The 122885-nt window shown below is 34.9% G+C and overlaps 3 protein-coding genes and 1 pseudogene across 6 annotated transcripts; 2 read left to right on the forward strand and 2 right to left on the reverse strand.

Annotated features, from left to right (window-relative positions):
- Window positions 1–32511: 32511 nt before the first annotated feature.
- Window positions 32512–51238, forward strand: LOC138322964 (glycoprotein-N-acetylgalactosamine 3-beta-galactosyltransferase 1-like). 4 transcript variants are annotated; one of them, XM_069267233.1, is made up of 5 exons: window positions 32512–32949; window positions 34583–34652; window positions 35591–35746; window positions 47121–47776; window positions 48221–51237. In XM_069267233.1, the coding sequence occupies exons 2-5, from the start codon at window positions 34643–34645 to the stop codon at window positions 48347–48349; spliced, it is 951 nt and encodes a 316-aa protein (XP_069123334.1). In that variant the 5' UTR covers window positions 32512–32949; window positions 34583–34642; the 3' UTR covers window positions 48350–51237. The 4 variants fall into 4 exon arrangements, with proteins under 4 accessions (XP_069123334.1, XP_069123333.1, XP_069123337.1 ...); XM_069267232.1 differs by lacking the exon at window positions 34583–34652 and having other exon boundaries at window positions 48221–51236; XM_069267235.1 differs by lacking the exons at window positions 32512–32949; window positions 34583–34652 and adding an exon at window positions 34797–35259.
- Window positions 51239–52957: 1719 nt separating this feature from the next.
- On the reverse strand, window positions 52958–105866 carry LOC138324283 (85/88 kDa calcium-independent phospholipase A2-like). Its single transcript, XM_069269362.1, is given in 18 exon segments — window positions 52958–58479; window positions 58781–58948; window positions 59216–59370; window positions 59802–59938; window positions 60722–60872; window positions 64176–64329; window positions 65237–65355; window positions 66074–66222; window positions 91136–91251; window positions 92220–92402; window positions 92842–92938; window positions 95505–95695; window positions 96335–96425; window positions 96855–96874; window positions 96877–97071; window positions 97137–97146; window positions 100108–100209; window positions 105709–105866. Coding segments are annotated over 18 exon segments (2409 nt in total). The 5' UTR covers window positions 105822–105866; the 3' UTR covers window positions 52958–58221.
- LOC138324509 (85/88 kDa calcium-independent phospholipase A2-like) lies at window positions 71858–74517 on the reverse strand. The gene is made up of 3 exons (XM_069269568.1): window positions 74449–74517; window positions 73842–74019; window positions 71858–72043 (listed from the first exon to the last, which is right to left on the reverse strand). Exons 1-3 carry the CDS (start codon window positions 74502–74504, stop codon window positions 72026–72028), a joined length of 252 nt encoding a protein of 83 aa, XP_069125669.1. The 5' UTR covers window positions 74505–74517; the 3' UTR covers window positions 71858–72025.
- Window positions 105867–111351: 5485 nt separating the features above from the next.
- Window positions 111352–113080, forward strand: LOC138322965 (uncharacterized; annotated as a pseudogene).
- Window positions 113081–122885: the final 9805 nt, after the last annotated feature.

The raw sequence follows: 122885 nt of genomic DNA on the forward strand, positions 1-122885 counted from the left end.
ATAGCGAATGTACTTAAAGGTGATAAAAACAAATTTAAAATATGCTATTTTTATATTTATATTTGTTTAATGTGGTGCATTTTATGATTTCCAACAAAAAATACAGGTTGTATTTGACTTTATTTCAATAAAATGTGCTTGAAACGAAGTCCACAACGACCCTTGTCTAGAGCGATCGCATCGCTTATCGCCCCTGATATCACCAGGTGGCCGTAGATTCGTGACGTAATCTGAGACAAACAGCTGTGACAAGAGCCGGGAAATTCAATGGGGCAGTGTTGCAGTATTGGCGATTATAGATATTTAAAACAGTCGCGCTACGTGTAATTGCTATACTGATAAGTGGAAATGTATCCGTATATATGATATACAATCTATAACATACCCTGATATAATAAAAACGATCGTTTACTCATTCTAATCGTCATATTCTGGCCTATAAAAGTGTTATGTTCTTTAGGTCAAAAGCCATTTGACATCGTGTACGCGTGTGTCAACTCAGGTTCGAGGAGGTTGCGGTTGACTTTTGTCTGTAAATTAAAACTCTAAACATAGCCTTTAAAGTTTATATCAACAAGAGGAAATATAAGTTTACAAGAAAATGGACCAAAACAATAATGAGACATGCTACATGTACATAGATATATTAAATGCACATTTATAAAAGTAGACCCCACCACCCTTCATACCCTTTCTAAAACCCTATCATACCGCGACAAACATGCCTCCATCCCGCCTTTTGTATGTACTACACACCTCAATTTTCTATTTGGAACTTAATCCTTCAGAACACCGCACAGAAAGAGTTAGGCTTATTTATTTTTTAAAGTTGTGTAATGAGTTTTACGGATTTATTCGACAAAATTTCGGGGCTTTCCGTGTACGAAAATAGAATAACATGTACATGTACAGTAGTAATAATGCACGCACGACCGATAAAAAAGACGGGACAAAACACAGATACTAGATACAATGACCAAATATGCATGTCATGTACTCGTGGACAAGATATGTATGTTTAATAGTTAAACTAACACAGGACCATGAAACAACATTTTTTATAAAACACAAATAATTTACAATACCGCTTCATTATATTATCTAACCGTGCGCAGTTTTGAAAATAACAAACATGTCGTCCTTAAGTAAATTTCAAAAGTATACGAACAGTCCTTAGTTATTTGAGAATTAGTTAGTTTATATCAATATGGACACACTAGATAGCCTATTGACCATTATGAGACAATTTAGGGGTATAGATAAAAAAAATCGGTAAAATTCGTATTCTACATATACGCAAGTGTGCTATGTAGAATATAACAGGAAATTAATGAATACGCAAATTGGCCAAATTGGCCGGGCAAAATATTACGATTTAGAATGGCTGAGATATGAGTTTCACGATGTATTTTGATAATTTTGCGAGCGGCGAAGGCGCGATATTTTGGTGTTTGGGGGTCCGAAGGTCTCCCCCGAGAAGAAAAAAATATTGCTACATGTATTTACAATGGCTTTGATGAGTTTTACGATGTATTTTGATGATTTTAAAGCGTTCTTAACATTCTAAGTTTTTTTATTTTAAAATACCTGCATTTATATAATGATAATATTGTGAATGTCGTCATATCATTATGCAACCCTGCTCGATCTGAACATACCGGCTTCACACCATCGCCACAATGAATTAATTGTCTTGCTAAGACTAACACACATTTTTAAAATACATGTAGTAGAATCCCTAAAAGGAAGTATGAAAACTGTGCAGGAGGACCCTTTTTTTCTTTTAAATGCGCAGAACATTTCAGTCGATGAAAATGGGGAGCAAAGGCACAACAGATAAATTATTGTTTTTTCTTTTAATCTACAACGTATATTTTTTAAGTCTCCGTATGTTTGTAACGGATTATTTTTTTCATCAAAACGTAGGTCTAAGGAGGTGGGCCGCAATGTTTGTCCATTTTCACTACGATCTCATTTTGCACATAAAATTACCAGTATGTATATCAAAACTTCCCGTTTAATTTTATGTGTAAACTATAGATTACATACATGCATAGTCGTATAACTCCAGGGTGGAAAGTAATACTTATTCATTCGTGAAAAATGACGTTATGTTTAACCCCTCACATGATACTCCACATGATATGTACTCGACATTAATGGCATCATCATTTACATATAGTGACGTCATTTTATAGGTTATGACGTCAATAATGTGTCATTATGTAGGGGATAAACACGCTAACCCAATAAGTTGAAATATAACATATTTTTCTCCGTGTGTATTTCCGTAAGTACTTAGACCTGTGGCTAAAATCCACATGCATGTTGACAGTTCCGCGATCGGCACACCGGCTTCCGCTAGTTGATTGTCTCAGATGACGTCACAACTCATCGGAACTCAAGGGAGGTAAGTCATAGAAAAAAATCATGTCGTCAAAAAGATGTGGAGATTGCTTTCATTAATTTTACTATTTAGAGACAAAATATAAGCAAATATCAAACTGATATATGTTTAAATAGGACATACAAATGTTTCCAGCGTATTATCTCATTTTCCATGTCCCTTCTGATTTTATCCCATTAAGCATTGGTTGTCATATTTTTGACATGCATTAGTGTGTAATATACATTGGGTGTTATAACAAAGTAAGTGATAGATATGCTAGAACATTTACAGATACTCTTAAACATGTTACCGGGCGACTATAATTTGCTCCCTTAACAAATGAAGTACTCATTGGATTGTTTTGGTCCGATTTTGTTCCGTCGTCATAGTAAATGTTGTCTTCACGGTTTCTCAAAAGCCGTTTAACGGACTGCGATGAAACTTAAAATGGTAATGTGATAAGTGGGTAAATGTCAAAAACATTGTATTAGACCGAATGAATATCAACTGTAGATCAGAAAATTCAAAATGACGCGCTCTCACGTTTCATTAAATTTACCGCTGTCCAGTTGGCATTTGTACGCTTAAATGCTGAACATTAATTAAGGGGTACATATAGATAACATTTAAACATGGTTGTGATGTCAATTGTAGTTGTTTCTGTACTTTAACTCACAGATTGTGGGACCTTTACCTGAGACAGTCACATATAAGACATTTAAAAGGAACTTATGGGAGAGGTACATAATACGAATAATTAGGTCTTTTGGCATAATCCTATTTGTTTGAAACGCACATAACATTATCAAAGACTACTTTATGTCTCAGGGTTCAGTTTCATGAGGGACGATTGCTTCGTATGTGGAGAGATCGTTATACTAGACTAGATTACGGATAGTTTGTTTACTATTCTTCAAAATGACTATCTGCAGGAAGGGCGTTTGAATTGTACCTGATGCCCTTATTGCATGATCGCGAAAGGCGACTAAATTTAGGATCTTATCTTTTCTCTTCTTCCTAATGCTATGTTTGCACTATGTTCCTGGCAACCACGGTAGCCCCATATGTCCGAAATGTAGCCGTGGAATTTTGGTTATTTTTGTCTCTGTATTCAAGTTGAGCTAGGTCTTGTGAAGTTTTGCCACGGTCTTTTACGGATTACGTGGTGGACCGTGGATATAAGGGAGAGTATAAAGTTAAATGTACACTATGCGGCTTTAAATAGCACGGTCTATCAAGAATGCCACTAGGCCTGTTACGATTTGATGGTTTGCTACGTTTTACACGTTTTGATCAAGCTCCGATAGTTTTTCGCGGTCCACCAAGGCTTACTAGGGATGAAAGTCTGAAGTCGGGCCTTTTTTGGAGCAAATGAAACAATATTTATTGTAGTGGAGCGGCTAAGCATAAAAATCGTTCAAATTTTGACGAAAACATGAAACTTTGGCTATGACCTCTTTAGGACATACGATTTCAGGAAAAAAATGGACCCAAAAAAATCATGGCCCCTACACCCATATTATTGATCATAAGGAACATTCTGGTAGTATAAACTTCATGTTGAAGGACCACAATTTTGTATTTCAAGATGGCCGCAAACTTTGTGAGCTATATTTGTTAAAAATGCATCTAATGGCTAAGCTTGCTTTAAGCAAATAAACACGTGCAAATAAAGGAAGGGTATCCATACTATTGAATTAAATGCAAACGTTAATTTCCATAAAGCGGGTCGCTTATGATCCCCGACATAGTCTTTACAAATGCACCGTGATTGACTTTCACTACGGTCTTTAGAAAACGTTTTACAATTTCATAATTTCGTACAGGTAGCGGACCTTTAACTCTTTCAGTCTACAGCAGCTTGGAATCATGCCTAAAAGATAATTATAGTTCTAGAATCAAATTTTACACGTTAGCAATATTTGTCATTCTGGAAAGAACGTTAACACACCTACAAGAGCTATATCATGTGATTGGAAATAGCCTATCCTGATGGAGATATTCTCTACATCAGCACAATGTCTTATTGATATACCTTACACTGTCTAAAAAATGCAAGATGTGCTAAAACCTTATAAAAGATACTGTGGAAACTCATAATAAATGTGATTTTTGAAGAAAGACAGAATATCGAATAAACTGTAGAGAGCAGAGGAGAGAGGAGGTGTTTTCAAAAGATACAAATTGCAAACAAAACAAAACAATATCAATTGAGGATCATCTCCTTTTTGTATGTGGGATGGAAGATCATATTTGCAGAAGAATGGGAATCTTAATGACGGCTACCAAATACTTCAAATGGTTTATTATGACTGCAACTATTTAATGCATATGCATGATACCACATCACTATCTCAGACCATAGCAAGGGAATTATCAGAAAATATCTGAACGAAATCACTTAGGCTGGTATCCGAGATACTTTGAGTGATGAAGATTCACCTTTATATCAGACCTGCGAAGTTCTAAATGCAAGGATATCATATGGATTCAGGGGAAGATGTTCCCTCTGTAATAATCTGATAAAAGTCCAGGAAAATTGGTTTGGTGCATTCCTGAACGACTCCAACAACATCAGGACACTCCACTTAAGGAAGGACTTCGAGTAAGTTCATAGCAAGTTTTGCCGCCAAAGGTTGGATGTCTACCCGGTCTAACATGACCCCTTGTGGTACGTTTATCAATTTGACAGTAGTGGCTCTAGAAATTAACCACAAACAAGTCCTTGCGGAACTTCCGGTTCCGGTTTCGAGGCATGCAACCATGCCTCAATGTGTGTGATAAAATGAAGAAAATTGCCTATACAGAATGTGATAAGTCACAGAATCTTGTAAGGGACAGTCTCTTCTTGGCTTTTATGGATAGAAATGTCGATTTACTGCCAGAAAATCTACGAACTAAAATCAAACAAAACTCAGGAAAACGTGGAGCTCGCGGAAATGGTACAACGAGAGGTATTTCGAATTATTTTTTACGAAACACGTCATCGGTATCACAGTCTACATTGGCCGACAACGGTAGCTGTCTTGACCACAGGTGTTCGTTTCTAATATAAGTATAAGTATAATACTGGGTCAAGGTCTATAACTCGGCCGGCCATATAACACTACCCAATTTCAGAAAAAGTATGATTATTAACCAACCGTATAGGATATGACAATAGGAATACTCTCAATCGACAGCCAGATAATTTATCTTTAATTTGGTATATGATACAATATATAGCATGCCGTATAGATGTCACTAGATATCCAGAAACATCGGAAAACGGGCCAGATTTCAACTGGTCGGACACTGTGGTGTCCTCTGATCAACACGCCAGGGCTCTAATGGGTAGCTCAAAAACCACTGCATGTCAACATTTCAGCTTCATAGGAATTAAAGTTTGGTAATTGTGCAGAAGACATTAAACTATTATACTTATACTTATATTAGAAACGAACACCTGTGGTCTTGACAACATGGCTGAACCATCCAAGTCGAAGCGTAAGGACGAAGCGAACGTCACTAATGGTGATTTAAAAGAGTTAATACTCACTTCCTCTAACAAATTTAGTAAACGTATTGATGGTGTTTTGGAAACAATCGACTCTAAAACTAAACAGATTAACAGTAGATTCTCTACGTTAGAAGGCAAAATAACCGAATCGTCAAATATACAATCAGAGATGGCTGAGTCTATAGAGTTTCTACATGCCAAAGTAACTGAACTGGAAAAAGCAAAGCCAGAGTACATAAACGAGCTAGAAAGCAAAATACAATACCTGGAAAATCTGACAAGATACCAGGAGATGGGAAGCAGAAAATACAATTTAGGCTACTATTTTATGGTCTCCAACAGGAAAAGGAAGAAAATGTAGAAGAGGTGATCAGACATTTTATGAAATCGGAGTTGAAGATGTAAAACTCATTTGTCTGCTCGGTACTTCTGGGTAATGTACACAGAATACCACAGCGAAGAGACTTCTCGCGTGAAGTCAGTGACCGCCCAGATGCGATTATTGTCAAATTCCTGTTGATGAAATATCGAGACAAAGTATTGGTTTAAACAATATTTTATTCAATTCAATAACGATACAGTACAATATACATGTCAAAAAGGTTGGATACAGAAACAAGTACAATGTACTTATGTTAATCCGTCTCCATATATATATATATATATATATTTATCCTGCAACTGTCCCACATACTGACCGATAACTACTGCCGGATAAACTTGTGCTTTATCCGTCAATACGAATGCTTTATCCGTCAATACGATCACGTGAATTTGTTCCATATCTGACGGAACTTTTCTAACTTGACACAGAACTTGAACCTTCCGGTGAATGGAACGTCATTCAGTCCCGCTAAAACGTGACGTCACATTCATCGGAATGACGTCATTTTTACGCTATCGAAAATCTCGTATGGCGGTGTCGTCTTTTTCTTGGCTCATGGCAAAGGTATGTATTGCAAAATAATTCTTTAATAGGTATTTATTGTTTTTTGAGTATTTTCATTTTGTTTGAGCGATGTATCATACTGAATAGAATTACGGATACTGTTAGACTGGTTCCCTTCCCTTAGTTCTCTACTCTCCGCCAGGCTGCGCTCCGCCCACTAGGGACCGGTAGCGGGTAACCATGATGATTTTTCTGATTGGTCAATCTACATATCCGGTTCACAGGCATCACTTTTTTTAGATGTGGGAAACCCCTTTACGCACGAAGCGACGGATCTTCACGTAAAGAATAAATAATGTATTTGAACGATATATAAATAAAGGTAAATAAGGTCTTAAGTTTTGAAACTATTTCGTGCTAACAGAGATTAAAGTGTTTATAGGAACGACGTTAATGACGTTATTTTCTCTTAACGGAAGTAGCCGTCTCCATGATGACCAGTCTAGGATACTGTTTGTGAATGCGCTTATTTATTTCCCACGGCAGTAAACAGGAGTACACTCTCATTCGGTATAGTGAATGGATCTTTACCTCCGCATCAAAGATCTACTTAAAGCTTCTCGCTTGGGGCAAAACCAAGTAAATAACTGTCCTAAGTCTCGCACCAAAATAAACCTTGTATTGTAAGATACTAACCATGTATTCTCCTTATATATAACTTATAAGCAATAGGACAGTACTGATTTCAGAATGTTCAGTGCTATTTATACAGTGCTTTGGTAGGGAAAGGGAAGGGTGCAGGGATTGAAAGAGAAAAATGGTGTTTATTTTTTCAACCATACAAAACCATAGATTTGTTGATAAATCGGCCATAGTTTGATCATTAGTAAAACTAACACGGGTCATGAGTTTATAACCAATAAACGAAAAAGATCAGATTGGTTTTAAGATGGACAGTAGAGTAGTTCTGATAGATACATATGTATTTATATCTACTTGAAAGGGTTTGAGGGACTGATGAAATTTTGAACCATATCAAAAATCTTTACATTGTACTGATCGGGCATTTTAGGGTTACCATAGAGTAAAGTGTTAATATCATAGTCATGGGGTAGGTTTCTGAAACATACCATTCTTGTTTGTTGGTAATTTAGACAATGCAGAAGGAAATGTTCAGAAGTTTCGTCAGATTGGTTACACGAGCAGCGAGGACTAACTACAAGATTACGATGATATAGATGAGAGTTTAGAGAACTGCAATGCATTCTAAGACGGGAGTGGTGAATCTGGCCGTGCCTTGTTTTACAATAATAATAGTAGAGAGGCACAGCTTGGATATCAGTATTTTTGAGACAGGTAATAGATGGATTAAATTTTATAATGTCCGGAAGCGAGTTACATAGGTCCACAGAAGATGGTAGAAAGGAGTCTTTATAAAGGTTAGTGCGGCATGGAGGTTGATAGAAAGAATCGGCTCCCCTTGTGTTGTATGAGTGAATATTACGATGATGAGCTGGGATCATATTAGTTAGGTAAGGGGGGCACTGACCATGAACAATCTGATGGAATTTAATGATTTTGTGTTTTCGCCTTCTATTCATAAGTGTATCTAATCCAGATTCTGTATAAAGACGATCATGACTAGTGAGTTTGGTGGCACCGGTAATGATCCTAGCTGCTTCAAGTTGATTTTTTTCTAAAAGATTACTTTGTCCAACTGTTCTATTATCCCAGACAATGTCTCCATATTCTAGCAATGGTCTAATAAATAAACAGTATAAAGTTTGAAGAGATTTTCTATCAATGCTGAATTTGAGGTTTCGGAATCAATTTAGTTTTTTTAGAAGTTTTACTAATAATATGTTGTAGATGGTCAGACCACGTTCCGTTAGCTGAAAGGGTAATGCCAAGATGTTTGTGACAAGTGACTTCTGTTAGTGTGATATTATTCATAAATAGGGAGGGGTGAATCGGTTTGTTAATCTTTTTGCTTACAGTTATTGTTACAGTTTTAGAAGGATTAAATTTTACAAGCCATGTATTAGACCAATCGTTAATTTTTTAAGGTTATTATTTAGTAGATTGCACTCAGATCAGGGGATTCCACTATAACAGACAATGATCTATTGTCCACAAATAGTTTGATGGAACAGCTGATATTACTTACAATATCTTTAATGAAAATTAGGAATAGCAATGGACCTAGGATGGATCCTTGAAAAACACCCGCTGAAATATTAGATAAATGAGATTGTTTACCATTAATTACTACACATTGACAACGATTAAGCAGATAATTAGAGAACCAAGAGAGAATATTTCCTGAGATACCGATAGGTTTTAATTTGGATAGGAGACCCCGATGCCATACCCGGTCAAACGCTTTGCATATGTCACAGAAAACTAATCTTACTTCGCTACCCTTATCGAGATTGGAAAAAAAATCATGAGAAATGGATAAAAGTCGATTGATAGTGGAATCACCTGATCTGAAGCCAGATTGAAAGGGAGTTAGTAGAGATTTATCAACAAGAAAATTGTAGACGTATTTATATACACACCGTTCCATAAACTTGCCTAAAATGGACAATAGTGATATTGGACGGTAGTTTTGAATAATAGATGGATCATCTTTTTTAAACACTAGTGTTACATTTGCCTTTTTCCAGGAAGATGGGAAAATAGAAGTGTTCAGAGAAAGATTGAATAGATGTTGTAATGGATAACTAAGGAATCGGCCGCTTCCTTGGTAAGACGAGGGCTTATCATGTCATGACCAGCTGCTTTTTTTGGAGTTAAGAGATTGTATCCATCGAGAACGTCTTGTCGAGATATGAAAATGTGTGAAAGTTTGTTAGTATCGTTAATAGTAGATTGAGAGGACAAGAATGTATTAAAAGCTTCAGCTTTATCGAGATCATTGTCCAAAATCTTATTATCGACAGCGATAGGAGGGATCGAACATTTCTTGGAAGAGTTTGACATCAGACCAATGACGATTTTCCACCATTCTCTAGCATTAGTATTAATATTATCGTTTAACCTATTGCAAAGTTTTTTAAAATAACTACATTTCGATTTTCGAATGGCAGTAACACACATATTTCTTAAAGATGCTCCACCGCTGACAAATGGTATTTTTTCACTATCAAAAACAGGAACAGACGATTTATTATTTTTCTTCAGTAACAAAAGTTACTTACTTTACACCATTGCCACCATTGAAAAGTTTGAGCTTCTAATTTTACTTCAAATTTAAGATATGAAAAATAATTAATTGCATCCCGAAAAAATTCCGTGGCACTATATCCTATATGGAATGAAGTAATGTTTGCGCATGCACCAAAGGCGAATTAAATTTTTTATGTTATTTTTTGTGCTAATTAGGCATATATATACACGATTAAACACCAATTATTGTTCAAATGATGAATATCATCTATGCTCTGTTGGCGGTGGAGCATCTAAAACTTTTAAATTTGGCCTAGTCGCCTGCATTTCCAGATTGTTTAGCCTTACGATGAAAATATTTTCTCTTGCGTATCAGTTTTCTTATATTGTTAGTTAGCCATGCAGGAGAATTGTTTCTAACGGTGATAGTTTTAAAAGGTATACATTTTTTGGCTGTACTGAGAATAATTTCTGTTAGTTGTTCTGTACTTTTGTCTATATCGTTATCATCTAAAATAGTGTCCCAGTTGACTGCAATAAGTCTGTTTCTATAGTCATCGTAATTACCGTGATTATAGAGCTAAATGTTACGTTTGAAGCATCTTTGGGAAGGTTTAGATATATTTATACTACCATAAATGGGACAATGATATCTCAAAGGTTGATCAAGAAAGCTCTCACCGACATGACAGATGTTAATTAATGACGGATCACTGGTCCGCACGCTGACAGCTGCACGCTCAATAACCAGGGGAAGTAAGATGTCTGTCCGTACAGACTTGCCCGGTGACTTGAAAAAGAAACGCGTTGAACTTTCGTCCATCGCATATCGCATGAGACAATCTGATAATTACCAAACGAGAATTCGTGAATCCTTTACTAGGGGTATATGGCTAGAGGTCAGGAAACAAAAGGACCAGAAATGGGAAGAATACTCAACAAATTTTGTTACTTAGAGCTGCCTTGTAGCGTGCACAATTGGTGTTTTGTTTTAATATCATATAATACGACGTCATGTAGAAAAAAAGTATGCTAATTTTTAGTTATTTTTACAAAAAAACTGTAAGCTATTGTTCAAGCTTCTTAAAGAGATCTCTTAAAACATGTACAGATTACCATTTATCATATATCAAAACTTTAATTGCACGCCACTTACTGTCAAAAACTAACTTGTATTTTTCCAACAAAGTTTATTGGCTTAATGCATAATCCAGTACAAGCCCATGTGCAAGTGTAACAAAGATTAGAATCTGTTGTATGATAATTTCAACCAGAATCTAATAATATAATATTTCTAGAGATAAAAGTAGAAAATTAAGCAGCTGATTTGAACAACAACTTGTTTTATAGAATTTTTTATCAGAAAATATTTCTTTCCAACTAATTATGACTGAGTTTTTGTTTACTCAAATGCCAAGCAGGCATCCTGTAAGACTTTTTATTGTGGCAGACCTGGAATTTATATCAGAGTGTCGTGGTTTTACTTTCTTCACATATATAGTATTGATATTGCAAATGATTGAAACGGGAAGTTTTAGAAGATTACATGTTATATAAGTACTATTTGATGAATGTTCTGTCAATTTTCTCTTTTATTCTTTATGTTATTTTTATTATATGTGTAAAACAAATAGTGCGGAATACCTTAATGTATTGATTGTCTACTAGTACAGCTTATTGCCTTTTTCTATAAATTGGAAAGTTAACTTTAAATATGGCAGTTAAATTAATCTCGATGAACTGTCGTGGGCTGAACAGTTCCGATACCAGAAGAGAAGGTGTTTTTTTAAGATAGATTGTTCTATCTATTGTCTTCAAGATACACACTTCACTGAAAATCATATCCCTTTATTAGATCACAATGGGGTTTTGAGTGTATCATTAATCATTTCAAGTAATTCTAGGGGTGTAGCAATTCTATTCAAACCAAATTTTAAATATACATTAGGTAATATTAAAATGGACACCAGTGGGAACTTTATTGCAGTAGGGCTACAGCTGCAAGGTTTTAGTTTCACATTAATAAATCTATATGGTCCTAATAAGGTCCCAAGAGTTTTTTTGAAAATATAGACAGTCTTCTCTTGGATTTTGATCCTGAATTTACTATTATATGTGGTGACTTTAATCTTATCCTAGATCCTAATACGGATACTTACTACTATATTATTTTAGATAACCCCAAGGCTAGATTCAAAGTCGTGGAGATTGCTAATAAGTTTGGACTATGTGATCCCTGGAAGGTTAAAAATCCAGACTTGAGACGTTATACTTGGTCAAGAAAAGCTCCCATTAAAAATGCAAGATATACTTTTTGATGTCTGAAGAATTGCTTTCCAAAATCGAACATGTAAATATTGTACTTGGGTATAAAACTGATCATAGTGCCATATCTCTGTCGATACGTTTGACAGATTTTAAAAGAGGTGAAGAATTTTGGAAGTTTAACAGTACACTATTACATAATAAAAAATATGTTGACAAGGTTAAATCAGTTATATTTAACACCTTGAAACAATATTCAACCCCTGGTAGTAATTTACATACTGTGGAAGACTTGAACAAAATTGATTTTAATCAAATTCCTTTAACCGTTAGTGACCAATATTTTTTTGAGGTTTTACTGATGGAAATAAGAAGTATGTCAATTTTGTTTTCATCTAATATCAAAAGAGGGAAAACTAAAAGATTAGAAAGGACTTGGAAAAACAGATAACTCGTTATAAGAACTTGCATGACGATAATCCGGAAGACAGTCACACTGTAAATATGCTGGATCAATATACAAAAGAATTTGAAAATTTAAAGAAAGAGGAATTAAAAGGTAGAATGTTAAGAAGTAAAGCCCTATGATTGAAGCAGGAGAAAACCCGAGTTAATATTTCCTTAACCTAGAAAAGAGAAATTATGTCAATAAAACAATGGCTAAGTTGATTAACAACTCTGGTACTGAAATCATAACACAGAGTGATATCTTGAATGAGTGTTGTAAATATTACAATAATCTTTATAGTTCAAGGGATGAGACTTTAGATGATGTTAACCTTGAAAGTTTATTAGAGATCTCTGATAGCCCTCCTCCAAATCTAGATCCCGGGGAAGATGCTGATCAAGGGGTAATAACTCTTAGGAAGGCAGGCATGGTTTTAGATAATATGAAAAATAATAAATCTCCAGGTACAGATGGATTTACTACAGAATTTTTTATTTTTTTTTTCTGGAAAGATTTGGGCAAACTATTCGTTAATAGTTTTAATTATGCCTACAAAAATAATAATTTGTCAATATCTCAAAAACAGGGAATAATCACATTATTACCTAAAGGGAATAAACCAAGGCAGTACTTGAAGAATTATAGGCCAATTACGCTACTAAATATAACATATAAAATAGCTTCAGGATGTATCGCGGGAAGAATCAAACCAAAGTTAAACATTTTAATACATGAAAACCAGAAAGGTTTTCTTAGAGGTAGAAATATTGCAGACAATACTAGACAACTATACGATCTAATGCACTCTGCAAAAGAAAATAACATCCCTGGACTATTGCTCTTAATTGATTTTGAGAAGGCCTTCGACTCGCTATCATGGAAATTCCTGTACAATGTTTTGTCGTATTTTAACTTTTCTGAAAGTGTCATAAGATGGATCAAATTATTCAATGTCGATCCTAAAGTATGTATCCTACAAAGTGGTATTTTTTCTTCTTTTTCCCCAATTCAGTGTGCATGTAGACAAGGAGATCCTATTGCGCCATATTTGTTCATACTGTGTGCGGAAATCATGGCAATAATGATGAGAAATAGCAAAGATATTAAGGGATTAACTATTGAAGGCCATGAATATAAGCTCATGCAATTTGCTGATGATACCAGCCTCACTCTTGATGGAACGGAAAATTCTCTTAGATATACGTTGAACCTTTTAGATCAGTTCGCTAAGGTTTCTGGTTTGAAACCAAATATTGAAAAAACGCAAGCCATTTGGATTGGCTCAGAGACAAAAAGTAAAAAGAAAATATGCATAGAACGTAACTTACAGTGGATTAATGACATTTTTGTCGTTTTGGGTATCAAATTTAGTACTGAGCTTATAAATATGCCTGATTTGAACTTCAAAAAGAAAATACTTGAAATTAAACGTCTCCTAGCTCAATGGTCCAAACGACAATTGACGGTTATTGGTAGAATAACAGTTGTCAAATCACTAGCTGCCTCAAAGATTGTACATTTGATCTTAAGCATTCCCAGCCCATCAGACATATTGATTAAAAAACTAAACAAAATCATCTCCTCGTATATATGGAATGGGTCTATTGACAGAATAGCCAGAACTACTTTATCCCAGTCTTATGACATGGAAGGACTAAAAACGATAAACTTAGAGAATATTTTTGCTGTGTCTATCCGAACTCATATGGCGTCATTTGATTTGAAGAAATATACCGCATCCAAATTTAGGATTAGCAGGGGCTGGCAATGAATATTTTCAACTGTACTCTGATAAGATATCCAATCCCTTTTGGAAAGAAGTTTTTTTTAAAACTTTAAACATATTTTGTACTAAATTACCTTTGAATGACACTGTAATTTTAAATGAACCTTTGTGGTATAACTCATTGATTAAGGTTGGTAATAGTAGCATTTTCTATAAAAAATGGACACAACATTGAGTATATAGTAATCATGATTTATTTGATTGTAGTACTGGTAAATTGTATACATATGAAGGAGGGAATTAAAAAGGCAGTTTTAAAAAGTTGGCCTAATTCAGGGAACCTACCTCTGCCTACAATACTTTCGGAATGGCCTCATGCTCTAGAAACAATATTCCAAGATATTAAGGGATGTAGGAATACATACAATGTATTTGTAACTAGCTCGGCTACAAAACCTACAGCTGTTCTGAAATGGAACACAATAGTACATGAAAAAAGTGAAATATTGGTGGAAAAGTGTATTTGTATTACCTATGAAGAAAATATATTGGAAATATAAAGACAAACTCATATTCTAATATTATAATCCTTTTGCTAAAAAGATATATCTATACCTTAAAGTTCAAAAGCAGATATTTAAGTTTGAAAATGTTTAAAGAGGTCATATTACAATACTATAAATCTGAAAAGCTTAATTTTATCAATGATCAAAGATTTTGAGATAGATGGGGTTCCATTCCAGCTATAGTTATGAGTAATCTCCAAAGAGGACAGTTCATAAATGATCCATAGTCTTTATTTTATATGCATGTATATATTGTATATACATATACAGGTATTATATGAATATCTAAAAGGAAAACTAAGGTATCATCTTGGTACTAATGTTTATTCCACAACATATGTATATATTCATTTCTGACACCGCAAATGTGAAAGTTTGTATTGTCATGTTCGTCTTGTCATATTTTATCTTTAGTGAAACAGTAGCCAGTTGAAGTGGTAACTTACTCACCATGTGTATTGAATTTTAAAATGACAACTCATTATCTACACATTTTTGACATCACAAATGTTTGTAAATATAAGCCTCCATATAAATATATGAACATATATATACATACCCACGTGCACCTTGAGTTCGGATTTCAAAATTAAACAATATTTATCTGTACATTTTTGGTGTCAAAATTGCTTATTTGCTTCTAGTTTTATGATTGGCTTAATCTTGTAATGTGGTATCTTCATCAAAAGGTGGTATAGTGATAAATGACAACATGTCATGTATTCATAATTTGGAATAATACACCTTTTATAATTACATGCTTTTTAATACCACGGATATTTCAAGCTTCTATAGTAAAGATTGTCTTGTCATCTACATCATATATTTAGTGAGTCATTATGCACTTTAGGTGGTAACACTAAATCATGCAACTATGAAATGATAAATTGCGTATTGTCTTGTATGTTTGTAATGTCATGTTTTGATGAAAATCAATTAAAAGTCAATGATAAAGAAAACAATTCCTTGCGAAGACAGTCAAACGTACCTCTATGACATTTTTTTCTACAATTGTTAGCTGTGCCTCGGAGCTAGAACTCCCAATTCCATTGCAGGCTTCTAGAGAGATAAAGATGGCGAATGTAAGGCAGATAATGGTGTTGAACTAAGAACATAGATGAAGCGCTATGCTAGCAGTGCAGTATATGCAATCTAAATCCACCAAAAACACATAGTTGTTCAGAGATTTACATGTAGCATTTTACTTGAGTGAGATAACACCAAGAGATTCATTTTTATAGAGACACATGAACACACCACTGTCCAAAAACACATGCATGCAATTTACACTCACAATACCTAAACAAGGGGTTGGGGTATACATTGCCTAATAGCTGATGATATACTAAATGTAATCAACCATATGTCATAAGTGACGCAGTTTGACTTCAAGGAAAGACAATACGATTCCAAATTTAGCCTTTTAGGGTATCCAGAAATGTGATCAAGGCTCGCGCGCTATTTCATAAATTTACATGCAAAGTTTTGCCTAAGTTAGGAAAACTCTTTAAAAGGTAGATAAATACAGTATTTGGTATAAAGCTTTGTTATTTGTCCTTGGGTCGTCGAAAGACTTGCATAAAACAAATTATTAGGAAACAATAGAACCAAGACAGATGACCGTGTTTACCTACTGACCTATAAATCCAATGCTGCCATCAGGACTAGATTAAGACGGACCATTAGCTAAAGTAGTCTCGTGTCACGTGCGCGTAATGATTGTATTAATAGTGCCATTTTACAAATGATAAATCTCACGGCTGCTTAATAACCGATAAGATTGTAAACAGGACAACACAAACTCATTAGCACGACAGCCATAGCGATTTAGAATAACAACGGACACGAACCTATTTTCCCGATAAAATATCGGATTATGCACGCATTAATAGACTGGGTTAATATGAAACCGTCGAGATATAAGGCATAATCCTGTACATAATATGATATTAGCTGTCTAGGTCAATGAGTTCTCAGATAACACAGAAGATCAGCATATGGAAGACATTGAAGACTGAATTAAAACAATTCCCGTAGATTAAGGACCGTCCTGTATATAGGGCGGTAGAATTTTTTACCTGCAGCCCCTAAAGCATGATCGTAAAAGGCGGCTAAATTTGTGATATTATCTTTTCTCTTCTTCCTAATTGTAGTCAGTATAAACAGGTCATAGATCAAGACATATATGTTATGACGTAGCACTTCTTGTGTGCTTCGTCACTCAGTGTGCTTTGTCACTCAGTTCTTGTCTGGTGCGTAGTTTTTACAGAGGAAATATTAAATGTAAAATAGTGAACATATTGTCCGGGTATTGTTAAGTTGACGGACATGTACAATTCTGAAATATATGACATAATATCAAAATGTTGATTTTATTAAATAAACATTTTTCATATCATCATTTGCTGGTTTGTAGCTGACGTAGGTTTTATATAAACTTACTTTATTCTTCAGTTCAGCGCTCGCCCCGTTGGGTAGGATCTGGGTTCCACTATACCATAGTCTCAAAAAACACCTCGCACTTCGCACACACAAGATACTATATCCATGGCAGGGGGCCATCATTAAATGATCCTGGCTGTTAAAAGGACGTAAATCTGATAGACCAAAACTAAAAATACTTTCAAAGTTGTATGGTCTATAACTTTCGCTCTTTTTGTCAAAGTGAAAACTGTTTAAGCGTTATACACGTTTTTTCCGTCTGTTTGAGGTTTGAACTTTCTAATTTTACCATTTTTATAAAATTGCAGCACTGGAAGTATTTTTAATTATAAAAGTAAAAAGCAAAAATTAACGTGTACACGTAAAAAATTGGCTCAAAAGATGCCGAATCATTCCTGACTCTTCCGAACATCGTCGCAACAATTTCGAAGAAACACGAGAGTTGTGAAACAAAGAGAAAATGTCAACAATTTTTCATAAACAAAACATATGGTTGACCTCAGCAGACTGGATCTTCAAAGAAAATAATGCTCACACATTGCAATACTTGATACACGCAATATTTAACAACAATGAGTGAATTAGATGTTTCAAATACTCACTCTATGGACATATACCAGCATGATTTGCTCATATTAGTCAGAAGGAAAACGTAAACAAACACATGTGCGTTTACGCTTTTTACCTAGCTCACCACAGGTCGTGTCGACGGCAGTCACGTGATACGATTCAGAATTCCGACAAAACTCGAAGGTACTGAGCATGGCGGTGATTGAAGGCGCTTAAATCAAGACCAGGAATAAATGATCCATAGATTTCGGCTCTCTTATAGGCCGACATATGCTTTTGGGGAGTTAAATCATCAAGTTACATGTCTGTTTTCAAATATCAAATGTTTATGTGACATATATGGTTACAGTGAAAATAGCATGAAATATACCTTTAACGTTGACCACATTCCAAGACCAAAGATCATGAAACAGTCTTAAGTTTTCGTCTAAATCAGTCACATAATAACGCCATTTTTTAGTAAAAGTCTAACATTGTTTTCCGCTGTAGCTAGGTTTCAAGACTGGTAGTAACATTTTTAAAATTTTTTTAAATGTCATCTCGCACACTGTCAATTAAACATTTAGGAATTCCACCAAGGTCTTTTCCTACATAACACTGCCATTTCGTTTTCAATTCCGCAGCAAAAATGACTAAACCATCACCCAAATTACAAGTGGATTTCCGAATTGATTCTTTTGTTTATTCATTTTAATATTCAAACTTTAGTCCCCGAAAGGAAACAAAAATAGAGATTGATATCATACAAATGAGGTATGGGGATACTTCATGAAGAACGTTTCAAGTTATAAATTTCAGATCACCTTCATTATTCTAACTAAACTGTTTGATTCTAATACTTTACGATATGATTTAGATATAGATAAATACATAAAATGTAACTCCAACCTGATCGTAGATACCTGTGTCCCTCAATTCATCATCGTAAAAGGATCTTATCTTTTCTCTCTTCTCTAACCGACTATCTTCTATGTCTCCATCCTAACCCTTGATACCGCCTCATTTTCGAACTTAAAGTGCGCCCTCGTCCCTGTGGAGAATGATCTGGGTTTTGTGCCTTGGCCGGGACTCAATCAACTAACCAAAATCAAAAGAAAACAATCAGCAAAACCTGATCTACGAATACGCTTAAAATACAATTTCAAAAAAAGGTTTTTAAGTCCAAGTGTCAAACTTAACGAATAATTTCGTCATAACAATATTATCAACAAATTTTGCTTCTTGCTCGGTTTTATGTTTAAGGCATTGTGGGCAGCCCTTTAGCTAGTTACACCAATGTTATAACATCTAGTATTATCAGAAATGTACTTATGATAAATACAACAGCAAATAATGTACCAGCTATTTTTTTAATAACCCTTTTAACCCATAATTGAAACAGTAACATCCATTTACGCGAGAAGCTACCATATTCTTCCAGAGACCATTGATAGCATAGGTTTGATTTCTCACAAAAGTATCTTGGTGTATATGGACTGGCGTACACTGAGCGTAGGAATTTGATGGAAGAGAGGTAACTCTCAGTTGGCGAGGTAACAAGTTTAAGGCAATATCTATAAACCAGTGTTGAACAGCTCTTAGCTTTTGATTTTAATAATGTTTATTACGTTTTGCTCCTATGATTGTGATTTTTAAATGATGAGACTTTCTGGTCATTTGTGGTATAGCTGTTCTATAATGTATGTAGAGAGAACGTTTTATTGGTAGGTGTCCACTTCAAGATTTTTCCACATCCGTATTAATACATGATAATACCATAATTCATGATTATTACATGCGTAAGGACTTACCACGTAGACATTATACACCAATGCTATTAAAATAGGTGACGATTAAGTATGGGAGTTATCTAATTAAAGGTGTAACGGTATCTACTAGCAGCTACCGAACAATACACGGTGTGCATACCTGTCCTGTCAAGTATAGCTTTCTTGTCATGGTCTGAATGAGATCAACATTAACGCGACAGACTTAAGGTTTAACTGATACACAGATTGCAAATTTCTAAATGCTAAAAATATGAGCATTATAACACAGATGTTAAAAAATACAATAAGTGCTTATTGCTTACACCAATTTATGTAATATCACTTATGATATAGACTCGCCTCCTATTTTAAGGACGGCCTCACATGCATGCAAGGAGCTGCGTTTGGTCCGTGTGTTTGTTTTGGGAGTCTGTTGATTGTTCGTGTGTTTATGTTTCGGGAGTCTGTTGATTGTTCGTGTGTTTATGTTTTGGGAGTCTGTTGATTGTTCGTGTGTTTATGTTTCGGGAGTCTGTTGATTGTTCGTGTGTTTATGTTTCGGGAGTCTGTTGATTGTTCGTGTGTATATGTTTCGGGAGTCTGTTGATTGTTCGTGTGTATATGTTTCGGGAGTCTGTTGATTGTTCGTGTGTATATGTTTCGGGAGTCCGTTGATTGTTCGTGTGTATATGTTTCGGGAGTCTGTTGATTGTTCGTGTGTTTATGTTTCGGGAGTCTGTTGATTGTTCGTGTGTTTATGTTTTGGGAGTCGGTTGATTGTTCGTGTGTATATGTTTCGGGAGTCTGTTGATTGTTCGTGTGTTTATGTTTCGGGAGTCTGTTGATTGTTCGTGTTCATGTTCTGTTTGCAATAGTGGAGACACAGCCCATGTTGTAGTGTTATGTTAATGAAACAGATACCCTAAGACATCGAACAGGACACACCACCCGGTCACATTTTATTGACAATATGCAAACCAGTCGTCTTACTCCCTTTTGGAAGAGTCGGATGCAGTGACTGTTCGTGCCAATATTGCGCCTCTGCCAAGGCCGAAACCCGATGCTGTCCCCACTGGGTCGAACGATCAACCCAGGGGCAAAATAAAGTCAAATACGTCATCTTGGAAGACTGGAAAGATACAACTAGTCGCCTTTTCCTATCATCCCATAAGGCAGTATATAAACGTTTATTCTCTAAAGATACAACTAGTCGCCTTTCCCTATCATCCCATAAGACAGTATATAAACGTTTATTCTCTAAAGATACAACTAGTCGCCTTTTCCTATCATCCCATAAGACAGTATATAAACGTTTATTCTCTAAAGATACAACTAGTCGCCTTTTCCTATCATCCCATAAGACAGTATATAAACGTTTATTCTCTAAAGATACAACTAGTCGCCTTTTCCTATCATCCCATAAGACAGTATATAAACGTTTATTCTCTAAAGATACAACTAGTCGCCTTTTCCTATCATCCCATAAGACAGTATATAAACGTTTATTCTCTAAAGATACAACTAGTCGCCTTTCCCTATCATCCCATAAGGCAGTATATAAACGTTTATTCTCTAAAGATACAACTAGTCGCCTTTCCCTATCATCCCATAAGACAGTATATAAACGTTTATTCTCTAAAGATACAACTAGTCGCCTTTCCCTATCATCCCATAAGACAGTATATAAACGTTTATTCTCTAAAGATACAACTAGTCGCCTTTCCCTATCATCCCATAAGACAGTATATAAACGTTTATTCTCTAAAGATACAACTAGTCGCCTTTTCCTATCATCCCATAAGGACAGTATATAAACGTTTATTCTCTAAAGATACAACTAGTCGCCTTTTCCTATCATCCCATAAGACAGTATATAAACGTTTATTCTCTAAAGATACAACTAGTCGCCTTTTCCTATCATCCCATAAGGCAGTATATAAACGTTTATTCTCTAAAGATACAACTAGTCGCCTTTTCCTATCATCCCATAAGGCAGTATATAAACGTTTATTCTCTAAAGATACAACTAGTCGCCTTTTCCTATCATCCCATAAGGCAGTATATAAACGTTTATTCTCTAAAGATACAACTAGTCGCCTTTTCCTATCATCCCATAAGACAGTATATAAACGTTTATTCTCTAAAGATACAACTAGTCGCCTTTTCCTATCATCCCATAAGGCAGTATATAAACGTTTATTCTCTAAAGATACAACTAGTCGCCTTTTCCTATCATCCCATAAGGCAGTATATAAACGTTTATTCTCTAAAGATACAACTAGTCGCCTTTCCCTATCATCCCATAAGGCAGTATATAAACGTTTATTCTCTAAAGATACAACTAGTCGCCTTTCCCTATCATCCCATAAGACAGTATATAAACGTTTATTCTCTAAAGATACAACTAGTCGCCTTTCCCTATCATCCCATAAGGCAGTATATAAACGTTTATTCTCTAAAGATACAACTAGTCGCCTTTCCCTATCATCCCATAAGGCAGTATATAAACGTTTATTCTCTAAAGATACAACTAGTCGCCTTTCCCTATCATCCCATAAGACAGTATATAAACGTTTATTCTCTAAAGATACAACTAGTCGCCTTTTCCTATCATCCCATAAGGCAGTATATAAACGTTTATTCTCTAAAGATACAACTAGTCGCCTTTCCCTATCATCCCATAAGACAGTATATAAACGTTTATTCTCTAAAGATACAACTAGTCGCCTTTCCCTATCATCCCATAACTAAGACAGTATATAAACGTTTATTCTCTAAAGATACAACTAGTCGCCTTTTCCTATCATCCCATAAGACAGTATATAAACGTTTATTCTCTAAAGATACAACTAGTCGCCTTTCCCTATCATCCCATAAGACAGTATATAAACGTTTATTCTCTAAAGATACAACTAGTCGCCTTTTCCTATCATCCCATAAGGCAGTATATAAACGTTTATTCTCTAAAGATACAACTAGTCGCCTTTTCCTATCATCCCATAAGGCAGTATATAAACGTTTATTCTCTAAAGATACAACTAGTCGCCTTTCCCTATCATCCCATAAGCAGTATATAAACGTTTATTCTCTAAAGATACAACTAGTCGCCTTTCCCTATCATCCCATAAGGACAGTATATAAACGTTTATTCTCTAAAGATACAACTAGTCGCCTTTCCCTATCATCCCATAAGGCAGTATATAAACGTTTATTCTCTAAAGATACAACTAGTCGCCTTTCCCTATCATCCCATAAGACAGTATATAAACGTTTATTCTCTAAAGATACAACTAGTCGCCTTTCCCTATCATCCCATAAGACAGTATATAAACGTTTATTCTCTAAAGATACAACTAGTCGCCTTTCCCTATCATCCCATAATAAGGCAGTATATAAACGTTTATTCTCTCTAAAGATACAACTAGTCGCCTTTCCCTATCATCCCATAAGGCAGTATATAAACGTTTATTCTCTAAAGATACAACTAGTCGCCTTTTCCTATCATCCCATAAGACAGTATATAAACGTTTATTCTCTAAAGATACAACTAGTCGCCTTTTCCTATCATCCCATAAGGCAGTATATAAACGTTTATTCTCTAAAGATACAACTAGTCGCCTTTTCCTATCATCCCATAAGACAGTATATAAACGTTTATTCTCTAAAGATACAACTAGTCGCCTTTTCCTATCATCCCATAAGACAGTATATAAACGTTTATTCTCTAAAGATACAACTAGTCGCCTTTCCCTATCATCCCATAAGGCAGTATATAAACGTTTATTCTCTAAAGATACAACTAGTCGCCTTTCCCTATCATCCCATAAGGCAGTATATAAACGTTTATTCTCTAAAGATACAACTAGTCGCCTTTCCCTATCATCCCATAAGACAGTATATAAACGTTTATTCTCTAAAGATACAACTAGTCGCCTTTCCCTATCATCCCATAAGACAGTATATAAACGTTTATTCTCTAAAAGATACAACTAGTCGCCTTTTCCTATCATCCCATAAGACAGTATATAAACGTTTATTCTCTAAAGATACAACTAGTCGCCTTTTCCTATCATCCCATAAGACAGTATATAAACGTTTATTCTCTAAAGATACAACTAGTCGCCTTTCCCTATCATCCCATAAGGCAGTATATAAACGTTTATTCTCTAAAGATACAACTAGTCGCCTTTCCCTATCATCCCATAAGCAGTATATAAACGTTTATTCTCTAAAGATACAACTAGTCGCCTTTCCTATCATCCCATAAGACAGTATATAAACGTTTTATTCTCTAAAGATACAACTAGTCGCCTTTTCCTATCATCCCATAAGACAGTATATAAACGTTTATTCTCTAAAGATACAACTAGTCGCCTTTCCCTATCATCCATAATAAGGCAGTATATAAACGTTTATTCTCTAAAGATACAACTAGTCGCCTTTTCCTATCATCCCATAAGACAGTATATAAACGTTTATTCTCTAAAGATACAACTAGTCGCCTTTCCCTATCATCCCATAAGGCAGTATATAAACGTTTATTCTCTAAAGATACAACTAGTCGCCTTTTCCTATCATCCCATAAGGCAGTATATAAACGTTTATTCTCTAAAGATACAACTAGTCGCCCTTTCCTATCATCCCATAAGGCAGTATATAAACGTTTATTCTCTAAAGATACAACTAGTCGCCTTTCCCTATCATCCCATAAGGACAGTATATAAACGTTTATTCTCTAAAGATACAACTAGTCGCCTTTCCCTATCATCCCATAAGGCAGTATATAAACGTTTATTCTCTAAAGATACAACTAGTCGCCTTTCCCTATCATCCCATAAGACAGTATATAAACGTTTATTCTCTAAAGATACAACTAGTCGCCTTTCCCTATCATCCCATAAGACAGTATATAAACGTTTATTCTCTAAAGATACAACTAGTCGCCTTTTCCTATCATCCCATAAGACAGCAGTATATAAACGTTTATTCTCTAAAGATACAACTAGTCGCCTTTTCCTATCATCCCATAAGACAGTATATAAACGTTTATTCTCTAAAGATACAACTAGTCGCCTTTCCTATCATCCCATAAGGCAGTATATAAACGTTTATTCTCTAAAGATACAACTAGTCGCCTTTCCCTATCATCCCATAAGACAGTATATAAACGTTTATTCTCTAAAGATACAACTAGTCGCCTTTCCCTATCATCCCATAAGGCAGTATATAAACGTTTATTCTCTAAAGATACAACTAGTCGCCTTTTCCTATCATCCCATAAGACAGTATATAAACGTTTATTCTCTAAAGATACAACTAGTCGCCTTTTCCTATCATCCCATAAGACAGTATATAAACGTTTATTCTCTAAAGATACAACTAGTCGCCTTTCCCTATCATCCCATAAGACAGTATATAAACGTTTATTCTCTCTAAAGATACAACTAGTCGCCTTTCCCTATCATCCCATAAGACAGTATATAAACGTTTATTCTCTAAAGATACAACTAGTCGCCTTTCCCTATCATCCCATAAGAAGCAGTATATAAACGTTTATTCTCTAAAGATACAACTAGTCGCCTTTCCCTATCATCCCATAAGCAGTATATAAACGTTTATTCTCTAAAGATACAACTAGTCGCCTTTCCTATCATCCCATAAGGCAGTATATAAACGTTTATTCTCTAAAGATACAACTAGTCGCCTTTCCTATACACATCCCATCCCATAAGCAGTATATAAACGTTTATTCTCTAAAGATACAACTAGTCGCCTTTCCCTATCATCCCATAAGACAGTATATAAACGTTTATTCTCTAAAGATACAACTAGTCGCCTTTCCTATCATCCCATAAGACAGTATATAAACGTTTATTCTCTAAAGATACAACTAGTCGCCTTTTCCTATCATCCCATAAGACAGTATATAAACGTTTATTCTCTAAAGATACAACTAGTCGCCTTTTCCTATCATCCCATAAGACAGTATATAAACGTTTATTCTCTAAAGATACAACTAGTCGCCTTTCCCTATCATCCCATAAGACAGTATATAAACGTTTATTCTCTAAAGATACAACTAGTCGCCTTTCCCTATCATCCCATAAGGCAGTATATAAACGTTTATTCTCTAAAGATACAACTAGTCGCCTTTCCCTATCATCCCATAAGACAGTATATAAACGTTTATTCTCTAAAGATACAACTAGTCGCCTTTCCCTATCATCCCATAAGACAGTATATAAACGTTTATTCTCTAAAGATACAACTAGTCGCCTTTCCCTATCATCCCATAAGACAGTATATAAACGTTTATTCTCTAAAGATACAACTAGTCGCCTTTTCCTATCATCCCATAAGGCAGTATATAAACTTATTCCTAAACGTTTATTCTCCTAAAGATACAACTAGTCGCCTTTTCCTATCATCCCATAAGACAGTATATAAACGTTTATTCTCTAAAGATACAACTAGTCGCCTTTTCCTATCATCCCATAAGACAGTATATAAACGTTTATTCTCTAAAGATACAACTAGTCGCCCTTTCCTATCATCCCATAAGACAGTATATAAACGTTTTATTCTCTAAAGATACAACTAGTCGCCTTTTCCTATCATCCCATAAGACAGTATATAAACGTTTATTCTCTAAAGATACAACTAGTCGCCTTTTCCTATCATCCCATAAGACAGTATATAAACGTTTTATTCTCTAAAGATACAACTAGTCGCCTTTTCCTATCATCCCATAAGAAGTATATAAAACGTTATTCTCTAAAGATACAACTAGTCGCCTTTCCCTATCATCCCATAAGACAGTATATAAACGTTTATTCTCTAAAGATACAACTAGTCGCCTTTTCCTATCATCCCATAAGACAGTATATAAACGTTTATTCTCTAAAGATACAACTAGTCGCCTTTTCCTATCATCCCATAAGACAGTATATAAACGTTTATTCTCTAAAGATACAACTAGTCGCCTTTCCTATCATCCCATAAGGCAGTATATAAACGTTTATTCTCTAAAGATACAACTAGTCGCCTTTTCCTATCATCCCATAAGACAGTATATAAACGTTTATTCTCTAAAGATACAACTAGTCGCCTTTCCCTATCATCCCATAAGACAGTATATAAACGTTTATTCTCTAAAGATACAACTAGTCGCCTTTCCCTATCATCCCATAAGACAGTATATAAACGTTTATTCTCTAAAGATACAACTAGTCGCCTTTCCCTATCATCCCATTAAGACAGTATATAAACGTTTATTCTCTAAAGATACAACTAGTCGCCTTTCCCTATCATCCCATAAGACAGTATATAAACGTTTATTCTCTAAAGATACAACTAGTCGCCTTTTCCTATCATCCCATAAGGACAGTATATAAACGTTTATTCTCTAAAGATACAACTATCTAGGACTCGCCTTTTCCTATCATCCCATAAGGCAGTATATAAACGATGTCTCTTGTTTTTATTCTATTTGGATCGTCTCTGAGTGGTTTCATTTTGAAGCGAGAATGTGAATGGGGTATGAACGGTAAAGGTTCATTTTCGGTAGATATTAATGTGTTTTTGAGATTATTTAAAGGACTTGTTGGCGCAATAATGATTGCAGAGCAAAGTAAAATGACTAGTTGTCGTATAAACATGTTAATTTTCCAAATATTAAAGCACCAACAACACAATTTTTTTGTGCGAGATAATCGAATAAGTGGTGCTTTTGGATGTTTTTAAATGTATTGTGAGTGACATCGCGACTCTTCGAATGATGATAGTGAATCTATAGACTATCAATATCCTTTTCCGACCATTGTTTTGCGTTAATGATGTGATAGATAAGTAATATCACTATTTATATTGCTGTTGTTTTTGACATGATGCTTTAGTTTGGATAGATATATAGATCCAGTTTGGATAAAAAGTTGCTCTATGTATGAACCGGTTTGGATAGCGTTTTTTAGAAAATTTTGATCTTTATCATAGGTTCGAAACGGCAATTTCTTTTACTTCAGGTGCACTAAAGCATTTGTGTCGTTGTCACATATTGTAAAATGAAATGTCCATCAGAGACACCGAAAATATTTACTTATTGTCAAAACTTTGGAACACAATCACTGTACATGTGGTAATGCGTTAGTGAAGACTACCTATCGAAAGTAATAATTTCGATGTGTAATCCTTTAAATACCTTAGAGAATAAGATCAGAAAGTACTGTTTACTGGCGGAGAGAGACCAGAAACTCAATCAATGATTTGCATATGAAACCAGGCTCAAGGATCATAATAATCTCAATCTGGACCTAAGTTTAGAGTAAGCCAATCAAATATGACGTATTTTTTCCGTAACGTCATTTTTAGTTGCTATGTCTAAGCACTTGGTTTCCTGGTGATGACATTTATAGAATGGATCACGGTTATTTAAATATTATGCAATCGGCAATGTATGTAAGTAGACATGACCCATCTTAAATATCTCATCACTAGGAAAGAGTGCAGAGAGACTGTTTTAGAAAATAATCAGACGTGGAATTCTCTTTCTTCAAGTCTTTGTATTAAATTACGCAAAAAGCTAAAGTTTCTTATAATTGTAGGACTGTAAACATAAAGGGATTTTCTTTATTTTCATAACTTTTGACCCTTATCTCTGTAGTCACCAACATATTTATATAATTTCTTCGTTCTTTACTGGTCATTTACTGGGATCCAAATTTTCGCGAGTTTAACAACAAATCAAAATTTAGTGGATTTTGATGTTTGGGATCTGGCCTTCAGGGTATCTGTGGCTCAATATCTTTCTATATTGCCTGGATCTCATTTTCGTTATCAAATCAATGTCACGTGAAATCACAAAAACATACTCACGAAAGTAACTGGCTACATGTATGTGGTAAGGCCATAATTTCTTTTACCAGATAACCACGTGTTTTTGTTTACTCAGCATACGGGCGTACCAAATTTCAGGGTATAACACCTTAAATGTTCATGTATTTGTCATTCTGGTGTTTAATCCTGAGACACCTCAATGGTTACTGGATGCTCTACCAGTTACTGATTATTGAAATAGTTCAGTCCTGCTACAAATACACAAAACATACCGCTACAAAGTATGAAGACATTTTGGGTGGTACTGCTGCTGTTGCCCAACGACATTACCTCGTCAATCAAATAGTATTCTGCTAAAAGGTCAAATGGCTCATAAACATTTCATATGTCGATAGAATAAGCTTAGTAAGTTCAAAAATCCAAAACGTAGCTCTCCATTTCAAAGCATGGATCCAAGCATTCTACGACAATGCATCATAATTTTTGGCAATAAATAACATGTAACGTCGTCTGTATTGATGTGTTGTACATGGCACACGATAGCGTAATGTTTATACTGGAAAACTGTCGCTTCAGATTTTCTTTTAAAGGTTGTTTTCAAATGTTATTTCAACAAATCTAACGACAACCCATATTTACCTGGAATGAGTATTCATTAACTGATTTCGCTACAATAATGCCAAAATAAACATAAAGGAGGTAACATATACATCAAACCCTAATCATTTGTAATTCATGGACATCTATGAAATACAGTTACCATGTTTTCTTAAAGTGAACAGTCGGGCAAGGATGGCTAAAGTCGGTAAAAATGGTGTGAATGTGTCCAGTATAATTTCTTATGAAATGGAAAAATAAAATCTCTCGTCAAAATCTGTCTGCGTAATAAGAAATTAATTTAAAGTATGGAAATTCTAAAACGTCCTCCCGGCTCACTATGTCCGTGGTTACATTTCCACGCAGCCTCGCTTTCAATGCTTTCAACTTTTCTTTACTTTAATGGTCAGAACTGGGAAACTAAGCATAACTTGACCGTCGTATTAATATGTGAGAACTTTTGGGAGGCCAATGAACGCATTCTGACTGGTTTTCTTTGCCCGACTATTCACTTTAAAATAAAACCGGAAAACTATCCAATATACGGATAGAGACGCGAATTTAGTACAGTGGTTTAGAGGACTTTGTATCAATACAGAATAAAACCAAATGTTCATGATAGCTGACTTTTAGTCCGCTAAACCTGCCTATATTATTAGGCTTTTTTTTTTTTTTTTTTTTTGCCTAATATATAGTCAGCTCGAGGTACCTCTTAAAAATGTGAAATCGTAGGCCAGATTTGGCCTACGCTACGTCAGCGGTATATTTCTAATATATCGTCCATGCAATGCTGGGAAAACATACACATACCTATATATTGGGATCTTATGTACTCCACTGCCCCCATGTTACATCCCATTTATGAAATTAAACAACTCTGCACAATGAAATACTTCCGAGACCCTTCTATATCACACATTTGTAATGGCCGCCGTATACACATTTAGTAGAGCAAACGTCAGCCAATCAACTTCGCTTCCGGTTTTATTTTTAAAAAACCACGTGTAGTTGAAAGATAAACACAATTCAACTGTGTATATGCTACATGTATATGCAACGTGAATATCGCGAAAGTGATGCGGTACCAGCAATAGTCGTGTTCAATTTGAATATTTGACAACATGTCGTGTATATCGACCATAATTTCACTATAAAAACTCTAACTGGCTAGCATTTTGTTTATCTTTCAACTACACGTGGTTTTTTTAAAAATAAAACCGGAAGCGAAGTTGATTGGCTGACGTTTGCTCTACTAAATATGTATACGGCGGCCATTACAAATGTGTGAAATAGAAGGGTCTCGGAAGTATTTCATTGTGCAGAGTTGTTTAATTTCATAAATGGGATGTAACATGGGGGCAGTGGAGTACATAAGATCCCAATATATAGGTATGTGTATGTTTTCCCGGCATTGCATGGACGATATATTAGAAATATACCGCTGACGTAGCGTAGGCCAAATCTGGCCTACGATTTCACATTTTTAAGAGGTACCGCGAGCTGACTATATATTAGGCAAAAAAAAAATTAAAAAAGCCTAATAATATAGGCAGGTTTAGCGGACTAGCTGACTTTCAGTTCATAATAAATAACATCCGCCTACCAGCTTTATTAGATGCTAAAAAGTAAGCATGATTGTTGTCACTATTACCAAACTGAAGGTAGTTTAAAAGCGATAATAAAGTCACTCCAGCAGACACCACCATCATTTCAGAAGTGTCCATAAATTCTGAGGTAACGTGCGTGTGGAGTGCGATTACCTTGGTACGTAACAAGGAAGTTATATCAACGGTTGTATTCAATATAACATTGGATCCATCTTAAAGTAGTAAGTCTAAGGCAAAGCAGTAATTCCTACCCAATATACTTTATTGACTGATTACTGAATATGATTGTATAAATGAAATGTGATCATCATAGGGTGATTGAATTAATTAGGCATATGGATTTATACACATTATGTTATAGTGTTACGGATCTCCATTCGTATCACAAACGTGTCTCGTCACGTTTCCCTTTTCTTTTTCATATTCTAATTTTTTTTTACTAATATCGACATTTCTTCGTCAAAGATCCAATATTTACTCTGATCATCAATTATGTATTGATTAAAAGGAACATCGTACTATTGCCAGAATGTCTAGCTTTTACCCAATCTGTGTCCACTTGTAATGGTTTCCATATGGAAACTCAATATCTATTGAAGTAGGTTGCGTAATACCATAGAACAATACAAGTTTTAGGAACAATGTGTTTATTATATTGATTTTCCAATCTTGTCAGTACAAATTTTACACACTAGAATTGTTTTCCATTTTTAATTGATTGGCAGGGAAATTGCTGCCACGTTTAAATCACATAAGATAATGTGTCTGGCACAATAATTTAAAGTATTGATCAGACGTAAGGAAATTATTATACAACATTATATGAATTTTTTACTAAGAGTATTTAAAAAACTAAGAAAAATCTAAATACCACAGGGTACCTTTAAATGTTATTGTCCAATCATTAAATGAATGTGCTTGGATGTTATATATATAGTTTGTATATACCCTGACCATATATTTGTAATGAAAGTAATTTTGAAAAGTAAACTGTAACCAAAAAAAAAAATGATAACAAGGATCGGATCGTTAATATGTTTTATACTAAAAGTAATAAGACCTACCAGTATACATAGAGAAGGCTAGAGTCATTGTAGCTGTCTGATCTTGAGATTTATAAGAATATCATTTCAGCATTGGTGCCACTATTTTTTTTTTCGCTGTATGAAAAACAAATGTTTACAAACTGTGAAGCCGCTATTCATAATTTAGACTACCAGGTAAATCAAAAAACGTTTTAATGTACAGTTCCATTGGTTTTTTAAAGGATTCTTTTTCCAAATCAATACGCAAAGTCAGTCTTTCTATTGTGACGTCACGATAACGTCGGATTTTGTGCCATTCTCGAATTTTGTTTTTCATAGTGGTATGCTAAAAAGAATTGGAAAATCAGATAGCCAGATTTAGTATAAAAACCAATTTAATTATTATTACAATGTATGATTTCAACTCATGTGTGTTCCCTTTAAAGTTACAGAGGAACCGATGACATTAGTCATAGATTTCTTATTTCATTCGACACTTCATTTTATCACTAGCTAGTATGCGATTGTTATATTATTCATTGGATACAAAAGTAAGCTATTGTGTATAAATATACTGGCAGTTTAAAGGAGTTTAAGTACTGCTAGGCTTCTCCGTGTACAGGTATTTAAAAGAAACGTAATTACCTGCATAAATGAAATATGATGCGGTATTATGTATCTCAAAATAAAACGTTGCGGAAACCCGACCTGAATTATAATTCCGGGGTTTCATTTGTTTTCTATGTTAGCTCTTATCTGCCGTGCTTTTCTGTCCGTTTTAAAGTCTGTACTGACTTTAGGACCTGCACGATGTTGATTCTATAAATATGAAAATATTGTATGGATATACTGTTTTACTAAGACCAATCCACCAGTAGTACCATTATGTACACCTGTACGAGTGGCAATGTAAATACGCAGGAATACCACGCATATGTCCTCGGGTAACACGAGAACCCTGGAACCATGACAGTAGAGAAATCATTGTTAATGAAATATTTACATGTGAACGTTAAGGAAGTCAAGACTTGATTTACATAGTTACAGCAATGATGAGAGTGGAAACTAGCCAAGACTTGTTGGCTCTTATGCCTATCGCCAGATAGCTTTTCTTGCTATTATCACCTGCATGTGCTACTACGGTGAGAGGATGATTGTGATAGTAAAGAGTTGTGGTAAGTGGATAGTTTCCTGGTTTGCTGTACACTGTATTGAATGAAAGCATCTGTGTGTATTGTTAGTTTAACGTCAGTGTACTCAAATGGGTATTGTACACTTGATAACCTTATTACAGCTTAATCTCATTAACTGTGTCTCATGTAAAAATGATGACACTACAGATACATCTGTTTGTTTTATACATACTGTTATTTTCTCCAACATATATATTTGAAATTGATAACTTGGTCTAAAATGTGTAAAAAAAAAACGTAAAAAATAAATACTTTTAAGAAAATAGAAAAGCAATGTTTTTGAGCGACGCAATTTTTAACGAATCAAATGTACAAATTAGAGTAGATAGAATTTTTGTCGCAATCTTGACCACCTGCAGTATCTGTGTACAAGATTAGTTCCTAATTATTTGTATGTTCGTTTGTGTTTTATCACATAAAAGTCTCACACCATGCTAATATAAGCTTAAGAAACGCCATGGATTACTGACATGCAATACCATAGAAATGTCACGTGGGTCATTTTGGGGATCATACGGGTGTATTAGTGTAGGTAGTAAAACGATGATGCGATTTTAATGGTAAAAACTATAAGTTTCAATGTAAAACAATATACTTATTCTTGTAATGATAATTAGTATAATTACATCCGAATTAGATAATGCAATTACAATATATCGATGAATACTTTTTTCTTGTATGGACACTTTTTTATTGTTTGATTTCAATTTGGGCACACGTCATGTGATAAAACTGAAAGTTTAGACACATGCTATGAATTCTTCTACCAGGAAATAAAAGCACCGTCATTATATGATTAAAATACATAAAAAATGATTTATGCAATTTCTCAAAAAATGGAAGACAAGAAGATGAAAATTGATAAGCGAAAAATATTGTAATGTATTACGAATTTTGGTATCAACTTGGCGTAATGAAGTTATGTCATTTGCATTCAAATTAATAATTTCATTGACTATTGTCAATGAGGAATTATTTCTCCTTGTTGCTAGTATTTACATACCTTTTCAACATACCTTTGATAAAGTAGTAACAAGTCTTATATAAGGAGAAACTTGGAACATATGATGTGTTCTAGCTTGCGCAGTCAGCCATACACACAGCGGAACTGTTTTATTCATCTGAAAATGATCTGAGTTTTTACGGTTATACACACAATAACTGTATTGTCAACTAACGCATACATAAGTGTATCATTCAAAATACTCTATAAAAGTAAGCGTAGATCATTATTTGATACATTTTAACAAAACTGAAATTTAGAACATTAAATTCTAATATTTCGGATAACATACCATACAGTCAATTTGGAAAAAGTACAAGGACTATTGACAGTACATAGCTGTAAGCTGTACGTAGCTTTATTGCCGTGACAAACATTCTTAGTAGAGAGCTATTCATAGGTGGGAGGGACTTACATTATATGTCTATTTACAGGAAGGAATATTTACAAGGAGTCGTCGTTTTATTGATCCATACAATGTAGTATTCAAGTTTTGTCTTTATGTTGGAGTGTTATGTAAACATTGACGGAAGCAGTCCTTCTACTGAACATATTCATGCAACATGTTTTAATTTTAGAACATAATTGTATATGACTATGTTAATTCGATAGACCTACTGAAAGTAATGGCTGAATTGGAATCATGGTATAGCGTGTAAAAGGAAGATCATAATGGAAGCAGGTATGTTAATAGCCCGATATACTCTGACCCTGACACCAGACTTAGACATTATGACAGATAGACGTCTGGTTTAGGGCCAGAGCGCAGTAGTACTCGAAAACCTGGAATAAGCCGACACCGTTTGGTATCGGGCCAGGTCATCTCCGATTCAGACTGACCACCGAAAAGCACACTAACCTTAGTCTATACAACAAATGAATATTATATCTACTCAAATATAGCAATCCGTCGATATTAAAGATGATTTGCATACTACGAGAGAATGACGACGACGACGACGACGAGGGAAATTTAAAGTTGCCGAAAAGGAACTACTGTGTTGACACAATAGAACGTGCATGTTTGATGAAATGGATGGCTATGAGTAGATAAATTATTCATTTGTTGAAAAGACCAAGGTAAGTGGCGATTCTTGGTGGTAATATTTTGTAAGTAGTCTGAATCGGAGATGACCTGGCCCGATACCAAACGATGTCGGCTTTTTCCAGGTTTTCGAGTACTACTGCGCTCTCGCCCTAAACCAGACGTCTATCTGTCATAATGTCTAAGTCTGGTGTCAGGGCCAGAGTATCTCGGGCTAGTATGTTAAGGATTATTTAAACTTCAGGTAAACACACAAAATTTACAATTTCAAAAAGCATGTAAGCAAATACCAAAAAGTCAGGACATGTAGATAAATGACCGATTGAGTGAGTGGCTATTTGGTAACACAATGTGGGGTATGTGGATGAATTGTCGAGTGAGTGGTTCATTGATAATGCAAGGTATGTGGGTGAATGGCCAAGAAAGTGGGTTTTTTTTGGTAATGCGAAGCGGTTGTATGTGGGAGAATTGTCGTGTGGTTAATTAGTTATGCAAAGAGAGGGTATTGGCGTAGATGGTTGATTTAATGATAAATGTCATGTGAACCGTAGTTCTTTTTCTCTTATTTTGCCTAGGGAACCGGCGTTTAATGTCAGCGTTCAGCCTGTGTGTATGTCTGGTGATATTTACTGTAGTTGTCTTGTCCATGGATCCTCGTCTAGATATTATACCAAGTATTCAACCAAGAGGAGTGATGTTTGTTTACCGACCAGAACCACCCCTACAGGAAGGTGATTTGTATTTTTGTTATTCTCTAAATCAATCAGAGTTCACACTATCAGAACCCACCTACAGGAAGGAGACTTCTAGTTTGTTATACTCTAGATCTATCAGAGTTCACACTATCAGAACCCCCTACAGGAAGGTGACTTGTAGTTTTGTTATACTCTAGATCTATCAGAGTTCACACTATCAGAACACCTTACAGGAAGGTGACTTGTAGTTTGTTATACTCTAGATCTATCAGAGTTCACACTACCAGAACCCCCCTACAGGAAGGTGACTTGTAGTTTGTTATACTCTAGATCTATCACAGTTCACACTATCAGAACCCCCTACAGGAAGGTGACTTGTAGTTTGTTATACTCTAGATATATCAAAGTTCACACTACCAGAACCCCCCTTACAGGAAGGTGACCTGTAGTTTGTTATACTCTAGATCTATCAGAGTTCACACTATCAGAACCCCTTACAGGAAGGTGACTTGTAGTTTGTTATACTCTAGATCTATCACAGTTCACACTATCAGAACCCCCTACAGGAAGGTGACTTGTAGTTTGTTATACTCTAAATATATCAAAGTTCACACTACCAGAACCCCCCTTACAGGAAGGTGACCTGTAGTTTGTTATACTCTAGATCTATCAGAGTTCACACTATCAGAACCCCCCTACAGGAAGGTGACTTGTAGTTTTGTTATACTCTAGATGTATCACAGTTCACACTATCAGAACCACCCCTACAGGAAGGTGACTTGTAGATTTGTTATACTCTAGATCTATCAGAGTTCACACTATCAGAACCATCCCTACAGAAAGGTGACTTGTAGTTTGTTATACTCTAGATCTATCAGAGTTCACACTATCAGAACCCCTTACAGGAAGGTGACTTGTAGTTTGTTCTACTCTAGATCTATCACAGTTCACACTATCAGAACCATCCCTACATGAAGGTAACTTGTAGACACTTTCAGAACCCCCCTACAGGAAGGTGACTTGTAGACACTTTCAGAACCCCCCTACAGGAAGGTGACTTGTAGTTTGTTTTACTCTAGATCTATCACAGTTCACACTATCAGAACCATCCCTACAGGAAGGTAACTTGTAGACACTTCAGAACCACCCCTACAGGAAGGCGACTTGTAGTTTTGTTATACTCTAGATTTATCAGAGTTCACACTATCAGAACCATCCCTACAGGAAGGTGACTTGTAGTTTGTTATACTCTAGATTTATCAGAGTTCACACTACCAGAACCCCTCCTACAGGAAGGTGACTTGTAGTTTGTTTTACTCTAGATCTATCACAGTTCACACTATCAGAACCCCCTACAGGAAGGTGACTTGTAGTTTGTTATACTCTAGATATATCAAAGTTCACACTATCAGAACCCTACAGGAAGGTGACTTGTAGTTTGTTTAATCCCCCTTCACACTACAGAACCCCTACAGGAAGGTGACCTGTAGTTTGTTATACTCTAGATCTATCAGAGTTCACACTATCAGAACTCCTTACAGGAAGGTGACTTGTAGTTTGTTATACTCTAGATCTATCACAGTTCACACTATCAGAACCCCCTACAGGAAGGTGACTTGTAGTTTTTTATACTCTAAATATATCAAAGTTCACACTACCAGAACCCTCCTTACAGGAAGGTGACCTGTAGTTTGTTATACTCTAGATCTATCAGAGTTCACACTATCAGAACCCCCCTACAGGAAGGTGACTTGTAGTTTTGTTATACTCTAGATGTATCACAGTTCACACTATCAGAACCCCCTTACAGGAAGGCGACTTGTAGTTTGTTTTACTCTAGATCTATCAGAGTTCACACTATCAGAACCATCCCTACAGGAAGGTGACTTGTAGTTTTGTTATACTCTAGATCTATCACAGTTCACACTATCAGAACCACCCCTACAGGAAGGCGACTTGTAGTTTGTTTAGATTTATCAGAGTTCACACTATCAGAACCATCCCTACCGGAAGGTGACTTGTAGTTTTGTTATACTCTAGATCTATCAGAGTTCACACTACCAGAACCCCCCTACGGGAAGGTGACCTGTAGTTTGTTTTACTCTAGATCTATCACAGTTCACACTATCAGAACCCCCTACAGGAAGGTGACTTGTAGATTTGTTATACTCTAGATCTATCAGAGTTCACACTATCAGAACCATCCCTACAGAAAGGTGACTTGTAGTTTGTTATACTCTAGATCTATCAGAGTTCACACTATCAGAACCCCTTACAGGAAGGTGACTTGTAGTTTGTTCTACTCTAGATCTATCACAGTTCACACTATCAGAACCATCCCTACATGAAGGTAACTTGTAGACACTTTCAGAACCCCCCCTACAGGAAGGTGACTTGTAGACACTTTCAGAACCCCCCTACAGGAAGGTGACTTGTAGTTTGTTTTTACTCTAGATCTATCACAGTTCACACTATCAGAACCATCCCTACAGGAAGGTAACTTGTAGACACTTTCAGAACCCCCTACAGGAAGGTGACTTGTAGTTTGTTATACTCTAAATTTATCAGAGTTCACACTACCAGAACCCCTCCTACAGGAAGGTGACTTGTAGTTTGTTTTATTCTAGATCTATCACAGTTCACACTATCAGAACCCCCCTACAGGAAGGTGACTTGTAGTTTGTTATACTCTAGATATATCAAAGTTCACACTACCAGAACCCCCTTACAGGAAGGTGACCTGTAGTTTTGTTATACTCTAGATCTATCAGAGTTCACACTATCAGAACTCCTTACAGGAAGGTGACTTGTAGTTTGTTATACTCTAGATCTATCACAGTTCACACTATCAGAACCCCCTACAGGAAGGTGACTTGTAGTTTTTTATACTCTAAATATATCAAAGTTCACACTACCAGAACCCCCCTTACAGGAAGGTGACCTGTAGTTTGTTATACTCTAGATCTATCAGAGTTCACACTATCAGAACCCCCCTACAGGAAGGTGACTTGTAGTTTTGTTATACTCTAGATGTATCAGAGTTCACACTATCAGAACCACCCCTACAAAAAGGTGACTTGTAGTTTTGTTATACTCTAGATCTATCACAGTTCACACTATCAGAACCACCCCTACAGGAAGGCGACTTGTAGTTTGTTTAGATTTATCAGAGTTCACACTATCAGAACCATCCCTACCGGAAGGTGACTTGTAGTTTTGTTATACTCTAGATCTATCAGAGTTCACACTACCAGAACCCCCTACGGGAAGGTGACCTGTAGTTTGTTTTACTCTAGATCTATCACAGTTCACACTATCAGAACCCCCTACAGGAAGGTGACTTGTAGATTTGTTATACTCTAGATCTATCAGAGTTCACACTATCAGAACCATCCCTACAGAAAGGTGACTTGTAGTTTGTTATACTCTAGATCTATCAGAGTTCACACTATCAGAACCCCTTACAGGAAGGTGACTTGTAGTTTGTTCTACTCTAGATCTATCACAGTTCACACTATCAGAACCATCCCTACATGAAGGTAACTTGTAGACACTTTCAGAACCCCCCTACAGGAAGGTGACTTGTAGACACTTTCAGAACCCCCCTACAGGAAGGTGACTTGTAGTTTGTTTTACTCTAGATCTATCACAGTTCACACTATCAGAACCATCCCTACAGGAAGGTAACTTGTAGACACTTTCAGAACCCCCTACAGGAAGGTGACTTGTAGTTTGTTATACTCTAGATCTAAAGGAGTTCACACTACCAGAACCACCCATACAGGAAGGTGGAATTGTAGTTTGTTATACTCTAGATTTACCAGCGTTCACACTACCAGAACCCCCTTACAGGAAGTTGACTTGTAGTTTGTTATACTATAAATCTATCAGAGTTCACACTATCAGAACCCCCTACAGGAAGGTGACTTGTAGTTTTGTTATACTCTAGATCTATCAGAGTAAACACTACCAGAACCATCCCTACAGGAAGGCGACTTGTAGTTTGTTATACTCTAGATCTACCAGAGTTCACACTACCAGAACCACCCATACAGGAAGGTGAATTGTAGTTTGTTATACTCTAGATCTACCAGAGTTCACACTACCAGAACCACCCTTACAGGAAGGTGACTTGTAGTTTTGTTATACTCTAGATCTATCACAGTTCACACTATCAGAACCCCCTACAGGAAGGTGACTTGTAGTTTGTTTTACTCTAGATCTACCAGAGTTCACACTACCAGAAACCACCCATACAGGAAGGTGAATTGTAGTTTGTTATACTCTAGATCTACCAGAGTTCACACTACCAGAACCACCCTTACAGGAAGGTGACTTGTAGTTTTGTTATACTCTAGATCTATCAGAGTTCACACTATCAGAACCCCCTACAGGAAGGTGACTTGTAGTTTTGTTATACTCTAGATCTATCAGAGTTCACACTATCAGAACCCCCTACAGGAAGGTGACTTGTAGTTTGTTATACTCTAGATATATCAGAGTTCACACTATCAGAACCCCCCTACAGGAAGGTGACTTGTAGTTTTGTTATACTCTAGATCTATCAGAGTTCACACTATCAACCCCCCCCCCCCCCTTACGGGAAGGTGACTTGTAGTTTGTTATACTCTAGATCAATCAGAGTTCACACTATCAACACCCCCCCCCCCCCTTACATGAAGGTGACTTGTAGTTTGTTGTACTCAGATTTCAGATTTTATTAATACACTCTGGGCACACCTTTGTGTGCCACAAGAGGTCAATTTATACAAAACATACATGACTGACAGGGTAATTGATAGTACAGTGTGAACGTAATACACTCAAGCGTACATATCCGTGTATGAAATATTTTACATTGGAGAGTATAATGCATGGTCATCGTTAGTTATGTATGATTGTACTATGAACAACAACCATATCAATATATGTATTTTAATATTATAATTGTTTATGCTTAATTCTTCATATCATTGACCTTTAGCGTAGCCATAGCAGTATAATACAATTGGATAACCACTAAATATATTTCAATTTTACTTAAGTTCATACTTTTAGCTTTAATAGAACTTGAACGCTTAATACTGTGTACAGAGTATAAAAAGATTAAACATATACATGTAGTAGTTATACAATTGTATATTCGATGCTATATCGTATAACATATATAATCAGCTATATCACAGCATAATAAGAAGTAATAACATACAAGTAATATAAATGCAGGTGTATGTAACAAGTACACTGTACTTTTTGATCAATTTGAAATATATAACTGTTCTATTTGTTTAAGAAAATAACTCACTCTCGTTCATAGAGTTCGATTACAGATTTCAAACATGCCTCCCATTTTTAATAAACTTGGATTTGTATAATAGTATTGTGGAATATATTTATGTCTATTATTAGTTACACTTGCATTACTACATTGAAATAAGTAGTGATATTCATCTCCAATACCGTTATTACATAGTAAACAAATACGGTTATCACGTGGTATACCAGCCCATCTACCAGTTTCATTAGGAAATTTTAAATTCGAGGTTCTAAATTTACTAATAATAACACGTTCTTTGAAATCAAGCTTTACTAAATATGGTTCAAGTTTAAACTGCTTTTTAAAGGTTGAGTAGAATTGTCCGCGAGACGATGTTTCAAGAATAGAATACCAATTTTGAATATATTGATCACATAAACGTCGTTTTAGCAAGTTTTTAAACAAAGCTCTATTCATCGTACATGTATTTTGAAATGCCCATAAATTGTTTAAAACCTGTGTCATTAAGGAGTGACTTTATATGCCCAAGCCACTTAAATTCTGTAGTATCGTTTTCTTGCATTCTTAATGTAAGGCGATAAAATACACTGGAGAGTTTATCTCCCCCTGTAATTAATTTGTGCCAAAACATTAACATCCGTACCTTGATTTCAATTTCTAAAGGAAATTTACCAAATTCTCCATAAAACCATAAAATTAGGAGTACTGTTTCGAACACGAAGATTTTTTTTTACAGAATTGCAAATGAATTTTCTCAATAATGCTTACATTTTCAAATCCCCAGATTTCACAGGCATACAACAAAATAGGGGATACAAGTGAGTCAAATAATTTCAATTGTAAATCTATTGATAATGGGATGTTTCTAATTTTAGTATACAATGCATACAGTGCTTTCTTTGCCTGGTCAGCTAACTTTTTCTTTGTTTTAGCAAATGAGCCGTTGTAATTGAACAATATACCAAGATAGGGATAAGAATCTTCACGAGTTATCTGATCATTAAATAATTTGAAATTATATTGCCGTCTACTTTTGCGTTTTTGAAAAATTACTATTTTTGTCTTTTGCGTATTAACAGTTAGTTTCCACTCGTCACAATAACTTTGAAAGCAATCAAGTGCACATTGTAGACCTTCAGGTGATTCTGACATCAGCACAGTATCATCTGCATATAAAATGACAAATAATTTGACAAACATACTAAGATTATTTTCACATAAACTATCAATTTCTCTCAAATATGACAAATTGTTTTCGTGAAGATATTCTTCAAGATCATTAAGAAAAATAGAAAATAAAAACGGTGAGAGATTTTCGCCTTGTTTAACCCCAACATTACATATAAAAAAATCTGACATTTCATTTCCATTGCGTACACAGGATTTTGTATGTTCGTATAAATTATATATAACTTTTAAAATGTTTCCTTTAATAGATAAAGACTGCATTTTTTCCATAATCCAACGCGCCACACTGTATCAAAGGCTTTTTTAAAATCAATAAATGTACAATATAGTTTTTTGTTTGTAGAGAAATAGATAGAGATAAGAGTATGTAATATAAAGATATTTTCTGTTGTTGAGTACCCTTTTCTATATAAGATTGATTTCATCTGCTAATTTAGTGAGTCTATTGTTTATGATGGAAGTGAATAACTTGCCTAGGCACGAGACTAGAGTAATAGCTCTGTAATTATCAGGATTGTGTTTGTCACCTTTGTTTTTATATATAGGTTTAATTATGCCAATAGTCCAATCTGTTGGGACTAGACCTGTGTTAAGTATAATGTTAAAATTTTTCGAATATACTGGAAGAAATATGTGTAAAGTATGTTTCATATATTCATTAACAATAGCATCAATACCACTGGCTTTATTATTTTTTAATTTATTTACAGCTTCTTTAATCTCATCGCCGCTTATGTCTTCGTTCAGAATTGGATATGTATTATCGGTTACTTCGTCAATTAGGAACTCTTCATCTTCTTCAAACTCGTTATTGTTAAGTGTTTTAAAGTATTCAAAGAGTTCCTGTATAGTTAGATCAGCTTTGTTAACCTTTTCATTACCTGATAACTTATTTAAAATATTCCAAAGATATTTTGGATCATGTTTTGTAGAGTTTCTTATTTTCTGTTCCATACAGTTTAAGTACTTTTTGTAACTTTTATGTATTTCTTTTTTATATTGTCTACTTTCTTTCTTAAGTTTTTAAAACTGTTTTCATTTTTTATCCGAAAATATTCCTTTTTTGCTGCATGGAATTCTTTCCTTAATTTATCACACTGTGTATTGTACCATGGTTTACTGGTCTGTTTATTACCTTTAGCACGATAATGTTACTCTAGATCTATCAGAGTTCACATTACCAGAACCCCCCCCCCCTAAAGGAAGGTGACTTGTAGTTTTTGTTATACTCTAGATCTACCAGAGTTTCACACTACCAGAACCACCCATACAGGAAGGTTAATTGTAGTTTGTTATACTCTAATCTATCAGAGTTCACACTACCAGAACCATCCCTACAGGAAGGTGACTTGTAGTTTGTTATACTCTAGATCTATCAGAGTTCACACTATCAGAACCCCCTACAGGAAGGTGACTTGTAGTTTGTTATACTCTTATACTCACACTAGATATATCTGTAGTTTTTAACTCTAGTCTATCACACTACCAGAACCCCCCTACAGGAAGGTGACTTGTAGTTTGTTATACTCTAGATCTATCAGAGTTCACACTACCAGAACCCCCCTACAGGAAGGTGACTTGTAGTTTGTTATACTCTAGATCTATCAGAGTTCACACTACCAGAACCCCCTACAGGAAGGTGACTTGTAGTTTGTTATACTCTAGATCTATCAGAGTTCACACTACCAGAACCCCCCCTTACAGGAAGGTGACTTGTAGTTTTGTTATACTCTAGATCTATCAGAGTTCACACTACCCCCCCCCTTACAGGAAGGTGACTTGTAGTTTGTTATACTCTAGATCTATCAGAGTTCACACTATCAGAACCCCCTACAGGAAGGTGACTTGTAGTTTGTTATACTCTAGATCTATCAGAGTTCACACTACCAGAACCACCCCTACAGGAAGGTGACTTGTAGTTTTGTTATACTCTAGATCTATCAGAGTTCACACTACCAGAACCCCCCTACAGGAAGGTGACTTGTAGTTTGTTATACTCTAGATCTATCAGAGTTCACACTATCAGAACCCCCTACAGGAAGGTGACTTGTAGTTTGTTATACTCTAGATATATCAGAGTTCACACTATCAGAACCCCCCTACAGGAAGGTGACTTGTAGTTTTGTTATACTCTAGATCTATCAGAGTTCACACTATTAGAACCCCCTTACAGGAAGGTGACTTGTAGTTTGTTATACTCTAGATCTATCATAGTTCAAATATACAGGTAACGCCATGTCAATATTGCATGCGCTTGTTTTACTAAATGTAAATTTCAAATAATTTATGAGCGCCTTTGAAATGAATTCCTTATCTAATACAAAAAATTAGAGCCGACCACTGTGGTGCAATACCGCCCTGAGAATATAAAATAGTGACCGAGGGCGTAGTCGGGGCGGTAAACATCAGGTTGACCTCAAAAAAGGTCAATAAAAGCGATAATAATCTTGGTAAAAGTTGTATTGTATTAGGAAAATAGACACAGGTGATAAACGAAGTAGTTTTCACCCCTCACCTGTAGGTCTGCCCTTAGGTAATTGCCCTGTTTTACAGTTAGGTATACAATATGATATGATATCGAAACATAGTGATGGGAAGCATAAGTTGTTTAGATCACACGCGAGGTTTAATCGGAATATTTATCTAATATTGGCGTCACGACATCATTAATTGGTCGCCCGCACAAACATATGAACATTAATGTTTGCATCAAAAGAGATTCTGATTTTTACTGACAGTAAATAATTGATAGTTTCATGAAAGGTTGTTAACCGGATGTAACCGCGATTACATCAAGGAATATAACAAACAGTGGAACTATGTCACCTACATCAGCACATTTGGAATAAACAGAAAGTCATTCAAAGTAATCAAAGATACAATACAAAATCAGTTTGATTGATCTAGATTTGCTATGATGTGACAGTATTCCCTAAAAGATCTTTTTCCATGATAAAACTGCAAATATCAAATACCGAATTGTTGGTGGTATCTATTTGTGGCAATACAAATTAGAAAAAAAATGTATGAAAGACATCTTTCACGAAATAGAATTTGTTTTAAAATCGTCATTATTCGAAGATAAGACGGGAATCTGGTACATACATATTTCAGTACTGTGTAATTGAGTATTAAAAGTTCATAAAGTAACTGTTAGATTGTTATCTGCTTCTTAGTCTCGCGTAACACAATAGAACAGACACTAAACATGCACTATTTCTAAACGTTTTGTACGTATGTAAGAAATATAACATTTTCCGTTTTGGCATTGTTAAATTTAAGTCTTCCGAAGCAAAATCACTTTGGAAAGACGGGCGTTCCTATTCTGATTCGTGCTAACAAGATAATGATTTGTGTCTACTTTTTCTCGTGGTTTGGAGCTTCGATCTCCTTTCGTGTGCTGAAATATAGAGCAATAGTGGTCATGATATCTGACACAGATTTTGTTATTCCGTATTTGCATATTACAGAGTTATCTACCCTTGTGGGTAGGTATTGATTGTGACGTCATGTGTTTTCGAGCATAACGTCATACTTTTTGGAGAAAATGACGTGATTTGCGCTCACAAAATAATGACGTAACAATCGATACCAACCTATATTTCACTTTGTAAGAAAGATTTTTTTATTTTTTTTATTTGATAAAAACATGGTTTGATTATGCCAAGCATATATGAAGCAGATATTTTAGTTTTTTTCTCGGCCAAAATCTTTGAACATGTAGACGTGATAGACGCTTCTCCTTTTTATTGATCAACATTTACACTTTGTAAACATAGCAAAAATAGTCTGATATTACTTGATTGAGAGTCCTCTTACGTGCCGTTATCAGTAAGTTTCTGAGACGTAACATTGTGGGCGATAATCCCGAAATATCAAGGGAAAATATTACGAAAATCCGTACCGTTGTCTCCTAAAACATAAACCTACTAATCAGTCACATATACATATTATTGAAAAAAGGATATCCTTAATCTATTATGTCCATCATTATAAGATTAAAATAACTTTTAAAAGCATTCTTACAAGTTTATTCTGCAAACTCGTACTGATTTGTAAATTTTTTTACAGGTACTTTCAAGTGGTTATTTCTGATCTTTGCTTAACGCTTAGCATAAAGAGAGGACGATTGGTTCGCCTGTTGTTACTTAGTTAGTATAATGTGGCTTGTTGGTTGTCGGCGGCATACTTTAGTGATATAGCATTATGAAAAGGGACAAGAGTTCCACTATACAAGGCAAAACACGAATATACCACAGCCTCCTAAAACACGCACCTCGCACTTCACAAATACACAATCATGGAAGACCGTCCTTAAATGACCCTCGCTGACATCAATATAATTTACCATATCAAACTACTGCATAGCATTAATAGTTATTATCAATTTGTGATCGTTATGTCATCGTTTACGTTATATAGCGATATCGAAATATACATTTTTTTATTTGATTATAAGATAATATAAACCAAAGTGAAATGGGAATATATACGCTTATGTTTCGATTTCAACTTTATATCAATTAAAATGGATTCTTTCCGGTTCTTTTTATAATTTATGTTCGTATTTTGTCATTCAGTTTTTGTTTTTTGTTTTTGTTTTTTTGTTTTTTTTATTTTATACAACTATCCAGACTTGTACGTATTTCTGATGAAATAAAAAATCTACGTTAAACTGATAGGTACTGACCACATGGTATGCTCATTACAGTGTCACAATGATAGCGTTTGTGTTGTTTAAAATGAATTTAAAATTTCTGTATTGGTTTTGTCTCATTAAAAGGGACATTAAAATAATCTTTTTTGAAAAATAGAAGACGCAAAATTTAGTTGACCGATTTCGGAATTTTCTGATAACTAAAACTATCATACAACAGAAGATTGTTTTTGTTATGCCACAGAAAGAAGAATGAAAATATGTATTTATATTCTCATGTTTTATAGACAATCACACAGTTGCAAAACATCTGGAAAAAGAAGTAACCGTCCTGTGCTGGGTGCTGACCTGTCCTAAGAACTTGGAGTCAAAAGCAAGACACGTAATGAACACGTGGGCAAAACGTTGTAACAAGGTTCTCTATATCAGCTCTCACCAAAACCATACATTTCCTACAGTCGGTGTGAACGTATCTGAGGGACGCCAACACCTCACCACCAAGACAATGAGAGCCTTTAAATATATATACAAACATCATTTAAATGATGTCGACTGGTTTTTAAAAGCAGATGATGATACGTATGTAGTTGTTGAAAATTTAAGACATCTTCTGTCAAAGTACTCTCCAAAAGACCCAGTGTATCTTGGACAGCGTTTCCAGCGTCACGTAAAACAGGGGTATTATAGTGGTGGCGCTGGTTACGTCCTCAGTAAGGAGTCACTGCGCAGACTCGTCAGGGACGGACTAGACACTGGTAAATGTAACGAGAGTGGAGAGTGGGAAGACGTAGATGTGGGAGCCTGTATGGAAAAGATCGGGGTCAAATTAGGAAACAGCACCGACTCCAAAGGAAGGTCTAGATTCCATTGTTTTGCACCAGAAAAACACTTATTGGGAATATTTCCGAACGGACATAGAGGATGGGAGCCTGACGTTAGAAATGTAAGTAAACACTTTCTATTATCTTAAGAAAGTCCAGTTTGAACATGTATAAATCTTATATAACAACCTCTCATACAGGAATGACAACATGGCCAACAAAACAATAGTATTGAATGTATTGCTGTAAAACAGCTTATTTCCGCGTTTCTCGCTGGTGATTAGGAATTGCAAAAATAAATCGACACAAAAATGTTTCAAGCACAATAACACAATTAGAACCAAATCAGCGTCGTCGCTAGATTAAATTGACGTGAAAAAGTCGTTAGGCACCAAAACGCCAAATTAGGCCAACACGAAATTTGTTTAAATTGTGGAAAAAATGTAGGATTTGATTATAGTTTTTATTTGAATATGATATAAGGCAAAAACAAGAATGGTGAAACAATAAATACATCAAATAAAGAAAATTCTATTGATAATCATTTGTTTTTTTTTCTTTTTCAGGGCTCTGATACAATAAGTGAATATGCAATATCTTTTCATCATGTTCGTCCTGACAATATGTACGTGTACGATTTTTTTCTATATAATCTTAGACCTTTCGGAATAAAATTCAAGCACGTAATTGAATAGGAAAGTCAGAACAACTCATTAAGATATAATCGGATTTAACTTGTCACATGAAGGATTTGAAGTAAATGCTAAGAAGGTCGTGCAGTCACAATGCTTGACCTTCTACCAATAGCCTTCTGGACTGCAAGCTTGAAGTTCACACTGGTTGGCGTTTTTGCTCCATATCCAAAACATCTTCATAAACGACACTATCTGTTCCTAGAAACGCCATGCCATCATTTGGAGTACACAGCTGTAGACTCTAAGATAACAAATGTTCTTTCAAAACAGAAGAACTTTACGATATTCTTATTCCACTGGATGTATAGATATTTATTAATAATATATAGGCGTGCATTCTACAAAAAGAGGAGCTACTCAAGGATTGATCTACCCAGTATTACCAATGTGGGGTGTTCCTATATTGACACAGCTGTAAATGCAGACTACAGATAATATGTTTTATATGGATTTCTTATCTATACATGGTAAATATTTTACCCGAGCACTAACGGTAGTTTGTGTGATATGTACTTTGATAAATTAAGTCACTCATTTTGGTGATAGTAATGATATACAGTGCTTTATAGTGGGACCCGTCCATTCTACCCACCTCATTGGTCATTTTTCGCCTGAATTGAATGGAGAAAGACATAATTATGAAATACTGCAATTGTGCAATTATGTTCTAACTGTCAAGGTTTTGATACTCATTTTGAATGATATCAATAGTTTTGCCGAAACCTCTTCTTGAAGACAAAATTAAATTAAAAAAAAACGCGGTACGATAAATAAGTCGTGAACAAATTATGTAAATAACTTTACTTCACATGGATATCACGTCATAGTTGTTGATTTGACCACAATGGCAAAACGTAGTTTTGTTTTTGCCTCTTTTTCATGTGTGCATTTTCTGTTGAATTTTTTCTTTTATCATTCTTATTTTCAGTTCTAAATGAAAACATTTATATAATATTTACAACCCCCCCCCCCATCTCTAGCTCTGGGTCGTTAGTTCGAATCCCACCTGGGCAGTTGCCAGGTACTGACCGCTGGCCGGTGGTTTTTAGGTCACCTGAGACGAAGTCTCAAGTGACCTATTCTAATCGCCTTTTGTCCGTCGTCGTGCGTCGTGCGCCGTCCGTCGTATGTCCGTAAACAATTTACATTTTCGACTTCTTCTCCAAAACTGCTGAAGCAATTTCAATGAAATTTTGCACAAACCTTCTAAGGCATAAGGTCAATCAAAATTGTGAAATGTATGGTCCCCACCCCTCAGGGAGCTATGGGAGTGGCCAAAGGGGGTAAAATTGACTAAAATTTCAAAAATCTTCTTCTCCACTCACAGATATGATGGAATTAAATACTCTTCATAGATAGAAAGGTCCTAAGGTCCTTTACAAAAATTGTGAATTATATGACCCTGGGGTCTCAGGTTTCCCCCTGGGGAGGGGGTTAAGTTTACTATAGTTTATATAGGGAAAACACATTATTGAGTATTATTTGATCATTTGTAATAGGAAATGAGTCAAATATTGTCAGAATTATCAGTATGAAATGGCCATTGAATCCTATTAACCAATTTTCCATGACTGAACCCCAGGGGCCTTAGGGGCGGGGTCAAAAGGGGTCATATAGGCTATAACTTCAAAAATCTTCTTCTGAAATTCTGGAAACGGTAGAATCACACACTCTTCATAGATGGAAAGGTCTAAAAGTCCTTTACAAAAATTGTGAATAATATGACCCTGGGGTCTCATGTTTTCCTCTGGGGAGGGGGGTCAAGTTTACTTTAGTTTATATAGGAAAACACATTAATGAACATTATTTGCCTATTTTTCATAGGAAATGAGTCAAACTTGTTTAGAATTATTAGTCTGAAATAGCATTTTAACATCATATCCATATTGGTCATGGCAGACCCCCAGGGGCCAGAGGGGCGGAGCCAAAAGGGGTCAAAATGGTAATTTCAAAAATCTTATTTTTGAATAACAGATTTGATGGAACCAGATACTCTTGATAGATTGGAAGGTCTTAAGGCCCTTTACAAGAATTTGTGAATTTCATGGCCCTGGGATCTCAGATTTTCTCCTGGGGACGGGGTCAAATTTACTATAGTTTATATAGGAAAAACACATTTAGGAACATTATTTGCTTAGTTTTCATAGGAAATTAGTCGATCTGGGTTAGAATTATTAGCCTGAGATAGCATTTTAACATCTTATCCATATTGGTGTTTATATGCATGTCTTTGTTTCATTCTGTATCTGAACTCAGGTGACCGTTAAGGCCCATGGGCCTCTTGTTATCCAGGTACTCCGGCTTTCCTCCACCAACAAACTTGGCACGTCCTTACATGACCAGGGCTGTTTTAAAATAGAACGTTAAACTAATAAACCCACTAAATATTTTCGCAATGTACATTTTTTCGCACGATCCTAATACGACGAGTGTATAGCAAAATTTACCATTGATTAGTCCCAAAGACTGGTTCCCTTCCCTTTGTTCTCTTCTCTCCTCCAGGCTGCCCTCCGCTCACTAGGTGAAGTTTAATCAAGTGATGCCGTCATAATCACCGGATGGTGGGACTAACCGACGGTAAATTGTACCTTACCCACGTCGTTTTGGAATCTCTTAACACCCGCTACATTTATTTCGTGTATTATTGTATAAAACACTGATTTATGTGGGAAAATGTTTTATACAAGAAAAAAGTGGGTTACAGTGTTATAGAGAAAAATTTATAAATATGAGAAACAAAGCAGTATTCCGAAGTTCTTTCACAGCCTAGTGATAGCGGTATTTTCATATTTGTTCATGATTTCATGGTAGCTATGTGATACAGTGCGTTATGTAGTGAAGCACGAGCACTGGTGCTTTAATATTTATTTCAATAAATATATATTTGATATATTTCATATAATGTATGGCTTCATTATTTTATGATTAATTTTTATTTGTTTTCTTACAAAATCCGACTTTCTGATTGGTAGATTCTTTTTCTTCATATACTATGAAATAAAAAATCCGAGAATGACGCTAAAATACCAAACACAATAGAGACGTCGACGTTGCGTATTGATTTAGAAAAAAAAATCTATGGAAAAATCAATGGAATCGTACGTTTAAAGTATTTTACATTATCAAGCAGTCTAAAAATAATTACAAGCATTGATGTAACTATTTTTAACTTCATCGGGTAATGAAATAAATTTTGTTTGCAAACTTTTGTGAGAATCCCCTATTCACAGTTTGCAATCAAAATTTCTTTCGTACTCCGGTGAAATTAAAAAATAGTGACATCAATGACTTAATTTCTAATCTTTGCCTTTGACTGATAGCTTGATATAATTATTGACATATTTGTCTTAAATGCCTTGAAGCAATTTAAAGGCATTTGTCTCTTTGACATGCATCATCAATCTGAAGTTGACCACAAAACAAAAAAAGTCGTGTGATGTTGCTTTTATTTAAAACTAAACAATCTGGTTTGTATTTCTGATAAAGGGTTACGTGTCATTACCATTTGCCAGCATATAATTCCAAGCACCTTAAACATTCGCTTTTTGTAAAAACTATACATTTTGGTGAAAGTGTCCCCTAGTTCAATGCTCTTGTTATCAATCAGCGTTGTGTTCCTCCGATATTGAAGACACCTTACAGAAATACAACATCAATGCGTTGGCATATAAACCAGCTCTATCTCTGAGGATATCAAAATCAACAACACCGTTAAATATGTTTCAGGCGGCAATAGTTTAAGTTCCACTTTATTTTACGGTCGTCTTTTTGTTTTGATTGGCCCCCTCACTGGTAGGTGTATATGTGTCCAGACTCGTATTATATATGGATCTGTCTCCTGGTAATTTACTCTTTTGATGACGTGGTTGAAAGAGGGTAATTTCTCATTGCAACATGACGTCATACCAGGAAAACTTCAAGGAGGTACATATAGAACCCAAGGTTAAATACAGCACATGTCGTTGCAACCAGCTAAATATATATAACAAACCTTGTGTTTGGAATGAAGTTTCTTTGTTCACTAATGAAACATATGGCCACTAAATGTGATGGGGAGCTCGTCGCATATGCAATGTATGGGTAACCTTTATCAGTGATTCTTCATCTCCACATCAAGGCTCACTACAGAGGTCAGTAATGTTTCTGGAAGTAACCTGATGCTAATCCACATCATTGATCTTCACAATTTTACCGGCGTGACAATAATTTCATTGCGTTACATTAACATTTTTACCGACTCGTCAAAGGAAGAAACAAGCAAGTAACACATAACCTGTCGGTATTTATTGGTTCCGTTAGTTAATTAAAATCAATAGCTATATTGTCTTTTGGACTGAACTATTATTCGAAACAGCTACATAATGTAGTTATTGATGATTTAAATGTTAGAAACAATGAAATTTCTTTTGGGTGTGCAACCAATGTCAAACAGACATCTTCCTTAGAATTTCTAACGTTTCTATTTGTGAATTTTAGAGCAATGGTTCGGGTATGAATAGAATAAAACTTGTTTATAAACAAATATGAAAAGCAATCCGACATTCTCCTTTTGGGACCACAAAATGTATAACTAAGTGTTGACGAATGATGACCATAAGATTTTTCACACGATGGTCAAGATATCTTTATTTACGGAGCAAACTTATGTGTGATTACTTTCATCCCAAACCAAAGATCAGTAAAAGGCAATTTAGACTATCAAAACAATCCTTTTTAAACATGTTGAACAATTGTATAGCTCAATTGTAACAAAAAATCAATGTCATCGTCAGTCCTGATAATCCACTTGGCGCCATAACTACTGACTTCACTATATTCACCAACAAGGACAGGCACAAAAAATAATTTCACATCAGGTAAAATCATTATTTTTTTTTAATTTCTATTGATTAGAAGCACTCATAACTATACACAACATTTTGATTTGTACGGAGAACAACAACAGGATGATCACATACATTACATCACATTTAGCTGTCAATTATTGAACCTTATCTAAAGGATCAACATGATATAAGTTGCATATATTAATAGTCAACAGGTTCATACAACAAACATTATTTTTTCTGTGCAATTGTGTAGCCCTAATAAACTAATAGAGCCAGTACGCTAATGGTCTAATATCATGGCTGTGTGTATTGCAGCTATTGATTCATGTAGGTTGTTAAAATGAAAAGCAAATAAGTAGATATTAATTGATGATGCTGTTGATATTGAAACAAAGAAACCATAATATAACACAGAGAAAATGTAGTATAAGATACATTTTTTTCATCTCATATATGAATACAACTAAATATGATACATTTAATACCAAATAATATCCAAATTTTATTGAGTAAAACTACATTTTATTTTAGAGTCTATCTTATTTGAGAATTATCAGTTTTAGAATAAGCTAATTATATACCATTATTGCACAAAACACTTACTTAAGTGTAATTGGTATGAAAAACATGGAAATGACACTGTGGCCTCTCGTGAAAGGAAAGAAATTGTGTCTACAAAATATACATAGAAGTCCTCATAACTAAAATAATTTAAATACTTATAGTTGGCAATTTGAATGGAAGCAACTCATTTGGCAATATGAAATAATCTATGTATAGGACATTTCTTACAATAAACATGTTCAATTAAACCACATAGACAGCTGTTCCAACATACAAGTTCATATCAACAAAATATACAAAGGAAAGAATTTAAGATATATAAGACATTTCTAATATTTCTATACAATTTGAAATGCAGATGAAATATATTAAGAATGTTATAAAACATGTTGCCAGGATTTCTTCTCGACAAACAGAATGTTGGATGGTCAGTTCCAACGATCATCTGTACAAGCCCTGAAAACATTTTAATAAATAAATCTAAAAGGGAAATCCGAGTTGTTCCTGTTGTAAACATTTTGTTTGGAATCATTTCAATATTTTATTTTAATACACCAAAACCTCAATACTACATTTATTGGACTAGGTAGTAATATATACAGTATCATAATGTCCACTTGCTATTATTTATCCTTTTTGTAGTTCTGAGTTATCTACACCTGTGAGCAGATAGTCACTGTAATAACTGAAAACCATCTATTGTTTTGTGAATTATTGTATTTTAAGGTCAATTCGAATTAGTGAAATAGAACAATGATGGAATAATCCAATATTAGGTATAGGAAAACTTTTAAATCTATCATATTCCCTGTGAAATAGTTGCTAAGGACGAAAAAGGACTTTTTTATTTAGTCACCATGAAAATGAGTTGCAACAGGAATAATAAAAAGGCTTCCTTTTTTACACAAAGTAATAGATATTCAATGATAATATAACAATGACTTTCTGTCCCTATGAAAAGTTAAAAATCGTGATTATCCATAATAGCTGTTCATTAAAATTCATAATAAGAGGTAACAAGTTACAATCCCTTGTGAAGAACATTAATCAATAGATAACAGACATTTTTTGTCTGAGATAGTACTCGCAAATTATAACAGATACAGTACACAATAAAGGGCCATAACTCTCAATTAACTTGAAAGGTGCTATGACTTAATTTTTTTTACAATTGATATAGATAGTATAGAGTGTAAAGGATTTTTGGGAGAAATAAATAGCACACTTCAATATACAACTCAACATATATATGGGAGATAACTCTATCAAAGAAAATCAGCCAAGTGGCACTAAAGGATATATAGGACATTGCATATTTTACAACACAACAAATACTGTAAAGAAAACAATATCACCTTGAAGGCTAACCATAATTATCATCATAATACAACAAAAGTAAAAGACATATAAAATCAACAGTCAAATGGCAATTCAGAATCATCTTGTAAATTTCAGATGTAAAACATATAACAAATCAAATACATCTTTATACATATAAACACATACACATGAATAATCAGTGCTGTAATAATAGAAACATATTAATACAGGTATCATGGTAAATTGTGTACTGGTAGTAACAATAACTCTAAATAAATACAACTTTTGATCAGCACTTTATCAGTCAATCAAACAAAGGATTTACTAGGCAGTAGGTATTATCACAATTTATTAAGATGTACAATTTGAGTTCCACAGTTATAACAAATAACTTATTACAAATCCAAAGAAAACAATTTAAGAAGGCGTTTTCTAACTTCAATAAATTAAACATAGCTACCTATTTTAAATAAATAATTACTGTAACTTCAACAATGGAATGTATATCACCAGTTTGATAAGTCAAGTGTAAATGTTGCAGCATGACCAGGATATCGTAATACATGAATGAAAATGATTTAACGTGTTCAATATGTAGTCACATATACTGTATTATGGTCATGGATTTGGCCCTTGAAACTTTAGCATCAAATAAGAATATAAGCAAGCCCGTTAAAGATGCTCCACCGCTGACAAATGACATTTTTTCACTATCAAAAACACGAGCAGACGATTTAGTATTTTTCTTCAGTTACAAAAGTTACTTACTTTACACCATTACCACCATTGAAAAGTTTGAGCTTCTAATTTCACTTCAAGTTAAAGTTACAAAAAATAATTAATTGCATCCAAAAAAAATTCTGTGGCACTATATCCTATATGGAATTAAGTACTGATTGCGCATGCACCAAAGGCAAAATAAATTATTTTATAATATTTTTGTCTTAATTAGACATATATATACACGATTAAACACCAATTATTGTTCAAGTGATAAATATCATTTATGCTCTGTCGGCGGTGGAGCATCTTTAAGGATTTAGCATCTGAAAGGACAGATTTCTAGCTAGAAGTTTTGTTTTGACCTAAAATTCAAATATACAACATAACATCAAACTAACTATGGTGTTAAAAATCCTAGCACTACTTTAAGCTACTCTCAGTAAATAATGAACAAAGTACGATATCAAAATGTACACAGGGTTCCCGTTATATTCTGGACCAGAATTCAAGGCTTTTTCAAAGTTTTTTCAAGGACAAAAAGTGAAATTCAAGTAAATTATGTTTTCACACTTTTAGATACATTTCACAAGTCATGAATGTGCTTATTATTCAAGAGTAATATGCAACTTGAATGATGCTAATTATATATAAATGGACCTGTTCCAACATAAAACTACATTCATTATGAAAGAAAACAATGAATTAACTATACATTAACAATGAATAAACTATATATCAACATTGATTTGGTTATGTAGATTCCCACATGCCTCTCAAATAAGCTAGTTGCTCATTTGGACACATTTTAATAAATGCAAGTAATAAAGTTTAAGGCTATTTCGACAAAGTTTCCTTATTTCTCAAGGTTTTCCCTATCCTGATTTTTTATTTCAATTTTCCCGACTTTTTACAGTTTTCAAGGTTGCATGGGAACCCTGTGTACAAATGAAGTCTTTTCCCACAGAAGTTATAAAGCATTATCCTTGCATTCCTTTTGCAGATTAGTACCAGTTGTATTGAATTGATACGGGACCACCTAATGAAACATGTTTGGGTTTTTCAAATATATAATGGCACTCATATGAAAGATATGCTTCAAATCCAAAAACTAGTTATATTCTATCTTAATAACATTATGGATATAAAACAACACCTAAAAGTTCCACTTTTCTGTGGTTAACTTGTCCGGTTCAGTTCGGCTGGTACAGAGCGTACCATTACATATACAACAGATCTGTACCGATACAACTGGTGCGAACCCGCAAATGGAACACATTGTATGACTTTGTTGCCAGACAGGATCTTATTCCTGTCCTTGTTGGCACATTATTGACTAGGTATCTACTCTTACTAATACATCTTTCACAGATAGGTTTACACTAAAGACAATTGATTGTATCTTCTATGGATGGATGCACAACATTGAGCAATAACATTGAATGTAATCATTACTGGTATCAGTAAGTTCATTATGTGAATATAATTGTGTAAATCAGAACTTTGGTCTTTTGCAAGAAATTACATGTATTGTGCAATCACTCAGAAACAAAAATAAGGAACAGAATATTAGCACTGATTTGTAAAACTTTTGCTTACAATAGAAAGATCAAATTAAACTGCTTAACAATTAAAAGATATATATAATCACAAAATTGTGATTATTCATAATAGCAATGCATTAAAATTCCAAGAGGTAACGAGTTACAATCCCAAGTGAAGAACATTAAACAATAGATAACAAATATTCTGTTGCCTCAGAAAGTTCTCACAAATGATGACAGATACATACACAGTAAAGGGCCATAACACAGATAGTTTTTATGATTTTACTTTAGAATTTTCACTTACTGAAAAGGTGTTATGACTTGGAAATTTTACAATCATCATAAATAATATTGAGTACATAGGATTTCTTAAATAGCACAACCCATATATTATACGGGAGATAACTCATACTGTACATGTATAATTGTATTAAATGTAATTACCCTGAATAAATGGCACAATTCCAAAATATTTTTTGAGTAATCTTTCATGTTAAACCAAACAAAGACATCATAGTCATGTAAATGGCAAAGGTTATCAAGCAATAACATATTAAAAAAAATATTAGTGTCATACCCTGCAAAATAACATTCTAAAATGTCAACATTTAGCACTCATCATTAGCATATTGAACATTAAAATGTTGATATCATAATAAACGATATTTTTTCATGACCATTTGATAAAAGGTTACCGCTATCTTTTTATCATTGTGTTTGATCATTGTGTACAAAATATCAGCAACTTAAGAATTATAACAAGGCAGATACTTTTTGATGAGCTAGTAGGAAGTACGTTTTTGTTTTAAATTATGGTTTAAACAATATAAACAGTTGAAAATTAAAGATATTACTTGATTCAACATTATGAGCTTTCCACCTACCCCAGATTTTAGTTATCTGACAGAGGTCGTAGGGACATATTAATTCTATGGTATTTTCTCAGCATGCTAGCCACACGCTGAACACGATGTTTGTTGGCCTCGATATAGCACTGTGTTTCCCACATCATATTGATCAGTTGTTTGTTGTCATGACAATCCAGAGGCAGGTCCACCGATAGCTGGGGGCTAAATCGTGCAAAAGGAACATTTAGCATACTGCACCAAGCTCGAGACCGATCCACGGGGCTCCCCTCAGCTGCTGTGGCCTGACAACACAAATAATCCTTATGATTCATACCTTATAATGACCTTTCCTTTTCCTAAGCTTTATCAAAAAAATGAAATATTTCATTTGCATCCTATTGAAGATTTTAGCTAGACAGCTCTTAGAAAGTCACTTGCTGACCAGCAAGCAGTGATCTTTCTGGTTAAAAATTGATGAACCCATGTTTGAATTCTAATTATCTTCAAATTTCACATAACAAGTGCATGCAGGTCAACCAATTATATATCAAGAAAGATGTAACCCTATACATCCATAAATACATTATAGATGTTCTAATTTACCTGATCCAGAAGCATGCTGACTAGTCCAGATATTCCCTTGGCCACTTTGTGAATCTCAAACACGCTCTCTGGACGGTACACATCAATGTGTTCATTGCGAATTACAGGTATCCGACCAGTGCCAAGAGAGACAACACAGGCCAGAGGATGTGTAAGGTGGGCCTCGTTCTGTTGGTATCACACAGAAAATATTTTAAATCTTACTTTGATCACTTCACTTAACTTAAAAACATTTATATCAACGAAACATTGACAAGGATGCGTGTATAGGCACAGCAAACATCATTATATATTCAACTTCTACTGAATGTCAACTTTTTCTAAAAGACACAATTTTCTTATTCTGAATGAATCCAAATTTCTGTTTCTGGAATATTATGTAAATATGTTATGTTTTGTTTGTTTTAAGGATAAACTAATGCTATTTGTACAGACCTTGAGTTTGAGGCCAGTGTTGTATTCATGGATTTCTGTGAGCATGTCCAGTGTTGGATTGTTGGAGATCATCCCTCCATCCACAAACCTGCCATGAGCTCGGAAGTATGTAGGGGCTGCACCACTGGAACGAGCTGCTTGCCACATCAATTGTTCTGGAAATAAAAATCAAAACACTTTTCTAAAAACCAGATACAGATTATGGTAGTATTTTTCAAGGATTTATTATTGATGCAAACTACAACTGAAACTTTTTATACGAAACTTCAAAATACTGTTTAATACCTATTAATACCGTATCAGAAATTCTTCATAGTAAATTTCATACAGTGCATTGGTACATATCTGTATCCAATACATGACACAAAGGCTTTTTGGTCCATACCTCGAGATTTGTTTATTCAAATTTTAGTGAAACAATCACTAAACAATAGGATGACTCTTAATTCTTGGCATACCCCTTATATAGGGGGAAATGTTTTAGCATATTCTATTGTTTTCTCCTCAAAGTAGACATTCAACTGAAAACAAAAGACATTGTTAAATCTTAAGAGTTGAATTTTCAAAACTTTGAATGGTGTTTTACCATTTGGAGGAGGAGGAGGGTCAAACTTGACACCTTTCTTTGTGGCTGTGAATTCCCTTTGTATGGTGGGGAAGTAAGTCCTAAACAAGTGTAATTCTGTGGGATGTCTGTCTCCATACACCCCCATTACTACTATTCTGTAAAGAAAATGTCAATAGTTTCTATGCACCTTTCACACCCAGTATAGCAACTAGATAATTCAAAATTAAATTAAAGTAAATTAATATGTTTTCTGCATCAATTAAATGCACTATATTATTCAAAATTATACTTCAAACATATTTAAAAATCATTGATGCCTATCATAAAAACTTTTAAACATACTCTTATTAGTACTGAATCAAATTATTGAAGATTTACACAGATTTTGAAAACTGCCAATACTGATTACTTTTAGTATCGTGTTTCTAAGTATTTATTCTCAATATACTGTGGTTATTTTTTGTCTTGGATTCTCATCACTCATCATATAGGAACAATAAGTTAATACATTGTATATCGAGACAAGTATCATGATATGCATACTGTGAAATCATTATATTTCATGGGGGTTTCATTTCATTTTCCTGGTTTCGGTTTTTTGTTTGAAGCAATGCAAACACGTACATCACAAATTTTATCCGTATGAACGTACACTTCAAGAATGTTTCAAAACACTTTTTTTTTTTTTAATTGAAACCAAACTTTCTGTAACTGCTGTTTTGTACCCAAGGCCATGAAAAGGTACACACGAACATGCAAACACTGTGTACATGTCTCCCCACAAATCGAAGTTAAGTCTCGATAAAACTGTTAATTTTGTTTTCCACAAAAATTGTGCCTTAGAAAATAAATGATTTCAAAGTAGTGTGTTGTAAAGATCAAAGGAGTATGTGACGACCAAAATCCTAAATACAATACACACTTGATATAAATCTTACTTTGGATGGCTGATATCGGTCATTACTCTTGTTTCTCCAAATTCCCTTTTTAACATCTCCTCAAAAGGTTCGGTAGCATATGGCCTAGTTCCTGTGAAGACTTCGTCTTTTAAACGAAAGTAAAGTCCTTTCAAGTAGGTCAAGGACTTCCCTATATATAAAAATTAATCACAAAAATATATTCTTATAAATTACAGATAAAGGATTTTTCTTGACATGGTGTATAAATCTATTTACATCATCATAATTGTGTACTTGCGAGGAAAATCTGACATTTTTCCTTTTGTTATTGTCAGTTCATTTCTATCAAGTGAATTATAACATTTTTTTTTTGTTTTAAGGCCACTGTAACACAATTGTAAACATTTATATCTATCAAATTCTTAAGACTAAGTCCCTTTTGTCACAAATATTGCTTCTGACTTGTTAAAATTTGTATTAAGGTAGACCCTCCCTTCTAGTTTCCTCTCAGGGATTTCGTTCTTTTGATATTTTGATTTTAGGTATACCCTGATCACAAAAACCGCATAAAAATCATATGTCACCAGGTTAATTTTTCTTCCAGGGTTGTTTAAAGATATGTATTAACAACTTAATATTCCGGATTTTAAGGATTTTTAAATACATTATATTTCCTCCTTGTAACATCACTTACACATAAAGGATATGCTCGTAACATTTTCATACCTTCAGTAGGTGATATATAATTCATAACTATATCAAATAAGCTGGGTTTTCCACAATAAAAAGAAATATCGTTATTTTAAAAGTAATTCCGGACTCAATTTTAGTGAAAAATTGCATCAAAATAGTCATGTTTTCTTTTTTCTGTAAAAAAATGATCTCAAGAAAAATCGATTTTTTAGAATTTCCATGAAGATTGACTTACTTGCAATTAGAAAAGCAAACAAGGGCCCCATGGGCCCGAATCGCTCACCTGCAATCTGGTAATCATACATGGTTCATACTTAACAAATAGAGTAAATAAGAATTTATATCATCCCTAAGCACATTAGAGGCCTCTTTGCCTCTTGGTTATTAATAAGAAGTTGTTTAAAGATTTTAGCCTTTTTGACCCCTGTGACCTTGAATGTAAGTCAAGGTCATTCATTTGAACAAACATGGTAGCCCTCTATCCCAGCATGCCACATGCCCAATATCAGGTCTCTAGCTCTCTTGGTTATTAAGGAGAAGTCGTTTAAAGATTATAGCATATTTGACCCCTGTGACCTTGAATGAAAGTCAAGGTCATTCATTTGAACAAACTTGGTAGCTCTTGATCCCAGCATGTCACAGGCTTAATATCAGGTCTCTAGGCCTCTTGGTTATTAAGAAGAAGTTGTTTAAAGATTTGAGCCTTTTTGACCCCTGTGACCTTGAATGAAAGTCAAGGTCATTCATTTGAACAAGCTTGGTAGTCCTTCATCCCAGCATGTTACATGCCAAATATCGGGTCTCTTGGCCTCTTGGTTATGAAGCAGAAGTCTCAACAAGATATTTCAGCCTATTTGACCCCTGTGACCTTGAATGAAGACCAAGGTCATTCATTTGAACAAACTTGGTAGCCCTTCACTTCAGAATGTCACAGGCCCAATTTCAGGTCCTCAGAATGTCACAGGCCCAATTTCAGGTCTCTAGCCCTCTTGGTTATTAAGGAGAAGTCTGTTAAAGATTATAGCCTATTTGGCCCCTGTGACCTTGGATGAAAGTCAAGGTCATTCATTTGAACAAACTTGGTAGCCCTAGATCCAAGCATGTCACAGGCCTTATATCAGGTCCCTAGGCCTCTTGGTTATTAAGAAGAAGTCGTTTAAAGATTATAGCCTATTTGACCCCTGTGACCTTGAATGAAAGTCAAGGTCATTTGAACAAGCTTGGTAGTCCTTCATCCCAGCATGTTACATGCCAAATATCGGGTCTCTTGGCCTCTTGGTTATGAAGCAGAAGTCTAAACAGGATATTTCAGCCTATTTGACCCCTGTAACCTTGAATGAAGACCAAGGTCATTCATTTGAACAAACTTGGTAGCCCTTCACCTCAGAATTTCACAGGCCCAATTTCAGGTCCTCAGAATGTCACAGGCCCAATTTCAGGTCTCTAGGCCTCTTGGTTATTTAGAAGAAGTCTGTTAAAGATTTTCAGCTATTTGACCCCAGGCCTGTAACCTTGAATGAAGGTCAATGTCATTCATTTGAACAAACTTGGTAGCCCTTCATCCCAGCATGCTATAAGTGAAATTTCAGGACTCTAGGTCAAAATATGACCAATTTGGTTTCTAACATTCCTTAAATTTTGGCTTGAAAACGTTAAAAATAGGCGAATCCATAGCACTTTGCAACGTTTTATGTTATTCATTTACCTTTGTTAGTTTTCTATATTTATTTTTTATTGGAGCATACAAGATAACATAATAATTACATACTACATGTCATCTTCGCTAGCCAAGGCTTCTGATTACGTTATACTCCATGAACCCTTGGCAGAATTAGCCGTGTTCAAAACATCGCTCGTGATCAGTAAGGGCCCGTTCACACAGTAAAACAAGACACATACAATCAGTATTATAAAACTTGTAATATATAAACCTTCTATGTGCACACTGTAAGCCTCAAGCTGTATATACCCCTTGCTGGAGTTCCCGTAACTTAATGATGATATTGATGTACCATACGAATGAGTTTTACTTCTGCAAGTTCACATTATTAAAAGGTGTTGATATAAAATATTGAAAACTCTTGTAATATTCCTGCAGTAATTACTAAAACTTTATATATTCTCTCTAGTACTATTGATCTGCCATCTAATATATAATTCTGATTTGATAAGTAATGATAAAAATTAGGCCTTCCATAGCTTCATTGTCCAGAAGATGCCTTTTTGTATTCTTTGTATCTATTTTCTTTGTAAGTTTGCTAATATATGTATCTGTTTTTATGATGCTGTGCCCAATCCCTATCCCTGCCAGCTGTTCAGTTACTAGGCCTACTGTAACTGATGCAAAGTTCTTCATTTTGGGTTCCCGTCAATCCATGTGTATTCCAGTTGATTGTTTAGCGACTATTATGATTCTTGGAATTGACTTCATGCACGAATCTTCAACATTATACTATATTTACCGAATAGCACACAATTAACACCTTTAGATTGGTACACGTCAAGTAAACACTCGGAAAGCTGGCAGACGAAATATTTGCGGATATCCGAAGCGAGTTATAATAGGTGGGTATGGAGAAATAAAATATGTTTGCCGGTGTCCGGAAAGCGACTTTACAAACGTATGACGTCACAGAAGGGACGGTCTACGTTAATTTCAACTATTCTACATTTGTTGAAATAAAACTTGACAAAAGAAGGTGTTGCTCTTTATAATAAGGTAACAAAACCATTGAATTTAGAATAGCCAGTTAACTTTTGTTTAAAGGAAATTCAATAACGTAGATAAATGGGTTCATACCGACACCAATGCCCAGAGCCAGTATTCCACCAGTACTAGTCCCTCCTATCCAATCAAAGCAATCCTTTATAGGAATTCCAGCCTCTTTCTCTATCGCCATCAACACCTGTATCAGTACCAACCCTCGTATCCCTCCTCCATCCAGACAGAGTAACTGTTACACCAATCAAATACATGGAGTGCTGTAGTATTATTTCATTTGAAAATATACATGATCTTGCTCTCTTTTTAAAATATATCCAAATATCATTTATGTAAACTTCATTTGAAAATTATTGATAAAACTGGGATATTTACACTAGTCACCCTATGGACCTGTATTACATGTACTCTCTTAGTATATACAAGTGTTTTTATATTCCCTTTCGTTTTTAAAACCTAATACATGTACATGTAAAATATATATAAAATATATGTACTGGTAAACATACATATTTTAGTGGTTATTATATTTTTTAGTTTTTTTTGTGCAATTCATTTTGCACAAAAAAAATATGGCTACTTTACGCTGACAGAGCATAAATGACATTTATCATTTGAACAATAATTGGTGTTTAATTTTGTATAGATATGCCTCATAAACACAAAAAATAACATAAAATAATTTGTTTCGCCTGTGGTGCATGTGCAATCATTACTTCATTCCATATAAGATATAGTGCCACAGAATTTTTTCAGGATGCAATTAACTATTTTTTCATTTTTTCAACTTTAAGTTAATTTAAAAGCTCAAATTTTTCAATGGTGGTAATGGTGTAAAGTAAGTAACTTTTGTAACTGAAGAAAAATACGAAATCGTCTGCTCCTGTTTTTGATAGTGAAAAAATACAATTTGTCAGCGGTGGAGCATCTTTAAGGTATGGTTATATTTCAATTTCAACAAAATTTGATTTCAATTAAATTAAATTGAAAAGGGATTTAACAACACAGGCAATGCCTGTCAGTTCTCTCCCTCAAGGTTATATCTAATGTATGCTTTAATATATTATTATTAAACTATATGACTACTTGGTCTACTGCTCTATCAAGACACATGTGACAACAGTTTGATATAATCTCACCCTATCACCTGGGGGAATACCAGTGCCTGAGTCAGGTGAATCAAGGCCGAATCCTGCCTCCTCTGCCTTTGTTAGTGTCTCATCAAATGGGAAGGAAGAAAACATTTCATCCAGAATTGCTGAAAATTATTTTGTCACTTAGGTAAGTCTAGATAGTTTTCAACATATTAATTCATATACAATATTCTTTGAGACAAACAAGAGTTGTTTGAGAGCAGCAAAGCTCACCTCTGAAATTTTGCTGATGCAATTCAGGTTCCTTGTATTTACCAGTATAATGATAATATAGCAATGTCATTACACAACTTAACTTTTCAGCCCATTGGGTCTCTTGAAATTCTCAAAATTCAGCATCCCCCCTTTCAATACCCATCACAACAATTATAATTCAAAATCATTGTAGAAATCAACATCTGTTTTGACGGAAAACAGTATTACAAAAAACTTGCACCAAAACCTTAACCTGGCTATTTCGGCCCATTGGGCCTCTTGAAATTTTCAAAATACAGCTTTTGCTCCTTTCAATGATTGTCCACTCCCATAGCAACAATTATAATAATCCGAAATGAGTGTAGAAATCAAAGTAAGTTGTAACAGATAACAGTATTACAACACTTAGACCAAAACCTTAACCTGGGACGCCAACGCCAAAGTGATTCAATAAGCTCCTCTCTTCAAGAGGGGACCTAAAAAATTGTGACAATCTCTTACATAAAGATGAAGACCCATGTGTGATTGCATTGAGTATTAGTATGACACACAGGGATCTGACAATTTATATGTAATTAACTTAAATTACTATTTGCACTGTGTTTTGCATATATATCTGCTATGTACCTGTTTTATCAGCATCCATCATACTTTTCATGGTTTCATCAGGGGTCCCAGCATAGCTTCCCTCATGAAAGCATCCCTTCTGACATCCTTTTACCTCTGCAGAGCAGCGTCCTGCTCCAGACACATGAAGGATGAAAACGATTATGTCCCTGAAGAAGTAAAACATTATCATGTAGAAAAAAAAAAAAAAAAAAAACAATCTATGCCAAAACAATCTCACAAAAAAACAAATTTAATAACAGTTTTATTTTCATTTTTTCTAATTATGCATTTATATTTTCCATTTTTTTTTTTTTTCATTTCTCACTTGTTTTTGCTATTGTTAACTGCTGGCTATGTGTCTTGCAGATTTGGTTCGTGTACATTACGAAGATTGACATCTGGCTCCAAATACCACCAGAGTACGCACCATTCTCAACATCATCGTTCTGCTCAAGGGAAACAAAAAAATTTTTGTATTATCATTACATTCATTATTCAAATTCAATACCATTGATAAATTAATATATTTGAAAAACTCTTTACATATCTCTACATATGTTTCCATTTTTATTTATTTCTTTTCTTTACAACGAAAGCAACCTGTCCTACACTAAAAAATGTTGTTTTCAATGTTTATATAATGATTACTATTAGGCATGTTAGTTGTACAGTGGACCCTTGATAATCCAAATAGCCCAAAAATGCCCCAGTACTGGCAAAGTTTAAGGACTGCCCACCTTATGTTTAAACTTTGTCAAATACGTCAAATACTGATTTCCAAGATATGTCTGTTCAGTTGTGAGTTCTCTTGGGAATATCCTGTGCAGATTACTATGGGATACTACTGTGGGCTCATGAGCTACCCATTTCACATTTTTGTTATTGATGAATCTATCTTGCTATTTGCCATACATTATATTCAATCATAAATGGTCACAAAAAATATGCAAAAGTTTTTTTTCTTTACTAGATAATCGACTCACGCCGCTGCAGACATCGCCAAAATGGTGAGAATTTTGATTCAACTATCCTTTTGTCACTTAGCGAAATACTTCTTTTGCCTTACTATGATTTCATTGTTTTACCAGTTTTTTTTTAGTAATCCACTTCTTTCATAGTAATTCTAAAAACAGTTGATTAATGTATGTTTTCATCGCAACGTTCTTTAACCAGTTGATAAGGTAAGTGGTTATGGTACTAGAGATATGTATTAATGTAGAGGGGACGCTTGCAATATGTTATGACGGAGTATGTATCAGGAGCTCAAACGTTAACTTACCTTTGTATATATTGTATGCAATTGTCAAAATGCTGCATAACAAATACATTATGTAGTGCTATACTTATGAAGAAATAATGTTTTAACTAAGAAGAATAATGTGCCACTGTTACTGTACCTTGTTATTTGCATTTATGAAAATTCATACTTGCTAAAATAAAATTCACTTTTGCATGTGTTGCTTAAGCAAAACGGAATAGTTGGGGGGGGAGTGCTGAGCCCAGGCTACTCGGATATGTCGCCTGATCTAAAAACTTACCCTAACAGCAAGGTGTTAGCGGTGTGTCCCCTTTCTGGTCCCGGGGATCCTGGCGTTCAGAGCCGTAACACGAATCAACACCATTCTCACAATCAAACCTCTTCTCCTGCTGCATGAATGTGTTAATGGTGGTGTTGTACGGTGTTGCTCCCAACATTCAGAGTCCACAATTTCTCTTACATAGCAGCTCCATCATCTGAATATTTAAAGCATTCAACTGATACAATCGAGATACATTTTTCTTTCATTTCTGTACCTATAATTTGGATCAAAACATGGTTAAAATTGCACTAACCAGAACTTTATTAGAGAAATAGTGGTCTTTTTCTAAACCTAGAACTTTTGTTTCCTGTATTAGTCTTATGTAAATTAGATCGGTTTTTGTAATACTCAAGTCATTTAAGGCTGTGTCAGGTTTACATAGTGGAGGATAAACCGGAGAATCCTAAGGAAAACCACCAACAAGTCAGCATGTTCCTATTACCTGGCAAGTGCCCAATATGGGATGAAAACTTGCAACCCAAGGTGGAAGACTTGTGGTAATATATATGTCGATACAACTTAACCATTCGGCCACAGCAGCCCATAGTGTTTTTCGATAATCTGAAAATTGTTATCTACATATTCATTCAAGTATACCTTATCAGTTCGGAGCCCCAGTGGAATCGAAGTGTTCCTCCATTTTTGTTGTCCTTTTTAAGCTTGCCAAGTCTGGATATAATTCTCTTTAGGGAGGATCTGCTTAACACAACGATAGAACAAGAGAATAAACCAGCTCAATAGTGCTCCATTTTAGCATCATCTTTCTGGTAAAACACAGCTTGTAACATACCATACAGTCTGTATTTGGCAAAAAGGTATATATAATGTGGTTTTTTGGTTGTTTGTTTTTTTTAATTTTTGATTACAAATTTTAGGCTAAACATTCTTTTATCTCTCTGAGCATCTTTATGATGTGGGACGCGGTTAGAACACTTTTTTAAAACATGAAAATTACTTAAGACTTTATGTACATCTGAATTTTCCAGCGAATACAAATGGATGTGACTATAACGAAAACCCAACTTTTCTCCACCCCATACTTCCCCACGATATCCTGTGGTTGCTAAGTGAAAAGATAAACTCTATCTTACACAGGGGAGTGTAAGAAAGCTCACAAGCGCTAGACAATTATACATGATGTCCATTCAATACCATGCTGCGTTAACCGCAACTTGCATTTGTTGATGACACCTTTTTGACGCATAACGACGTTCCTCACATGATTATGACAAGAGGCCCATGGCCTTAACGTTCACCTGAGTTCAGGTACAGAATGAAAAAAAGACATGCATATAAACACTATATATTTGCCCATCAGGCCCTTGAAGTCAGTTAGTGATTTGATAAATTTGACTTTTTAATCTATGACGATTATTTGGTTCATCAAATCTGTGAATTCAACAGAAAGATTTTTGAAATGTTATCCATTTTGACCCCACCCCTCTGGCCCCTGGGGGTTGGTCAGAACCAATATGGATATGATGTTAAAATACTATCTCAGGTTAATAATTCTAACCCAGATTGACTAATTTCCTATAAAAACTAAGCAAATAATGTTCCCAAATGTGTTTTTCCTATATAAACTAGAGTAAATTTGACCCCCTCCCCAGGGAAAATTTGAAATTCCAGGGCAAATGAAATTCACAAATTTTTGTAAAGGGCCCTAAGACCTTCCAATCTATCAAGAGTATCTGGTTTCCATCAATTGTTTTTCTCAATGCAAACCTGCGCACGCAGCCGCTGTGAATTTAAAAAGAAGACTTTTTGAAATTACCATGTTTTTGACCCCTTTTGCCTCCGCTCCTCTGGCCACTGGGAGTCGGCCATGACCAATATCATATGGATATGATATTAAAATGCTATTTCAGGCTAATAATTCTAACCCAGTTTGACTATTTTCCTATGAAAAATAGGCAAATAGTGTTCATAAATGTGTTTTTCCTATATAAACTAAAGTAAACTTGACCCCCTCCCTAGGGGAAAACATGAGACCCCAGGGTCATATAATTCACAATTTTTGTAAAGGACTTTAAGACCTTTCCATCTATGCAGAGTATTTGATTCTACCATTTAAAGAATTTCAGAAGAATTTTTTGAAGTTTTTTTAGCAAGCCTATTTGACCTGTTTTGGCCTCATCCCCTAAGGCCCCTGGGGATCACAGTGTTCTCTCCCTCGATTTTTTCCACTGCGCAATGGTAATTTTTTTCTCCGTTGCAAACTGAGCGGCGCAGCGCAAATAATTTTTTTTTTGTGCCGCAATTTAATTTTAAAGCTTAGTGTTATAATAAAAATTAAAATAACAAAAAATATGAATTTTATCTCACTGTCAAAAACACATTGTACACAAAGATTAATTGCGATTTAAAAATTAGTAGAATTATTTAAATTTTTAAAATAAATGTGTTATCTATTTAAAGTCACAGTGTTTCTAATAAAAAAATTATGTTCACCAGTTTTTAAAACAATTAATATGGCTAAACATAACTGTACAAGTTCTAAATGGAAAACAAAAATGGGCCCAATCCCAATAGATATTATAAATTACAAGACATTCCAATTTTTTCTACTAATTGTCAGGTTTCAGGGGAATTTATGATAAATACAGTACCTAACACTTAGTAATGGCGGCCATTGGTTGCAAATGATGTGGCATTTGAGCCGAAATCCTATTTTGATTAAAAAAACGTGATTAAATCAAAATTTCCACGTCAAAACCTAATTAAGTGGCCTGGGGGGGTGAACACATGGATCAGTCATAGAAATTTTAATAAGATTCAATGTCTGTTGACATAGGGATAATTATTCTGACTACAATTGACTAATTTCCTATTACAAATGACTGATAATGCTCAAAAATGTGTTTTTTCCTATATCTGTTAATTATAGTAAACTTGACCCCCCCCCCCAGGGAAGCCTGAGACCCAAGGGTCATACAATTCACAATTTTCATAAAACACCTTAAAGACCTATCCATCTAGTGAAGAGTTTTGTTCTACATCATTTCCAGTTTATTAAGAAGAAGATTTTTTTTAAGTTTTAGCCTATTTGCCCCTTTTGGCCCCCCCCTGAGGGGGTTGACCATTAACCAATATAGTTATGATGTAAAATGTTATTTCAGGCTAATAATTCTACACAAGTCTGACTCATTTCTATGAAAATTGAGCAAAAAATGCTTAAAATGTTATATAAACTAAAGTAAACTTGTTTCCCCTCCCCAGGGGGAAACGTGATGACCCCAGGGTCATATAATTCACACTTTTACATAAAAAACCTCAAGACCTGTCCATTTATGAAGAGTATGTGATTCTACCATTTCCAGAATTTCAGAAGAAAAATATTTGTGAAATTTTTGCCTATTTGACCCCTTTTGGATCCCGCCCCTAAGGGCCTCCTCTTTTGTTGGTGGTCTTGATCCTCCATGGAAAAATTGGTTAATAGGATTCAATGGCCATCTCATACTGATAATTCTGACAATATTTGACTCATTTCCTATTACAAATGATCAAATAATACTCAAAAATGTGTTTTCCCTATATAAACTATAGTAAACTTAACCCCCTCCCCAGGGGGAAACCTGAGACCCCCAGGGTCATATAATTTACAATTTTTGTAAAGGACCTTGAGACCTTTCTATCTATGAAGAGTATTTAATTCCATCGCATCTTTGAGTGGAGAAGAAGATTTTTGAAATTTTAGTCAATTTTACCCCTTTTAGTCCCTCCCATAGCTCCCTGGGGGGTGGGGACCATATAATTCACAATTTTGATTGGCCTTATGCCTTAGAAGGTTTGTGCAAAATTTCATTGAAATTGCTTCAGCAGTTTTGGAGAAGGAGTCGAAAATGTAAATTGTTTACGGACATACGACGGACGATGCATGACGACGGACAAAAGACGATTAAAATAGGTCACTTGAGACTTCGTCTCAGGTGACCTAATAAAAGCTGGAAAGCAAATATAATTTCATATTTTTTCTAATAAGTATGGGAGAAAAAGAATGAAACATGGGGCTGTCAAGTGGTCAGAGATATCTCAACCCTCGTGAAAGATATTGGCCATCAACCCTCGGCAAGCCTCGGGTTGACCAGCCAAAATCTTTCACTCGGGTTGAGATATCCCTGTCCACCTGACAGGCCCATCTATTAAGGATTATATAACAATACAGCATTAGTAAATCAAGCATCAATATTTACCATTCCATCATACATTATAGTACCTGATATATCCTCCCTTGACAGCTAAATGAATTGGAAAGCTGTCTGCGGAGGATATAAATGGATTGGCTCCCGCTTGTATCAGTTCCTCTACTGCTTCCACCATCCCTCTCTCACAGGCCACACTCAGGCAGGTCTGGCCTTTATGGTTCATCCAGTCCATCACCTTCTTCGCATCACACTCTAGTCAACACCTGGAATATATCACATACATTATTTTTATAACAATAAATATTATCAATAGAATTCAGCTCTGACCCCAAAACAGTGCAAGACTCATAGCTCCCTCATGGAGTTGATAAAGGATACATAATAACTAACTACTCTCTTACATTAAACATCTGTTTATGCCCTTTCAGACTAAATCAATGAACCTACAGAACAGTAAAGGTTTGACAACATGAGACTATAACATTGCAGTACAGATAAAGGACACATAAACGAGACTATAACATACAGTACAGATAAAGGACACATACACTGACTATAACATACAGTACAGATAAAGGACAACACTGACTTAACATACAGTACAGATAAAGACACACTTATAAACTGACTATAACATACAGTACAGATAAAGGACACATACGACTGACTATAACAATACAGTACAGATAAAGGACACGCTACAACTGACTATAACATACAGTACAGATAAAGGACACATGCCGGACTAGTACATAACAGTCCAGATAAAGGGACACATAAACTAACTCAAAGGAACATACAGTACAGATAAAGGACACCTACACATGACTATAACATACAGTACAGATAAAGGACACCTACACTGACTATAACATACAGTACAGATAAAGGACACATACACTGACTATAACATACAGTACAGATAAAGGACACAATAAACTGACTATAACATACAGTACAGATAAAGGACACATAAACTGACTATAACATACAGTACAGATAAAGGACACATACACTGACTATAACATACAGTACAGATAAAGGACACATACACTGACTATAACATACAGTACAGATAAAGGACACATACACTGACTATAACATACAGTACAGATAAAGGACACATACACTGACTATAAACAGTACAGATACAGGATGGAAAGGACACAGTACACTGACTTAACATACAGTTCCTCACTGATAAAGGACACATACACTGACTATAACATACAGTACAGATAAAGGACACATACACTGACTATAACATACAGTACAGATAAAGGACACATACACTGACTATAACATACAGTACAGATAAAGGACACATAAACTGACTATAACAAAGCATGTACAACAGATAAAGGACACATGACAACTGACTATAACATACAGTACAGATAAAGACACATACACTGACTATAACATACAGTACAGATAAAGGACACATACACTGACTATAACATACAGTATCAGATAAAGGACACCTTAAACTGACTATAACATACAGTACAGATAAAGGACACATAAACTGACTATAACATACAGTACAGATAAAGGGACACATACACTGACTATAACATACAGTACAGATAAAGGACACCATACACTGACTATAACATACAGTACAGATAAAGGACACCTACACTGACTATAACATACAGTACAGATAAAGGACACATACACTGACTATAACATACAGTACAGATAAAGGACACATGCCCTGACTATAACATACAGTACAGATAAAGTACACATACACTGACTATAACATACAGTACAGATAAAGGACACCTACACTGACTATAACATACAGTACAGATAAAATACACCTACACTGACTATAACATACAGTACAGATAAAGGACACATACACTGACTATAACATACAGTACAGATAAAGTACACATACACTGACTATAACATACAGTACAGATAAAGTACACATATGCTGACTATAACATACAGTACAGAAAAAGGACACCTACACTGACTATAGCAGACAGTCTGTAAAGATAAGGATAATTTGATCATTCTAATGAGTACAGATTAGAGGATAGTTACTGGTATGGTCTTGGGGTCAGCTTGGACAGCGTAGTGATACACAGTGTCTCCATTCAGATCCTGAGCCTCCATGGAAGCACCACAAGCTTGTAACTCCTGGACACACTGAAGTTGTCTCCCCATAATGGCTGCCATCATCGGGGTGGTGCTCGTTGCTGTACATTGACTGTTTATGAGACTGAAAAATTTAAAAGGAAGTTATATTTTCTGTATACCCACTATATAAGCTGATGATACACCTGAACAAGGCTATAAAGAACAAACTTATCAACCCCATTCAGTGCAATTTAATATTATATAATTGACCTCTGTACAAAGGTCACCTGTCATATTTTATATGTAGGGCATTGTGCTAATGCCTAATTGATGTCCTTTATAGACAGGTCCTGACTGTAAACTTGAACAAGATAAAGTTGATTGTTTACATCATTTTTGTACCAATTTGTTACATTAATTCTGTACAAGACTATGGCTATACCACATGCACAATAATGGAATACAACATACATGAACGAAACAATACTGTCGGGATTCTCAATGATGTCAAGTCTATATGGTATACAAATCTGTAAATTATTTTTTCATCCTTTCCATGTCAGTCACTAACCTCTTGATGTCTGTGAATTTGAAGCATTCGAAACAATCCCACAACAGCAGCAACATGCGCTGTTGTCCACGTCTGTCAGATGATCCCGCATGAAACAATCACATACTTTCTTCTGCATAACCTTTTTCCATTGGCCATAGAACTACATTGCAGTATTTGTATAGGAGCATTCTCAGTTTTGGAGTAAAGACACGTCTGAACAAGCGCCATATGCTTCCCCCCCACATTGGTCAGATTCCGATTACACTAACAAAAATCAATTTAAGTGGAGTTTCTTTATGCGATATTTTATAAATAACCTGAAGGATACTTGAGAGTGGCTGATCTACCTATTTCGCCAGGGTCCTCAAGTTAACCCCAATTCGTACGTATTCATTTCCCAACAGGAATGTTGTCTCTAGGCTCAAGTTCATCACCGGAACAAATCTTATAAAAGGAGCATCAATCTCCATCACATCAATCGTAAACATATCAGTTGTCAATGGGACAAGACGTGATTTGGAGTGTAATCAAGTACATGTATTGCTGTATAAGTATATTGATATCTTTGCCGTATCAAATTGCTTTGATTTTAATCCCATTAATAATATAAACTGAGTGCAATGAAGATACACAGTCTGGTGAGTAGATACATAAATTATACTAAATTGATTGAGTATCATCTTGCTTCTAAAAGTGCATTCAATAATAAACTAATTATGAAATACTGCAAAATGGAAGAACAGAATTATACCATGATGGTCACCAATTAGTTTTCTAATTACATGTTACCCATCTATTGGATTCTCACAGAATATAATTATGATCAGAGGGCCCTGGTCACCCCTTTATCATTTAGATGCAATTGATGGTATCCAACTTATTTATTCTTAACAAAAGGATTATTCATAATCATGGACTCATTTGATATCATTGCTTGCATAATGAGGAAAACTTCATTACATAATATGTTGAATCCTCTAATTACATATGACTAAACAAGAAATAATGACAATGGTTTTACACGAAGTTTTACTGCAACGGCATTTTAACTACACATCATATTTGGAAAGAAAACCGGCAACAGGCTTTACTTCTCTGAAGATTCTTGCGCTGCATACACTCTCTGCCCTTCACGTACACTACGAGACCACATCACAGAACTTGCGCGCACTCTAACGAACAGTCTGTCATTAGCCATCGTTAGTATCCTTATCGTCAACACTAGGGATACCGAGAATAAATCAAGTTAGGACAGTAGGTATAACGGTAATTTCGACAACATTGTATAAACAATTATCATGAATATCCAGTAACATTTTATCTGTAAGATTTCTCACTTTTTCAGAAGATTATCGGTGAAATACATTCATCATAGAGAGATGTACAATAGAAAATCTTTAAAAACGTGCTGAAAAAACAAATATGGAATTACATGTACCAAGTAGTCTATTTTCCTGACAAAGTCATAAAAGGCTGAAATTAAATCAGCCAATTGGCTGAAGATTTTTATCCCTGCATATCGTATATTCAGACCCAATTTCAAAAGCTATCCCTATCACTCTAAGCCTAAGCCCCCTACACCCCTATCTTGAGGCATTGAATTTAACTATATAATTGAATGAAATGCAGACTGAAAGTATTGAAAAACTGGGTATGTTTTCCTCTATTTTGATTTCTTTTGGTGCAGTCATTGAATGTTTTAGCTTACTTCCATCAAGTAATCAATCATTAATGAAAGACTAGTTCAACATAGGTTTCTATTAAAGCCGCCCCAGGGGGAGTTTTATTGTTGAGTTAATACATGGCATACATACATGTATTTAGCCCAAAATTCAAATTTTTAGGCATTGATCATTCCATTGCTAACATGTGTAATATCAATTAAATGCAACTAGATGAGAATTATATTGTATAATTTTTGGCATGTACCACTAATATAAACGATGGGTCTTAAATAACCTTACATTTGTGATTGTTTGTCACCAGCGTGCACGTGCTACTCTAGTCATTAATAAAACATCAACACATTGATACTTTATATGTAAGAAGGCTGGGCTCCTAAACGCTACGCTGATGAACACTACTACCCGGCATTGTCTTCAGCATTACTTTAACGATGTACAATACATACTTTATAAAGAGGCTGATGAAAACTTACCCCCGGCCATGATATCATTCAGGCCTTAGATTAATCGATGTACAAAACGGAAGCGTATAAAGAGGCTGATGAATCTTTACCCCGGTCATGGGTCGTGCAGTCCTTAATTAACGATGTACAATACATACTTTAAAGAGGCTGAATGAAACTTACCCAGAATGGTCTTCAACGTTAATTAACGATGCTCCAAAGACAAACTTTAACACACCGTGAGGCTGAAGAAAACTTATTACCAGCATGGTCTTCAGCCTTTAAATCAATGATGTATCAAAACGAAACTTTAAAGAGGCTGATAGAAACTTTAGCCCGGCATGGACTTCCAGCCTTAATTAATGATGTACCAAACCTCACTTATATAAAGAGGCTGATGTGAAACTTACCCGGCACATGGTCTTCAGCCCTTAATTAATGATGTAACAGAAATGGTACCCCCTTTTAAAGCAGGCTGATGAAACTTACCCGGGCGTGGTCTTTCAGCCTTAATTAACGATGTAGCAATACATGTACAAACTTTAAAGAGGCAGGATGAAACTTTACCCGTTCATGGTCTTCCCCCAAGCCTAAATTAATGATGAACAGAAACATACCTTGAACAAAAGAGAGCTGATGAAACTTACCTGGCATGGGTCTTGCAGCCTTAATTAATGATGTACAAAACGTACTTTAAAGAGGCTGATGAAACTTACCCAGAATTGGTCTTCAGCGTTAAATTAAATATTGTAACAAAACAAACTTATTCAATAAGGCTTGATTGGAATCTTACACGGCACCATGGTCTTCAGGGCACCTTCTAACAATGATGTACAAAACGTACTTTAAAAGAGCGCTGATGGTAACTTACCCCGGCATGGTCCTTCAGCACCTTTATATTAATGGATCATACAAAACGTACTTTAAATAGGCTGATTAAATCTTTTACCCGGCATGAGATCTTCATGCTTTAATTAATGATGTACAAAAACGTACTTTAGAATCTGATAGCTGGATGAAAATTACCAACCCGCATGCGTCTTCAGCTTTAATAAATGATGACAGTCCAAAACCTACTTTAACGGAGGCTGATGAAAACTCTACCCTGGCAATGGTCCTTGCATTCCTTAATTAATGGAATGGTACAAAACATATTTTAAAGATGGAACAAGTGAAACTTACCCAGCATAATTCTTACAGCTTAAATCTTAACGCCTAATGGTAACAACAAGTACTATTAAAAGTAGGCTGAAGGAATCTTTCCCGGCACGAGTCGTTCTAGCCTAAACTAAAGACCTACAATACGGACTTTAACGAGGCAGATGAAATTGAACCGTAGAATAGTCTACACCTTAATTTCATGGAGTACAACATTATAACTTAAAAGAAGGCTGATGAAATCTGAACTACCATTGGTCCTTCGCGCTGGGTAGGCAGATAAGGCGGAGGGGGGGGGGGGGGGGGGGTGGGGGGTCGGGGTACTGGGGGTGGGGGGGAGGGGGGAGGGGGGGGTCATGGTTAGGAGGAGGGACGCGAGAAATGGTCTTCACAGCTATAATTAATGATGTAAAAACGTACAATCTTATAAAGAGGCTGAAGAAACTTACCCGCACGTGTCCTTCAGCTCTTAATAAATGAATGTACAAATACGTACTTTAAAGAGGCTGATGAAACTTACCCGGACATGGACTCTCTGCATTACTTCTAAGATGATGTATCTCAATCCGCGTACTTAAAGAGGCTTAATGACAACTTACCCCGGCATGGTCCTTCAACCTAAAATAACAATGTACACTATGTAACTTTAAAGAGGCTGAAGGAACTTACCCGGCGTGTCTCTACAGCCTAATTCAAGACATGGTACAATAACATACTTTGAAGAAGCTGATGAAACATCTACCCGAGCGTAGTACTATCAGAACCTTATACATTCAATGAGTATGTGACCAAAACGTGTACTTTAAAGAGGACTGAATGGAAACTTCACCCGGCATTGGTCTATCAGCCGATAAATTAATAATGTACTACACTTACGTTTAAGAGGCTAGATGACACTTACCTGGCATGTACGCTTCAGCCATAATTATGATGTACATTACGACACTTTAAAGCGCTGAATGAAACTTACCCGGCATGGTCCTTCAATGCATAATAAATGGATGTACTAAACGAACTTACAAAAAAGCCTGATGAAACTTACTACCTGGGCCTGGTTCTTACCAAGCTGATCTAAAAGTCTATGATGTCTACACTAACCTACTTTAAAAGAGGTCTGATGAAAACGTAACCGGCAAATATGTCTTCAGCCTTAATTAATGATGTACAAAAACATACTTTAAAAGAGGCTGATGAAACCTTACGCCGGCATAGACTCTTCAGCCTTAATTAATGATGTACAAAACCGAGCCTTTAAAGAGGCTATCTTGAAACTTACACGCGGCGTGTCCCTTCAGGCTCTAAATTACACGATGTAACAATACGAATTTTTAATAGACGAATGAATCTTTTACCCGTCATGGTCTTCAGCCTTAAATTACATAAAGTACAAAACGTACATTATAAGAGAGGCTGAAGGAACTTGTCCCGGCGATGGTCTTCAGCGCTTAATTAATGAAGTATACAATACGTACTATTAAAGAGGCTGATGAAACTTATCCGGCATGGTCTTCAGCTTTAATTAATGATGTACAAAATGAACTATAAATAGGCTGATGAGAACTTACCCGTCTTAGTCCTTCAGCCTTAATTTAATGAGGTTACAAAAAGTAGTGCTTTATAGAGTGCTGATGAAAACTTACCTGGCGCTGGTTTACATCTTTAATTAAATGATGTCACAAAAAAACAAACTTACATTTACAGAGGCCTGATGTAAACTTACCCTGCATGGAGTCCCTTTCAGCCTTAATTAATGATGTACAAAACAAACTTTAAAGAGGCTGATGAAACTTACCCGGCATGGGGTCATCAGCATTAAGTTAATGATTGTAACAAATCCGTAACTTTAAATATGCTGATAAAAACTTACCCTGGCAAATGGGGTCTATCAGCCTTAATTCAAAGATGTACAATACGTACTTTAAAGAGGCCTGATGAAAAAACTTACCCCGGCATGGGACAATCAGCCTTAAATAATACATGTACTAAACGGTACTTTAAATAGTGGCTGAATTAAACTTAACCCGGCATGGTTCTTCCACCTAATTAATGATTGTAACAAGTAACATAATTTGAAAGAGGCTTGGTGAAACTATACCCCCAGCATGGTCCCTTCAGCTTTAATATAACGATGTACAAAAAAAAAAAAAAACGTTTCTTTAAAGAAGGCTGAAGAAACTTGCCCGCCGTGAGTTCCTTAAGCCTTAATTCAAAGAAGTACAATAACATTCATTAAAGAGGCTTGATGAAACTTACCCTGGACATAAGTCTTCAGCGCTTAATTAACGGGATGTCACAAAACTATACTTTAAAAGAGGCTGATGACAACTACCCGGGATGGTCTTCAGTCTTTAACTTAATGTTTAGTACAAAACATATTTTTAATAGGGCTTGATGAAACTTTTACCCGGCATGGACGTTCCAGCCCTTAATTAAAGATGTACCAAAACGTACTTTAAAGAGGCTGAAGAAACTTACCCCGGCATGGTCTTCAGCTTTAAGTTAATGATGTACAAAACGTACTTTAAAGAAGGCTGATGAAACGTACTAACTCCGCCATAGTTCTTCAGCCACTTTAATTGTAATGATTGTACAAAATGACACTTGAGAGAGATGCAGACTGAAACTTACCCGGCAAATGGTTTGCATCCAATAATCTAAATGAAGTACAAAACAGTACTTAAAAGAGGCTGATGGAAACTTACCCGGCGTGGTCTTCAGCCTTAATTAACGATAGTACAAAACGTACTTAAAGAGACTGATGAAACTTACCCGGCATGGCTTCAGCCTTAATTAATAATGTACAAAGACGTACTTAAAGAGGCTGATGAAACTTACCCGGCGTGGTCGATTCAGCCTTAAATAATCGATGTACAAAACGAACTTATTAAAATGAGGCTGATGAAACTTACCCGGCATGGTCTTCAGCCTAAATTAATGATGTACAAAAACGTACTTTACAAGGAGACTGATGAAAACTTACCCGGCATGGTTCTTCAGCCTTAAATAGAAGATGTACAAAACATACTTTAAAGATGGCTATGATTTAAACTTACCCGGCATGGTCTTCAGCCTTAATTAATAATGTACAAAACATTTTATTTAAAGAGCTGATTGAAACTTACCCCCAGGCATGGTCTTCAGCCCCCTTAATGATGTACAAAACCTATCATTTAAAGAATTGAATGAAACTTAAGACCCCACCAGCTTTAATAATGATGTACACCATTTTAAAGAGGCTGATGAAACTTACCCGGCATGGTCTTAGCTTTAATTAATGATGGACAAAAGTACGTACTTTAAATAGGCTGATGAAACTTACCCGCCAAATGACTTCAGCCTTAATTAATGATGTACAAAAAACGTACTTTAAAGAGGCTGATGAAACTTACCCCCGGCATGGTCTTCAGCTTTAATTAATGATGTATCAAAACCACTTTAAAGAGGCTGATGAAACTTACCCTTATGGTCTTCAGCTCTTAATTAATGATGTACAAAATGTACTTTAAAGAGGCTGATGAAACTTTACCCGGCATATCTTCAGCTTTAATTAATGATGTACAAAACAAATTGGCTTTAAAGAGGCCTTTGATGAAACTTACCCAGCATGGTCTTCAGCCTTAATTAAGATGTACAAAAAGTACTTTTTTGAAGAATCTTGCCCGGGCGTGGTCTTCAGCCTTAATTAATGATGTACAAAACATACTTTAAAGAGGCTGATGCTTACCCGGAATAGTCTTCAGCCTTAATTAATGATGTACAAAACGCTTTAAAGAGGCTGATACCAAATTGACCCCTTTGATATTATCTATATAATTGACCCCGTTAGAACCCGCTTCACCTTAATTAATGATGTACAAAATGAAACCCATCATTTTTAAAATGATTGAAACTTACCCCATGGTCTTCAGCCTTAATTAATGATGTACAAACCACTTTAAAGAGGCTGATGAAACTTACCCGGCATGGTCTTCAGCCTTTTAATGATGTACAAAACGTACTTTAAAGAGGCTGATGAAACTTACCCGGCATAGTCTTCAGCCTTAATTAATGATGTACAAAACGTACTTTAAAGAGGCTGATGAAACTTACCCGGCATAGGTCTTCAGCCTTAATTAATGATGTACAAAACGTACTTTAAAAGAGGCTGATGAAACTTACCCGGCATGGTCTTCAGCCTTAATTAAGATGTACAAATACGTTGTTAAAGAGGCTGATGAAACTTACCCGGCATGGTCTTCAGCCTTAATTAATGAGTACAAAACGTACTTTAAAGAGGCTGATGTAAAGAGGCTAAAGAGATGATGAAACTTACCCGGCATGGTCTTCAGCCTTAACTTTAATGATGACTTAGGCATGTCTTCAGCTTAATTAAAAACTGTACCACGTACTTTAAAGAGGCTGATGAAATCTTACCGGGCATGGTCTTCAGCCTTAATTAATGATGTACAAAACGTACTTTAAAGAGGCTGATGAAACTTACCCGGCATGGTCTTCAGCCTTAATTAATGATGTACAAAACGTACTTTAAAGAGGCTGATGAAACTTACCCGGCATGGTCTTCAGCCTTAATTAATGATGTACAAAACGTACTTTAAAGAGGCTGATGAAACTTACCCGGCATGGTCTTCAGCCTTAATTAATGATGTACAAAAACCTACTTTAAAGAGGCCCATGATGAAACTTGCAACCGTAATGTAGAGGCATGGTCTTCAGCTTTAATTTTCCATTACAAAACGTACTTTAAAGAGGCTTGTGAAACTTACCCAGCATGGTCTTCAGCCTTAATTAACGATGTACAAAACGTACTTTAAAGAGGCTGAAAACTTGCCCGCAAGTGGTCTTCAGCCTATTAAAGATGTTACTTTAAAGAATAACTTACCCGGAATAGTAAAACTTCAGCCTTAAATGTACAAAACATACTTTAAAGAGCTGATGAAACTTACCCGGCATGGTCCTTCAGCTTTAATTAATGATGTACAAAACGTACTTTAAATAGGCTGATGAAACGCCCCTGGCATGGTCTTCATTGCCTTAATTAATGATGTACAAAACATGTACTTTAAAGAGGCTGATGAAACTTACCCGGCATGAGTCTTCAGCTTTAATTAATGATGTACAAAACCTACTTTAAAGAGGCTGATGAAACTTACCCTGCATAGTCTTCAGCCTTAATTAATGATGTACAAAACGTACTTTAAAGAGGCTGATGAAACTTACCCGGCATGGTCTTCAGCCTTAATTAATGATGTACAAAACGTACTTTAAAGAGGCTGATGAAACTTACCCGGCGTGGTCTTCAGCCTTAATTAACGATGTAGTACATTATTTTAAAGGCTGATTAAACTTACCCGGCATTCTTCAGCTTTTAATAATGTACAAAACGTACTTTAAAGAGGCTGATGAAACTTACCCGGCATGGTCTTCAGCCTTAATTAACGATGTACAAAACGTACTTTAAAGAGGCTGATGAAACTTACCCGGCATGGTCTTCAGCCTTAATTAATGATGTACAAAACGTACTTTAAAGAGGCTGATGAAACTTACCCGGCATGGTCTTCAGCCTTAATTAATGATGTACAAAACGTACTTTAAAGAGGCTGATGAAACTTACCCGGCATGGTCTTCTCAGCCATAATCTAATGTCTTCAGCCCCGGCTAATTAAATGATGTACAAAACGTACTTTAAAGAGGCTGATGAAACTTACCCGGCATGGTCTTCAGCCTTAATTAATGATGTACAAAACGTACTTTAAAGAGGCTGAAAAAAAACCCCTAAAGGGCCCAAAATTGGTTGTATTATCACGTTCAGTATCCATACACATTAGGAAAATAAAATATTCAGAAACATTTATGATGACTTAAGCTTAAACAATTGACGAAACAGAAGCTTGCTCAAAAACTTTAACGTAAAATGGGACGCCAACGAGACGCCGGGGTGACAACATTAGCTCCCCCTATTCTTCGAATAGGCGAGCTAAAAACGTCTGGTCTATTTTCATGTTAAGTATACATTATGCCAAAAAGTAATCATTCTACATTTTATTCCAATATCAATTGGGTATCTTGTTAGCTCGCCATAAACCATGAATTGTTTTATACACTTTTTTAACTTGAGGAAATTACAAATGATTTTTTCTACAATATTTGTATTTTCAAATCCCCATACTTCTGATGAGTATAATAAAACTGGCATTACAAGTGACTAAAATATTTTCAGTTTAAAATCAACAGGAAGGGATACATTCCTTTGTTTCTTAAAAATAGTAGACACTGATTTAATTGTTTGTTCAGCAGTTTTTTTTCTTTTCTTTAAAAACGCTACCATTAATGTTAAAAAATATACATAGATATGTATACCCTTCTTATCAAAATAATTCTATATCCCATAACGCAAACTGGTGTTGTTGGGCCAATTTACCTTTTGAGAATATTACAACTTTTATCTTTCTGATATATTAGATTATAATTTCCATGTAATGCAATAATGTAATGCAATATTATTCAAATCCGTTTAAAAAGTGTACACGGAACGGAAAATTATATTTTGATATGTTATTCTGTCTGATCTCCTGACAAGAATGTTGAAAACCGCATCAAAATCGGCCGCTTCAGTACCGAGATACCGCCCTCCGAAGTGCTCGATTTTTACCTGTATAACGACTGCTAATCAGGGTATCGGCCGCTCACCCTGATTTGGGAAATAACAGGATGTGACGTCACGAGGACAACGGCAGTGTGAGCTGTATATGTTTGGTAGTGGGGTTATAGCACAAAGGTGGACATATATATATTCCTGAAATGGGGTTACGATAATTTGACAAATATATATACAGTTATGATGAAGATTTGATCATATTAAATTAGGAAATATTGCAACTGTAATAAGGCTAAAATACATATTTAGCATCACTTTGTGTACCTTGTGTAAACTTTTATACGTGCACGCCTCGGTACATTTTTACTAGAGATCTAATCTCTGTTTCAACAAATCACTAAATTATCAAACTTCGAGAAAATTCAATTTTCACTATGTAATCTTAAAAGAGACAAATTCGGAAAATGATGGTCATATAATTATCCATTTGATTATGTTTCTGTATAAATAAAAATTCACTGCTATGAATTTCAAGAACCAACATAACAAAAAAGAAAATGTGTTGAATGTATTTTATAGTTCAATACACGTAGCCATCATAGACATAAATTGGGGGTAAACAATAAAACAAAACTTGAGAGTTTGAATTTATAATATAAAATTCATTTATAGCTATAACGTGTTTCTCTTCTCTTTTAATCTATGTCGACATGTGTTATTTAAACAATCTTCAACAGTACATTTATTGATCATATAGATTATTATTTTTGGTATCATAATAATGATCGATATTGACCAAAATTCACAAAGAATTGGACATCTGAAATCTAGTAACTATCAGATGTATCAAAATTCTGACATTGTGCATTATATTTGCATTAATCTTTCTCTATATGTCATTTGTAAATAATTTTGCAGTTTTTGTTATAAAAATACATATACATGTAACCAGAAACATTTATTATGTACAAATGTATGCATGGGTGTTTCTGAAGTATATACATGTAGTGCTTGACACATTTGTTATATGTTACGTACAAACGGTATATTTTACTTTTATTTTTAAACCAAAAATTAATAAGTGTTTACAAATATGACATTATACAACAATAACATGATGGCCTATCGCTAACTTACCTGTGAACTGATATTTTGACACGTGACGTGTGCTAATCAACTAAGCGTGGCAGGTCACTAACACCTTTCTTACGTAATCCAGGGTTGATCACGCGCTTTAGTTACTGCAGTATACAGGTATAGAGATTAACGCGGCACGACATTGTAAGTATTTGATTTTGAAACTTGATATCTGATATTTGGAAAAGACATAGACATCTTCAGTTCGTCTGACCCGTGCATGATTTATTGTTCTAGTAAAAACACTAATGAATGAATTTGAGCGAAATATCAACAAGTCGTCGGATGAACTGTATTATGTGTATTTGAAAGCTGAATGTATTTCGTCAAAAACAATTAGATCGGAAAATATCACTCCATCTAAATTCTAAATATGTGTTACGGTTCTCAAAACTTAGTATATAGAATTAAATCCACCAACTCACAGTAGAATAAAATGACAAACATATTTACTGGTAATTAAACAATGGTATTAAATGTGTATTAAGTCACACGATCGATTTCAGACAAAACACAATTAGTAGATGCATTTGCACATATGCAAAAAAATCTGTGTAGAATCATACCTTAAGTCGTATGGGCAGGTTTTTATGAAAAAGTCGGAATTTTGTAAAGTGGGTTCAAGGATTTATTTGACCAGTTGACATTAGACGACCTGAGTTGGGTTTTGGGTAACATAATCAAGAACATATATGTCCTTGATATAATATTCATGTATATGTGGTCCCAAACACCGCGGATATACAACGTACATGGATTATTATGTACATTTTATTGTGTATAATTATGCAGTAATCGCGCAGAGATGTTCATTTATCTACGACAGGTACATCAATATATGTATGGTATAAATCCCTATTTCCATGCATATTCCAAACTCATATCTGTGATTGAGGATAATATTAAATAGATATCGGACATGTACACAGGTATTTGTGTCTTCAAAATCGATTTTTACAAACGGATGGTTCACATTAGATGGCATACACCGAATATCACCACTCTAACTTATGCGAGTAGAGTCGATCCCGTTGTCCTCGTGACGTCACAGGTCAGGGGTCCTGAATCGAGGTCAGTGGCTTGGGGCTTCAGGTGTGTTCTAGAGAAACGGCGCATTATCTCTAATACCGTAATCGCTATGAAACTCGTACTTTCGGCATTCTAAATTTTATCCAATGACGCTTCAATCAAGCCTTATATACCAAACCATTCCGTGTACACTTTAACATTTGTTGTAGAACAGTGTCATCGCCATATAAAATGATAAAAGTTTGGGATACATTTCAATATTATCTGTAAATAATTTGTCAATAGTTGTCAGACAATTAACATTCTTTTTCCGCCAGATAAGATTCCAAGTCATCAAGGTATATTGAAAATAGGAAAGGAGATATAAATAAGGTACCATACTGTGCATGTATATGTTCAATGTAAATTAACAATGTAAGCTGATCTTGCAGAATTGCCTTACAGCGTTATAATAAATGCAGTTGTCTCATTGCATTGGATATAATTGATTTAAGGCAGTTCATGTGGCGACCGAAAAAGGTAAAATCACCATTTTCAGAGTGATCAGAGAAGATTGATAGTCAAGGAGAGAAAACATAAGACAACCTGTGTTATGCAAATTAATATCTAATTTATTTTGAATAAAGTATGCCGAAGATGATGATTAGTGTATTATTAACAATAATCTTAATATGTTTTCTAAAATATTAACAACTAATGTCATATTGTGTTATAAATTTAATGTTTTATTTATTCTTTTTATTTCAAGCATGTAGATGTCATAGAAAATACACAAATACCAAGTATATGCAAATTAAAGTAAAATTCACAAATCACAACACTAATGTGTATATATGGAATGAAGATGATGATGGTAATTATTTGGATCAAAAATGTTTACAACATTAAATGTATTATATATATGATGATAGTAATTATTTTCATATCAAAAACTATTACAGTATTAAGCTACCACAGTTGAAAATGATTTCTTTCATTTTGTTCACACATTTTTTCTCCTGGACTGGTTCCAATTGAAATGATACTTGCATGTAGACATTCTGTAAAACACAGAAAACAATAAATGTATTAACAGAGTAATTACCGAAAAGGCTAATATCATATAATTAAACTTTTTTTTTTATAAATAACAATACCAGTTTAGAGTAAATATTATTGAAATTTATTTTCTGTTGTTCTTTAGTCCTCCTGTTCTTTGGAGTTTTGTCCTTCATAAATTGATTGTAATACTAATACAGCAGTTGTCATATAATGTATCTGATAATGTGCACACAGAAGTATAAGTATATGCATATGCATGTGTGCATGGGCACGGTGATAAGTTTATTTTGCCGAGTAAAAAGTTCAAAGAACTAGTATTGTTCATACTCAAAGATGTAATCGCACTAAAAACAGTGATCGTGTAGGCTTTTGTGTGATTGCATTTGTAAGGGGTGTATCTCTGAACGCCAACATTTTGGATTTAGCTGTAGGGTAGTTTGTTTGTGACAGTGGTTATAGTCTTTTTCCTAAAGGCAGACCCAATGTCACAGGTAAATTTACCTGTAAAAGTTACCTGTGTTGATACTTATCTAAGTGTATATTGATTAATTTTCATTTCAATAAGTGTTCATATTTAATATCAGATACATATATACATAATATATGTTTCTGTTAATATCTATGAAAATATAACAATAGAATCTATGAATGAAATTAAATTAAATTAAATTCACAATGATTTTATTTCAAGAATTTTAAAGATTTCCTTGATATATCTAAAATCTCTGGTATAAATCTCATTAGATTTTCAATAGATTGATACTAAAATCAAGCAAAATTCTTTGAAACTTATTTCACATGGAAGTAACTTTACCATTCAGTAATATCAAAGAAAAAATCCAAAATACTAATTTGATTAAAAGTTTGAAATAATATAAGCCTTTTGCCTGTTGAAAAGTGATATATTTCCACAAGGTCTTCCATATATGTCTGTTTAAGTGACCTTATATACATATATAGTACATGTACATGTAACATCTGCGTTAATAACCTACCAAAGAGTAAGTGAATTTATGTCAAATATGATTTCCAAATTTTACTTGTACTTGACTGACCTTTTTAAGTTAACAGAACATACAATATATTTTGAAAGTTGCATTAGGATGCATCATTTATCAGAATTATATAATTTTCCTGCTTTCTTATCCTATGATGGTATTTCTAGATCAGCGTGATGTTACATTATAATGTAAATGTACATGTACATTTGTATATCATTATAGCAAAAAAGCACCCAATAATTAAACTGTTGTCCGTTAACAGCGCAGTAAAATTATATATTTTTGTGCATGTTAGAAATAACATATAAATTTCTTTCCTATGGTTGAATTTCGGTCAAACATTGTTACTAGATACAAATTGGTATATGTACTATAATCTTTAAACAGAAAAAATTAGAAAACTGTTAATTTGGTATTCTGAGCACTAAAAGTTTGCAACATTTTGAGAATTACAAGACCTTCAACATATGGACTTGAAATAATTTGCCAGTATTGCAACATTAACATCTATAATGTGTATTAAAATGAATATGGTTAAGACCCTAAGTAACAGTCTTCAATCTCATTTCATTTAGTATTTTTACATTATTAAGTGACTTCTAAAAATATTTTGTATCAAAAATACATATAGAGCATTAAACCCCAATGATATATTATAACCAATGTTTATAAAACAATCATTTATGTGTGTTTGTGTCGGCTTCAATAGATTACCAACTTAAACTATAATCAACAGGTCAAAATTTCCGACAAAATTAATTTAAACTTTTATGATATTGTTGTTCTCCACTCATTTTCTAACCAAATACTTCCCGGTGTACGTCTATGCGATAAGAGAAATCATGCGCAACTATGCACGGTCACAAGAAATGAAAGTTGGCTAAGAATGTAGCCCTACTGGAACTCCTATGTCAAAACAGAATACTGTTACATTAGAATATACACTGATCAAGAAACCTGTTTTTCTGATAAAATTGAGATATGATTTGCAAAAAAATATTTCACCTGGAACTCAAAATGCATCGTTCTTAATAATCCACATGTAGCTCCATATTAATTCTTAGCATATTAAAGCAATGATTATCTTTGATTAATAATTTACGTTGTATATAATACGGAATATATTGAAGGAATTTTTATCCAAAACCCACCAATGTTACCTATGATACTGATTGAAATACAGGTATATCTCAAGTGACTTTACAGGTGAAAATAAAGACAGCTTATATGAAACAGTATATAATTGCCTTCCTATTGTTTCCTAAAACAACACCTACCTGTTGTTGATAAATATGTTGGCGTTAAGAGAACACCCCTTTGTAAGACTGTGCCAGGTGGTAGAGATTAGTTCCGCTCGAGTGATCACACAATGCAAGTGAGAATCGGGAGTATGTTTATGTAAGTTTTAATTACTAATCTCTGATGATTGTTGATAAAATATAACTCAGGATAATTGCTAAACATTTAACCGTTTTCTCCACGTTTGTTGTAGATTGAAACAGCTTTTTAAGTGCCGTTCTACGGAAGAATTATGAAAAAGAAATCGGCATTTTCATCGATCTACAAATGATGTAGTCCAAAAAAATCTCACTTCGAGTGTATACGAACATTTTATGTATGATTTTTGTCATTCGGATCAAGAATACGTTATATATATTATCAGAACGTCAAGCTCCTGTAGGCCTACATGTGATGAAAGTGGCTAAAATGTTTTTAGTGACAACCTCTATACGTGCTTTAATATGTATATATAATCTGATAATGTATACATGTGCTTATAAAATTATCGATAATTATGGATGTGGTAAATATTCATACCTTATTAACTGCCGTAAGTTGGAAGATTACGCCAGCTTGGACATTTAGAAAATGTTCATCGTCTCTCACGCGCTATTTGATCAGTTTACAAAGTTTATCCTAAATTTTCTTAGAGTTGTCTTTCTTCCATTGTGGATTAACACGTACATGTGGCATAACGCAGCCGTGATAAACAAATCTCCATTTCGTCCTGAGATTTATATGCTCCCGAACTAATATGATTCAAATTACAAAAATCATTATTGTTAAAATTTTGATGTTTGAGGTGAAACATTGATTTCATTTTTTTCCGTTGCAGGATAATTGTCACTAGTAGGGACAAAACGCGTGGGGCAAAGCGAAGCATTTTCGGGACGAAACGTCTTCATGCATTGTTAACAACATTTTCGGGACGGAAAGTCTAGATACATTGTAAACAATTCAAGTGAAAATTTTCCAACCTAAGATCATTTGGATAGTGTATATGGTAAGGATATGAAAGCAGTTATCTACTTCTCCTATTTCAACATTACAGATACGCTTATTTCAGTAACTTTCATATTCAAAATTTGCTATTTAAAATTCCCGGTAAAATCAAAGTTGTTGAATACACTGCCGTTAGGAGCGCTAGTATCTGCGAGCAAGTTCTAAGCCAATCATATTGAGGAAATTGACTGAAAGAGAATTTTGCAACCACGATCACAATGGCGAGGTGATCCTCGCCAAAAAAAACAAATTTAATAACAGTTTTATTTTCATTTTTTCTAATTATGCATTTATATTTTCCATGTTTGTTTGTTTGTTTTTTTAATTTCTCACTTGTTTTTGCCATTGTTAACTGCGGCGATGTGTCTTGCAGTTTGGTTCTGTACATTACGAAGATTGACATCTGCTCCAAATACCACCAGAGTACGCACCATCTCAACATCATCGTTCTGTCAAGGAAAATTGATATCATAATTCATATCAAATTCAATACCATTGATAATTTATATATTTGAAAACTCTTTACATATCTCACATATGTTTCCCTTTCTTCTTTTTCTTTCTTACAACGAAAGCAACTGACCTACACAAAAAATGTTGTTTTCAATGTTTATATAATGATTATATTAGGCTTGTTAGTTGTACAGTGGACCCTTGATAATCCAAATAGCCCAAAATGTCCAGATGGCAAAGTTTCAGGACTGCCACCTTATGTTAACTTAGTAAATAGTCAAATCTGTTCCAAGATATGTCTGTTCAGATTGTGAGTTCTCTGGAATATCCTGTGCAGATTACTATGGGACTACTCTGGGCTCATGCTACCCATTCACATTTTTGTTATTGATGAATCTATCTTGCTAATTGCCAACATTAATTCATCCTAAGTCACAAAAAAATGCAAAAGTTTTTTCTTTACTAGATATCGACTCACGCCGCTGCAGACTCCAAAATTGGTGACATTTTGATCCACTATCCTTTCTGTCACTTAGCGACTACTTTTTTGCTTACATGATTTCATTGTATACCCGTTTTTTTAGTCACCTTTCTTTCATAGTAATTCTAAAACAGTTGATAATGTTTTCATAGCAAGTCTATACCAGTTGATAAGGTAAGTGGTTATGGTACAAGATATGTATTAATGTTGAGGGGACGCATGCAATATGTATGACGGAGTATGATCAGGGCTAAACGTAACTTACATTTGTATATATTGTATGCATTTCAATTGATGCATAACAAATACATTATGTAGTGCTTCTTAGTGATTTAATGTTTTAACTAAGAAATGCTGCAAATGTACCTGTATTTGCTTTATGAAATTCTTACTTGCTAAAAAAAAATCACTTTTGCATGTTTTGCTAAGCAAAATGGACAGTTAACTTGAGCCCAGCTACTGTATGTGCCATATCAAACTTACCCTAACAGCAAGGTGTAGAGGTGTGTCTCCATTCTGGTCGGGGATCCTGGCGTCAGCGCCGTAACACAACAACACCATTATACAATCAATCCTCTTCTCCTGCTGCATGATGTGTAATGGAGTGTGACTCGTGTTGCTCCCAACATTCACGTCACAATTACTCTTACATAGCAGCTCCATCATCTGAATATTTAAAGCATTCAACTGATACAATCGAGATACATTTTTCTTTCATTTCTGTACCTATAATTTGGATCAAAACATGGTTAAAATTGCACTAACCAGAACTTTATTAGAGAAATAGTGGTCTTTTTCTACACCTAGAACTTTTGTTTCCTGTATTAGTTTTATGTAAATTAGATCGGTTTGTAATACTCAAAGTCATTTAAGGCTGTGTCAGGTTTACATAGTGGAGGATAAACCGGAGAATCCTAAGGAAAACCACCAACAAGTCAGCATGTTCCTATTACCTGGCAAGTGCCCAATATGGGATGAAAACTTGCGACCGAAGGTGGAAGACTTGTGGTAATATATATGTCGATACAACTTAACCATTCGGCCACAGCTGCCCATGTGTTTTTCGATAATCTGAAAATTGTTATCTAAATTCATTCAAGTATACCTTATCAGTTCTGGCCCAGTGGAATGAAGTTCCTCCATTTTTGTTGTCTTTTAAGCTTGCCAAGTCTGGATATTTCTTTAGGAGGATCTCTACACAACTATAGAACAAGAGAATAAAAGCTCAATAGTGCTCCTTTTAGCATCATCTTTCCTGGTAAACACAGCTTGTACATACCATACAGTCTGTATTTGGCAAAAAGGTATATATAATGTGTTTTTTTTTGTTTTTTTTTTTTTTAATTTTGATACAAATTTTAGGCTAACATTTTATATCTCAAATATTTAAAATAGACTGTAGTTACTGTATGGTACTGTAAATGTAACTTTTGAGATCTAGATTAAAAAAAAATATTGATAAAACACTGCATAAAAAATTAAGTCTTTTCTAACACATATCTGTACAATTTTATGACATGTTTCTTATCATCCAATTATGCTTAAAATTTATAAATTACAAATTTTGGAATTTTTTTTCAAATCCGGATTTCTTATACCCATCGATCTGGCTCCATTATTACAATTACCTAACACCAAAATGGCGGCCATTTAGGTTGCAAAGTTTGTGGCATCTTTCAGCGGTATATATGCCTATTTTGACATTAAAAACGTGAGTAAATCATTTACAATTGCAAGCAGTGTTTGTTTTTTGGATGATGCTCACTAGCTATAATCAAAACATCTGTTGAAAAGGTGTCAGTTTGTTTCCTAAACTGCCGATGTGCTGCCTACTTCTGTTACGTTGCGTAGCTCACATGATTGAAAGTGATTTGATCAGTGATTTCTCCTCTCTCTAGCTGACCTATATCCCCAGACTGCTAAATAGAACAAGTGAGGTGTTGGTTAGGGAGTAGTCGCACCTCTTTTGTTTACTTATCAATGCAATTTAACAGTACAATATGGCAGGGCACCCCTGCGGATCACAAGTAATCAACACGGTCACGGTCGTAAAAATGGGCCCAATCACATAGCATAGCGGCATGACAGACATCGTAAATTTATAAGAGTACTACTTGTCAGGTAGCAGGAGGAATTTATGATGAGGTTTATATTCAGTAGACCTACTTAGAGAAAATGGGTATCTGATTTATTGATGTGCAACGGGAGGCTGAAAGTGCGCTACGGATGATATTTCCGTGCAACGGCTCAAAATTTCCACGTAACGGGACCGTTACGCGGTAAGGGCCTTGGGGAGAACACTGGATCAGTCATAGAAAATTTGATAATAAGATTCAATGGCCATCACATAGGGATAATTCTGACTACAATTGACTAATTTCCTATTACAATGACTAAATAATGCTCAAAAATGTGTTTTCCCTATATAAACTATAGTAAACTTGACCCCCTCCCCAGGGGGAAGCCTGAGACCCAAGGGTCATACAATTCACAATTTTCATAAAACACCTTAAGACCTATCCATCTATGAAGAGTATTTGATTCTACCATTTCCAGTTTTTAAGAAGAAGATTTTTTTTAAGTTTTAGCCTATTTGCCCCTTTTGGCCCCGCCCCTCTGCCCCGAGGGGGTTGACCAGAACCAATATAGATATGATATTAAAATGTTATCTCAGGCTAATAATTCTACACAAGTCTGACTCATTTCCTATGAAAATTGAGCAAAAAATGCTTATAAATGTGTTTTTCTCTATATAAACTAAAGTAAACTTGACCCCCTCCCCAGGGGGAAACGTGAGACCCCAGGGTCATATAATTCATAATTTACATAAAACACCTCAAGACCTGTCCATCTATGAAGAGTATGTGATTCTACATTTCCAGAATTTCAGAAGAAAAATTTGTGAAATTTTGGCCTATTTGACCCTTTTGATCCCGCCCTAAGGCCTCTGGGGGTCAGTCATGGAAAATTGGTTAATAGGATTCAATGGCCATCTCATACTGATAATTCTGACAATAATTGACTCATTTCCTATTACAAATGATAAAATAATACTCAACAATGTGTTTTCCCTATATAAACTATAGTAAACTTAACCCCCTCCCCAGGGGGAAACCTGAGACCCCCAGGGTCATATAATTTACAATTTTTGTAAAGGACCTTGAGACCTTTCTATCTATGAAGAGTATTTAATTCCATCGCATCTTTGAGTGGAGAAGAAGATTTTTGAAATTTTAGTCAATTTTACCCCTTTTAGCCCCTCCCATAGCTCCCTGGGGGGTGGGGACCATATAATTCACAATTTTGATTGGCCTTATGCCTTAGAAGGTTTGTGCAAAATTTCATTGAAATTGCTTCAGCAGTTTGGGAGAAGGAGTCGAAAATGTAAATTGTTTACGGACATACGACGGACGATGCATGACGACGGACAAAAGACGATTAAAATAGGTCACATGAGACTTCGTCTCAGGTGACCTAAAATAAGCTGGAAAGCAATTAAAATTTCATATTTTTTCTAATAAGTATGGGAGAAAAAGAATGAAACATGGGGCTGTCAAGTGGTCAGAGATATCTCAACCCTCGTGAAAGATATTGGCCATCAACCCTCGGCAAGCCTCGGGTTGACATACCAAAATCTTTCACTCGGGTTGAGATATCCCTGTCCACCTGACAGGCCCATGTAATCCTATATATCTAAAAGGATTATATAACAATACAGGATTAGTAATCAAGCATCAATATTTACCATTCCATCATACATTATAGTACCTGATATATCCTCCCTTGACAGCTAAATGAATTGGAAAGCTGTCTGCGGAGGATATAAATGGATTGGCTCCCGCTTGTATCAGTTCCTCTACTGCTTCCACCATCCCTCTCTCACAGGCCACACTCAGGCAGGTCTGGCCTTTATGGTTCATCCAGTCCATCACCTTCTTCGCATCAACTCTAGTCAACACCTGGATATATCACATACATTATTTTTATAACAATAATATTATCAATAGACATTCAGCTCTGACTATAACATACAGTGCAGATAAAGGACACATAAACTGACTATAACATACAGTACAGATAAAGGACACCTACACTGACTATAAAACATTAACAGATAAAGGACACATGCCCTGACTATAACATACAGTACAGATAAAGGACACATAAAGTACTAAAGGACACATAACATAATACATAGTACAGATAAAGGACACACTACACTGACTATAACATACAGTACAGATAAAGGACACCTACACTGACTATAACATACAGTACAGATAAAATACACCTACACTGACTATAACATACAGTACAGATAAAGGACACATACACTGACTATAACATACAGTACAGATAAAGGACACATACACTGACTATAACATACAGTACAGATAAAGGACACACCTACACTGACTATAACATACAGTACAGATAAAGGACACATACACTGACTATAACATACAGTACAGATAAAGGACACATACACTGACTATAACATACAGTACAGATAAAGTACACATACACTGACTATAACATACAGTACAGATAAAGGACACCTACACTGACTATAACATACAGTACAGATAAAGACAAGCTTGTAACTCCTGGACACACTGAAGTTGTCTCCCCATAATGGCTGCCATCATCGGGGTGGTGCTCGTTGCTGTACATTGACTGTTTATGAGACTGAAAAATTTAAAAGGAAGTTATATTTTCTGTATACCCACTATATAAGCTGATGATACACCTGAACAAGGCTATAAAGAACAAACTTATCAACCCCATTCAGTGCAATTTAATATTATATAATTGACCTCTGTACAAAGGTCACCTGTCTATGTATATGTAGGGCATTGTGCTAATGCCTAATTGATGTCCTTTATAGACAGGTCTGACTGTAAACTTGAACTAAGTAAGTGATTTTGTTACATTAATTTTGTACCAAATTTTGTTACATTAATTCTGTACAAGGTATATGGTTACCACAGCACAAATAATGGATACAACAGTACATGTACAAAACAATACTGTGGATTCTCATTGATGTTATCAGTCACTATGGTAATACAAAGACTGTAAAAAAATTTTCTTCCTTCTCCATGTCTGTCACATAACCTCTTGATGTCTGTGAATTTTGAAGCATTCGAACAATTCCCACAAAAGCAGCAACATGCGCTGTTGTCCACGTCTGATGATCCCGCATGCAATCACATACTTTCTGCATAACCTTTTCATTGGCCAATGCAAGAACTACTGCAGTTTGTTAGAGCATTTCAGTTTTGGAGGTAAAGACATTGAACAAGGCATATGGCTTCCCCCCTCATGTGGTCAGCTCGGAATACACTACAAAAATCAATACTCATTTAAGGAGCATTTATGCGATTTTTTATAAATAACCTGAAGGATACTTGAGGTGCTGATCTATCTATTTCCAGGGCCAAGTAACCCCAATTGTGCGTATCATCCCATACATATGGTGTTTCTAGGCTCTGTTATATCACCGGTACAAATGATAGAAAAGGACCATCTATTGCTCCATCAATCAATCTATACATATAGTTGTCAAGGACAAGTGATTTGGAGTGTAATCAAGTACCAGTAATTGCTGGATAATAATTGATATTTTCCGTATAATCAATATTGCTTGATGTAATCCATTAATAATATATACTGAGCGAATGAGGAGACACCTACTGATGTGTGGATACATAAATTAGACTAAATGATTGAATCATTGCTTAAAAGTGATCAATAACATAGAGGCCCAAGGGCCTTAACACATACATCTGACTAGTAACATACAATACAAAACAAAGAATTTAGCCTATATGACCTCTGTGGGACCTTGATTGAAGTCAAAGTAATTCTTTTGAACATACTTGGTAAGCCCCTTCAAACCCACATGCTACACTGCCAATATCAGTACCCTGGGCCTTCTGATCTTGAGACAAAGTACATCTTAAAGATTTAAGGTCTATGTGCCGCCCTTGACCCTTAAATGATAATAAAGTCATTCATTTGTATAAACTTGTACCCGTGCTTCCAAGCATGGCTACATGCCCAATACAGATAAAGTACTTGGGCCTTCTATTTCTTAGAGAAAGTCATTGTAAAGGATTTTAGCCAATTTGACCCGTGTGACCTTGAATGAAGGTCAAGGTCATTCATTTGAAACAAACTGGTAGCCCTTCATCCCAGCATGCTGCATAGGCCCAATAATCAGTACCATGTCCTCTCGGTCTTGAAAAGAAGTTGTTTAAAGATTTTAGCCTTTTTGACCCCTACCCCCATGACCTGAATGAAGATCAAGGCCATTCATTATGAACAAAATATTGATAGCCCTTCATCCAAGCAGTAGTCAAAGGCCCAATATCAGGTCTCTAGCCTCTTAGGTATTCACAAGAATTTGTTTAAAGGATTTTAGCCTATTTGACCCCTGTGACCTCATAATGAAAAGGGCCAAGGTCCTTACATTCGACACCAAACTTGGTAGCCCTTCATCCCAGCAATGCTGTAAGGCCCAATATGAGTATCCTGGTGCCATTTAGTTCTTGAAATTAAGAACGATTCTTTAAAGAAATTAGCCGCAATTTGACCCTGTGGCCATTGAATGAAGGTTAAGGTCATTCATTTTGAACTAACTTGGTAGCCCCTTCACATTCCCAAGCAATCCTACGTGCCCTATATCAGTAACCCTGGGCCTTTCTGGTTCTGAATGAAGTGCGTTTAATAAAGATTCAGCCTCTAGTGTGACCCTCGTGACCTGAATGAAGGACAAGGTCATTTATTTGAACAGAATTAATAGCCCTTCATCCCAGTTTGCTACATACCCAATATCAGTACCCAGGGCCTTCTGTTCTTGGGAAGAAAGTCGTTTAAACAAGATTTTAGCCTATTTTGTACGACTCTGTGGACCATTGAAATGAAGTCATGGGACCATTCATTTGGAACAAATTGGTAGTCCCTTCATCCCATGAGGTGCTACATACCCAATATCATACCCTGGGCCCTTTCTGGTTCTTGAGAAGAAGTCGTTTAAAATTGTTGTTTTTTTTTGACCCCTGTCGACCTTGAATGAAGGTCAAGAATCATATCATTGTGCAACAAACTTGGTAAGTCCTTCATCCCACATTTGTCACAGGCCCCAATATCAGAAACCCTGGGCCTCTGGCAAATTCTTGAGAAGAAGTTTGTTTAAAAGATGTAAGCCCTATTGGGAACCCTCGTGACCTTGAATGAATGTACAGGTCATTTATTTGAACAACGTTATAGCCCTTCATCCCCAGCATGCGCAGAAGCCTAATATCTGGTCTCAAGGCCTCTTAGTTATTCACAAGAAGTTGTTTAAAAGATTTTAGCCTATTTGACCCCTGGACCTTGAAATGAAGGTTAAGGTCATTTATGTGAACAAACTTGGAAGCCCTTCATCCAGCATCCACAGGCCAAATATCATATTACCCGGGCCTTTCTGGTGTTTGAGAAGAAGTTGTTTAATAAAGATTTAGCCTATTTGACGCTCGTGACCTTGAATTGAGGTCAAGGCCCATTTATTTGAACAAAACCTTGGTAGCCATTCATCCTATCATGCAGAGGCCTAATACAGGTCCTAGGGCCTCTTAGTTATTCACAAAAGTTTGTTTAAAGGAGTTTACCTATTATCCACCCTTCTACCTTGGAATGAAGGTCAAAGTCATTTATTTGAACAAACCTTGGTAGCGCCCTTCAATCCCATCAATCCACTAGCCAAATATCAGTAACCCTTGGCCCTTCTGGTTCTTGAGAAGAAGTGTTTTTAAAGAATGTTCGCAAGTATTTGACACCCTGTGACCTTGAATGAAGTCAAGGGTCCATTCATTTTGAACAAACCTTGGATATCCCTCCATCCCAGCAACATACAGGCCAGGATATGAGTACCTCTGGGCCCTTCCGTTACTTGAGAAGAAGTTGAATGAATGTAAAGTTAACGCACAAGGCGAAGACGACGGTGCAGTGATGACAATAGGTCATCCTGACCCCTTCGGGTCAGATGACCTAAAAACTAGATTATTAAATACTGAATATGGACGAACAGGAATTTTACCATGATGTTACCAGTTAGTTTTTAATTACATGTATATTCTATTGGATTCTACAGAATATATTATGATCAGATGGCCCTGGTCACCCTTACATTTAGTGCATGTGATGGTATCAAACTTATTTATCTGAAAAGGATTATTTATAACATACTCTTTTGATATCATTGATTCATAATGAGTGAAATTATTACTCATGTTGAATTTATTAAAATGATAAAGAAATTATGACAAGGTTTTACACGAAGATTTAACAAGATTTAACAACAAATCATATAAACAGGCATACTTACCTGAAGATCTTGCTATTCACTCCCCTTGTATACACTACACATTCATAACTGCCAGATCTACGGAACAGTGTCACATTGCCATCGTTATTCCTTATTGTCAACCTAGGGATACCAGTAAACAATTAGGACATACATTATATATAAGGTATTTCATAATTTGCCTACATGTATTACAATTTCATGAATTCTGTAACATTTCTGTAAGATTTTACTTTTTCAGAGATTATCGGTAATACATACATAGAGAGATGAAAATAGAAAATCTTAAAAAAGGCTGAAAAACTATATGGAATTACATGTACCAAGTAGCTATTTTCTGAAAGTCAAAAAGGCTGAAATTAAATCAGCCAATTGGCAGAAGATTTTCATCACTGCAAATCATATTTGACCCAATAAGCATCCTTATCTCTATAAGCCCCCTACACCCCTCTCTTGAGGCATTGACTTTACTTACATTGAATTAAATGCAGACTGAAAGTATGAAAACTGTGTATGTTTCTCTATTGATTTTCTTTTGCAGATTGATGTTATGATCTCTACTTCATCATGTAACAAAGGCCCATGAGGGCCTAGTAGTCGCTCACCTAGTTTTTTGTTATAAATTAGCACACAGACTCTGACAATTAGAAAAAATAAGCAAAATGACTCCCAAAGTTTAATGTGATTCACAACCATACAATGATGCTATTGATACCATACAAATATGCTATCCAATACAATAGGTTCAGAGAACAAAGTATGATTTATATGAAGTATCTATTTTCGGCTAGCCTAATTGACCATTTGTGATTGTTTTGACCTCGTATCTAAAGGCATTACGACTCGTGAAACCTAAGGCCCATGTACAATACATCACTTTAAAGAGGCTGATGAAACTTAACCGGCAGGATCTTCAGCCATAATTAATGAAGTACCTAAAACGTACTTTACAGAGGCTAGATGAATCTTACCCGTCATGGTCTTCAGCCTTAAATTAACCGATGGTACAATTACATACTTTAAAGAGGCTGATGTAATCTTACCCAGAATGGGTCTTCTACCGTTAATTAACGATGTACAAAACAAACTTTAAAGAGGCTGATGAAAACTTACACCAAGCAATGGTTCTACAGCCTATAAACCATCGAATGTAATGCAACGCGTACTTAAAGAGGCTGATGAAAATTACCCGGTCATGGTACACACTTCCCAGGCCTTAATTAATGATGTTACAAAACATACTTTAAAGGAGGCTGATGTAACTGTACCACGGCATGGTTCTTCAGCCTTAATTAATAGATGTACAATATGTACCTTAAAGAGGCTGATGAAACTTTCACGGCGTGGTGTCTCAGCCTTAATTAAACGTTGTATCAATACATGTTACATACTTTAAAGAGGCTGATGAAACTTACCCGGCATGGTCTCCAGCCCTTAATTAATGATGTACAAAAAATACTTTAAAAGAGGCTGATGCAACTTACCTGGCATGGTCCTTCAGTCCTTAATTGAATGATGTATACAAAACGTACTTTTAAGAGACTGATGACTGTTACCCAGAATGGTCTTCTGCGTTATATTAAAGTTGTACAAAAACAAACTTTAAGAGGTGATGAAAATAAAACGCACAGTCTTTCAGCATTTTAAAAACAATGATGTACAAAACGTACTTTAAGAAGGCTGAGAAACTACCGGCATTGGTCTTCAGCTTTTAAACAATGAATGTACAAAGCGTACTTTAAATAGGCTGATTAAACTTAACGGTCATGGTCTTCAGCTTTAATTAATGATTGTTACAAACGTACTTTAAAGAGGCCTGATGAAAATTACCCGGCGATGGTCCATCAGTCTTTAATTACAATGATTGTACAAAACTTACTTTAAATAGGCTGATGAAAACTTACCCGCATGGTCTTCATTCTTAACTTAATGAGTACAAAACATATTTTAAAGAGGCTTGTGAAATTACCCAGCATGGTTCTTCAGCCTTAATTAACGATGTACAATAATGTACTTTAAAGAGGCTGATGAAACTTGCCCGGCATTGGTCTTCAGCCTAAATTAAAGAAGTTCAATTCATACTTTAAAGAGGCTGATGAAACTTACCCGGAATATTCTTACAGTCTTAATTAATGAAGTTACAAAACATATTTTAAAGATGGCTTGTGAAACATACCCAGCATGGTCTTCCAGCTTTAATTAACGATGTACCAAAACGTACTTTAAAAGAGGCTTAAGAAACTATGCCCGGCGTTGGTCTTCAGCTTTAAATAATGATGTAGATACAAAACGTTCTTTAAATGGCTGATGAAACTTACCGGCTATGGTCTTCAGCCGTAATTAATGTTGTACAAAACGTACTTTAAAGAGGCTGATGACACTTACCCGCATGGTCTTCAGCTTTAAATTAATGATGTACAAAACAGTACTTCAAAGTGGCTGAAGAAACATGCCCTGGCATGGGTCCTTCAACCTAAATTTACAAGTTCAAAGTACTTTAAGAGGTGAAGGAATTGCCCGGAGTGGTATTCACTAAATTTTAAAGTTGTTACATTACATACATTTAAAGAGCCAGATGAAACTAAACCCGTATATAGTCTTCAGCCTTTAATTAATGAGTACAAAACAAACTTTAAAAGGCTGAATGAAACGTACCCGGCATGGTCTTACATGCTTTACATTAATGATGTACAAAATGTACTTTAAATAGGCTGATGAAACTTACCCGGGCAGGTCTTCAGCCTTAATTAATGATGTACAAAACGTACTTTAAAGAGGCTGATGAAACTTACACCCGCATTGGTCTTCAGCCTTAATTAATGATGTACAAAACGTACTTTAAAGAGGCTGATGAAACTTAACCGGCATAGTCTTCAGCCTTAAAACTTACCTTTATAAGAGGCATAGTCTTCAGCCTTAATTAATGATGTACAAAAGTACTTTAAAGAGGCTGATGAAACATACCCCGGCTAGTGGTCTTCAGCCTTTATTAATTAATGATGTACAAAACGTACTTTAAAGAGGCTGATGAAACTTACCCGGAATGGTCTTCAGCCTTAATTAATGATTGTACAAAACGTACTTTAAAGAGGCTGATGAATCTTACCCAGGCATGGTTCTTAATTAATGATTCACGTTACCTTAAAGAGGCAGATGAAACTTACCCAGGCATGGTCCTTCAGCCTTATTTAATGATGTACAAACGTACTTTAAAGAGCTGATGAAACTTACCTGGGCTAATGGTCTTCAGCTATAATTAATGATGTACAAAACGTACTTTAATAAGAGGCTGATGAAACTTAACCGGCATGGTCTTCAGCCATAATTAATGAATTACAAAACGTACTTTAAAGAGGCTGATGAAACTTACTCCGGCATGACCTTCAGCCATAATATAATGATGTACAAAACGTCCTTTTAAAGAGGCTGATTGAACACTTACCCCGGCATGGTCTTCAGCCTTAATTAATGATGTACAAAACGTAACTTTAAAGAGGCTGATGAAACTTACCCTGCATGGTCTTCAGCCTTAATTAATGATGTACAAAACGTACTTTAAATAGAGGCTGATGAAAACTTACCCGGCATGGTCTTCAGCTTTTAATTAATGATGTACAAAACATACTTTAAAGAGGCTGATGAAACTTACCCTGCATAGTCTTCAGCCTTAATTAATGATGTACAATACGTACTTTTAAGAGGCTGATGAAACTTAACCGGCAAGGTCTTCAGCCTTAATTAATAGATGTGTACAAAACGTACTTTTAAAGAGGCTGATGAAACTTACCGGCATAGTCTTCAGCCTTAATTAATGATTGTACAAAATAATGTACAAAACGTACTTTAAAGAGGCTGATGAAACTTACATACGTGGCTATGGTCTTTCAGCTTAATTAAATGATGTACAAAACGTACATTAAAGAGTCTGATGAAACCTTACCCGCATGGTCTTCAGCCTTAATTAATGATGTACAAAACGTACTTTAAAGAGGCTGATGAAACTTACCCCCGGCATGGATACAACATCGTACTTTCAGCTTTAATTAATGAGATGATGTACAAAAACGTACTATTAAAGAGGCTGATGAAACTTACCTGGATAGATGGTCTCTCAGCCTTAATTAATGATGTACAAAACGTACTTTAAAGAGGCTGATGAAACTTACCCGGCAATGGTCTTCAGCATTAATTAATGATGTACAAAACGTAACTTAAATATGGCTAATTAATGTCTTCACCTTAATTAATGATGTACAAAACCGTACTTTAAAGAGTGCTGATGAAACATACCCCGGGCATGTCCCCTTCAGCCTTAATTTAATTGATGTACCAAAACATACTTTTTAAAGAGGCTGAGATGAAACTTACAACGCATGGTCTTCAGCCTTAATGTAATTTTTAAAAGATGTACTATAAACGTCACCTTAATAAACGATGTACAAAACGTTCTTTAAGAGGTCCTGGAGGAACTTGCCCGGCGGTGGTCTGTCACCGTTAATTAAAGATGTAACAATACAAACCTTTAAAGAGGCTGAAGAAACTTAACCCGCATAGTCTTCAGCCTAAATTAATGACATTGTAACAAAACGTACTTTAAAGAGGCTGATTAAACTAACCCGTCATTGGTCATTCAGCTTTAATATGTAAAATGATGTACAAACGTACTTTAAAGAGGCAGATGAAACTTTCCCGGCAAGGTCTTCAGCTTTAATTAAGAGAGGTACAAAACGTACTTTTAAAATAGGCTGATGAAACCTTTCCTCGGCATTGTTCTTCACCTTATAATTAATGATGTACAAAAACGTAATTTTAAAGAGGCTGATGAACACCTTACCCGGCAATGGGTCCTACAGCCCTGTAATTATAATGATGTAACAAAACGTACTTTTAAAGAGGCTGATGAAACTTAACCCGGCCATAGTCTTCAGCCCTAATTAATGATGTACAAAACGTACCTTTTAAGAGGCAGATTGAAGACATGACACTTAACCCGGCGTAGTCCTTCAGCCTTAATTAACGATGTAAACAAAAACGTACGTTAAAAGAGACAGATGAACTTTACGCCTGGGGGGAGGGGGGGTCATGGTCTTCAAGCCTATAATTAATACTGTACAAAACGTACTTTAAATAGCTGAATGAAACTTAAACCCGGCGTGTCTTCACTTAATAACGATGTACAAAACGACTTTAAGAGGCTGAAGAAACTTAACCGGCATGAGGACTTCAAGCTTAATTAAAGAATGAACACATATTCACCGAACTTTAAAGAGACGAGATGAAACTTACCCGGCATGGTCTTCAGCCTTAATTAATGATGTACAAAACGTACTTTAAAGAGGCTGATGAAACTTACCCGGCATGGTCTTCAGCCTTAATTAATGATGTACAAAACGTACTTTAAAGAGGCTGATGAAACTTACCCGGCATAGTCTTCAGCCTTAATTAATGATGTACAAAACGTACTTTAAAGAGGCTGATGAAACTTACCTCGGCATGGTCTTCAGCCTTAATTAATGATGTACAAAACGTACTTTAAAGAGGCTGATGAAACTTACCCGGCATGGTCTTCAGCCTTAATTAATGATGTACAAAACGTACTTTAAAGAGGCTGATGAATCTTACCCGGCATGGTCTTCAGCCTTAACAGCTTGTACTTTAAAAGGGCTGATGTTAGCCGAGGCAGCATCCACAATACCTTTGATTCCACCAACGACTTGTTTGAAGAACCCAGCCATGTTCAGCTACAGGTTTTATGGTTCCTGAATAAGATGTGAATTCCTGAATGAGATATGTGAATAAATAAAATGAGAATTAAACAAAGTTTCTTTATGTTTCTTTGTTTATGATGGCGTTTGATGAGTGGAGGGAGGAGCCGGGACAGGTAAGAAGACAAAAATTCCACTGAAGTGGATGTGTCGCCTGCACAGCATCACAAAAAATAGTTATTCATAGTTGAAAATATTGTTAATAATTAGGTGAAGTTATCAAGTTCCGTAACTCTTGCAAATATTGATGAATTTTGACCAGTAACAAACTAATTTAAGATCTCATTTATATAAAGCAATATACCAAATTTGGTTGAAATCAGAAAATAAATACCTACTAAAATTATCGAGCGGAAACCATGTTTTGACAAATTTAAAGTCCTGTAGAATTCTTGCAAATATTGATGAATTTTGGCCAGTATTGAACCCCTTTAAGATCTCATTGATATAAAGCAATATACCAAAATTTGGTTGAAATTGGACAATAAATACTTAAGTAATCGACCGGAAACCATAGATTTATCTGTTTTGATGATTTTAAAGTCCCATAACTTTGTAAATAATGACAGATTTTGACCATTATCAAATTCATCAGAGATCTCTTTGATAAAAAGCAATATACCAAATTTGGTTGAAATTGGAAAATAAATTAATACTTAATTATAAGTTATCGGAAAACCGTTTCCCGGACGCCACTGCCGCCGACACTGACATAGTGATACCTATGTGTTGCCCTTGTGTTGCAGGCAACACAAAAAGTAGGGGAGGAGGGGGGGGGGGAAATAATAATGGGGATCAGAAATGATCAGATATTTCTGGGGTGGAGATGTCAGAGGAAAGATTACTGGAATATACGGAGATTATCATTCTTATATAACCCATGATGTGACTTTCTCAGTTATAATATAATTAACCAGATACACTCAATAGATCATTCCGGATAAGACAATCGTTGAGGAATTTACTTGTAGTCAATAATATTACTTAACAACAATAACCCTACCCTTAATTTGAGCTTAAAAATGCCACCATTTTCAAGCATTTTATGCCAAATTTAGCCCTTTATAGAAACAAGTTCTGGTTTTTAAATTTGTTAATATTTTGCAATTCAACAGGGAAAGGTTGTTTCTTTCCAAATAGCAGAAAAATGGGGGGTCCGTGTGCATACTTTTTTGCCCCATTTGAATATTTGTTATTTGTTCAGTTATTTTCGAGTAAAAATAATTGTTGCTCAAATTTACCATTATAGTAAAAAATAAAGAGACAAAAAGTGTATCATATCACACATTTAATGCTCAATATTTTAATTACCTCGAACCCAGTAATGATTTACAGCAAAAATTACCTCGATACCTTAACCTACGGATCATACAAAATATAAGGTTAGACAGGAACTGCGACCTGGGTTCTGGGTACTACCTGCACGCTACCAAGGAATACTTAGTGGAATACCGCACCCGGGTCCGGTTTTTGTCACAATACCATCAAGTATTACGTGAAATGAACAAAACAACTTTTAATTTTCATCGCGGAGTGGTTTCATCGTTTCGATGTGCACAGGCTCTCCGAGCGTACCTAAGAATGCTGTTTCAAAGCATCAAAAAAATCGCATGACTGTCATTACCCATCAGTCCGTCCACCAAATAAAAAAAAATGTATGACAACATCCATTTTCATTGGTTTGCCCCCCTGTGGAATGATCGTTATTACTGTAACAACCACTGCATGTTTCAGGAGTCGGTTTTGAGCGAAAGCATTTTTATCTTCAAAAATATTGTTTACCGTCATTTTTGAATAGCACTATAAATAGCTATTTATCGCTTTAATAGCAATAAATTTACATGTGACCAACCTGACATTGTAGTAACGACAGAGACGTGAGGCACAGTCAACTAGATTAGAACATAACATAATATAACCACATAAAATATTCTAACTGCAGCTACTATCAGATATATATTTGCTGGCACATTGCATTCATAGTCACAAAGAAGGCATCTTCAGAATACCCCACCTCTTGAACCGTCCTCTTGAATGCGGTTTTCCGGACTTCTACATTAATTTTTGTATACAATCAATGTCACCAAAACGTTTTACTTTAAGGCACCGTGACATTATTCAGTTAAAGCGTTTGTAACACACTAGAGAGCTCCAGTCAATTTCAATATTTCCCGCGAAATTTAAAACTTCGCGATTTGACTGGTTGGACCTAGTTGTTCGTTTATGAATTAAAGACGGACCTGGTGATTTTATATTGTTTTCAGGCGAGCCTTGACAAAGCCGTTACAGGCATGTATCATAAACTGCAGGTCCGTCAGGATTTATACTTGAAATAATGACTTTTACAAACGGTCGAACCGGTGTCATATAAAAAAAGTACCCCCCATCAATAAAGTATCCGGATACGTTTTCTGCCCATCAAAAAAGTATCCCCCCCTATGAAAAAAAGTATCCCCCCATTGTCTGTTTATGCTTTCCAAATAAAGATTGGTAATGTTAAGAAAATAAACAGAAAATCAGCAGTATATGCCTTTATAGGTGATAAGGTGACTGTACAGGTAGTAAATTACACCTGGTCTACCTGTATTACATAACAGCACAGTGGGCGGTCACTGACACTGATACACTGAGGCACCTATAAAAATTACCTGTGTGTATATAGCTACCACATCATCACAACAGTGAGAATAAGCATCAATCCAAAACCAAACTATGAGATAAAATTTGTTTTGAAATGTAACTATTTAATTATACATTTTAGTGTACATAAGTAACATGAAACTTAAAAAAAAGCATTTATGTGTATACTAACAGCATGCACTATCATATAAGTGTAATTAAATATAGTAAGGAAATAATAATGATTATAGAGAATAGATGATATCTAAAAACTAATGTTAGAAATGCTTTAACTAATTTTATGTGATCACAAAATAATACACAATTAAATTAAATACAATCAGAAATTTTTTTAATATCATGGTATATTATGCTGATATATATGTTCCAATATGATTTGATCATTAAAATAATTAGAGTTGGTGTTCAGGGAAGACCCCAATATAATGAAGCATTATGAACATGCCTGCAGATATAAATGTTATTGCAAATTGGAAACCTAAAATTTTCCAATAAATAAATGGTGTATACAATGTGATGTATATATTTTTTTATGGATCAATTTGTTTGTAAAAGTGTCTGCATTGATCAAGATAAAATACATTATACAATATCCGGGACAGAATGTATGTTGACGGTGTTCTTTACACGGGGCCTGAGGCTTCCGCACCTCAACCGGTTCAACAAACGAGCCAAGTGTTTCATGATTCTGAAACCTTACAGCATAATAGGCGACGACCTAAGAAACGTACACGCCCTCCATCTACGCCTACGTCGTTATCGGGAGGTCCAGTCAGAGGTATTACAACCGATAACAAGTTCCAGTCCTAGACCTTATAACGTCTCGCGATGCGACAGCGGTGTCTGGACCATCAGACCCGTCTGACAAAACCGGAAGATCTCAGAGAGATAGCGATGATGTCACACCACAAACAGCACGCTACTACGTCATCTATGCAAAGCTCGGATCCTGAACTTGACGAAACCCACGTTAAACAAGTATAGAGGTTACAGGAGGGTAATACCTCATTAACTATATGTAGCTGGAATGTCCAGCGCAATTTAAGACTTAAGCTGGAAAATATAGACTTTTGTAATGTATTTAACAAAACAGATATTGTGTTTTTGTCAGAATGTTGGTTAGATAATGACTCCAACCTTGTAATAGATGGTTTTGAATTTTGTAAGCCAGTCATTAGAGCAAAGTGTAAAGGTGGAGGTATATCGTTTGCTTACTCAAAGCATGGCTTTGTCCGTTTGTGTCAGTAGAAATGATAGAATTAGATAGTATTATGTGGATCAGAATAGATGGCTCTCTCTTTGATGATAAGAAAGATGTTTATGTGGCTTTTACCTATATTCCACCAGAGAGATCTATTTTCTATGGTTCCTATGATGAAGATATATTCCAGGTGTTAGAGAATGGGGTTGGTCATTATAGTGAGAAAGGTCATGTTTTTGTTATTGGTGACTTGAACAGTCGGACTGGAGTAGAACCAGATTTTATAACATTCGACAATATGTATATGCACAATAACATAGATAGTTTAAACGACGGCTTTATATCTTATAACGTAGAACAGACTGTCCCTGAACGTAAATCCGAAGATATACGACTTAATACGTTTGGACGTAGTCTTATTGAACTATGTAAATCTACCGGTTTAAAGATTGTCAATGGTCGTTCATCTGGAGATAGAAATGGTAAGATCACGTTTTATAATACACATGGTACAAGTGTAATTGACTATGTGCTTGCTGATATAATGGCTTTGTCAAATGTTACCAGTTTTAGTGTAGGCTGCTTTAATGAATTCTCAGATCATGCACCTATATATGCTACCCTGAATTGTCAAAAGACAATAAGTGATAAATGTAATTGTTGCTCAGATGATATTAAGCATCCTGTCATGAATGTAGTCTGGTCTCATGAGGCCAAAGAGAATGAACGTATTTTAGAAAACATGCATCTAATTGAGAGATCTGTAGATCAGCTAAGTAATACTAAGGAAAGAATCGACGATTGTTTGGATAATTTTGTTAAATGTACACGTTCTTTGTTTGATCAGTTTTGCTTACGTCGACGAGAAATAGTAAACTGTACTTGTTCTTGTCATTGTTTAAAGTCTACTAAGAAAGTACCTGATAAACCATGGTTTGATGATAATTGTAGGCGGTTATACTCTAATTATAAATCTGCTCTGACTATTTTTAATAGAGACAGATCATTCACTAACAGGATAGGTCTATCGGAGGCTAAAAAATGTTATAAGTCATTTGAAGCGAAGACTAAGCGTTCTTATATGAGAATGCAAGGTAACATGATGGATTTACTAAAGCGCAATAACCCTAAGGAATTTTATAAAACCTTTGCAAAGCGGAATGTCAGTAGTGTTGGAGATATAACATTAGATGAGTTTTTTCTTCATTTCAAGAGTCTTGCTGGAGATCATATCACGTCTGACACTGATAGTAGCTTGGATGGTAAAAATCTCGATAATGTTTTTCCTGAATTAGACGTGGATTTTGAATTAGATGAAGTTATTCAGGCAATTAAAGGTCTGTCTAGAAATAAGTCGGCTGGTACTGATATGATACTAAATGAGTACATGATTGAATATAAAACCATTTTTGCACCTGTTCTGTTAAAATTGTTTAATAGTATTATGGAAGTCGGATATTTTCCCGATTCCTGGGCTCAAGGTATAATTATTCCTGTATATAAAAAAGGTGATAAGAACAATGTAAATTAACTATAGAGGTATTACATTGATTAGTCATGTAGCAAAGTTATTTACCAGTCTTTTGAACAAAAGGCTGTTAAAAATGGAGCGAATCTGTATCTGCTGTTACAGATGCGCAATTTGGTTTTTAAACCCGGTTTCGGTACTCGTGATGCTATATTTGCATTAAGTAGTCTAATTACTAATACTTTACAACAAAATAAAAAGCTTTATTGTGTATTTGTCGATTACAGTAAAGCATTTGATAGCATTGTACATAATAAGCTTTGGCTTAAACTATGGCGATGTGGAATTAGGGGTAGATTGTTGAAAGTGATTATATCAATTTATGATAATGTAAAATCATGTACAAAATTAAGTGGAAAACTATCTGCAATGTTCGATTTACATGTCGGACTCTTACAAGGGGAATCTTTGTCTCCGATACTTTATTCTCTTTTTGTTAATGATATAGAAAGTGAATTGATAAACTCCAACTGTCAAAGCTATCAACTGCAACTTTTAAATTTGTTCATACTTATGTATGCTGACGATACAGTTTTGTTTACTGAAGATGCTACTGACCTGCAAAACATGTTAGATTGTCTGCAAAATTATGCAAATAAATGGAGTTTATCTGTTAATATAGATAAAACCAAAATAGTTGTTTTTAGAAAAAGTAAACGTCTACAGGCTAATGAGTACTGGACCTTTCAAGGAAGGGCTATAGATATTGTTGATAATTTTTGTTACTTGGGGCTAGTTTTCAATTATAATGGGAGATTTACTCTAGCGCTTAATACTTTAGCATCACAAGGAAGAAAGTCATACTATCTCCTTAATAGTAGAATGAAAAAATACATGCTTAATGTTGAAACAAAATTATCCTTATTTGATACTTATGTTTCATGTGTGCTTAATTACTGTTGCGAGGTATGGGGCTCGCACCCAGCACCTAAGATTGAATCTGTACATCTTTTATTCCTGAAGAGTCTATTGAATGTGAAAAAAAACAGTCAATAGTTCTATGGTGTATTTTGAGACTGGAAGGTTTACTTTACATATACAGCGTAAAATAATGGTGATGAAATATTGGTTAAAGCTATTAAGAACAGATAACTGTATTTTAAAGTCATGCTATAATGCTCTATTTGAGCTCATTATGAAAAAGCCTAATTATAAATTAAATTGGTTGTATGATGTAAAAAATGATTTAGGCAGATGTGGTTTCAACAATATTTGGATTGCTCAGAATGTAGATAATGAAAAACACTTTTTGGAATTGTATTCACAGCGCTTGCATGATATATTTTATTCAGGAACTGCGTTGCGCATTTGACGTGTCTCCTAAATGTGAAATTTATAAACATCTTGTTGATAACTTTGAAATTCAATTTTATTTAAAGAAGCCTTTGAAATCTAAAACTAAACAAATATTGAGTAAATATCGCATGCAAGCCCACTCTCTGCAAATTGAAGCTGGCCGTTATAACGCCGTTCCCAGAGGCGATAGACTTTGTACTGTTTGTGACAAAAATGATGTAGAAGATGAAATGCATTTTGTATTACTATGTCCTGCTTATTCTGAGTTACGTAAAAAGTTTATAAAAACTTATTACCACAAACACCCAAGTGTATATAAATTAATTATGTTATTTTCATCTAAAAATGTAAAGAGCTTAAATCTGTTGGGAAATATTTGATCCAGGCAACAGAAAAAAGGAAAATTATCATTAATCAGCAGTAGTATATATATCATACTCATGTATTAATCATTTTGTTTAATTTGGTATGAAGTATATCGGAATTATCCTCCGCCATCTTGAAACATAACAACGATCATTGTATTATGTATTTGTGTATTGGTTAAACCTATATGCTGTATTGCATTTTGGAAAATAAAAAACTTGAAATTTGAAACTTGATACAATACCATGATCAATAATTGACATTAATTTGTAATACACATGTAGAAGAAAGGATATAATTATCAGGGATTATCTCAGGGCTATATAGCTAGCAATTGTTTTTATCAATACCACACAACAATTAATACAATAGGTGGGACCTGTTTTAGCATTTTATGGATGCAGACACAAAGGCAGACAGAAGATATTGGATGGGGTTGAACATTGAGCTGCCAATATATGAGTTTTGAAAAATTACCTGTACAAATTTTTATAACATCATTCAGGGTTTTTTTGTGTTTGATATGCGTCAACATCCGAATATCTACTATAATAAATAAATGAATTTGATAATCAATTATAATCAATCAATCATTATCATTTTTCAATGAAATCATCTTTAAACTAAAATACTACTGTAGGTACATGCATGTATGGTGCTCATAAAATATCTTAGGGGAGATTGTAAGTAAATATCTTTAAATCCAATTATGGAATGCATATATCATAATTTTACGTGTACAAATAATAATTAAGAGTTCAAAATGAATTTTGGCAGTAAATCAACCACTGCAACAATCATACAGTGAAATGTGTACTTATATGCATTAAAACTAATTAGGTAAAAAAAAATGTGGGTGTGGTCTACAAATTCATTTCACATTCCACAGTGTTATTTAGTAATATTGTGAATGGACTTCTGCAGGTATGTTTCATCTAAACCTGCATAGATCAAAAACATGTTTATCTTTCAATCTGAATGATTTTCACAGCATCAAATATTTCACCCCGCTATGGACCATATAGCTTTAAGATTTGGAAAGCATATATATATATCATTAATTCAATCCTCAGTATGTTTTAATTGGAATTTTACAAACAGGGGGGATAAATAAGTGTGTTATCTAGGGGGGGGGGAATACATATCTGATGTCCATGCATGCATAGAAAAATAATCTAGGGGAGATAAGTGTAATATCGAAGGGGGATACATATTTGATGGTTATCGAGAAAATATCTAGATAGAAATTAGTGAATATCTAGGGTGGGTACATACATAATAAATGTATTTGATGGCCATAGAAAAAGTATCTAGGGGGGAGATTAGTATAATATCTAGGGGGATACATATTTGATGGCCATCGAAAAAGTATCTAGGGGGAGATTAGTGTGGTATCTAGGGGGGGGATACATATTTGATGGCCATTGAAAAAGTATCTAGGGGGAAATTAGTCTAATATCAAGGGGGATGCATATTTGATGGCCATCGAAAAAGTATCTAGGGGGAAATTAATCTGATAACTATGGGGGATACATATTTGATGGACCATCGAAAAAGTATAAAAGGGGGAGATTCGTCTAATATCTAGGGGGGGGGATACATATTTGATGGTCATCGAAAAAGTATCTAGAGTGAGATTAGTGTAATATCTAGGGGGATTACATATTTGATGGCTATCGAAAAAGTATCTAGGGGGGATATAAGTCTAATATCTAGGGGGGATACATATTTGATGGCCATCGAAAAAGTATCTAGGGGGAGAATAGTGTAATATCTGGGGATAATAGTGATCAATATGGCCATCGAAAAAGTATCTTGGGGAAAATTTGTGATATAAGATGGGGGGGATACATATTTGATGGCCATCGAAAAAGTATCTAGGGGAAGATTTGTGATATCTAAGAGGGATACATATTTGATGGCCATAGAAAAAGTCTAAATTCAAGGGGGGATAGTATGATATCAAGGGGGAATACATATTAAATATTAACTAATCTCCCCCTAGATACTTTTTCGATGGCCATCAAATATGTATCCCCCCTAGAAATTACATTTATCTCCCCCTAGATACTTTTTCGATGGCTATCAAATATGTATCCCCCCTAGATATTAGAGAAATCTCATTCTATATACACACTGTACTTCTTTTATGGCCATCAAATATGTATCCCCCTACATATAATACTAATATCCCCCTAGATACTTTTTCGATGGCCATCAAATATGTATCCCCCTTGAATTTAGACTAATCTGCCCCCTGGATACTTTTTCAATGGCTATCAAATATGTATCCCCCTATATATCTATTACTAATTTCGCCCTAGATACTTTTTCGATGGCCATCAAATATGTATCCCTCCTAGATATAATACTAATCTCCCCCTAGATACTTTTTAGATGGCCATCAAATATGTATACCCCTTGAATTTAGACTAATCTCCCTTGGATACTTTTTCAATGGCTATCAAATATGTATCCCCCCTATATATCATACTAATTTCGCCCTAGATACTTTTTCGATGGCCATCAAATATGTATCCCCCTAGATTTTAGAGAAATCTCATTCTATATAAACACTGTACTTCCTTTATGGCCATCAAATATGTATCCCCCCTTGAATTTAGACTAATTTCCCCCCGGATTCTTTTTCAATGGCTATCAAATATGTATCCCCCCTAGATATCATACTAATCTCCCCTGGATTCTTTTTCAATGGCTATCAAATATGTATCCCCCCTATATATCATACTAATTTCCCCCTAGATACTTTTTCGATGGCCATCAAATATGTATACCCCTTGAATTTAAACTAATCTCCCGTGGATACTTTTTCAATGGCTATCAAGTATGTATCCCCCTAGATATTAGAGAAATCTCATTCTATATACACACTGTACTTCCTTTATGGCCATCAAATATGTATCCCCCCTTGAATTTAGACTAATCTCCCCCTGGATACTTTTTTCAATGACTATCAAATATGTATCCCCCCTAGATATCATACTAATATCCCCCTGGATACTTTTCAATGGCTATCAAATATATATCCCCCTTATATATTAGATTATAATCTCCCCCTAGATACTTTTTTTCAATGGCTATCAAATATATATCCCCCTTATATTAGATTATAATCTCCCCCTAGATACTTTTTCGATGGCCATCAAATATGTATCCCCCTAGATATTAGACTATAATCTCCCCCTAGATACTTTTTCGATGGCCATCAGATATGTATCCCTCCTAGATATCATACTAATCTCCCCCTAGATACTTTTTCGATGGCCATCAAATATGTATCCCCCCTTGAATTTAGACTAATCTCCCCCAGGATACTTTTTCGATGGCTATCAAATATGTATCCCCCCTAGATATAAGACTATAATCTCCCCATAGATACTTTTTCGATGGCCATCAAATATGTATCCCCCCTAAATATTAGACTTATCTCCCCCTAGATACTTTTTCGAAGGCCATCAAATATGTATCCCCCCTAGACATTGGACTATACTCTCCCCATAGATACTTTTAGGTGGCTATCAATTATGTATCCCCCCTAGATATTAGACTAATCTCCCCCTAGATACTTTTTGATGGCCATCAAATATGTATCCCCCTAGATATTACACTCATCCCCTCCTAGATACTTTTTCGATGGCCATCAAATATGTATCCCCCCCTAAATATTCCACTAATCTCACCGTAGATACTTTTTTCGATGGCTATTGAATATGTATCCCCCTAGATATTAGACTAATCTCCCCATAGATACTTTTTCGATGGCCATCAAATATGTATCCCCCCTAGATATCATATTAATCTCCCCCTGGATACTTTTTCGATGGCTATCAAATATGTATCCCCCCTAGATATTAGACTATAATCTGTCCCTAGATACTTTTTCGATGGCCATCAAATATGTATCCCCCCTAGATATTAGACTATAATTTCCCCATATGTACTTTTCGGTGGCTATCAAATATGTATCCCCCTAGATATTTGACTATAATCTCCCCATAGATACTTTTAGGTGGCTATCAAATATGTATCTCCCCTAGATATTAGACTTATCTTCCCCTTGATACTTTTTCTATGGTCATCAAATATGTATCACCCCTTGATAGTAGACTAATCTCCCCATAGATACTTTTTCTAGGGCTATCAAATATGTATTCCTTCTAGATATGACACTTAAATCTCCCCTAGATACTTTCTTGACGACCATGAAATATGTATCCCCCCCCCTGATCCCACATTTCGATAATAAAAGTATCTCCCCCAAATACTTTCTTTTGGTTATTAAATATGTATACTCCATTCCCCAAAGACATCTCCAGATACGTATATAGCTATACTAAGATAAATATAGCCACCATGTATTTAAATATATATTTATTTCAATCTATAAATATTTTATCAATTTTCCCTCTGATGGACATTATCATTATAACTGTACTGTACCTCCCAATCATGATATATTGTATAATTTTTGTCCACACGCACATCTTTTTAATATAAGTATCTCCCTGAGATGTTTTCAACAAAACTGTAGATTTATTTCCAGATTCATGCAACTATATATATATATATATACCTGCATACCTAAACATACATAGTACATAGTAAAAATGGTGAAATCACTACTGACTTGTATTGTAAACCGACGGATTCGCATAACTATCTTGATTTTTATTCAAATCATGCAAAGCATGTAAAGCTAAATATCCCATTTAATTTAGCGTCCCGTCTAATCACAATCGTAAGTGATAAAACTATTTTAGCTGAACGCTTAGAGAACTTAGTTTTTTATCTGCGCAAACAGCATTATCCGCAAGAAGTTATAGATTATGGAGTTGAAAGAGCAAAAAAAGAAGGACCTATTCATTTAAGGAAATCGAATAAAGTGGAATCCAAAAGCAATATAATACCTTTTGTCAGTACTTTTAATCCAAACAACTACAATATTTTTCCAATTGTAAAAGGTTGTGAAGATTACATGAAAAATAGCGACAGAATGAAATTGATTTTATCTAACAAGAAAATAATAAATTGCAAGCGTCAGCCTAAAAACCTTAAACGTATTTTATGTGCGTCAAAATTTGATTCGAAAATGCAAGATACTTCTGTCACTAAATGTATGCAAAAGCGTTGCAAAACATGTGATATTATTATAGAGTGTAAAAATTATACATTCAAAAATTGTTTTAATTTCAAAATTAAAACTAATATGAATTGTACATCCAAAAATGTCATATACGCACTTATTTGTAGCAAATGCTCAGATTTTTATATTGGTCAGACAGGAATGGAATTGAGAAAGAGAGTTACATTACACCGACAACAAACCAAAACAGACCATCTCAGATATTTAACAGTAAAACGAACATTGTCATATGTGTGCTAATGATAATTTTTTTATTTTACTAATATATCAAATGTCCAATTCAGATCTTTTAAAAAGAGAAAATAAAGAAATGTATTTCATTCAACTTATGAAACCTGTGCTAAATTCAGAACGGGACAAAGGAACTTCATATTAGTTTTTATTTCGTCCTCATGTTTTTGTTATTTTCTTCCAGAACCATTCACAATATCTTTATGTACCATGTCATGACGTAATCTTACTATGACGTCATTGTACTATGACGTCATGTTTTACAAATAAAAGAATTCAAACCCCTGAAGACCGGCATGAGCCGAGAAAGCGCTAGGGAGAAAAAACTGTTTTATAGTTGTGTTTTTTTATGTATATACCTGCATATATATAGTGTATATTCTAATATAAAGTTGAATTACAATTGACATACCATTTTACTCTTATATTCACTCATAAAATGATTTACATTGTATTTATCAAATTAGTAAATATATTATCTGAAATATATATGACAAGTTTTATTTTTTTCCAGATCCAAAATCATGCAATGTAATCAATCAATTGGTACATATACATATATATATACCTATAAGCTTATAAATGTGTTTGTATCTATATAACAAAGGTCTTGATGATTGAATAATCATAATTTATATTAATTGAAAATATGTATGCAAGTAATGAGCTATATATATATATAGTTTTAAACATATGGATGAAAACATCAATAAATTGTATCCATTTGCAAGCACAATAAAATCATGGGATGATGTGCCTGTACAGGTAAACATTTGGTAATACCACTGTGTACAGGTGACTATCTGACAGTGCCTATATACAGACACACCTGTACCTTTCACTTATCATTTTGTAAGAAGATCCTAAAAGTTATGAGATCAACTTGTAACGCCATGGTATATTTTGAATTAGGCCGGTATCCATTAGAATGTTTAAGGAAGTACAGAATGATAAAGTATTGGCTTAAATTAATGGTCTCAAATAACTGTATTTTGAATTCCGCTCTTTTATATTTAAGTAATAGCAACACTGGTAATGGTTTCAATTGGATAAACCATGTTAAACATTGTCTTTTTTCTATTGGTTTCGGTAATGTATGGAATCATCACTATCTGTATAACCATAAACATATATTATGTTTGATAAAGCAACGACTATTTGACCAAAGTCAGCATCATTTGAGAGGCTTATTGGATTCCTCATCAGAATGTATATTATATAAGCATATTGTGAATCATTTTACTATACAATACTATTTGACCAAATATATACCTCCGAAATACCGAATTGTTTTATCTAAATTTCGTCTATCTGCTCATAATTTGGCCATCGAAACAGGCAGATATACCGATACTGCTATAGAACAAAGATTGTGCCCTGGTTGCAATTTAGATGTGGAAGACGAATATCATTTTATTTCAATATGTATTAATTATCATGATTTAAGAAAGAAATATGTAAAACCTTTTTATTGGCGTAAACTATCTATGTACAAGTTGATACAATTATTATGTTGCGAAAATATAAGTTATCTACGTAAATTAGCAAAATTTATATTTGAGGCCATGAAAATGCGATCCCGCCTCCAATAATTTCAGCACAGTTATATTAATGTTGTATACTTAACATGTAAGTTATGTAGCCTTAATATAATACACATTTTGATTTCAATGTATAGTACATTTGTAACTTGTCTATGATATTGTACTAATTATATGTGATTGTATATATATATGTATATGTGCGTATTTTGCACAATTCCAATAAGTTGTAAACTTAAGGAAAATAAAGAATTGAATATTGTACAATCAATTAAGCTGTCCGTCCCACCACTAATTAGGTAGTTAGGTAATACCTATAACCAGGTGTAATTAGTTACCTGGCACTTGTAAAGGGACTCCTGGTATATCTTTATGACCATTTGATTCACTGCCAACTAAAATTATAACAATCACTATTGATGTCATGGGGGGATACTTTTTTGATAGGGGGTACTTTTTTGATGGGCAAAAAAGTATCCCCGGATGGATACTTTTTTGATGGGCAAAAAAGTGATGGGGGATACAAATTTGATATGACACCGGTTGTTCCGAATAAACGAAAACGGCCTACATGTAGGTCTATGTAAAATCATACTCTTGAGTAAAAATCTGTCTGTACTGAGTGAAAATGCTTTTTTCTGACAGAGTATTTACTCGTCTTTGTAAAATCATAGACTTGAGTAAAAATCTGTCTGAGAATAGTTTTATGGTGCCGGGCCCTGATGAATGAGAATGGAAACATCATTTTCAACAACAAAGAGAACGTTAACCTTCTAAATAGATTCTTCTGTAGTGTGTTTACTGAAGAGAAAGATGATGCTTCACCAACATTTCCAAACAGAGTAGGTGACGATGAGATTCAAGAAGTACACTTAAACTCCTCGCCATATTAAAGAAACTAGATAAATTAAAACTACGAAATCACCAGGAACAGACGGACTACATCCTAAAGTGATCAAGGAGATAAACAAAAATGAGATACTGATACATCTAGAAATAATCGTCAAAAAGTCCATGGAGGAAGGAAAAGTATGGAAAATGCAAATTTCACAGCAATTCACAAAAACATAAAAACAAACTACTATCAGGTCAACAATTTGGATTCAGGAAAGGGAGATCAACAACCATACGACTATTGGAAGTATTAGAAACCATAACAAACACTCTGGATAACAAAGAACTAGTAGATATCATTTACTTAGACTTAAAAAAACACCTTCAACACAGTTCCTGATAAGCGACTTTTATCAAAATGACAAAATATGGAATCAAAGACAAATTACTAAAATGGATAGATTTTCCTATCGGATGGGAACAACGGGTAGTGATATACGGAGAGGAATCTGAATGGGAAGAAGTGAAATAAGGAATAAAACAAGATACAGGAACATTTTCTTCTAGGTCACAATGGAAGAAACTAGATGCAATTGTTATTAGTGAGTGAGGCCAAAAGAAGAAAACCGTGGAGTGAGAGAGGATGGAGAGCGATACCAATATGATAGAACCACATAAATTATGGAATATGACAACCAAGTCTATATATTACAGACAGTCAGTTTTTTATGTAATGAATATGCTCAGTGATTATACAAAGGTATGCCACAAATACAGCAATTTATACAGAGCTGTTCTGCGTTACATGAATAAACTCTATCTATATTTACATATGTACCAGTTATCTCATGTGTATTTAAACTATCTCCCGGAAAACGAGGTAAATATGGAATATTATTATTTGTGGACCAGTTGAGTACGATTTAGAGGATACAGACATTGATGGTCAAGGTTATTCATATTAACAAGCTTGATAGCTCTTCAATTCTGTATGCTCTAGGTCCAATACGAGGTCTCTCTAGGTATTCCAGAGCTTCGGAAGAAGCTATATTAAGATTATAGCATAGTTGACCTCGGTTGCCTTAAAAGAAGATCAAGGTTGTTTATATTTACAAACTCGATGTCCCTTTGTCCCAGCATTGACCTAATAACAGGTCTCTAGACATCATTGGACTTGAGAAGTTATTTAAAGATTTTAGGGTATCCTTGGTCCATTTGATTTTGAATGAAGGCCGATTTCATTTACATGAACAAACATAGCAGCCCTTCGCCTCAGCATATCACGGATCTAAATATTGACAAGAAGTCATTTCAGGATTAAAGCCTAATTGACCCGTGTGACCTAGAAGAAAGGTTAATATCATTTTATATTAAAACTTGATAGTCCCTTGAATCGTCATACTATTGACATAATACCAGGGTCTCTAACTACTCTAGAACTAGTATTGAAAATTGAAAATTGACAAAAAAACCTGGTAGCCATGTATCTCAGCATGCCACAGGCCTAATATCAAGTACCTAGTGCCTAAACTTGGTCCCTGTGACCTTACATGTAAACAGTTTGGTAGTCTTTATGTCAGTACATTTGTATACTTATACAGTCCCAACATCGAGTACTTATGCCTTCCGGAACTTGAGAAGTCTGAAAAAAGTTAGAGAACATTAGAGATATCAGTTTTATAGAAGAAAACTACTTGTAATACAGGAAGATCATACGTAATTCATGTTTATCAATATTATTAGTGCCAGAGCGCACTACAACATGAAAAGGTGGAATTCGCATATACCGTTTGGTATCAGGCCACGTAATCTCCTTTTCAGACCACTTACAAGGTATTACCACCGCTAATTACCTTAGTCTACTCAGCAAATCATAATTTATCTACCCATAATAATCCATCGAGATTTAAGACGATTTACATATTATTAGAAAATAGCGACGACTAGGAGGGACGTTTAAAGTTACGGAAAAGAACTCCTGTATTGACAAAATATAACGTGCATGATAAAATGGATGGCTATGAGTAGATAAATTATTCATTTGTTGAAAACACCAAGGTACAATGTAGGTGACGCTTCTCGGTGGTAATGTTTTGTAAGCAGTACTTACAATTGAAAATAACCTAGCCCGATACCAAACGGTGTCGGCGAATTTCATCTTTTCATGAGACCCAGTAGTGCGTTCTTGCTCTACACCAGACATTTATCTGTCATAATATCAAAGATATCTTAT

Source organism: Argopecten irradians, chromosome 5, assembly GCF_041381155.1.
Source record: "Argopecten irradians isolate NY chromosome 5, Ai_NY, whole genome shotgun sequence".
In the NCBI taxonomy this organism is placed as follows: Eukaryota; Metazoa; Mollusca; class Bivalvia; order Pectinida; family Pectinidae; genus Argopecten; species Argopecten irradians.

Excerpts from the sequence above, each read along its gene's own strand:
- LOC138322964 (XM_069267232.1), top strand. The coding sequence starts at position 32,904 with ATGTGCTACTACGGTGAGAGGATGATTGTGATAGTAAAGAGTTGTG. Across the intron at positions 35,747-47,120 it reads AGAACCACCCCTACAGGAAG|ACAATCACACAGTTGCAAAA; the intron begins GTGATTTGTATT and ends CATGTTTTATAG. Across the intron at positions 47,777-48,220 it reads GGGAGCCTGACGTTAGAAAT|GGCTCTGATACAATAAGTGA; the intron begins GTAAGTAAACAC and ends TTTCTTTTTCAG.
- LOC138324509 (XM_069269568.1), bottom strand. The coding sequence starts at position 74,504 with ATGTTGCTGCTGTTGTGGGATTGTTTCGAATGCTTCAAATTCACAGAC. Across the intron at positions 74,020-74,448 it reads AAATTCACAGACATCAAGAG|TCTCATAAACAGTCAATGTA; the intron begins GTTAGTGACTGA and ends TAAATTTTTCAG.